The sequence below is a fragment of the Nyctibius grandis genome, chromosome 24 (genome assembly GCF_013368605.1).
Source record: "Nyctibius grandis isolate bNycGra1 chromosome 24, bNycGra1.pri, whole genome shotgun sequence".
Classification (NCBI taxonomy): domain Eukaryota; kingdom Metazoa; phylum Chordata; class Aves; order Nyctibiiformes; family Nyctibiidae; genus Nyctibius; species Nyctibius grandis.
The window spans coordinates 3,183,848-3,301,450 of NC_090681.1; the positions used below are offsets into that span (position 1 = coordinate 3,183,848).

General features: G+C 48.0%; 5 protein-coding genes across 7 annotated transcripts; 3 read left to right on the plus strand and 2 right to left on the minus strand.

Annotated features, from left to right (window-relative positions):
- Positions 1–54,066: 54,066 nt before the first annotated feature.
- SYF2 (SYF2 pre-mRNA splicing factor) lies at positions 54,067–56,599 on the plus strand. Its single transcript, XM_068417912.1, has 7 exons — positions 54,067–54,140; positions 54,225–54,332; positions 54,678–54,803; positions 55,044–55,161; positions 55,296–55,386; positions 55,999–56,097; positions 56,187–56,599. Exons 1-7 carry the CDS (start codon positions 54,084–54,086, stop codon positions 56,350–56,352), a joined length of 765 nt encoding a protein of 254 aa, XP_068274013.1. The 5' UTR covers positions 54,067–54,083; the 3' UTR covers positions 56,353–56,599.
- Positions 56,600–57,039: 440 nt separating this feature from the next.
- On the minus strand, positions 57,040–62,054 carry RSRP1 (arginine and serine rich protein 1). The gene is made up of 6 exons (XM_068417913.1): positions 61,940–62,054; positions 61,660–61,715; positions 59,864–60,493; positions 59,361–59,515; positions 58,063–58,146; positions 57,040–57,563 (listed from the first exon to the last, which is right to left on the minus strand). Exons 1-6 carry the CDS (start codon positions 62,026–62,028, stop codon positions 57,378–57,380), a joined length of 1,200 nt encoding a protein of 399 aa, XP_068274014.1. The 5' UTR covers positions 62,029–62,054; the 3' UTR covers positions 57,040–57,377.
- A 267-nt stretch (positions 62,055–62,321) lies between these two features.
- On the plus strand, positions 62,322–65,490 carry TMEM50A (transmembrane protein 50A). Its single transcript, XM_068418021.1, has 7 exons — positions 62,322–62,427; positions 62,826–62,937; positions 63,360–63,472; positions 63,864–63,931; positions 64,133–64,225; positions 64,678–64,738; positions 65,021–65,490. The coding sequence occupies exons 2-7, from the start codon at positions 62,845–62,847 to the stop codon at positions 65,064–65,066; spliced, it is 474 nt and encodes a 157-aa protein (XP_068274122.1). The 5' UTR covers positions 62,322–62,427; positions 62,826–62,844; the 3' UTR covers positions 65,067–65,490.
- An 870-nt stretch (positions 65,491–66,360) lies between these two features.
- Positions 66,361–78,162, minus strand: RHCE (Rh blood group CcEe antigens). Of its 2 annotated transcripts, XM_068418023.1 has the most exons (12): positions 78,025–78,162; positions 76,264–76,387; positions 75,966–76,001; positions 74,532–74,718; positions 74,157–74,307; positions 73,334–73,475; positions 70,498–70,655; positions 70,064–70,201; positions 69,688–69,818; positions 68,710–68,789; positions 67,502–67,575; positions 66,361–67,239 (listed from the first exon to the last, which is right to left on the minus strand). In XM_068418023.1, exons 4-12 carry the CDS (start codon positions 74,696–74,698, stop codon positions 67,213–67,215), a joined length of 1,068 nt encoding a protein of 355 aa, XP_068274124.1. In that variant the 5' UTR covers positions 74,699–74,718; positions 75,966–76,001; positions 76,264–76,387; positions 78,025–78,162; the 3' UTR covers positions 66,361–67,212. The 2 variants fall into 2 exon arrangements, with proteins under 2 accessions (XP_068274124.1, XP_068274123.1); XM_068418022.1 differs by lacking the exons at positions 76,264–76,387; positions 78,025–78,162 and having other exon boundaries at positions 75,966–76,137.
- A 1,398-nt stretch (positions 78,163–79,560) lies between these two features.
- On the plus strand, positions 79,561–108,162 carry MACO1 (macoilin 1). 2 transcript variants are annotated; one of them, XM_068417789.1, is made up of 11 exons: positions 79,561–79,829; positions 88,891–89,032; positions 89,727–89,853; positions 91,078–91,201; positions 93,395–93,573; positions 94,032–94,530; positions 102,763–102,921; positions 103,118–103,300; positions 104,066–104,186; positions 105,685–105,859; positions 106,984–108,162. In XM_068417789.1, exons 1-11 carry the CDS (start codon positions 79,750–79,752, stop codon positions 107,184–107,186), a joined length of 1,992 nt encoding a protein of 663 aa, XP_068273890.1. In that variant the 5' UTR covers positions 79,561–79,749; the 3' UTR covers positions 107,187–108,162. The 2 variants fall into 2 exon arrangements, with proteins under 2 accessions (XP_068273890.1, XP_068273891.1); XM_068417790.1 differs by lacking the exon at positions 79,561–79,829 and adding an exon at positions 80,184–80,296.
- Positions 108,163–117,603: the final 9,441 nt, after the last annotated feature.

Genomic DNA, 117,603 nt, shown 5'->3' on the forward strand with positions numbered 1-117,603 from the left:
CGGTGGCTTCTCGCCGCCGCCGCCGCCGCCGGAGGGTTTTGGGGCGCGATGGGGCCGGTTTGGGGTCGGGGCCGCCGCCGTACGCGGCTGGGAATACAGCACGTCCCCCGCCGCCTCCCCGCCGCGAAGAGCTCCCGCTGCCGCCGCCCGCGCCCCCCGCGGTGGCTTGGCCGTGGCGGGACCGCGGTGTAGCCGCTGGGGACCGCCGGCACACGTGTCCCCCACGGGGGCGGCTCCCCCCACGGCCTGCGCTGAAAACCGCTGCTCCCCAACCTCCGCCTTCTGCCTCCTCCTCAAAAAAATGAAAACCTCCTCCATCTCCGGCGGTCCTGGGGCGCCCGCAGAGCCCGGCTCCCCCGGCAGCTCCCCCGGGGCTGCGGCTGCGGGCAGGGCCGGCGGCTGCGGCCGGAATCGTTGGGGAGAAAATTCGTGGCGAAGCCACCGGTTCTGCGGGAACACAACGAAGGCGGCGGTTCGCTCCGCTCCCCGGCTGCCCGCGGCGCCCCGGCCGCGGAAAGGCCGGACCGCGGGGCAGGCGGGGGCAGAACCGGGGGCCGAGGCGGAGGGGTCTTTGCCCGCGCTGCCCGGCTGTTCCCCGACGGGGCTGAGCTCCGCCCGAGCGCTGCCGGTGGTGTTTCGGGACGGGGACGGCCCGTCGGAGCGCAGCCGGCCGGGCCGCAGCGTTCCCGGCTCCGCGGTGCCCGGTGTGAGACGCAATTTTCCTTAAACCAAACAAAAATAAACCCCAACATCAAAAAAATTTCTCCTTTTCCTGAGTCTCTTCGACAAACTAATGAAACATTTTCCTCCGCAAGCCGCAGTGCGCGGCGGGGCGAGCCGGGGCCGGGCTCCGCACCCCGCTGCTGGCAAGACCCCAAAAAACCTGTGTTTGGCCAAAAGAAAAAAAATTAGAGATTTTTTTTTTTAACTAGAAGAAGCGGAGGTTCCCTCGCTGCAGCGTCCCGTTAACAACCGGGGCAGCGCGGGTGGCTGCGCCGGCCCCCCGGGGAGCCGCGCCGGGAGACCCGGGTCCGTCAAGCCGGTGCCGGGGGAAGCTCCGAGCCCAACCGGCTCCGGGGGGTGGCGGGGCCCGGGGGGGGGCGGCCGCCAGCCCCGCGTGTCGGGCCATCTCCCGCAGTTACCGGCGCTGAGATCCTGCCCTTTTTAGGTGAAAGCGGCCGCCGGGGTTGGTTCTATTTTTCGCCCCCCGTTCCGCAGCGGGGGGAACCCGCACAACACCCGGAGCACGGGGCAGAGCTGCGGGCGGGCACGATCTACCGGGCCGGGCTGCCGCGGCCGCACGCCGGGGTTTGCCTGGGGCTCGACACGTCCCCTTCCCGGTACCCCCCATCGCGGTACCCCTCGTCGCGGTATCTCCCATCCCGGTACCCCCCCATCCCGGTACCCCTCGCGGGGGGGGGCACACCGCGCACGCGCTGCAGTGAGGCGACGCGGCCGCTAGTTGGCGCCGAGGCTCCGCCGTGGCGGCTCCGCGACGGGGCGGCCCGGCCCGCTGCCCCCCCCCGGGGCTGCCCCGCCTTTGCCCCCGCCGCCTCCCTGCGCAGCCCCGGAGAGGCTCCCCGGTCACCCCCCGCCCGGAGCTGCAGCCCCGGAGCCGTGCGGGGCGGGTGTTCCCGCACGCAGAGCCCCGCCGTGGCTGCCCGCCCCGTCCTGCGAGCCCCCATGGGGGGATGTCGGGCTCGGTCCCAGCAGGGCAGCTGCCTCCCTGCAGCACGACACTGGTTTCCACGTTTACCGGCTTTAAATTCCCTATGTTTCCTGGTTTGATGGCTTTATCCCGGTCAGTGTCCACTCACAGCCCTGCATTTCTCGAGTCCCTTTTTATACTAGGAGCAATGTGTCAGAAAGGGCACTTATTTACATCACCTTGGTGTCCTCAAGGTAACATACAACTGCTTCCCAAAAATACCCTGAGTCAGTCACCGAGGTTGGGTATTCCCAGGGGCACAGGGCACCACGTCCTGCTCCCTCCCCAAAGGCCACTCTCTCCGGCACCCTCTGCCCTCCCACCCTGCCTTGTCCTTCAGGGCACTGGGACGCAGACTCATCCCCATCAGCCATCGCATGGCCCTCCACTCCGCTGCGTAGGTTCAAAGCCAGTTGCTGACCTGCAGCGATATAAAACGAGACCCAAAACACAGGGCAGCGGCAAACCAGGCTCCCAAAACCCCAAACTGGTTGGTGACCGCTGGAGGTGCAGAGCCCAGCAAAGCAACTCAGCAACAGTTTCTGCAAAGAGGTGTTCCAGCGAGCGAAGCCATCCCAGAGCTACGGGGACCCACAGCACCGTGCCCTCGCGGGAATTATCTTTCATTTAAATTATCCTTTCCAGCACAGCAGGATTCAGAGTCTCAAACGGGAGGCAAACCCCACACTGCTCTCGTCCTCCGCAAATCAGGAGACATCGACACGTGGGGATTATTCCTCTGCCACCCTCCCTGCGCTCCAGAGGAGGGTAATAGAGTGTAAGACCCAGGATTTGCATGGGCCTCTTTTCAAATACTTAAAAGCTACTGTTCACATCGCGGGGAGGTCAGCGGCTCTTTAAATCATTACTCGCTGGGATTACTTCCCTTACAGGCTCCTCTGCAGTTTTTAATTCATTTGAGCTGCTATTTAGCAGCAGAGCCACTCGTTTCGACGGCAAGGAAACGAGCGCAGGGGCTTATAGGAAGCTTTCTATTAAAAATTCATCGCAAACTCTGCCTCAGCCCTCTCAGGAGCACGGCGCTCAGTAGGGCCATGCGGGTGTCTGGATCTGTTTTGTAGTGAAGGGAAGGGGATCTGAGAGCAGCATGCAGGGAGGGAGCGTGCTATTCATTCATAAATCAAACAACAGATGCTGGGTCCAATGGGGTGCACGATGGTGACAATTTTTAACCCCTGAGTGTCACCGCTAAAACGGGCTCCCACGGGGCGATTACGGGCACTGCAGGCAGGGGTTCCTGCGGGAGGAAGCTGTGGGGCTGGGAGGAAGAAATACGGGGAAACTGGAGGGGAGAAAAGGCAGTGGCTGCCCCAGACATAAATCAGGGGGAAGCCGGCGCTTGGGCGAGGGACCAGCTGCGAGACCGGCCTGTTGACGACTCCAGCAGGGCTGCACCGGGCTCTGCTCGGCGGCCGCTGCGCCCCGGGCTTGGGCGATACCCGCAGCAGGGGAAACCCTTCTCAGCACCCGCTGCCAGGGCCAGGGCTGCAGCTTGACATCAAATCCTGAGCCAGGACATCCATTAACCCCACGGGAGCCACGGTCGCCCACAGTCACCTTGCTGTCTGCGTACGCAGTTCTGGTGCTTGGCGTCCTGGACCCTTGCTCGGGGCAGCAAGAGGAGGATGAAGACTTTAGCAAGAGTTTCAGATTCTGGCATGAAGTGCTGTCCCCTGGGAAAATCAACATGAGATTCCCACCCAGTTGCCTGGGACCAGGTTTCCTTCACCATTATTTGAAGGACTAGAAACAGCCATGATCAGAGAAGCGGTTGCTGACTCTCCCTCCAGCTTTGGGGCTTGTCTCTCCTCCCAGTTCTCCCCAGTTTATACCAGTGCATGTAATTACCAGTCCTCATTTCAGTCAGCATCCCCAGGGAGACGCTCCACACGTGTGTGCACCCACACGCTCATCCTCACCCACTCAGGGACCAGCGCAGTGAGCCCCAAGCGCACGCACTGGGGTGAGCCAGGAGCGATGCCGTTGCCGTCGGGGGATTTATCATCTCTCTAAAGAGCACACGAGGGGAGCCAGGACCCACCGCTCCCCCGGCACCAGCCCTTGGCGGGCACCCTGTGCTCCAGGCGCAGCACAAACACTCGAGCGTGTGCAGTGCTGACGGGATGAGACGGGGTTTTCAAAAGCTGCGCAGTGACTTAGGAGCACGAAGGCGATTGACGTGAATCCCGCGGTGCTGAAGTCACCAAAGTGCCGTTCTTCATTGTTCGGGACCGCGATCCTCCTCTCCCCACAACGGCCCGACAATGAGGAGCATGTTCAGGGCTCACATCCTCTGTGCTATTGATAGCACGGCCGAGCTTTTTGGAGCGTGGGTCCCATCTGCCACTTCCACTCCTTTTTAAAAGATCCTAATGACTGTCAGATCCTTTTAGTTCTTAATTAATTTCAGAGTTCAACTGCAAATAGGAAACAAGGCAGCTTTTGCCCTTACGCATATGAATATTACTGTTCCATTTAATGTGGTTACTGGTGGAATGCTGTTATTCATTCCTGCCTGCAATAAAAGCCACATGTTTTTAAAACTTTGCACTTGAAAAAACTTTTAGGAAAGAAATCAAGTATGTTTTGTATGCATGGCATGAGATAAAAACTAGTCATAAATATTCAAAGAACAGTTAGAGCTTTATGCTTGATTTAAACAAGTGAACAGAGAAGTGCGACTGTTGAAGTACGTGGAGAACGAAAGCCCAATGCTCCTTTAAGAATGTGCTTGTGCAGAGAAAAGGAACTATTCATGCAAAGGTTATGGAGCACCTAAGGACATCCCATCTCCTCCAAAAATGCCCAAAGGTGGAGAGTGCAACTGGAAACATTGGGCTTTGTTCAGAGTTCTTCAAGTTCAGGGGAGTTTCTCTCTCTTCGGGACTTTCGGAGGAGTTTTAGGGGGGTGCGATGACTCGTGCCAGACCCTGTGGGGAATGAGGACTCTTCTTGCATGGAGACATCTCCAATGTGTCTGTTCCCCATGTTGGAAGGCAGATGGTTGAAGTCGTGGTGAGCATTTCACGGAGCACCTGGGACCTCTGGACAGACCTTCCCCTGAGCGCCCAGAGCCCGGCACAGCCAAAACCACGAGGGAAGGACCTGAGCACCGTGGCCCCGGGCAGTGCCTGTCCCACGGCCGTGCTGCTGGAGCCCGGGGCGGTGCCGAGCCCTTCAAAACCCAAAACGCGACATGGGGAGAAACAAAAAAAATTCCAAAGGAAAGAAAAAGGGGAAACGTCTGGATGGTGAAAAGAGGAACCGAAAGGCACATGACGACAAGTGAAGTACAACGGGGTGGACGCAGAAAAACATGATGTGATTTCTAATGTCGAGGAGAGGCGCTCGGAGCAGTTGCTGTCAGGGAAGGGTTCCCGGGCAGAGCGCCGAGGGCTGGGGTGCAGGGAAGTCCTCCTGCACGTGCCGAGCAAAGCGCTCTTGCAACACGCAAAGGCTGCAGAAAGTGGTTTCTTGCCTGGGAAAATAGCCGTGCATTGGCAAAACTGCCCCATCGCTCGTTCCCATCCATGGCAGGGTGGGAAAATCCATTTAACTTCCCTGTGGGACATCGGCATCACAAAGGGAACCCAGCCCGGTCACGCCGAGGGCACCCTACTGATTCAGGAGCCCCAGACCCCCCTTTAACCAGGCAGCCCACAGATGTGCTTTCTGCCGTGGCCTCGTCCATCGCTTGTGTCTCACTCCGTGGAGGATGACGGGGTTGTGCCTCCTCACGCTGGCTGACCACAGGGCAGCAGAGATGCCTTGCGGCAGCTTTGCTAAATTTCCAAAGCCCTTCCTGGAATATCCTCTTGCTGAAGGTGAAGAGTTTCCCCCCCAAACCTCAGCCTGTGATGCCTCGCCGGCAGAGCCACCGGCATGCCGCAGTGGTCAGTGGTGACACCGGCACGGGCATCTCCACCCCTCCTGCCTCAGCCCCAATGCTTTCCCCATCTTCCCCCCGAGGTGGTTACCCTGTTTCTCTTGCCTGGGCTGAGCCCTGATGGAGGCAGAGCCAGCGGGTTGTGAGGGAGGCAGATCACAGGAGGTGCTTTATAAATGCGTGGTTGATAAATGTGCCTGATCCAGCAGCTTTCATCCACATGAGGGTTTTCCCCACCTGTCTGCAGGCAGAGGAGCCTCGCAGATGCACCAAGCAGCATCGCAAATGGCTGGAGAAATGCAGTCTACAACTACCTGAAGGGAGGTTGTAGTGCAGTGGGAGTCGGCCTCTTCTCCCAGGCAACTACCGATAGGACAAGAGGACACAGCCTCAAGCTTGACCAGGGGAGGGTCAGGTTGGACATTAGTAAGCATTTCTTCTCAGCAAGGGTCATTAGACGTTGGAAGGGGCTGTCCAGGGAGGTGGTGAAGTCACCATCTCTGGAGGGGTTTAAGAAAAGACTGGACATGGCACTTAGTGCCACGGAGATGAGGTTCGGGCTGGCTGACAGCCCTTCTGCAATGCCAGTGCCGGGATCGCACCCCAAACATTTCTGTCAGTGCAACACATTGGCCCTTTTCCACAAAAAATAAGGTCCCGGGTAAGGACCGGCTCTTCGTGCGAGGTGTTTATCATCCCTATGTGACCAATCCCTGATTTCTGCCATCCCCACCAGACTTTGTGGCAACCCGCAGGAGAAACAGTGAAGATCCTCCTGAGCAACCTCAGACTCTGCCATCAACCGCTCGCTTACAGCAAAGTAACTCTGAGAAAACCATCCCTCTGGTTCCAGTTGCAAATTGTCCTGCAGGCCTGCACCATTTTTTTCCATGTTCATTTGCTTTTTGAAATTATTCACTACTTTCACTTCTATGAATAACTCCGGGCGATGCTATTTCGCAGCCGGGCTGTGGTTGGGCTGCTTTGGCGAGATGGGCTCCAGGCTGTGTTGCTCCTGCTCCTTCCTAGGATTATTTTTTCTGTTGCAAACATTTTCTTTCATATTTACCTTTCTGTATTCTCACTGATGTGAGTTTGCCCGACATCCCCAACCAATAAGTCTAGTGGTTGTAGAGTAGCTCCAGAAAACAAGCCCCCGAGGGGGTTCAGCCTGCGAATTCACCCGGCACTAACGCATCCCTTTAGGCACAGAACAAACCCCCGACTTGGAGGAATTAGTCACAGGCTAAAAACGACGCAGAAGGTACTTTTCTGGTTTCTGGCTGTGAACTCAGACAAATCGAACGCGATGTTATTTAGGAACCGCTGTTAAGTCACTGGTTGCTCCTCATCCATCTCCAGCAGCCTGGAAAGGGAACCACGTCTGCTTGCCCCCATCAAACCCCCAGCCCTGCGCTCATCAGCATGAGCTCATGGGGTTTTTTTGCAGAAGTTTCTTATAAAAGTTCGTATGGAAGCAGGAGGTGCCTGTCTGCCTGGGTCAGCTGCTGACACCACAAGCAGGCTCCTCGCCCCAGCCCAGACAGCAGCCTGGGAAGTCGGAGCAGTTCAGCAGCAGGTTGGGGCTGGAGACGAGAGAAATAGAGAACTTGCCCAGACAAAACGGTAGCGGCTTTCGGTCTCACATGAGCAGCCAGATCTGTGGGGAGAGAGAGGATCTTATCTGCGAAACGCAACCTCAGCTGTGTCCTGGGGTCTGAGCCGCGCCGCGCCTGTCTGACCCTCCAAAATGGGGGGGTTTTGAGAATGTTTTTACATTTTTCTCCTCCAACCGAGCAGTGGGCCCTCGCTGGCAGGGAGCGTGGGCTCCCGGAGAAGGCATCGGTCTGGGAGGAAGGTGATGGGGAGAGTTGCAGGATGGAGGGCTCAGGACTGAACTGCCCAGCTCTGGCTCCACCACGAAACACTTCCATAACCCTGACCCAAACTCAGCCCTTCCTACAACTGACCAAAAGTCCCCAAATCGACAAGAGAAAGCAAGTGGTGACGGATTTCAGCAGCCCCAGGGCTTGCAAGAGTGGGTCAAGCCCCTGCTTGTGGTAGCTTGGTGAAAGCAGAGCTAAGAGGGAGCAGAAACGTGGTATTTTGGGAAAAAACAAGTGAAGTGAAGCTCTGTGCCCAGCTCGAGGTGCAAAAACAAACGCACGACACTAACGTGGAGTAAATTCGGGTCTGAAGGACTTCGCTACTTAGAGCTCCCAATTAGCTGCAGAGGTTGGGAAGGTTTAAAGCATGAGCATGGGATCCAACCCCATGGGAACGGGGCCGAGATGCTGGTGGGTGTCCCACCAGCTCAGGGACGAGGACTCGGGGCTGGGGCTGCTCCTCCCAGCCTGGCAATTTTGCTGAGTTTTATGGAAAAAAAAAAAAAGTTAGGCTTGCTTCGGCGAGATTTTCCAAACCGACCCAGGGCTCATAAAAAAAGATGTTTAATCGCAGGGTTCAAGGTAATTAGGCACAAAAGCAGACAGTAAAATGCAGCGCGGCGCAAAGGAGCTGCAGAACAAGGGCTTGATTTTGGAACAGCGCGTCTGATTTAGTCTTTACGTTCTCTGTCCAGCTCTTTCTCTCTCCTAATGAGTGAAAACGACACTGCCGTTCGCAAATCCCCGCTAAGGAGTTTATTCCTGACTTCAAGTCACTGCAATCACGGCGCTGCGCTCTGTCCTTAAATTATCTCCGTGCATATGCTTCCAGTTTAAAGGGAAACGGCGCAGCCCCTGTCTGGCATTTAACGTCTGCCAGGCTGTGAAGAAACACCCTCCCCAGCTTTTCCGTGCGCCCCATCGATGCGCGGCCCCGCTCCCGGCTCCAGCATCTTCTTGCCGCTCGCTCGCACGTGGGATGCGGGAGCAATATTCCTTTAAATATTTGTTAAGTAATAAGAACAGGGATGGAAACAGGCGACTTTCAAGGGAGTTTTTAGTATTTGTAATTGAGTGTAGCTTCCTCTTTTTGGCTTCTTGTTGGGAGAGAAATGGAGCTCCAGCTGGGGATACTCCCGTAGCGGCTGGACAGGAGGCGTGCGCGGGCTGCGTCGCTGGTTAGGAAACGTGCCGCCCCCAGGAATAACCCACACGCTCGCTCCAGAGATCAGAAAGCAACCGCTCCCGTTGCTCGCTGAGGTTTTCCTCCAAGGAAACTCCCCTCCAGCTGCAAGAGAAACACTATTTAACCAACACCCACCTAACGGACACACACGGACCCCGTGCAGTCGGCTCCGTCCGGGGATGCTGGTGCTGCACCCGGAAAACCTCTCGCAAAGCCCCGACCAAGGTTCGTTAACGCAATGAGTAGCTTTTAACGACCAGCTCACCCTGGCATGCTCTCCATCGGCACGCAGAGAGTTTGCGACACCCTTTGTCTCTCTGTCCCCATGCCAGCCTGAGCCCTGGCCAGGAACCACGGGGCTCAGAGGGTGCAAGAAGCCAGGGCAGACTTTGGTCCAGGGTTGTGCCGCTAACATCATTCCTACCATTTTGTTTTGATTTTTTTTTTTTAGAAGCTATTTTAACAAAAACCACGCCGCCTTGTGCAATCACGCCCCAATATAGCTGCCATAGACACACATACACAGAGAGACTGAAAAAAAAAATTTAAAAAGCAGCCCCAGAGCCCTAAATCCCATCATTACCAGGAGAAAAGACCCTTGGAAGGTGCCTCCTCCCACCTCCCTGCGGGCACGTGTCTTCCCTGCGCCGACAGCTCGTGGTTACGAGGTCAAACCCAACCACGATGCCAAAAGCACCAGTGAAACCTCAGCGAGGGCGGTCGGTGCTGGCGGTGATCCAGGGCACCACCACCACGTCCCTCCCTGCACCAAATCATGGCCGTGAAACCGGTGGCACCTCGGGGACATGAATGTGGGACGCTCCTCGCTGGGGTGATGGGACCAGCCAGGGTGGTGGGGGGTCCCTTCCCAGCCGTCACGGGGAGGGCTGCTCCATCTCCCCAAGTGGAAACACAAACCCAGGAGCCTCTTATCCCTCCGTCCAGGATCCGGCCATCCCAGAGACAAAGGTCAGGTCTCTACGGGATGCTCTTGCACGACAGGGATTGTTAAAAAAAAGCCCATTTTTCAGCGTCTCCCTTCCCAACTGAGACCTTTTTCTTTAAAAAAAATTCTCTCCCTTCTCCTCCTATTTTGGTTGTTTTTATATTTTATTTTACAATAGCTTGGGTAATACGTTCCTCATGTTCCAAACGCACTCGCTGCTTCCAGTGGGAATGGAAAATCATTGTTTCTTTTTATTTTCCCTTTTCTTTTTCTTTTTAATATATTTATGTTATGGAAAATACCCCCAGATCACACATGCATCGTCTGTCCCACTTTCTTGAAAAAAAAAAATAATAATAAAAAAAATTAAAGCGTTTTTGGGAAGACAAGAGCTGAGGAGAAGGAGGATAATGCTGTGGTTGAAGGCGGTGCCTGGCACCCCGCAGACTGCTGTCGTGGCCAGCCTGGGTGTTGCTGTAGGCTGTCAGTGGTCCATACAGCACCCAGGGCACTGGGGCCGCATCCTGCCCTCTCGGAAGCGGCCGAGGCGGGATGCCGGTGCCCTGTGTGGGAGGTGGGTGCTCTCCATTCCCCAATTTCCCACACCCTTCTCCGGAGAGGGGTACCCAGGAGGGAGCTGCTCCCCAGGGATGCTTCTACAAAGGGTCTTGCCAACCCCACTGGCTGGGAAACCACATCCACCCCCGTCACAGCAGCTGCCCTGGAGAGGCCAGGGCGGCAAAGGGTAGCAAAGGGAAGAGGCTGAAATGGGTGGAAATGGAGAGAAATTTTTCCAGCCAAGGCAGGGAGCTGCAGCAGGTCTGGAGGGTGGAGGAGGATTTGTGTTTGCAACCAAAAAGGCTGAAGCATCCTTGGTTTCAGCTGGCGCTAACACCAGGGATGCTCCCTCGTGCCCCAGTAAATGTTGACAGCCTGCACGTATCTGGGGGGACTGAACCTGGTGCACCCCAACACCCCTTACAGCACAGGGCGCATCCCCACCTGAAAAGCAGCTCTTCCTCCGCCGCCTCCACCCTCCCCTGCCACAGTGTATCACAGCTCCCGGTCCAGCAGAGAGAATCACAGTATTGTTTTGGTTGGAAAGGACCTTTAAGACCATCGAGTCCAACCGTTAACCCAGCACTGCCAAGGCCACCGCTAACCCATGTCCCTCCGCACCACATCTACACGGCTTTTAAATCCCCCCAGGGATGGTGGCTCCACCACTGCCCTGGGCAGCCTGTTCCAGCATTTGACAATCCTTTCCATGAAGAAATTTTTTCTAATATCCAATCTAGACCTTCTCTGGCACAACATGAGGCCGTTTCCTCTCATCCTATCGCTTGTTACCTGGGAGAAGAGACTAACACCCTCCTCGCTACAACCTCCTTTCAGGTACTTGTAGACAGCCAAGTCTACCTCTCAGGTACTGCAGACGGTCAGCCCCGGCTGTGGAGCGGTGTCAGCTGGGGCCGGTCACGCTGACCACGGGGTCTCGCCTCACCCACGCTGACCACAGTGTCTGCAGAGACCCCTTGGCTGCTCACTGTGGGTCGCTTTGGTTCTACCAGTGCCAGGGCAAGGCTAAAGCTTTTCAGCCAAGAGCTGGAGGCTGCTGGGAGCCCTGGGATGAAAGAGCCGGGAGTGTGGATTCAGCCCTGGCTCCATCCCCGGCACGTCAGGGATAACGCACCGCAGCCGAGGAAAACGCAACTGGAAGCCCTGGGGCAGAGCTCAGCCCTCTGGATCCCTCACCGCGTGCACAGCTAATGGCCATCGGCCCCGCAGCAACATTTCCTTCACACCCTGGACATACCCAGGAGAAAAAGAGGGTGCAAAGGCACCCTGCAGCAGGAGGGAGGGGGGATGCGCACCCTCAGGGCTGAGCCCCCTCACCAGCACCCTGATGACACCAGAGACCTGGCCGTGTTCTCAATGTTCTCCCCTCCGTCGCTCACCCTCGTTTGGGGAGTATTTACGGCGTGGCCCGTGGCTCGGGCTTGTCGCTTCGGATGGGAAGTCGCATTCTTGCTCCTAATGCCGACCATGTGTTGCAAACATACGGCTCGTTCTTTGTTTCCCAAACCGTACGCGGCCAAAACAGTGGACCACAAACCCCGCCGACGTATCGGAGGAGATCAAGTCTAAGAAATCATCATGAATTAAAGCGCTCAGCAAAGGGGAACGCCACTGTCTCGCTGCCCCTATTAGATCATAACAAGGTGATGAGAGACAATGGATTTATACTCGTTCCCACACACACACACAAATATATTTTAAAAAAATAAAAAAGGAAAAAAAAAAAAAGACATGCCACCAGTCAGCGGGGTGCCCTTGGAAAAGGCAAAGCCACTGACAGTCATTAGGAGCCGGCGAGCTCGGAGCGCACGAGCCTTCTCTGCGAGGGGAGGATGAATGGAGGCAACCCAGACTGCGTGGCCACGTGGAGCTGCACGCCAGCCCCCGGCACGTGGGCGAGCGCGTGTGTGTAGGGCTGGGGCTCTCTGTGCCCTCCGCCCTCGGGGAGCTGGGGGGGTTTGCGCAGGGACTCGGGGTGCTGGGTGAGAGCAGGCGCTGGGTGAGCCATGGGAGAGCCCTTGGGTGTGCGATGCTTACAGGGGTGCAAATATCCCCGGGGAATGCAACGCTCATGGGCGTGCAAATGCCTGCAGAGATCGTGATGCTCGTGGGCGTGCAAACACCCACGGGGATTGTAACGCTCATGGGTGTGCAAATGTCCATGAGGGTTGCAACGCTCACGGGAGCGCAAACATCCCTGGGGATTGCAGTGCTCGTGGGCGTGCAGACATCTGCAGGGCGTCCCTCGTCTCCCCAGCACGCAGCTCTGCCTGCAGACGCAGATAACGGAGCCGGCTGCGGGCAGGGACGGTCTGTGCGCTCGTGACTCCCACTCCAGACCCCCAGTGCGATGCGCTGTCATGGTGCTGGTGGGCAGCTGAGTTACCCATATATTAAAAAAAACCCCACCCAACACCTTGGGTGCTGCAGGATGAGACACAAGACCTGCCTTTAGGGAACCACCACAGCAAAGCTCTGTGAACCATCACACATGTATGGTGTTACCCGGTGCCCGCTCACCCAGCCTCTGCCGGAGGCATCGCCCACAGCACAGCGGGGCAGGAGGAGAGAAAAATGACTTGAAATCCTCTCAGGGTCAGTTTTTTGTGGTTAGTAAGAAACACAGAAATCCACGGATGCAGCAACCTTCCCGAGAAGGACCGACGGCATCACCCGCTCGCAGAGGCCGAAGGCGACTGGCACCAGCACCATGGAGTTTCCTCCTGCTCCTCCTCCAGCCGCGCTGGGGCAGGGCCAGGGCGAGTCAAGCAAAATACCTCCCAACCCTCAGCCAAAAGACCTGAGATGCCCCATGGAGCATCACACCCCGTGGCCATCCCTGCAGATTTCCACTGAAGAGGCAGCGGTGGCTGAGGCCTCCCCACCCCGATAACCATCAGTACCAAAGAACTGACTCACAGATGTGACATTTGAGGTTTGATGACTTAGAGGCAACCGGCTGCCACCATGATGGTGGCTCCGGCGGTCCCAGGAGGGCATGGTTGGACCCAGGAGCAGAGCTGTGGGGTGCTCAGATAGAGCAGAAAAAGATGCAGTTATCTTTTCCTTGGAAAAAAAAAGGGATGGAAAAGTGCTCGGCAGCCCCACGGAGGAGCACGGCCGTGGCTCAGTCTGGTCCCACGTGCCGTGCCGGGATCTCAGGCTGGCACCCACTGCTGGGTTTGGCCATTGGGAGCAACGAGAGAGTCTCCCCCAGTTCAGCCCAGTTTATCTTACAACTTCTGGGCTGGTCTCCAAGAGAAGTGAGGAGATGCAAAGGCAGAACCCAGGATAAGCCAGTGCTGGCCGTCAAAAATGGGGTTTATATCCCCACAACCCTCAACTGGAGGTAAATTTATTTCAGTCCCTGCCAGATATTTCACTCAGGTGTGAATCCGGCGCGTGTAAGCAGGGATTGGTGCCTCTCTCCCACGTGGGGCTCCTTCACCCGCCCCGTTGGAAAGCCAAAAAAATCTCTTTTCTATATAAGAAAAAAAAAAAAGCATTTCCAGACTAACTAGTGAAAACCTTCGGGATTTTTCGTTTCATTCCTTAAATATTTGCGCAAACAAACACCCATTTTCATGGAGGTGCCCAGAAAAGCAAACAAAAACGATGAATGCGGTTGAATCCCCCAAAGCCATGAGGAATTTAAATGAAGGTTGGTGAATGTTTTGCAGTACTCACCCAAATCTAGCCGGGCAGGAGAAGACACACTGAGCTCCTTAAAGAAAACAAGGATTTCTTGTCCTAATACTAAACAAATGTTTTACCAGTTGGCCATAGTCCATCGTTGGTGCAATCATTTAATTCTCTCACATTTAATAAAAAATTATGTCTGAAACAAAGATGTTTATTGCCTTTATGAGTTCCTATTTGTATGGAAATTGCATACAGGACGTGATATTTCTGTTTCTCGCTCTCTTTTTATTTTTAAATGAGCAAGCCTAGTTAAACCTCGGCGTTTCTTCATCTGGCTTGCGGAGGGAGAAGGAGAGATTAAAAAGAACCATGCAAATGTTTTTTATAAACTTCTTTCCTTGCCATGGGACTGCCTTTAATTAGCTGCGTGGAGTACAAAGGACACATTTATAATGCCACCGTCTCCGAGCAGAGGGTATTAAGATGAACGTGACTATTTTGCCTGTTCGCCCTGTATCTGTGATGGGGCTGGGGAAGCTGGTCTGGATTTACCCCCCATCCCTGGCTCCTTCTGCTCCTCTCCAACACCCTCTGCTCAGAAGACGCCTCCAAGCCATGGAGATGTAGTGATGCAGGTTGACATCACTGATCTGCCTCAAAAGGTCACAGAACCTTTTGTGTTCTCAAAACCAGGCCAAAATCTGGTCTGTGGTGATGCGTTTGTGGATGACCTGCTGCATTTTGAGTAGGGATGAGTAACCCCCATCACATGCTTGGGTTCAGCGCGACGTGCCGAGCCATCACTCAGGACCTGGGTCCTCATGGCCATGACCAGCCCAAGCTTTTGCTCCTGAACCGCATCAGGAAGGGAAAAGGCAGGGGTTCACAGAGCTCTACCTGAGGCCTTACTGAGCACCCAGCTCCTGCCCAAAAATGTCCCAGTACACGCCTTGGAGCCGCAGTCCCAGCAGCTCCAGCCCACCCGGTTCACCCCGACCGCAGAGGAGTTACGACAAGAGGACAGCGCTTGTGAAATGAAGGTGGGTTTGGTTTTGGGGGCATGAGATCCTGCTGGGACCGAGCGGAGGAGAAATGTGGGGGGAAGAGACCCCATCACACGGGCAGTTTGCCCGTGCTGAGGTGGCCGGGAGGGATGAGAGTGTCATGTCCCGGGGTGGGAAGAGCAAGCTGAACACACTCATCACCCAACGGAGTTACACATTTAGCAAAGCACTACACACAGTTGTGTTTCATATTTAGAGTATTATATATATAAGTAAACATATAAAATTAAGCTTGAATGCAGCCCTAACCTCCCCCAGCTCTTCTCCCCCCACAAACCTCTTTCTCTTTAGATGCAACTATCATTTCTGCAGATTTTTGCTCTCCCCATGCAGCACCTCAGCTGCACCCGCCCAGCACCCAGCTAACGACCCAAACACATAAGATCAATCCCAGCACCACTCAGCCCTGACCCTTCCCAGCACCACAATTGCACGGGAAAAGGGGAAAAAAAAAAAAATAATTGGGAGCAAAGCACCCACCAAACGCTGACAAACACCACGAGCATCGCAGAGCCGGCAGAAAACCCACATGAGGAGCGAGGTGCCAGCAAAGCCGCATCAGAGTAAAAAAAAAAAAAAAGAAAAAAATTAAATAAATGCAAAACCCGACGACGTTTCCTGCCGCCGAGGAACGAAAGAGCCCGGTCTGTACTCACCGCGCAGGAAAGCGGAGGAGTAGGTGGCAAAGGAGTCGAAGATGCTGTTGGAAGCCATCGCCCTCGTCCTGTATCCCGGCTCCCTTGGAGGAGCCGCTGGCTGGTGTGAGGAGGAGGAAGAGCAGGAACGGGAGAGACGGCAGCAAGGGGGAGGAAGAGGAAAACCCCGCCGGCGGCGCAGGTAGCCTCGGGCTGGCTGGTGGTTCTGTGGTCGGCACAGCAGAGCCGCCGGCTCGGCATCCGCTGGGTGGGCGAGCGGCATCACCTGATCCATGGCGTCAACGGGCCAGTGAGACCGCTGCGGCTTCGGGGTGGGTTTATTTTTCTCCCCCTCTATTTTTTTTTACTAATAATTTTATGGTTTGTAGTTGGCGGTTCACGGGAGGCTCGCTCGGACTCGCGGCTGAGTGACAGACAGGAGCGGAGGAGACATTTCTTTAATTATATCGTTGCCTTAGAAGAAATGAAGAAGAGAGCCCGTAGATTCCTAATTGGGTGACTGAAGTAATAACCCATTTACATGCCGTGGTTTTCTCCTTTTAACTGCCTTTTCTCCCGCATTCACCACTTGTCTGGATCCTAATTCTGAGCTGTACACGGCTTTCCGAATCCCAGCTGAGCACAGGGACTGCGTGCCGAGACTGCTTCCATATGTGTAGATGGGTGGTTCTTCTTCACGGGGGTTTTATGAGAATTAGTATTAAGCAAAAATATGAAGCACATGCGGCAGAAGAAACAGCACTGACTGCGGAGGGGGGACGGGGGAAGGTGGAGAGGGCTGGCGAGGAGGAGGAAGGCAGTGGGTACAGCTGACCTCCTGCTTCGGCCAAGTAACAGATAATTTTTCTATTTTTTAATTAATAACACCAATCCAGTAATACAGGCACAGCAAATTTCCAGGAGCACCTAAAGAAGCTGTTTCTGCCTGACCACAGAACCTCCAGCGCCCAACGGGTGCTGACACCCGGAGCTGCTCTCAGACGCTGCCTCGCCTGGAGCTGAGGGGTTTTCTCACAGAAAATCACCATTATCACCCTCGGAGACATATTTTCCCTAAATGGGAAGAAATGTCAAATTGAAACATAAGGTGATATCTGTCCTTTTCTTTTTTTCTCCTTGTAAGAAAAAACAAAGGGAGCTCTCGGATGGTGTAAACCAAATGCAGACTAAGCCTGAGTGACCAAAATCCGCAGGCAAATAGGGCCTGAGGCAGAAGACACGGGCCATCAGGGCCCACACGCACGATTTCGTGGTACTTGGGGAGTTTGGTGCCCATCACGCCTCGCTGCTCATGCTGTCATTCTCCGTTGAGGTTTTCATCCAAAGGATGTTGGTGGTCAGGTGTATTGAGATGTTAGCAGAGATGTTACAGAGTCCTGCAGCATTACGAGAGGCTGGAAGGAAGGAAAAAAAAAAAAAAGAGCTGCTCATATTTACTGTGGCTGAAAGCTGCTCGTTTGCTGCTTTTAAGCAAAGAGTGGGAAAAAGTGGTTTCAGAGTGGTGAAGGGGGCAGAGGTTGGGCAAATGCTGGCACAAAAGGAACGGGAAAAGCAGCCCAGCCTGGAAAACACCTGCCGCTGCGCAGAGCGGGGTCCGTGGCACTGAACGGCATCCCCTTGTCTCGCTTGCCAGGGACACACCACAACCACAGCTCCAGCCCTGGGCTGTGAGGCTACGGGCAAGTCCTTTCTACCACGGTGGCATCACTCCCCTCCAGCTCTCCAGCAGCAGGGGGATGAGGTCCCCTGGCCCCCACCGCAGTCCAGAGGGGAGCAGGGTGGCTCAGCCCAGCACCATCCCGCTTGCCACCCCTGCCTGCTTCAGCCCTACAAGCTGCTTGAGCAATAGTCAGGTTTTTCAGGTGATTTTTGAATTTCATGGCTCCCTCCCTGCAGAAAAAGGGGTAGGAGTCTCAGACCTTACCTGGCTTCAGTCCCACTGGGGATGATGGGGACAAGAGTTGAGAGGAAGGGGAGGAGGAAGGGAAGGGGAAGGTGCTTTTAAGGTATCTTCCCACGCCCCACATCGTTAGGTGCCAGATGGGAGCTCTAACTCAGCTGCGCTGATTTACACACTGACCACACACCCTTCAGCAGCACTAATTGAGGGAGGCTCTAGATGGGGCTTTTCTTCTCCATCACCCTCCCACCACCCCCTATTCCCTAAATCATGGCTGAAGCACACCAAGGACATGGTCCCGAGCCCCTTCAGCACAGCTGGGGCTTCTGGTCCTGGTCACCGTCCACAGAATCATAAAATTTCTCCTCCTCCTCCTTTGAATAAAGTTTTTTTCCTCATGTGGAGCTTTAAATTGAAACGCTCCCAATTGCTCCTGCAGTGAGGTGTGAGGGGGCACTGGGGGACACGACTGTGGGTATCCCACTTGTCACCCAGGCAGGGTACCTGCACGGTGCTGGCAGTGTGTGCCAGGGAGATTAACGACCAGTCCAGGCATCGCACGTCGTTACACACATTTATTTGCATCCAGGTGACAGTCACTGACATACCCAAGGATTTAGTGTTTGCTGGTACTCGTGGAGCTCCAGAATTACCCCCCAAAACCCCAAGAGGCTCCAGAGTGATTGGAGGACCGAACCTACATTAAATTCTTGCCCTTTTACATCCTTTTACAAAAAATGGGTCCCATTTCATTCGCAGTGTTACCACGGGAGCTGCGAAATGGAGCCAGGATGAGGTGAAACACCTGCCCCATAGGAAGCACAAGGAACTATGAACTGATCGAGGGAGCGTCTGGGGTTCAAGAGGCTGGTATGTTTGTATGTGCAAAACATCTGGCAAAACTGCTGTGATGCACCAGATCGCTTTGGCACGCAGCGTTTTAGCCAGCCCAGCCACCAGCATCTCACCCAGCCGTCCCAAAACAGAGGGGCCGCTCGTGACCTTCTCCAACACCCCAGGCTGATGGTGCCCAGCTGAGCCTGGCCAGGGCAGGATTCGTTTGCCTGAGCCATGAGGCCACAACGGCGCATCCCTGCTCCGCCGCCAACCCCGGCCCCTGCGCTGGCTCTGCCCGAAGCTGTGGGAAAGGAGGCATGTGATCAGCTCCATAAATATTGCCACGACCCGGGAACAACTCGTAGTTGTGTCTGAGTTTCGCCCTGGCCCTTCCTGGCTGGCGCCAGGGTGCTGCGGGAACGCCCGTGGCCGGTGCTGAGCTCCCGGCCGCACGGAGCCGCGGGCACACGTGTGCGGCGAGCGGCACAATGCCGGCGTTGTGACCCTGCCAGGGGCAGAGCGATGGCTCCTGACCCTGGAGCAGGGACCGGCCATGGGATCTCTCCCATCACGGCCGCCTTGGTGTCCCTGTGCGTCCCAGGGGGTGCAAGGTGGGAGCTGTGGGTGCCGCTGCGGTGGTGCAGGGCCCCAGGGCAAGGTGCAGCCGGGGAGGTGCAGGCGGAAGGACTCTGCAGTGGGTCCAGGGGATTGTCCACAGGGGTGACCATGGCCCTGGGATGAGGAGGAAAGAAATAGAGAAATGATAAAAGCAAATTTAGGAAGGGACCAAGCGTCTGGGGCAGCTCGGTGGTGCCTTGGGGCACAGAGCCGGTGCCTGCCCAGGCATCTCCGGAGCCCGGAGGGGCTCTGGGGACAGAGGTGTCAGAGGGACAGGACAGGCTGGTCGTGCTGTTTCCTGCTCCCATGGGCCCCCAAGACTGCCAGGGAGGGGGTGCAATGCCAGCGGACCCGCGGGACGATGAGCAGCTCCTTGGAGCAGTTTGCAACCGCGGGGCCGAAGCCACTTCGCATCCAGCACCGCAGAGGGAAGGTCTAAAAATCCCCCAAACCTCGCTTCATCCACGGAGCACGAGGAAATTCTCTTTCCTTTTTGGGTTTAAATACCTCTGCCCGTTCTGAAATACCCAGGGGATCACACAGCCATCGCCCACCCCGTTTAACAGCCGCTCTCGCAAATGGCAAGGCGAAAACAAACAACAATTTATGGCAAAGAACGTGAATTTTTGTGTCTGGTCTGCGGTCTCGGAGCGTATGTTCTCCAAGAAGAGTTTCCTGCAGAAGCCAAGGAAGCTGAGGCGGTCGCTGGTGGGTTCTCACTTGGCACGTCTCCCATTGGGGATGACCACACCAGAAGTCCACCCAAGTTCACCAGCACGGAGGAGCCCAGGAGCAGCCCAAGGTCCGTTCCCCACCGTGCTCAGCGCTATGGTCCCACCACGACTTGCACAAAGTGCAGGGGGTTCTGCAGCAGAGGCCATGGACGGAGGCTCCAGGCTTTTCTTTTTAAGGGTGTATTTTGCAAGACTGGGCATTAATAAGGAAAAACCATCATCTGGAGAGCTTGGGGGAAACTGCCGTCACCCTCCAGCTCTCTCGTTTCCCTCTCCAGGAGACAGGGTTGGGTTTGCTTTGTTAAACAGAAGCAATAATTCACATTTCAAGGGGCACCTGCGAAGCAGGAGCGACTGGGCTGCGAGGAGGTAGGGAGGCTGAGGCTGTGTTTTGGGGCAGCAATGAAGACAGAGGGTCAGGATCCCAGCTTTGCCCTCCGTGAAGGACCCGCTGCCCTCGGTACAACGTGCTGGGTTGGCATTTCGCGGCTTCTCTCCACGAGAGCACGCGTGGGCTGCGGCTCGTTATTGGGGAGCTTTTGAAGTGGTTAGAAAAATGAGTATTATCCCCGCAGCCTGTGGGCGGAGGTGGATTCGGAGACGTTTCCCACCTTGAAGAAACAAAAAAGGAAAGAAAAAGCCAACCAAGATGCAGAGATGTCACCACCGAGCATCCATCCATGGGTGATGGAAACTCTCCTGCGTGCCCTGCGCTGGGAGAGGAGGGTTCATGTAAAACACCAAAATAATTAGTCTGGACTTCAGAGGAAAGGTGGAAGCTGCAACCCCAGAACACTCAGTAAATCAAGGAGACAGTGGAGGGGGGACCCTTAAACATATATATATATATATATGTATGTTTGTCCCAGTGCCCCCACACTCCTGCTTTAAGGGTCTCATCTATCGAGCTTGTTGTTCTTTCAAATTTTAAAATCCACGGCCCAATCAAAAGGCAAAGATGTGCTGGGAAATTTTTTGATGTATGATCTCAAAATAGTAGAAAATACCAGTATATTAATATAGTCATGGAATTGTGGAAGAGAGACCTTGAGGAGTCACTGTAATGCCAATAATACACATAATTTATTACCAGCTGGTCACTGATTCTCTCCTGCCATCCATATTGCAAGTACGACGTTTTATTTCAGAGACAAAAATCTTTATTGGGGTTACTACCGAGTTACTTGCTTTCCTCCAGAGAGAAGAGATTCAAACCAGAAGAGCTAATGGCTTAAAGACGAGGGGTGGATTTAAAAGGATTCACCCCGTGGTGTTCTGTTCCCATTCATGTAACACCCCTTTTACTAAACAAAATAACATTGCCTGTTTTTTAGGTTTTTTCCCTTTTCTTGTCCTTTTTTTTCCCCTCTCACAGGCAGCTTTTTCTCTTGATCACATCTGTAGTAAATCTGCACTTAATCCCCCACCGACAGCGCAGGAGAGGGTGGAAAAATGGCAGGGCTGATGCCAGTGCCCGGGATGTGGCAGGGAGGGAGGGAAGGGCTTTAGGGGGAGTGGGAGGCTCTGGTCAGGGTGAGTTCCCAGGAGCGATCCCCGCTCTGGACCCCATCTCCCCCCACCCCATCCCGCCGTGACTCCGGATCTGCAGAGCCACGGGATCCAGGTCCCCCCGCCCCGAGGAGCCCCGGGGCTGCAGCACCGAGAGATGCAGCTTGAGGTTTTGACTGATTTTATTTTCCTTTGTCCCACCTGGGGTGGTCCGAGACCTGTTTGCAGCAGGACGGGGGCACCTGGCCACTGTCTGCCAAATTCTGCCAAATTTCACCCTCTGTAAATATACATAAAGTAATTTGTGGCCTAAATCATGATTATTATTATTGTTGGCATCTCGACGTAGCCAGTGCGGGGAAGCACTTAAGCTGCAGCATCCCAAAATGTGAGCACAGGTGAGAACACCCCGAGAACCCCCCAGTCCTTCCCTGCGCCAGCCTGGCCCCACGGTGCGTGGGGCACAGGGGTCTGTGAGGAGCTGGGGATACCCAGGGAGGGCTGGGGTACTCAGGGAGGGCTGGGGTCCCTGGGAAGGGCTGGGGGTCCCTGCAAAGGGCTGGGGTCCCTAGGAAGGGCTGGGGGGTCCCTGGGAAGGGCTGGGGGCCCCTGTGAAGGTCTGGGGGTCCCTGGGAAGGGCTGGGGAACCCTACTAAGGTCTGGGGATACCTGTGAACGTCTGGGGGTCCCTGCGAAGGGCCAGGGGTCTCTGCAAGGGGCTGGGGTCCCTGGGAAGGGCTGGGGATGCCCACAAAGGTCTAGGGGTCCCTGGGAAGGGCTGGGGCCCCTGTAAAGGGCCGGGGGTCCCAACACCCACTGGGGGACAGCGCTGGGGCCACGTCCAAATTTTACCTTCCGTGCCGCAAGCACTTGACAAGAAGCAGCAGCGATGTGCGGAGGGAGGCCGGCGCGCAGGAGGGGGCACGTCCCCCCCCACCTCCCAGTGCTTCGCTTCCCCACCGCCAGCTGCTTTCACAGAAACCCTCCAGCCCCCGGGTGCCCCCTCTGCTTCTCAGAAGGGCCCGTTGCTCCCCCCCTGCGCTCCCCGCTCTCGCTTACTGGAAAGAGGTGCCGAGAGGGCCCCTGGCACGCTCTTTCCTTTCTCACCACCTTTTTTTTTTTTCTCTTGCTTGCTTCTTTTTTTTTCTTTTTTTTTTTTATTTGAAACTTTTCGAGCAAGAGCTCAGCGGCGTCATGAGTGAGCCCCGGGCGGAAGCAGCGCGGCGGGGCGCTTGTCACGAAGGCGGTGGCAGGTGACGGGGACGGAGGCAGAGCTGCAGGCAGGGTTTGGTAGGGGATGGCAGGAAACCTCTGGGCAGCACCGCAGGGTCCCCATGGGGGCTTCAGGGCACCCCGGAGGGTTTTGGGGTGAAGCAGTGGTGGGGTGTTTTAGGGAGAACGGGGGGGAAAGTGGGAAAAATTCCCCCGTGGGGTGTTTTTGGGGTGATGGGGGAAAGGGGAAGGCGTGCGGGAGAGGAAGAGGATGGGGGAAGCGATGCTCGAGCAGCGGCGGGGTCCAGCCACGGCTCGCGGCAGCTATTTAAAGAGCAGACCGTGGGAAACTTCTTCAGACGTGCGGTTTCTCCGAGCGGAGGGACTTGTGTCTTCGCTGCCGCCGGGTGAGTCACAGTCAGAGCAAGAGAGAAGGGGGGGGGAAAAATAAAGAAAGCAAAAAAAAAAGGCGACCAACCCCAGCCCCCAGCAGAGGCAATTAGTGCCGCTGCCTCGGTGGACCCGCAGCACAATTATCTCCGTCGCAGCAGATCAGGGTCAGATCTTTTAAGAGGAGGAAGCTCCAAAGAGAGGTTTTTTTTTCCCTCTTCAAACAGGAAAACTGTCCCCTGCCTCAAAGAACCAAAGAAAGAAAGCCCGAACCTCTTATCTGAAATTGTATCGCATGGAGAGATGCTGAGGGCTCCTCTGACCTGGAGGTGACCCTCGAGGGGACCCTGGGTGGCTCCGGGACCTCGGGCAGCTGCGGAGGTCGAGCATCCCCAGCACTGTCCCCAGAGAGGTACCCTGGCCACCAGCACGGGGCCAGGTCACCTCCTGGAGCCAGGAGGGCCCCAGGTGTCCCCGGAGAAGCCCAGCTCTGCCCTGACCTCACGGGGAGTTGAGCGGGGCAGGGCTGGGAGGAGGGATGTGCATTCAGGATTTCTAGAGGCCTTTTGCCCTTTCCTTTAGCAGTCGTACACTTCCCTGCAGAGGGTTTCAGCTGCTGCCTTGGTGCTAAGGGAAACTGAGGCACAACCCAACGTGTGTTCCCAGTTTGCTGTCGGTTAGCAGCATCTTTACAAACCTGGGGTGGCTCCAAGCTGGAGTGACTCGGGCTGTTGAAGTGGCATTTTTCTGCACATTTTGGCTCTCTCAATGCCTCGTGAGTGCGATGTGAGATCCTTCGAGCTCCAGAGCCCGGCAGCAGGGTCTAGCACGTGGATTTGACCAGCGAGGAGCCGCAGCGGGAGCCGAGAGGTGGCTTTCCCTGGGGACAACGTCAGTGCGGAGACACCCATGGGGTCACGGGGACTTGAGCGAGCGCTGCTGACGCACGCAGGGGCCACAGCGGCGCCGGGGGCTCACACCTCCCCGCAGGCATCGCCGCGGCTCCTCCTGAAACGAAACCGCTCCGAGATCGAAGTTTTGAATTCTTGTAATTTGCTCTGAATCATTGTGGAACGGCCTCTGCAGGTGACTCAACCTGGGGGAAAAACACTAAAAATAAATCACAAAGCCACATTTCATTCACGTTTGGGAGATACCCGGGGGAAGGTCGGGGCACGCACGGCTTCGGGCTGCCGACGCGGCGATGGGTGACGGGTGACTCCAGCACCGAGCCAGGGCCGGGGTAGCAAACAGGCATTGGCTTTTCCCCAGCTGCTCTGGGTGCAAGAATCCACCCAAAATACAGTTTTTTCCTGGTTCCTGAGCAGTTTTGAGAACTGCAGGAGAAAATATTGAGGGAATATTTTCGGCTTGGGAGGAAATGCTTCATTTCAGGCACCAATTTTTCTAAGGTTTTAATTTAGAAAGTGACAACTTTTTAGTGTCGAAGCTACTTCCCCCAGGCCGTCCCGCCAGGCTGAAGGGAAATCCAAACCCTTTGCTGCAAGCCCTCGGGGCTTGACCTGCCCAGCCGAGCCACCCCGGGGTGCCATGGGGTGCCATGGGGGGATGCTGGGGACAGGCAGAGCAAGGTGCGAGGGGACGAGGATGGCGACCCTGACTCTGCGCCGCTCAGAAGGATTCGAAACCCGGCAGCCGCAGACGCTGCTGAACTTCGCAGGAACCCTGTGGTGACACAACGACACGGGCCAAGAGTCACCTTATGTGTGACCCAGATAACTGATGTGACACCAGCCCGGTGCAGTGGCTGGCCGGGACCCCGCTCGCCGTACACAGTGATCCAACCCCGCAATAGAGAAGGGCTGTGGGAAGCCCCAGCCCTTGCTCTGGTTGTCCCTCTGTGGTGACACCAGTGCTGGAGAACCAGACCAGTGGGGAGACGGCTTTGCACCGTTCTACCCCAAAACCACTAGGGGTTTTGCTCAGGGACCATGGAGGCAGGGGGAAGGGGATGGGGGAGCACCCGCAGAACATGGCCAGGCTGCATGCAGGACCCCAGGGCTGAGCACCCCCCACCCCAAGTGCCCCCCACTCTGTCACTTGATGTCCCCGTGGTCGTGAGGAAGCGGAGGACGGTGTTTTCCCCCCCTTCCAGCAGACAGAACCGCTGCACGAAACCACGAAATCTCCTTTTTTCTCAGCGATGCAGCAGACACAACACGCAGCAGCTTCCTGCGCCGGGGGGGCCGCGGCGCAGCGGCTCACGCACCCCCGCCCGCCTGCCCGCCACGCTCCCCCAGCAGAAGTCTGCACCGGGCTGGGGAAGTGGCCGGTGGCCGATGGCCCTGGCGTGGTTTGCAGCCCCCAATGTGCCGGGGCAGCAGCGTGGGAGAGGACGCTGCCGGGGGGGCTGGCGGGAGGGAAGGAGATGTGGCTGCCAGTGACCCCCCCCGCCAACCTGCAGCTCTCTGGGGCTTGAGGACAAAACCAGCGTTGCAAAGCCCAGTGGGGATTTTTCTTTCTAGTGAGGATTTATGCTGATTTACCGTCCCTCAGCACTTTGCTTCTCTTTTCCCCAGTGTGTGGTGGGGGCCGGCGGGGACGGGTACGCCAGCCCACTGCTTTGCTCTTGCCGGGCAGGTGGTCGCAGTGCCGGACCCCAAAGGCACTTGGGGTGGCCCTTCCCGATCGTCACAGAGCCCCAAGAGGGCAGGTCGGGGCTGTTGGACTGGCCTAGATGCAGAGAGGGAGGAACAAACCCCAAAATCACACTGGCTTTGCAGGAAAAGGAAAAAACATCCCAAAATAAGAAAAACCCCAACACCCAAAACAACAACAACAAAAAAAAAAACAAATGAAGTAAAATAACAGTTTTTGATGGTTTCCAGAACCAAGAGGCTCACCAAGCCTGGGGTGTCCACTCCTCCCCTGCTCCCCACCAGCATCCCAGTGCTGCATCCCCATCCCTGGAGCTCATGGGGGACAGGGAAGGGGTGGGCGCTGGGGCTGCCTCTGCTGCCAGCCCCCCCAGCCTCGCCAGGGCCAGCCACGCCGTGACAACAAGGACGAAACGGCAGCTCTCTTAGCCCAAAGCACGGCAGATCCCTGGCACAGACAGCTCTGGCCATCCCCCTCTCTATCCCCTCTGTCGGGATGGATCCCAGGTCAGGGCGATGCGGATCACAGGGTGAGGAGGTTTTTCCCCTCGGCACAAGCAGCCAGCCCGACCCAACCCCGAGCGACGGCTGCAGACGCACCAGCGCACAAACACGGTAGGAATAATTCCCCAAGAATCTCATAAACACTTGCAGCCGCGGCCGGTGCATTTCCTTGATTACCAGCTCGAAACTTTTCATTAGAAATTACTTATTAAAGAGGGATCTAACCTTGCTCCCGGCTGGCAGTGGATAACGAGTGTTTTATTAAGTCGTCAGGAGCGAGCGGCAGCTAATGCAAGCTGCATCCGCTGCATCTGCAGGGCCCTGGACTTCATTAGCCATGGATTATTGCGCCATTTATAATTAAACGTTCAATGCTTTAAAATATGGCGCGGCAGCGGTGATCGGGTGGCAGAGATCGGGGAAGGCTCCTGTGAACGGTGTGTGCCCAAAACCCACCTTCCCATGGCGGATTTGACCAGTTCTCCAGTTTTTCCAGCTCTTCCTCAGCGGCCAGGGGGGTTCGGGGCAGGGAAGATTCAGCAAGGGTCATTAGCCATTGGAAGGGGCTGCCCAGGGAGGTGGTGGAGTCACCATCTCTGGAGGGGTTTAAGAAAAGACTGGACATGGCACTTAGTGCCCTGGTCTAGTTGACAGGGTGGTGTCAGGGCAATGGTGAGAAGAAAAACTTGTCCCAGTGCATCCTAGACCGGGGCAAAACCTCCCAAAGCAGCCGCTCACCCCGAAGGAAGAAACCTCTAACGAAAAGACTAATTAACAGATAACTTTACCCCTACGCCAGTAATTTAAAGCTGACAAGCGAGGAAAGAAAAACCACACTCCCATTATTTCAGCCTCGCTAAGTTTGGTCAGTTGGGTTGTGCTTTTTCATTAGGCGCTCGCTCGCAATAAGTAATTTTCCTTAATGCCTCGAATCACTCTTGATACCGCTGTGGTGTGCCTGTGGCCAACGTGAAGTATGAGGAGGTCACAGCTGATGTGTCTTCGTTGGGATGGGGTTTCATTAAATGTGAGTGACCACAGAATTTAACGGTGGAGCCCGGCAACGCTGCCCGCTAATTGCTTTAGTGTGCTTCTGGTGCCACCACAATTTCCCCTCCTCGGTATTGGGATTTGGCTACTTAATCCAATGCCCTTCGTCAGGATTGTAGGGAGATGTGGCCTCATTATGTAAATACGGCTTTTCCTGAGTCTTCGGTATTTTTTCAGAGAAGAGGAAGACAGCCCTGTGCAGGAAACATCTCGGTGCCAGGGGAGCATCAGGGCCTGGAGGACCTTCAGCTCTGTTCACTGCTGCTGTGAAGGGACCCTTCTCTCAACAACATATCCCAGCGCAAAGTGCCGCTGAGCCCATTTCACAGATGGGGAAACTGAGGCGCTGGCAGGGAATTGCCCAGCGTCACCCCACAGCCCGACACGCACCTGGGAAAAGGCAAAAGCCATGAAAGCATAGAAAAAATTGGGGCATCTCCTGGGTGCTCACAGAAAAGCAAACACCTTTAAGGTGAGCGGAGATGAACGCCCTGCGACGTCCCTCCGAAGCAGCAGGTAAACCGAGCAAAGCCCCATCGCAGCTGGGAAAGGGACGAGCGGATCGGGGGCCGAACCCAAACCCCTGCCCCACGTCCCCAGCGGCCTCAGCCCCGCAGGAAGCTGCTCGGAGTCGTCCCTATTGAGCGGCGTTACGGCTTGTTTTGCTTTAACTAAGTAAAATCCATCTGCTCTATTGTGCTATTTCTATTCCTAAATCTTGCATTACATTGAAAGTCTTTTAAACCGTCTGCACACGAGGACTCTGTGCGGTTTCTGGGGCATTTTCTGTTTAACTTGCATTAAAGCGTACCAAAGAGTTACAAGTGCATTAGCGGTCCTGCTCCCAAATTGCTGTTATAACCTCTGCCCCCGGCCAATCAATCTTGCTGACACCCATTAAAATGAGCTCATGGTGCCGTTTTTATGGCCGGATTAAGTGGTATATCTGTAGCTCAGGCAGTTCGGTAAGGGCGTCGCACTGCTAATGATTTCTTTATTGATCTTTAATGATTTCCTACATTAGTACAAGCAACATTAGCCTCAACAACATGCTCCGGGACAGATTGACTAAATAATTCACTGCAGCAAACTGTGATCACATAACTGCACATTCCTCCTTTGTGTTAAGAAACAGGGGTGGAAAGTGCATAATTATCTTCTCTGATATAAGACAGAAAGCTGTCCCCTCCCCTCAGATTTCTCCCGGCCGTCCCCCCCAGCGCTGACCCACCAGGAGAAGAAACTTTTCCATCAGGGGATGGTGATCTGCCCCAAATCACTCACCGGGAGAAGAAATGCATCGGCATGGTCGAGGCTTCGCTCCACTTCTGCAGCATTTCGGGGGCCGAGGGGGTCGGGAGGAGCTGGGGTCTGGAGGGTCTCAGCATCGGCTCAGAGGGGACGTCACTCATGGAGGACGTAAGGAGCTGCCACCCCCCCCAGCCGTACCCCTCCCCACAGGGCACCCCACGGCTGGTGTTTAATGGGCGACTGGGGTGTAATCTTAAACACTAAGATCCCAAACCCCAGGGCTTGGTTTGCATCTCATGTGGGCACCTGCCTGCAAGGGCAGGACCTGCCGGACCCCGTGGAGGCAGACCTGTCTCAGCTCACTCCGCTCCACCTCCAAGCACACTGCAGATGAGAGGAGAGGTGCAGAGGGCCTCAGCGGACTGAAAGGAAATTTCAAAATCTCTGGGACGAGTCTGATGTCCGTCGCTACCTGGAGAATGGATGGGTGGGTGGATGGATGGGTGGATGGATGGATGGATGGATGGATGGAGGTCTCCCCGTGCCACCAGCATGCACAGGGTGGATGGGATGGTTTAAAGGACACCTCTGGGCGAGCCCAGATGCAGAGGAATGCCCAGGGCCATGGCCAGCCCAGGCGTCCCTGCAGGTAGAGCACTCTGCCACACGGGCAGCAGTGAGAGCAGTGCCAGGGCTGCGGCAGAGCCCTGGCCCTGGGGCATGAGTGGAGCTGCCGCAGGGCTGGGAGCTGTGCAGCACCAGCCCCGCTCCTCTCCATCCACCTCCCAGCCGCCAAACCCCAGGGAAGCCCTTCAAGAGCTGATTTTGCAGCATCACTTCACTATTTCCTTGGTTCACCCTACCCAGGAGCTCCTTCCTTTGACAGCACGCCGAGGACCGAGGCCAGGATGGGGACGGCTGCTCCCTGCCGGCCACCAGCCATGAAACCAGCCCGCATGGCTCGGGATGCATTGGGGGTCTCAGGTGCCATGAGAAACTCACCTGCGACCTCCAGCCTTCCTGCTGGGAGGTAACGGGGAAGCGCCGGTCCCGCTGCCGGGCCGTTTAATTGGGGAAAGTGCTCAGTGGCGTGGGTCAAATTCTCCATGGGTGCTGGCGCAGGGCCAGATGAGGCTGGGCACGCCACAGCCTTCATTAGCGTAACTGGTTGCAAACCACAGCTCTTGACCTGCAAATAGAAATGATTTCTTCATTAATGGAGATGTCAACAGTGGGGAACCTGTGGTTTCTAATGACACAGCCATTTTCATCAAGTGTACAAACAAAGTACGAAGAAAACAGAAAAGTGGAGCCTCCTCCCCTCTCCCCTGATTCAACACTGGGGTTTTTCCCTCGAAAGGTGACGTTTCCGAGGCCCCGCAGCGAAGGAGCTCTGTCCGAGTTGAGTATCACCACGACTTACTCGCCTTGGCTAGAAAACCCCTCCCTGACGTTACCCCCAGCACGTCAGTGATGGGAAAGGCTTCAGGATGGCTCCTGTGCCCTCCCCGGCCAGCACGTGCCTGGCGCCGAGCCCGCAGGAGCTGATGGCTTCGCTGGGTGATCTCAGTACCTAGGAAAAACCTCCCCACAAAAGATTATTTTTCAAGCCCTGGTACAGATGGGCCGTCTAACCAAATGAGGCTGCTCAGATGAGTCCAAATTAGAAGCCAGAAAAAGACAGACCGTGGCTCTAAACAAATAAACAAACTGAAGCAAGAGCTCGTTTGCATCCCCCAGCCCTCAAACAAACCGCAGGGGATATTCTCGGCCGAAACGCAGAGGCAGCACCCAACACCTGGACCAAACCCCGCTGTCAGGGTGCCCCGTGCCCCAAGCACCAGCCCGGACGCAGCTTCCAAACCCTCCCCAAAAAACTTGCCAAGGGCCGTTTCCACCTCTCCCGCCTGGATGTCACAGCACGGAGGACGTGCTCGTTGCTCTAATTATTATTTGCAGGAGCGAAGCGCTGCCGGCAGCGTTCGGTTTGTGTCGGGCCAAGCAGAGCCGCTGCAAGCCGGTGCTGCAGGCAGCGGAGCGGGGTTTGCTGCAGCCCCGGAGCAGAGCATCACCTGAGCATCTTAACGGCGGTTCAGAAATGAGAGCATGTTTCTAGCTTGTGGTCGCGGGCAAAGAGTGGAAAAAGGAAGGGAAAAGCCTCAGCTGCGCTAAGAACAGCCTCTGCTTATTGTGTTTTATTTTTCTGGGTGATTTTTGTTCTTGAAGGCCACGCTGGGCGGCTGAGCGTGCAGCGTGGCAATGCTGCGGCCTCAGGAAGAGAAAGTGGGTTTTCTACGGAGCAGAAATAGAGCAGAAGGCAAGAAAGCAAACAAACCAACCCCACTGAACCAGAGCACTGGGCATGGGACAGGCTCAGACCGAATCCGGTACCACCAGCAGGAAAACAGTCCTCCACGGCGAAGGGATTCCCATGGAGAGTTTGGAGCAGAGACGTGGGGTGCAGAGATGGGGCGCAGCTCCAGCCCTCCCCGTGCAGACACCCCTTGTCCCTCCAGGAGCCTTTTCCCGATGGCAAGAAATAAAATTTCATTTAATCACACAACCTGCAAGCAAGTAAACCACGCACGGGGTAGGCGGGCAGTCTCGCTGTGCCGGAGGGAGGTGGCAGGTGGAGATGGATTACAGCAAAAAATCAAATCTATTTGTTCTCACCCGTCTCTGTTATATTTATTTGGAATAAAACACGCTCTGGAAAAAGAGCATCCCCTTGGCAGTCATTAACTATCACTTGGGGACGACCTCCTGCCAAGGGACTGCCTCTCTCCTGGGCCAAGCAGAAACCAAACCCTGCAGGTTTGCAGCCCTTTAGACCCCAGAAAACCCCACTGGTGTGCGGGCAGGACGGGCAGGCAGGGATCCGTGTCCTCAGGGGGGGAGGACGGTGCTGGCGGCTGCGGGAGCCCTGACCGCGCTTCCCATGTGGGTTCAGAGCCTCGAGCCGCTGCCGGCCGTGGCCAGCGGTTCCGACGGAGAAGCCACAAACGGCCCCGTCTCCTGGCCCCTAATGCCTATCGACCGGGGGCCCCGTGGGGTGCCGCCGCGGCTGGGGACATCGATCGCCATCACAGTGAAGCAGCAGCCAAGACCACGAGGGGTGGCCTAGGGAGCACAGCCCGGGCACCAGCACCGCATGGGGAAGCCACATGCCATCGCGCGTCCTGCCAAGGGACCATGGCAGCGGGTGCCACAGCACCCGCCGTCCCCGAGGTGTGAAGGGGCCGGGCTCAGCTCACCCACAAACCCAGACCTGAGCCCTCGAGGCGCTCCCAGCCCTGTGCGGGAGCATCCTTGGTGCGTCCAGCTGGACTCTGTGCTGGGAAAAGCCCCACCAGCACTCACCATGTGTCTATGGCAGCAGCACTGGCGTCCCCACCCCATGGGGCACCCAGTCCCACCGCGCACCCAGTCCCACCGCGCACCCACCAGCGGAGCGTGGGGCTTTGTCTCCCTCTAGTGCACATGGCTCCAGAGCAGCTGGGCGATGGGATGTGCTGGCAGGGGCACCCCAGATGCGGCTGGAGCCCCGAGGCCAGGAGCTAGCCCACCAGCTGGCCACCGCACCCACGCTGGCCGCAGCCCACAGCACCGGCCAGTGGCACCGCTTCCCCGGAGCAAAGCTTGCAGCAGCCTCACAGCAGCACTCACAGCGTGTCCGGCTCGTCCTGGTGCAGGGGAACTTGTCCGAGCGGCGGCTGCTGTCCTTTTGGGACACAGCTTGGACACGGAACCCCAAGAAACCGCCCACCTGAAGCAGCACCCAGAGTTTGTCTCCTCCAGTGACGCAACCATGAGAGTTTTACCGTGTCCCCACGCACCTTCTGTATTGACTTTCCCAGTTCGTCCTGTTAAACAAATATCCTGGCAGGGGAACAGGGTGACTTCTTACCCTTGCATTGCAGTATCTAATTCACTGATATATCTATTATTCATTTATTTTTCTATTATTCATTTATTCACTGGGAATTTAGAAGCAATCAAAAAGGCACTCTTGGTCATTTTGCTACAAAAGCATTTTTGATCCTCCTCTCTGCCAACGCGAACTTGTCTCTCTCGCTTAAAATACATTAATGACCCATTACAGGGATGGGATCTGATGCCCTGCTTATATATAGGAGCGTCTTTGGAGATTTTGAAATTGATATAAATAAACGGGGGCTCGTTGTTAATGTGCTCATTAAGCAAGGGGTGGGCTGGGATGAGGAACACAATGTTTTCCACTCCGAGCTCCCCAAGGGCTCTGCAATCATAGATGTTAATGCGTAAAAATAAGCGACAAGCCGGGCTCTCCTGCCCTGCTCCAGCAGCCGGGAGGACCTGAACGGTGCCGGGGATTGCCGCGATCCCTTCAACAACCCCAAATCACCAGGAATCGCTCACCAGGCGCTGGGGGCCATATCCAGTGTGTTTGGAGGATGAGGTGATCACCCAAGGGAGCGGAAAGGTCCAATCCTGCCTCTGTCCCCATCCCCACTGTGGGGGACTGGGAGGCTGTGACTCCATCTGTCAACTTTCAGGTGCATAATTGCAATTTGAATACAGACACACGGATAACCTTGCAGGAGATCCTCACCAGAGGTGCAGCTGGCAGGGGACCCTCTGAAAAGGGCTTCTCTTCTCCCTTGCCCACAGGAACCGGCCCCAAGCATCACCCAAGGCTGATCAGCAGGGCAAGGGCACAACGGGGCCACTGTGAACCCAAAACCCATCCTCGACCACCAACGCGACTTCCCTCGGCTCCGCCAGATGAGCACACAGCGTACAGGGTCACCGCTGCCCACCGCACAGCCACCTCTCGGGGTTGCACTTCAAGATGAAGCCAGACAAGGCGGTTTGCCGACATCCTACTTCTTCTTTGGCGTCTCGGCTCTTCTCCCACTTCCATAAGCTGCATCCTCTCTGTTCGTGGGGCGAACGGGCTTGGCAAGTGCCTCAACCCACTGTCTGGTCCATCTTCCAGGAGAGCAGGTCACCTCTGAGCATCCCCCGTGTCTGGGAGGAGACCCCACCCAAGGGAAAACATGAAAGCAGGGAACGGGCTGGCAATGAGGGCTTGACTCAAGCCCTGATGTCAGCTGGAGATTTTCTGTCTCTTCCAAAGGGTGCTGGATCAGGTGTCCCCACGCGATTACCATCGCCTGGTCACAAGCTCCAGACGTACCGCGCCGGTGACGGAGCTGAGAGCGGCTGAGAGCGCCGTGCCGGTGAACAGCCCAGGTTGCACGCCCTCCTCCAGGCCCGCAGGCTTTCAAGATGAAAAGAAGCAATAAAATCCCAATGAGAGAAGCAGCGGATGGGTGAGAGCCGGGATGCGAGCGTCTCCCTCTCATCCCGGCCATTAAATGGTTGTGGAGCCCCTGCAAAGGGCAAGTCCTTCACGGCACAAAGGGCCCAGTATGGACTGAGGACACATCTCAGGGCAGGTGCTTGACCCTAAAGGCTTCCCAGGGGCATCGAGTTTTCCCCAGGCACCGCATGCCGACCCCAGCCCAGCCCAAACCTGCTCTGCCCCAGTCGCACACGGAGCCGTGCAGAGCATCCCCACGGCGCAGGCAATGGCACAAACCCCCTCGGTGCTTCGAAGGCAGCTCCCAGCAGCTGCAAACCCCAAAACACCAAATGTCTTTTCTTTACCCTCCAAATACCCATTTATCATCCTCCTCCCAGGCCGCTGCAGGGCACAAAGGCTACTGTAGCAAACCCCCATGGTGGGCACAAAGCCTCTGGGCCACAGTCAGGGCCAGGCAGAAGATGTTAATTATTACATTAGTGAAAGACATTAAAAACAAAACCAAGGGGGAAAAAAAACCCTCAACCAAAAATGAAAACAAGCCCAAACCCCCAAACAAATGGCACCAGCATTATGGAAAAAATAAAGTTATTACTGGCTGCAAACATTCAGGCTCCTGAGCAAGGTCTTTCATAGGTAATTTCTGTTGTAATTAACATCTCTGGGGCTAATGGATCCTAGTTTCAGGGGATAAAGAGCTGCATTGTTAACAGCCTGCGCTCCTGGCTGCGTCCGTCCAGGCTGGGGCTGGACCGACCGGGAAATCTCCACTTTCATCTGCCATTAGCGTCAACCCAGCTGTTATACCCAGGAAATTAAAACTATTCACTGCAGTAAAGTTTTAACGTCCGCAGTTTTATTTGACGTCCCGTGACTTACGGGCTGGACTGGATCCCCCTGCTCTGATCTCCTGGATTTATGAGTTTGAAAAAGGCACCGAACGATGGCCCCCAGCACCCAGCCGCTGGGCAGGGAGTGACACATGGCCCCAGGGTGCCCGTTTCCCTCCGCTGGCTCCCGGCTCGGCAAACACAGGGACAGAGGCAGCTTGGTTTGCAGCTCAGCAGCTCCGTGCTGCCTCTGTCCTCGGGAAACCTCCCCGCTGCCGGCTGCGTGCTGGCCTGAACGATGCTCGGGCTGTGGTCCTTTTCTTTACATCCATCAGTGCTGCTGTGTGGGGCAGCCGGCGCGGAGCAGAGCATCACGGGGACACCTGGGAGAAAGGATAGGGATGCCCAGGGAGAAGGGATGGGTCCTCCAGCACCAGCCGGCACTGGACGTGGGGACAGCCCACTGCAGGAGAGAGGAAAACCCATTGTTTATAGCAGACAGAATCAATCAGGTTGGAAGAGCCCTCTGGGATCGCTGAGTCCAACCATTGCCCTGACACCACCATGGCAACTAGACCAGGGCACTAAGTGCCATGTCCAGTCTTTTCTTAAACCCCTCCAGAGATGGTGACTCCACCACCTCCCTGGGCAGCCCCTTCCAATGGCTAATGACCCTTGCTGAGAAGAAATGCTTCCTAATGTCCAACCTGAACCTCCCCTGGCGAAGCCTGAGGCTGTGTCCTCTTGTCCTATCACTAGTTGCCTGGGAGAAGAGGCCGACTCCCACTGCGCTACAACCTCCCTTCAGGTAGTTGTAGACTGCACTAAGGTCACCTCTGAGCCTCCTCTTCTCCAAAAGGTGTAGCTCATTGATTGTGTAGCTCATCCCAGTCTCAGACGGTCCCAGGTGTTTTATAGCCTCTGGTACCCTCCTGGCCACGGTCAAATTTCCGCACTGGCCCGTCCATCAGCAATTTGTGCGTTTGGGAACAGAGGGAGGAGACAGGACCCAGCACCAGCCTCCACCAACAAGTTCTCACTGTGGGCAAAGCCAGCAAATCAATACTGCATCCGAGACCTTAGGGAGAACTACAGTCAGTACCTGACCTACCCCAATGGGGACAAGGCGTTTCGGGCTGTCAGAGAGGAACACGCGGTTCAGGAGAGCTGAGGCGGCTGCTCGGTGCCCCCGGCCGTGCCGGGAGAGCAGCTGCAGTGGGAGGCTGGAGCTACTGCAGTAGCATCCTGGATTTCAGCAGGCAAAGAAATGCTTAACAGATGGATTTTGCATCCATCCTTGTGGCTCCTAGAATATCTTCATAAGCCACAATGTGCCCTTAATCCCACAACAAAATCAAGTCAAAGAGCAATTAATATTCTGATACCTGTGGCTAGCTGAAGTGATATAGAGCTGAAGATTTCTTTTTCCATTTCACTCCAACTGTGGTTTCGTTTTTTTTCCAGCCATTCTCTGGTCAGTGGTTTTAGGGGCACCAAGGTTCACTTTTGTGGGTAACCTCCACTGTTAGCTGTTGATTTAATTAACTCAGGCTCCTCTGCCTCCTTGACCATACCAGCCCCAGCAGGGCTGGATTTCAAACACAAGCCCTGAGTATTTCTCAGGGCTTAAAAAAAAAGCCCTGAGAAATTAAAAAAGACGACTCTGAATGGCTGGGCTCTGCAGTTCCAGGGTAGCAATATTGGTTGCTTAGTCCTACACCCAATTAGCAACAAGCATTTGTGACTTGTTCAGCCTAAACTTGAACTGAGTGTTAATGAACGTGTTCAACGGCTCAGAGTCAAGGCACGAGCACGGGGATGCTCATGGCATCTCCCAGAGGCAGCACTGAACAGAGAGAGACTACTGAACGGCAGAGACCTCTGATTGCACCCCGAAAAAAAAGGAAAGATAAGAGTTTCTGGGAGGTCAGGCAGAGAGACAACCCCGGAGGCCAGGGAAGGGACCTGCACTGCCCCAGCACAGCCCCAAAACTGCTGCCCCAAAACTGCTGCCCCCATGGGCAGCACCTGCAGGTTCCAAGTCCTGGTGGAGGAGAAGCCTCCGAGTCCTCTGGGTTAGGAGCAATGGGAAAACAACTGTGACCTACCACAGCATTTATCAACAAACTCACCAACCTGGACCCCAGCGGGAAACATGGTCCCCAGCCTCCAGGGAGGGGTTGGCACCAAGAAACCCCCAGCAAGACCCAGGGACGGTCCCCATCCCCTCCTGAAACTCCCTGACCTTCGCTGGCACGGCCAAAACCCCGGCCGAGCGATTAGCCCAGGCAGGTGCTGCCTTGTTTTTAGCAACCTCGTTGAAATTTAAATTGATTTGTTATTTATCCAACTGACAACAAAGAGAGAAAAAAAAGTCCTAACTCTGTGCGCTGGGGAGATTGGATTCCTGTATCACTGTCAGCTGCATTAACTTACTTCCTGGACCTAAATTCAATTAGGGCAGCATTCCCTAGCATTAATAAATCAATACCAATGCCATTTTGATATATTTTGAATGTCTTTCATTATATATTTCAGGGCAGGGATTAGTGCTGAATTCAAAGTTAATGGGACGTGACAAGGCAGATCAGGTTGGGGAGGGAAAGCCTTCGAGCCGTGAGCTGTGATTGCTTTCTGTTGCAAAAGATCGCAACGGCAAAACAAAGAGCTGCTGAACTTTGGAGTGATCCCAGCCAGGGGATTGACTCTCTTTGCAAGGGGGAAGAGGAGTTAAACACCAGCAGAAAGTCTCCGGTGGGGTTTGTGCCCGCTTTGAGATAAGGGTATGGCACCGAGTCCCTCCTGCAGCAGCTTTTGGGATGGATTCGCACCTCGTGTCTCTCCCCCCGGGGCTGCCGAGGGCTCTGGCTGTGCCACCCGCACCCTACGGTGGGTTTTTAAATTAAAGGGTTGTGGGCAAATTGAACTGGTTTTGAGACTCGGTTAAAAAGGGTGAGACAAAGCATTGGTGCTGCGTTAGGGAACGTGTCCCCCGGCCCCTCTGAAGTGGTCTTTCGAAATTCAACGTGAGACTCCAGGCACGAGCCCAGCCGTTGGGTCTGCACGTGCACCCCGGCCCGCTCGGCTCAGCCCAGGCACCTTTCACAGCAACAGGGCAGCCAAAATGCAAATAATTCCTACTGTAAAGGCTCATTGCAAAGCAAAGGGGAGTTTAGTGGTGGAAAAGCCTTTACCTGTGGTGAGGAGGATTTATGGAAGGGCACGAGCAATAGGCAACCAGAGCAGTGCCGCTGGCACAGCTAAAGACATAGTAGAGCATCCTTGATATTGGTATCTTTAAGCCTAGATATAAAAGACAAAAATCCAGATCCTCAGCTGGGATTAACCTCACTGAGTCCCCCAGACACCCCAGCCCTGGTTCTGGCTGCTCTGGGCAATAGTCCCTCGAGAGCCGCTGCAGCAAAGGTAAATCTCCGCCTCTCCTCCTCGCTGCCTCTCAAATTGATCAGGACAGTCCTGATTGCAGATTAAGTGACCGGCTATCAGCGACTCCAATCCTGCCCATCAATCACTCAGTTTGGTCCCTTGCAAAACATTAGCGAAGCAATTTCTCAGAGCGACTCTTCCAGACAATAAACCAGGCACCTTGCAAAACGGAGCGTGCGACTGTTAAAGGTCTTAAAAGCATTTGCCTCTTATGAATGGCCTGAAGGGAGCCATTGTTGCTGCATCTGGGGATGAATAAAGATGGAAAATAATAGTATATCAATGGTATTGCAACTTTGCTGTATTAATCTTTTAAGAATTAAAGTTGCTCAGCCCTTCAAAACAGGAATGGCACGGGATGCCTCTGGATTTTGGTGCATTAGAAGTGGAAAAACGGGTAGTCTGAGACGACTTCTGACCTTTCCCCACCAAGCTGGTTGTGGTTGTGTCCCTGAAGAGCTGCTGCAACCCATACAGGGGACAGAGACATGCAGGGAAGGGCCCTGACTCCTCCACCAAATACCTTCCTCCTCCACGAAAAACCTTCCTGAACTCAAACTTCAAAGCATCAGAAAAGCCCAGTGTTGCCTTTGCCAAGCAAGCAAGCCCCCAAGTCGCATTATCCTGTCCATAAAATCAAAATATGCTATTAAGAGCAATTAAGAGTCAGGATTGCCCTTTGAAACCAGGTGTTTTCACTTTCAGGGGCACCATAAGCTGCAAGAATAAGGGGGTTTATATAGATTTTCCATAGCTGACTTGGGAAAAATAATAATAAAGGGAAGGAGCCCACTAAAGCATAGCCCCAAGAAGGCAGGTACGGTCGCATCCTCTTCCAATTCATTAGACCCTTCCTCCTCTGGAGGCAGGTGCTGATCTCACCCGTGGGTCGGGCAAGGGAAGGAGGTATAAAAAAATGCCGCGTTGTTCATCAAAACCATTCAGCCCCAACAAAATCCAAGTAGCTCTTTTTCCAAGTGGACTCCAAAGCCTCATAAAAAGGCACTGAAAGTGGAACGACCTTATAAACCTCAGCCTCGAGTGCCTTTGGGGGTGGTTCAGCTGGGGTACCTCGTTGGACGGCATGGTCTGAAATGGTTTTGCCCCTAAAAGACAGCGATTGCCGTCATTCAGGTGATGCAAAAAGCCAAATCAGGCTTAATCCCAGCAGGGGACCCAGGTCCAGAGGCAGGATCTGGCCCTCCTGGTCAGCGTGGATTCCCAGGTGCCTCCGTCGGGGCTGGGCTCCCCTGAGGTCCTTTTGGCTGGTGGGGGTCTGGCTTGGTGAAAAGCCAAACGGAGACATTTTGGCCACATCCATGGTTTGCTGAATTAAACAGGGCATTTTCTGCCCACTTCTGAGCGACTATAACGCGGGTTTATAACTCCTGGAGGGTGTGGAAAGTCGCTATCACGGGCTTTTCTTTACCTTGGCCGTGGAGACTAAGAAAACCAGAACAGACACTCAGTTAGCACAAGCACCAGTGAGGATTTTTCCACCTCGGTCAAGGCAGCGCACCGTCCTCCTCTCGTTGATTCCACGGTAGTAACTAAATCTGGACAAAACACCCCCTGAATAAGCTCCAGGCATTTCCAGCCTTGCACCCCAGGCCCCCCAATGAGGAGAGCTGAGTGGGCAGTGGGTGATGTGCCAGCCTCGGCCACCCTCGCCCCTCCTGCAAGGGCCACCACACGCTCTCAGCCCTGTCCTCCTTTTCACCGGCAGCCCAACTCCATCCCGCACAAGCCGACAGCCAAACCCCTGCCAGCAGCTCCGGGCAGCCACCCTCCAATGCACTAAAGGGATTTATTTCCCCCTCCAGTCTTCAGCTTTTATTTTTCAGGCTCAAAACCTTTCACATCCACATAACAAGCAGCACTCGGCAGCCAGCGCTGCCTCTCTGTGCAGCCCCATCCCAGCTCCACCTGCCTCCCCCATGTTCGTGCCAGGTGAGACACCAAAAGCAACCACTATCTGGGCTGGTTTCCCCCGACTTCCTCGTCTCACCCGAGAGCTTAACCCGCTCCAGGGAGAAGAAGAAGAAGAATCAAGAATGGCTTTGCCCAGCTGCGTTGCACAACCTTTAAAAAAGCAGAAGCCTCACTTGCGAAGAAACCTGCTTCGGGCAGCCCAGACGAGCCCCAAACCTCTCTGCCCACAATCTTGAGCAATAATTTATCCCAGTCACGACGGGGATCGTCTCTCCCCACGCTGCAGCGAGCCGAGGCTCGAGGTTTGCTCGTGCATCCAGCTGCTCTGGTCTCATTATGGGGGTCTTCACCCTGCAAACAGGGCATGGTGCTGCCGGCTCGCTCCTAACCCAGAGGAACGAAGGAGGAGATGGAGAACAGGGGGTGGAAAGCTGGAAGACCCCACATCTGCCTAAGAGATGTTTGATTTTTTTCCTATTTTTAATTAATTACAGATGTAAAGCGAACAGCAAAGAGAGCCGGGGCCGCAGAGACCCAGAGCTGGTACAAAATCCCACATACAAATGTGAAAATTAGCCAGAGTGTTCAGTGACCCAAGGGGGGTGGGAATAAAAAAAAAAAAAAAGAAAATATTTCAAACATTTCAGATATAACACAGGCAGTTCCTGAATTACCACCGCGTTAATGGAGCCTGCTCTGCTCCAAGCCACCGAAATCTGCCGTAGACCCCCAGCAATCGATGCAGGATCGATGCAGGTTCTTCGAGGATGCTCCGCTGCAGCAGTGATGGGAGCGCGCACACGCTCCCCCCGCAGCCCAGCCCTCCGGCCATCACGCACTTAAAATCAAGATACGAGCATCACTGCATCAAGAACCATCAGATCCAGGACCGAAGACAGCAGGAAAAATCATGCAACCTGCAACCCAAACACTAACTCTCCTTTTTTACCCCAAATAAAGCCGCTTTTTCCCTCCCTGGAGAAATTTCGGAGGCTGCCTTTCAGCGGGGTCAGAGCCCGTTGGAACAACGGCAGGACTCAGCTCACGGACAAGCCCATCTCCCCCTACTTCTTGCCTTTACTTCAGACGTGACCTTTTGATTTCTCGGGTAGAGTGTAAATTACATGTCGCCAGCATAAAATATTAAATCCAATTTATATTTAATTATTGATGTTATTATGTATTCCATAGTAATGGCAGCATGAAAAAAAAAAAAGATCCACCCCACCATTAAATAGCTCGGTTGCATTAGCAGCTTCTTGAGGTTAGATATCTTCCTCCGTTCCTTCTTAACGGTAAGATTGATGGGTATGGGGAAGTTTGTAAATAGTCTTCCAGAAATATTTTATCTGATTATTGTACCTATAAAAGGGAGTGGGGAGAAAAAGGCCTTTTTTAAACCGCTACTAATTATTTGCTCAGCTAAAGGGCAAACAGCTCGGCGAGCTGCGTGCGTCTGATGCCCCCCAGCAACCCCACCGGCGGTCGGCAGCTCCAAGAGCCCCCGTAGGCAGAGATGGGGCTGTGGAAACCAGCCTGGGGTGAAGAAAAAAAAGATGGTGGAGAACCACAGAGGTTTTTTTTCCAGCTGAGATTTAACCAGTATGTTAAACTTGAGTTTGACATTTTTACTAAAATATTAATCAATTCTATTTCGACTTGATTAAGCTCATTTGCTCCCCATCTATATTTAATGCCAAAGCCACCCGAGGTGCGCAGGGCTTCTTTGCATTGGGTTTGCTCCTATAGTCCTCACGTGGGATGAAAGGGATTTATGGACATCCAGCATGGACCAGGCTCCTGGCAAGGAAAAGCTCATCCCACCACCCCAAAGCACCGCAAGGGTGGTGCAGCCACCCAAATCACCTTCACCCCCCGCAATAACGCAATAATAATTCAATTTATTTCTGCAGCGCCCATGCCCCCCGCCAGCGTCCTCAGCTCCCCGCTCAGCACATTAAAAACAACATTATCCCCCTCACTTAAAATTCAAATCAATAGACCAAATGGAGAGAATCCGACTCAAGAAAAGTAAAGAGAAATAATTCATCTGGGGGCTGACAAGAGGCCACTAAGTGCTCGGGTGTCACCGCGCTGGGTGACAACCTTTGGGACCGGCCAAGCTTCGGAGGCCAGGGGGAAAGTTTCTCCAGCCCGAGCATGTCATGGAGCTGCTCCCGTAGAAGAGTCTTGTTCAAACAAATAGCCGGTGCCTTGATATTCCCCCCACGCTCTTCTGGGGGTTTGGGAGCCACGGGAGCAGCTCGGCACAGCCCGGCACGCCGGCTGCAGGTGATGCTCCAGTGGGAGCTGCTGGGCTGAACTGGCACGTTTAGCGACAACCAAATACTCCACAAGTTTCTCTCCATTTCCTGAGCTATCAGCAAAGCCATCAAGCACGTTTTGTACTTCAAAATAAAGCGCTCCCATTTTTTGATGAGAAAGGCTTTTTTTTTTCCATATAAACGCTTCCTTAGCCACCTTGTGAAGCAGCCCAGAAGCCTTTTCCAGCCAGCCCAAAAGAAAACACTTTGAATTTTTTTCTTTCAGTCAGCTGCAAAGCTTTGCAGGTATTTCCAGGGAGCCAAACACAAGATTAGCTGCTGGCCACCCCATCCCAGCACTGTGCAGAGACCCCCTAAAGCTGCTGGGCCAGAGAGCACAGGGGCCGCCCCGATTCCTCCTCTGCTCCCCAGCACCAGCCCCGCATCAGGGCAGCCCAAACGTTACCCTTTTGCTGCCTGCCAGCCCGTGCTTTTCCCAGCGCCCTCACGCACGGGAACCCCGAGTGTATCGTGAGATACTTCAGCATCACGACAGCCCCGAGGAGCAGCAACCACTTTCCGAGACTCACGTTTGCCAAAGAAGCCCCAGCGCTTTGCAGGACGGGAACAGCCAAAAGCTCCTTCACCAGCTCTGTGGAGAGATACTGGCATGCAGCACAGCCATAACCCCGAGCACCCACCTCCTTCCCTCCCTCCCACCGACTGCAGCTGATTAATCCCTAATTGCCTCCACCCCGTCCCGCTGGAGCTGCCTTGCGGGGCAGCTCAGGTGCCAGGCGTCCGACCCTGCCTCTTGCAACCAGCTCCAAACTGCAGGTCTGGGCTTCATTTCTGAATCCACGGAACCCCAAAGGGGCTCAAGAAGGAACCTCCAATCTGGCAGCATCGACTCCCTAATTGCGTTTGTCCGTATCCTAATCTCTACGTTTACTTTAATGGACATTTATATATATGAATAATAGCGCAGCCCATGGTGTTTCTCAGAAATACTCAGAGAGTCCCCAGCAAGCGCCGCACACGGGCGTCAGAGACCAGCAACAGCCCCGCGTCGGGGACCCGGAGGGATTCCTACACCTAAAAATACACAGCGTGGATTATGTTTTAATTTAATTTTTTTCCTGAAGACACAAATCCAAGCAGCATCAGTACGTTTTACAGGCAGGCACAGACAAACCCCTGCTCGGTTGTTGCCTGAGGATGGCGAGCTGCCTGCGGGGACACAGAGGGACGGCCACTGCCAATGGCACCGCACAGCAGCGGGTGCCAGCACGGCGATGAACGCTGGCAGAGCCGCCGGGCTGATGCCTCCTGCCAAGACGCCGCTTGTAAACAACAAGTGAAATAACTGCCCGGGGTGGCTGGAGGGGACGCGTCATTCCTGCTCCCCCCGGCCGTGGGAGGATGGGGGTCCGGGAGAGGCGGCTGCAGGGACACGGCTCCTTCCAGGAGCTCCGCTGTGTACGACCATCAAGGACGGGATGGAGGCGCCCAGTTTGGGGAGCAGCCGGGGAAACGCTGCAGCTCGGGGGGAAGCAAAAGACAATCAGCTCCGGTCTGGGTTTTGGAGGGAGGAGAGCTGGCAAAGGCAGAGGGATGGGGAGGCTCAGAGGGGACTCGGCTCTGCTGCAAGGGACGAGCGCTCTCCGCATCCCGCTCACTCCGTGCAAACCCATCTGGGCTCCGGAGGCTTCCCGGGATGAAGACGTTTCCCCCTCTCCTGCCTCCTCGGCTAATTTTACTCCGTCTGGCCGGAGCTCGCAGCCCCTGGTTCTCGTTACGCCTCCCGCCGCGCACCAGCGCAGGCACGCAGCATTTTTGCAAAGTTACAGGGTAGCAGAAATATCCTTGTTTTGTTTTTTTCCTTTGGCCACTCTGTCGCACTTCCAAAGTTGGGAAAAAATTACGAAGTAGCAAGAAGGGGGGAAAAAAAAAAGAACAAACCCAACTAACACTGATTAGACAAATGCATAAATAACCTCTGTTCTTTGGGGGTTGATCGTGCTCCAGAGCGGAAGAAGGGGGAGGACAGAAGGAGGGAAGAAATTCAAAATCCAAAAAATTGGAGTTTGTTTATTAAAAAAAAAAAAACAACCCAAAAAAAACCTCTGTACACGCAGTGACGCCAGCCCCAGCCAACCCATCGTGCTCCATCCCTGCGGAGACGACCCGTCAGCTGCAGCTCCCCATCACCAGCCCCAGACGAGGGTCCCTGCCCTGCAGCGAGGGCCTGCTTGGAGGAAAAAAATCCACATTTCCTTCTCCTCGCTGTTCCTGGCAGATCTGCCCCGGCACTCGCTTGGACGGGGCATGAGAGCACATCCCCACCTCGTGCCACCGTGCTGAGCCCCAACGGGGCGGCACCAGGGAGGGAGACGAGGATGAGCTGAAGGTGATTAAGGGCATCTGGGAGAGACGTGAAATGTCAGCGAGGGGGAGAGCAGCGAGGTCAGAGAAAAGGGAAGGTGCTGGCATGGGAAGGGGGGTCTGGCCCCAAAAGGAGGGCAAATAGCGCTGGTCAGAACGGCTAAGTACGTGCTTGGACCTCTACATGGTGCAGGGGGTGAGCTGGCAGCAGCAGCGAGCAGGACCCGGAGCCGTTACCGGCCCCGCTGAGAGGGTGGGCTCTGCGGAGCCCCCGGGGCCACGGAAGCCCAAATTTCTGTGCGTAGCACATCTGAAAAGCCACGACCCCAAGGGCTGAACAGGAACCTGAAACCGAGCTGCAGCGGAGGGAACTGGGGGCAACGCTCGAGCCCTCGAGGTTTTTTTTCCCCTGAAGGGAAAAGCATGTGGGATGGAGGGTACGGAGCACAAACCACCATGTTTTCCCCCAAAACGCAAGGGTTGAAGCCATCACACCCCCGACTGCCGGGCGGAGGGGTGCAAGGTGGGTGCTGGGAGGAAATCATCCCCACGGCGGGTGAGGAAGCTGCGGGGCCGGGGCTGGATCCGGCGCACAGTCCTGGTTAACACATGTCGCAAAACTGAAAGCCAAATGGAGAAGGAAACAGAAGGTGACAGTAAAGATACCGTGACTAACGGGATCTTCCAGGGCCGGTTAGAGGAACTGGCTTTGCCTTGAGGTGGTCAGGGATGTGCTCGAGAGCTCCGCGTGGCCCCGCAGATACCGTCGAAATGCCACCCAGGTGGTTACGAGAATGACAGATCAAGGCGACCGAGCAGGAACAGATTTGCAGAAGTGACACCCGCCGAGGCTCAGCACCAGTTCTCAGCCAGGCCTCGTGGTTTCTCTGTTTGCTCTCCCGGCGAACAGCTACACCCCAGCTCCCGCACAGCCGGAGAACCCTTCCCAACGCCAGCACTGGACCTGCACCCTCTGAGGGTGTCCTGACCCCGACCGAGGTGTCGAGGCAGGCAGTGCGTTGGTGCGTGGCATCAGCACGCCCCGCAGCTCTCCTGCTGCCAAAAAATCCCGTTTCGGTCCTGCAGTTACATCCTTTTTACCACATTCAAACACCCAAACACTTTTGCATCAGCACATTTGTTTATTTTGGTGCATTTATCACCTTGCACAAAGGAGGTGGCGACTGCTCAAGGTGCTTCCCAAAACAGGGGGAAGGTATTCACCCCCCCTCCCAGCAAAGACCAGCATCACCCAGCCCTCCCAGCACCCGCATGCATCCCCGGGCGAAGGATGCTTCAGGCAGCTCTCACGGGAGCATCTCCCATGGGATGACTGCAGAGGACTGAGACGGGCCATGGCGCAGGGGGACTCACAGAGCCGGAGGAGAACAGACCTGAGCTCGCATTTTCCCACAGGACTGAACCTCCCCGTGCACAAGCATCAGCTCCTGGGTTTGATCCTCCACGAGAGCTGAGCAAACCCAGCTTGCTCGCAGCCCCTTTCTGCTCCTTTCACCAAAGTTTCACCATATTAAGCAGCTGAACTGCATCATCCGAGGAGTGTCAAATTGGTTTTAAATGGTTCTAATTATAACCAGGAAGTTTTAAAGTGTGTGGGTGGAAAGGAATGCAGCAGATTAATTTAATAGCAGTTACCACGGCACAATAGTCCTTCAATTAAAAGTTCTTTCTGGCTGGGTGTTTTTTTTTTCTCTTTTCCCTGTTAATAATAAATGTCACAAATGAGAATAGACATATTACTTCATCAGATGCTTTGGCATATCTTGTCGCTGAAAGCCTTTTGTGCAGAAATAGTAGCTGAAAGGGTAATTTTATAGGGCTTAGCACTCACTTAACACTTTAGGGGCCAAAATCAGGCCTCCGAAGGAGCCCAACAAGCTGCACCTGTTTACATCCCAGCAGAATCCGACTCTGCAACCACAAAAAAACCCCTTGTGTAGTAGCAGGGTTTTGCTCTGGTGTGTCAGACGCAAGCCTGGCTGGGGAGCATCCTGCTGCCAGCGTCTGGAGAGAGCACGGGGTGCAGCGTGGGGCCGGGGAGCTCAGCTTTGCACCCCCAAAATGCTCCCCCTCGGCTCCTTTTGGTGCCCCAGCCCTGTGAACCCGAGTCCTGCGCTGGCCATGGGGCGGCTTTGAGGGACACGGAGGGAGCAGGACCCCACTCCGGCTCCCCGTGGTCGGGAAACGGGATGGTCTGCGAAGGGGTGGCTTCCTCCCCCTCCGCCTTTGAACAGCGTGGGGGTTCCTGAAATCCAGGTGCCGAGACGGGAAACGACGCGTTTCCCAGAGCTGCTCTGCAAAGAGAGAGGCTGCGTGCGGGGCTCAGGGGCGGTGGGGCACGGGGTGGCCCGCGGGAAGCAGCTCGCACCCCGGCTCCTTCCCAGGGCTCGTAGGCAGACACGACGCGCAGCGATGCCCAGGCAGTGACGTGCCCCAACGCACCACGTCACCGACTGCTCCATGATCTGCGGGCGAGCAGCAAAGTGCATCCCACATCTCCCTGGAAAAGAGACATCGTGGCCCCGTCCTTCTTGTCTGAACTCCCCTCACTAAAGCCATCACACCCCAACCCTGATTGCTTCACACCCGAAACCCAGGCTGGGTTTCCAGCATCCCTCCCCGGTGCTGTGCAGCACCCTGGGGTGAGCTCCTGCATCCCCCACCATCCTCCCCTGCCTTTGCAACCCACTTTTTCCTCCCAGGTTTCACCTGCAGCCAGGCGCAGCGTTTCTCTTTGCAGCTGGAAGTTTTCCCCAGATCCGGCTCCCAGCACCACAGAGGGGAACCTGCCGGCCCTGCCCCTGTCTGAAATAGCCTTTACCAGTCTTTTTTTCTTCTTTGAAAGGTTTATTCTGGTGGGTAACGAGGGGAGAGACCGCTGGGATAGGGGAAAACCACGGAGCAACCCAAGCCAGGCGGTTAATGATGAGGGAGGATGCAGCGGCCACAGCCAGGAGACAAAAATACTGGGAAGAGCGACCAGAAGCATCTTTAAAAAGAAAACCTGTGGCTGGCAGGAGGAGTGGGCAGGATCGGGGGGGCAGGAGTCACCCTGACACCTCTGGGCTCCCCAGGGCACTGGGCAGAGGATGGGGGTGAGGGGGGCACAGCCCCTCCGCTGGCGTGGGTGCCCTGTGGACCCCCAGCACCTCTGGGTTTGCACCCAGGGGCGGTGTACTGGGAGCACTGGGAGCCCTGGGGGGAGCTGGCCCCTGTCCCCCCAGAACTGAACTGCAGTTTGGGGGTGAGGTACCTGCTGCTTACCAGCACCGGCTGCCCTTTGATATTTAGCAACGGCTGAAGTGGGGCTCGCTGCGGCGTTACAAGAGAGCGATGATCAGACTGGGAAAGCTCCATCTCTGCAGAGGTAAAAATGCACCGGTGAGGGGGCAGCAAGGCAGGGGTGAGGTGCCCAAAACGTTCAGTGGGGCCCACATGGGACAGGGACACATCCCCAGGACCCACAGTGGCTTTGCCCTCGCCCAGCGCTTCCCCAGCCCTGCTCAGCCCCAGCCCTCCTGCGCTCGCCACGAGGTCGGCGCTCGCTCGTGGTGCCCGGCGAGCCCACGGGAGCTTCCCCGCACAGCACCAAGTGCTGGAAAACAGCACAGACTGACTGATATTCCCCAAAATCCGGCTTTATCTTTGTGATTTGTGTTCGCGTTTGGCCGATGCAATATCGAACAGATGCCTGGAGGGACTCGGGTACTTAAAAACTACACACAGGAGGTAAACAGGGAGATTTATTATTTTACTTTTGTGGTTTTGAGATAGTTTATGACACCAGGCTAATAACTCACAAACCAAAATCTTCATTGATCAGGGGAAATGTTACGTTATCCTCCCTCCGCGCCCAGAGAGGCTGTTCCCCCACAGCCACCCTCTGCCCGGCTGCCTGCTGGGGACGGGGCCATCCCGGCACATCCCTGGGGTGCGCCCGGCAGGACAGCCGTGTCCCAGGCCCCGTGTCCCACAGCGGGGAGGGAAGCAAATCCCCAGTGTCCAGGGCAGCCTCTCGGGACCCCCATGCTGCTGTGGACTCCATATTACTGATGCTGGTACCAACAGCAGGAGAGTCCCCCCCACGCTGCCCAGCTCGCAGCATCCTTCCCTCTGGCCTCCTTCTCCCTCCTAATCACAACAGCAGGACCACAGCTCCCATCCTTCCCTGTTATTGACAGCTAATTAATTGCCACTTGTCACATTCCCCCAGGGAAATGTCCGCCCCCAGCAATCAATCCTTGCTGCTGCTGAGTTTTGGGAGCCCCGAAGGCATCCCCATCCCGCAGGGGCCGGCAGGACCCATCGCTGCAGAGAACCAGCCCGGCATTTCCCTAAGAGTGCGGTCCTGTGGCACAGCGTGCTGCCGGGGAGGGCTGCCGGGGTGGCCGGGGCAGTGGGCGATGCTCGAGGGCAGCACATCGGCCGGGCCGTTTCCCAGCCAGAGCCCAGCGAGGGGAGAAACGCAGAGGTGAGCGCCCAGAGCCGCTCTCCTGCTGTCTCACCCCGGCATATTTCTGTGATATATACTGTAAATCTGCTTCATTTGGAATTCACGGTTAATGACTGAGGTGCTCTCATCCAGGAAACTCCGCGAGGTTCCGGCTTTTAAGGGAAAAGATGTAACCAGGCAGGAGTTGACAAGCGCTGCGCAGAGCTGCCCCGCTCCCCGGGCACTTAAGAAGGCTCCAAAAGAAACATCAACATCCCCCAGGAAGGCTGTGATTTATCAGCCCTTAGGGCTGCGAATCCCAAACCATCCCACCCCACGTCCCCCAGCCCATCATCCCAATCTGAGCTACGATCCCGGCCTGACTGGGTGTAACACGGACGGGGAAGGCTCGGGCAAAGCTCGCCCACAGCCTGTCACCAGGGACACCCAGCGGGACCCTCCGGGGGGAAAGGGGGTGACTTTTCCATTCTGCCCACCCGCTCGCTGCTAGCATTAAAGGCAACCCGTTGCCATCATTTGAACTATATGATCAGGAGCCTAATTCAATACCGCCAGGCTCATTGTTGGAGGGCTGAGCATTTAGCTGAAACCCTAAGCCGGCCCTGCAGTAATTTGGCTGGGGAGGAATTGATTTTGACCATCAGCACTTTCTCATTTTCAATAGAGTACGAACGTAACCAGGTTAATTTCTGTTAAGCACATTACCCAGGTACTTTTTGCTCTCCAGCCCAATGATTATGTGTCTGATCTGAAAGATTATAATTGCAACCCAACAGGACACAAACAACGGGCTGTGATGGAAAGGAACCGGACTGGAAGAAAACCAGCTTCTCTTCTCCCTAAAAACCAAACAATCTTCACGTTTCCTCTCTCTCCAAATTTCTTCACGGTTAATGACTACACGCAATAAAGCAGTATATTAGATCTGTTCCAATAAGTAAATATGCTCTAATTAGTCTTAACCTCTAGTAGACTCGTATATTGCCCATCTTGCTGGATTAATGTGGTTATCGCAAGTTTGATTTGCTCCTATGCAAGTTTTAGGTCTGGTTTTCCTCTTCTTTACCCAAAGCAGTGCTTCTGCCCGCAAAGGGTTTCCCAGCACGCTCTCTCCCTGCCAGTCCCAGCCCCCGCAGCCATCCCTGGCGTTGCCTCTTTTCCTGCCCCAAATTTTCATCTCTGACAAAGGAGATCTGGCCATGGGTCTGAGATTCCCAGCTGCTGGCATGCTGCCGGGATGGCACTGCAGCGAGCCGGCCCAGCGGGAGCACGGTGAACAGCCCCTGGATGTGCCACCCACGCTCACTCCTGTGGGTCCCCCCAAAATCAGAGGTGGGGAAGGGTCCCCGCGCCGCTGCCTGGCTGAGGACCTCCATCCCCCCGCCACCACCGCCCATCCCAAGGGCTGGGACCGGGATGAGCGCCGGCTCGCCTTGCCTCCAGCCCTGCCTGTACATTATTTCTCCTGATCGTCAGAACGTTCTTCCGCTTCTAAAGCACCTTTCATCACGAAGCAGGATGGAGCGCGGCAGCTGTTGAACAGCACGGAGCTGCGCCGCACAGGCAGGGCCGGGCAGGAAGTGGAAGCGGCTCCCGCAGCTGCTGGGACGGCGCAGGGGAGCTGTACTCACGCCACCGCATGCCGGGGCCTTATCGCATCCCCCGGCACGCTCACGGCTCCCTTCTGACACGCGAGAAGCGCATGTGGCAGGTTGGATGTGACAGCACCGATGTGACACGCGGCGGCTGGGGAAGGGCGAGCTCCCCTGCGGGACCGAGGGGAGATGAGCCGACCTTGGCCGCGGCAGAGCATCGCGCCTTGCTGGGTCCCCAGCAGCACCCACACCCAGCACAAGGACTGCGGGGCTGTGGGTCTGACCCACGGCAGCGCACGGTGGAGTTGTGGCATCGCAGGTGTGGGTTGTGGCATTGCACACCCAAACCATGGCATTGCACACCCAAACCACGGCACTGCACACCCAAATGACAGCACCGCACACCCAAATGACAGCACTGCACACCCAAACCACGGCATTGCACACCCAAACCATGGCATTGCACACCCACACTTTGGTGTCGCGCGGGGGCTTGGCTCGCGTCCTGGGCAGCGCGCCGTGGCCTCTGTCACGCTGGAGCCACAATTATTTTTCTGAGAAACGACACAAGCCCCTCCCTTCCCTGCTCCCCCGATCCGAGCAGCCCGAGGAGCTTTGCACTGCGAGGACGCCCGGTTCCCTTCGTGGGGACACTCGGCCGTGCACCCTGCGGACCCCTGATAAAAGTGTGACGTTTGCCACGGTGGACGGGAGATAACCGATGCTGTTCCCCCACCACCCCTCGACCAGGATCTTCCCCTTTGAAAAGGACAAATATAACCGAGATGAGTCAGTTCCTCCAAGCTCCCAGCCCCTGTACAATATGTAACTGGAATTTTTCATTTCGGCACTGCAGGGGAGGCATAACTGGAGAAGACAATGGAGTCAGCTACGACCCAAAAAAACAGTGCCAATTCTGTGTGCATGAGAAATAAAAACATTTTTTAATCTAAAAATAAATTAACTGTAAGAGACAGCAAGAGCAGATCTGCCTGTACTCACTGTCAGCCCGCGCAGGACCAGTCCCTGTGCCTTGGAGCAAGGCAGGTTTGGGTGGATTCCCTGCTCGTTCAGGCCGGGTTGGGATCCACAGCTGCACCGCCGAGCCGGGGAGGCACTCGGCACCTGCACCAGGAACCCAGCTCCCTGAGCTGGCATCGGACCCAGCAGCAAATCCACAGAAGCCAGGGAAACCTCTTGGGTTTATTTTCTAACTGCATTAGGGCAGCGAGCAGGGAACAGAGGCTCCGCTGCGCCCAGGGCTGATGGCCCCGCTCTGCGGCCGAGCTGTGGCCACCCCCATGTCACCAAGCAGAGCAGATCCCTGGGGCAGCCTCTGCCCAGAGCCCACCCTCCTCCCCTGCCCCTCGCCCCTCTGCTTGCTCCTAACTCATGTTTGAAGGAGACACAGAGTGACCCAGTGCTCAGGTGTCACAGGACATTGTCTGGATGCGCCAGAAAATAAAAGGCCAGTCAAGGGACCGCGGGTGGGAGATGCGGTGTGGCGCAGCTGATGCAGTGCTTCATGCATCCGAGAGCCAGGCCAGCATCCCTCCCTGCTCCCAAAACTGCTGCGATCCCAAGTGCAGCACCCAGTTCCCACACATGAGGGACCTGGAGACAGCCCCTGAAGCAGAGCACGTCTTAGGGCATGCGAGCAGGGCTTGATCCTGCTGCTCCTCTTTACCAGCACCAAGCCTTGCCGGGACATGGCCAGGGTTGCTGCTGCAGTGGCAGCAAGATGTTTCTCAGCTTTTCTTTGCTCCTGGCATGCACTGGTCACCTTCACTAAAAATTATTTCCACGGGGCCACCTACAAATGCAGTGGGACACCCCTCGCTGCAAAGGGCTCAGAGCCAGTGAGGACAGGACCTGAGGGACAACCTCAGGGCAGAGGGGCTGGGAGCCCCAGATGGAGCAGAGAGACGTCAGTAAAGCTGTGGCCCAAGCACATAACTCAGATTTTGACAGCACACTGCCCAATTTACTGTGTGACATCAACCACTGCTGGCTTCTTTCAGAAATCTCCCCTCTTCCAGCACCAGTGGTCTCTGTCCCCAGTGTGGTGGCAGCTCGCTCTGGCTGCATGGAAATCTGACAACTCCCAGCCAAGCCACGAGGATATGGAGAAGGCAGGTGAAGGAGGACACCCAAAAACCAAACCACACCAGGACAATCCTCCCCTTTTTCTTAAGATATTGTCAACAGGGCTAAATAAAAACCTTCTGCCTCCCATTTTTTGCCCCAGTCTGCTCAGTTTTACAGCACTGGCTTTGCTAGGTTGGGTTTCTTTTTTTTTTTTCCCTCTGACTTGACTCCTTGCTGGGTAACACTGTATTTGATATTTTTAATCACTCAGCATGCATCAGAGTTTGGCAGCGGAAGAAAGTGAAGTTAAAAGAGAACAGAGGGAGTTCGCATTTGCCAGGGCTGCCTGCCACCACCACAACCCTCATCGCTTGTGCTGCGTTTCCCTCTGCTGGGAAGTCACGAGCTGCAGATGACAAGGTCAATTTAAAAAACATATTGTCAGCTGGCAGTTATTAACCTTACGGGGTTTGGATCGTTCCTTCAAAGAAAAACGAAACTCCTGAACCCTTCTACCTTTACTGTACGAATATAAAGACATTACACACATACACAGAGATGCATTTGTGTGTGCATATCAGTATTACTGATGAACCCTTATAATAAATCTACCTTTGGCTTTGTGAGGCTGGAGGATCCTGGCCACTGCAGCAATGTTATGCAAAATTTTTAATTTCTTTGCTCAGAAATTGCAGCAAAACTTTTCATTTTCTGTGAGAGCTGCAACTTTCTCCCTGTTGTGGGTAACCTGAGTGATTCCCAGAGGGACCGAGTGGACAGACAGCCCAGATGGATGATGCTGTTTGGTTTCTCATCCTACGCCAGGCTCTGCCCTGGCTCTCGCCGGTGCTTCCAGGTGAGTGCAGGCACTGCAGAGATCACCTGGTCCACGTGCTGCTTCCTTACTCTGACTATAAAGTTTGCATCACCCCATTGATTTCTCGGAAGGACTAAAAAAAGGTTGATAACAGTGTTTACTAAAGCATGGAGTCCCTCCAAGCCCGCAGTACGTTGCCTGCCGGGACATCAGTGGCGTGGACACAGGGGTAATTTAGAGGCCGCCTTCCCGACGGCTCCGAGGTGCAGCGACAAGGCTTTAAATCCAAAGATAAAACGGAGAGTCGCCGCTTCTCATCTGCTTCTCCTCAGCACACAGAAATTACACCCGTAAAGCCCAAACCACACGTGCAAAATGCACAGTCCAGGGGAACTGGAGAGCGACAGCGACCGGGGAGGCCGTGGCCACCTCACAAAGGCCCCGCGTCACCATCAGGCAGTGAAAGGGGAGATGGCAACCGGAGGCCGCCATCACGGCAAGCCCAGCCACCAGATGCTGGCGGGGAGCAGAGCCCCAACCCTCTCCAGCTCCAGGGAGGGGAAAAAATCCCCGCAGGCGTCGAGGCGAGGAGCGCGGAGGGGTTTGGTGGCGGCGGCGGAGGCCGCGGCCGCCTCAGGGGCTGAGGGGACGGCAGCACCTCCCTGCCGCTGGGGGGCGCCCGAGCGCCGCGGGGCTCTCCGACGGGACGGGCGCGCGGCCGGAAGCGGAAGTGTTTGTCGCGCGCGATGGCGGCGGCGGTGTCGGCGCTGAGCGGTCTGGGGGATCCCGAGCTCGATGGCGGGGTGAGGCGGCGGCGGCGGCGGGGGGAAAAGGGGGGGTTTCCCGACCCCTTCCCCGTGCCGGTGGCTGAGTGTGGGTCGTTTCAGGACTCCTCGGGCTCGGAGGACGAGGCGCGGCCTGGCACGGCGCCGGCGGCGGCAGCGCAGAAGCGGGAGGAGCGGCTGCGCAAGTTCCGCGAGCTCCACATGAAGCTGGTACGCGGCGGCGGCCCGAGCGCGACCGGGACCGGGGCCGGTCCCTGCCAGCGCTGCCGCTGACGCGCGGGGAAGCGAAGCGGAAGGGGCGGCGGGGTGGCCCGGCCCGGCTCGGGCGCAGGCCGCCCGCGGCCCGGTGGCCCCGGGGAGGTTGTGCCACCGATTCCCCGTCCCTAACCCCCGCCCGGCACACGCGGGTGATGGTTTCTTTAGCCCTTCGCCAAACGCGGCATTTTACGCGGCGCGGCCCCCTCCCGGGACGGGCTCCTGTCACCCTCGGGGGCCCCGGTTTTGTTGTTACGGTGACCGAGCGTTGCCAGGCGTGACAAAGCGCTTTGTTCCTAGAACGAGGCTCGCAAGCTGAATCACCAAGAAGTGGTGGAAGAAGATAAAAGACTTAAATTGCCCGCAAATTGGGAAGCCAAGAAAGCTCGGCTGGAGTGGAAGCTGAAGGAGGAGGAAAAAAAGAAGGTAAACACACAGTTACAGCTTCCCGTGACCCTGCTGGGATGCTGATCCCCCTTCGTGGTGGCTAGATGGTCCTGGGAGCTTATACAGCCGTTACCCCCCCAAAATCCATCTCCTAATTAGACTTCTAAATTATTGTCCTGCACTAGAGGTTGACCAGACTGATCTAGGTAGTTATAACTAGGTTTGGTGCTTGGCCACTATCTTCTTGTGAAAGCAGAAGTGTTCTTTGTGCTGTGTTAGGAGTGTGCAGCAAGAGGTGAAGACTACGAGCAAGTTAAACTGCTGGAGATCAGTGCTGAGGATGCTGACAGATGGGAGAGGAAAAAGAAGAGGAAAAATCCCGATCTAGGATTTTCAGGTAATGGCTTAACTATGTAATTGTCTGTAATGAACACCTCTGTTAGTGTGTCAGCTGCTAACCGAGTCATGAAATAAGAGCCTTCACCTGAAATAAGAGCCTTCACCCTAACTCTGGTTCATTTTCTTGCCCAGATTACGCAGCTGCTCAGCTGCGCCAGTACCAGAGGTTAACCCGGCAGATCAAACCCGACCTGGAGCAGTACCAGCAGCTCAAAGAGCAATAGTAAGTTTGATTTCAGTCATCTGATACTGTCTGTGGTATTTCTACGTTATTAGCAAACACTAAAGGCTTTAGCTAATCCTTTCAGCTCATGCATGCTCTCACATCACTGTGAGATTAGTTTTTTAACAGTCTTACAACCTGTGGCCTCCCTGATAATCTGCTCTGCAATCTCTGCTGGGGCAGTAGTCTAATTGATGAGGTTTATTTCTTCAAACTGGCATTACTGAGTTTGCAGAAGTATTTTGCCAATTAGATTTTATTTAAATGCCTGAGTAGATTACTTGTGTTTCTCAGACTAGGCTTTGGGTTTTCTGAAGGAGCCTGGCGTGGTTTCAGAGGAGAGTGACCAACAAATGAGAACTTGCCAAGTTGCATTCAGAGAGATTTAGAATGTCAGTGGGTTTTGGTACCTTTCACAGGCATGTGCTAGTGTGTCTCAAAATAATTCCAAGTGCTTGTTTTCAGTATGAGCCTGTTCTCACCTGAATGTTGACTCCCACAGTTCAATACAAGGGCCTTGAAGTGCTAAATTAGGACCCAAACAGCAGCAGTGAAATCTCACAGTGATCAGTATGGTTGTGTAACTGCTGCCCCTCTGTTACTCATATCCAGCGGTGAAGCGCTTTATCCCACGGCTGACAGTCTCCTCCATGGGACTCACGTGCCATCTAAGGAAGGGGTTGATAGAATGGTCGCAGATCTCGAAAAGCAGTAAGTAAATACCAAGATAAAGCAGTGTGGTGTAATCACACCCACAGGATTCACCCCCAGGTCTTCCAACGCTGCCCTTTGTCTTACAGAATTGAAAAGCGTGAGAAATACAGTCGCCGGCGTCCTTACAACGACGACGCAGACATCGACTACATCAACGAGCGGAACGCCAAGTTCAACAAGAAGGCAGAGAGGTTCTACGGGAAGTACACGGCCGAGATCAAACAGAACTTGGAGAGAGGAACTGCCGTCTGAACAGTCCTCTCCAGCAAAGCACAGACCACAGCCCTACTGTCTATTAAAGTTTTTGGTATAGATTTAGCAGGCCATTTGAAGTTCTATCAAAAAATACTTTGTAGACATCATTAAATATAAAATCAATAGTATATTTAGTGTAATAGTAATTTGCAGAACAACTTAAGCTGTATATAGCTTTTACTTGCAGAAGCAAGCAGCTTGTGCTATTTCATGTTATAAATAAACACAAACTCCTGTGACTTCATTTAGAATAAAACTTGTCTTCACTCTTCAGTAGCTGCAGACTGGTCAAGTCCCTGAAAATACCCATTTAGCAAGATGAGAGAATGCTTAAGGAATGTGTGACCTTTCTGTGAAAAAGCAGCTACCCCCCGCTGTCTGTCATGTGCTGGGGCTGGGAGTTCTTCCACAGGCAGCACCTGCACAGCACAGGTGTCCCCCTGCCCAGCCTCCTCACCCAGGAACAGGCACTAGCTCAAGCATTAAATTTTGTTGCCACAAAATACATAACTCCTTCGTACATTTGCCAGCCTCAGCGTGGTAATTAGTTTTTTAAAGCAGCTTCCAGATTGGAGGAGTCAAAATCAGTTTATTTGACTAACAATTTATTTTTACAAGAAGTGTAAAGTGAAAGCTAAACCTGGGAATAACCACTCATAGGTCTAATAACCAACAAACTGAAAAGCCAGTGCAAAACTAAAGTTTATTTACTTGAAGGAAACAGTTACACAATGTAAAGTGTTCAAAATAACAGCCACTGAACTATTGTTTAGAAAAGAGTTACCCACCTGTAAGTTCTAGTCCATTAAAGCAATACAAAATATTTACAAATATACACAAGATTCCCACCTGTGGCTTCTGGATCACTGTGCTCTACATCTGAAAGAGAACCCTAAGATTCCAAAATTAAGATCTCAAAATAAATACTCAGTATTAACAAGTCTTCAACCTGATGAGAAAATTGCAGATCTCCCTACTGAAGTATGCATAATGCTGCAGTCAGAGACTGCGAGAAGAACACATTAGCGTGCCCGGAACAGGGCACTTCTGGGTGAGAAGTTTAAAAATGTTTTCTTCTCCTCCTTCTTGACAGGAACCCATTGCCCATAGGGACTTCCCTTTCTGTCCTCTTCTCTTCCTGGAGAAGTTGCTGGTTCTTTAACAACAGGGCTCACTGGCTTCTGTAGTACTGGTTTTGCCATTGTGTTCTGGAAAAAGAGATTCCCTTTAAAAAGGCTACAAGAAGGAAGATACTAAGACCTGCCAACTTCAAGGGGTTTATCTGTGCTGGTAAGACACATTTTCTTTCCAGCTCACAGGAGACTTGATGCCTACCAAATATCAACTATGTACACTTAACTGACACAGGACTTAGGGAAGTTGCTTTTTCCTTCGTTCTGCATTACTAATGTATATCCAAACATGTAACTTGAAGTAAGTTCTGGTGTAAACCAGTTCTGGCATACACTTTTGGGTCTGCAGTACAGTACGGGTGTTCAGCATTATTGCTGAAAGGTAAATATCTCTTTTAAACACACTGCAGTACTCTGCTGCTAAAGTACTGATCTAGCTCCTCCAGGAAAGTCCTTATCAAACCATTAAATTCGTTACCATTATTAAGATCTTTAATTTGGCAATCAATGCCGGGAAAAGCCTAACCCAGGAGGGATGAATTACTGGAATTCCATCTTGGGAAATCACACTTACATTAGGACTGAAAGAAATGCTTCTCTGTATGGTTGCTCTCTCCATTCCACTCTTGGTCATGTCTTCTGCTAGTCTTCTGGGTTGCTAGAGAAGAGCACACACAGCTTCAGTGGGAGGATACATTACTCCGTGCACATCAAGGCAGTTACTAGAGAATATGAACTTTCTGGTAGAGTTTCTTCAGGTATTTACATCAAAAGTAGCTGTAAGCTACTAAATATGCAAACAGATCAATGCTGAACTCGATCAGAAAAGCATTCTATACTGTTATCAATGTCATTGTGCCAATTCACATGTGACCTGATATCCATGCCCCAGTTACAGTTTTAAAAAGGATTCAAACAATTCAAAGCATGGACTGCCATACAACAAAGTGTAGTGGTAGAGTAAATTGCGTTAAGTTCTGCATGTCCATCCTGCAGAGCTTTGGATAATGACAATAAACTTATCTGCAAGTGATGCAGGCCTCTTCTTCTGTACTCTCTCAACATCTGGAATATATTGCATATATTATGAAAGGGATGCCTGGACCATTTGTCTAAAACCCTTAGTAAATTTACTTCATTTGAAACAGCAGCATCTGATTGATCTAACAGTTATTGCAGTTTCGTATTTACCACAGATCAGGCTCACATACCACAACAACAGAGCCAAACTACAATTCAAGTTCAGTTTAAGCTGCTCAAGTTTCTCCCTCCCTTAAATTCACAGCAGCTATAGCCCACAAGTCCCTTAATTACCAACAGATTTTCTTCATCATGTCTGGAACCATAGTCATGATTTCTATAAGACAGAAATAAAGTATGTAAAATGCATTGGGTGCTTGGGTATGTAATTTCTGGGAAACAGGTTTGTTGCATATGAAAAGCTTTTAACAGTTAAAAAGGGTAGAAAGATTTAACCTTTAAAAAAAAAAAACCCACACTATTCACTAGGTTTGGTAAGGAGACTCCTTGGTTTAGGTCAGAAACACATGAACTAGTCTAAGTAATGGGCAAGAACAACTCAAAAGGACAAGCTACATTCACCTCTTCTTCCCAGCCTAGTGCTGCTGGAAAGCCTGCATGTGCTCAGTGGGTCCATCACCTCCTAAGAGTCCACAGTACTTCCAGGTTAATGCAAAGTCTACAGTGGTTTCTAGAGTAGTTTTTAGAATTCTGGTAAATCTTAAGTTTTTGTTCAAGGGTTTGAATTCATCATCACAAACCCCACGATTAAAAACTGTAACACATCCATGTAGACAACAAGTTTTAAGAAGTGTTTACCTTTTCATCGAGAATATTCCAGTTCATACCTACCTCAGCTGACTCTCCAGGATCTTCATGCTCTTGTTTTTCATTTTTTATCTCTTTGGATGGAGTAAGGATTTTCAAGCTTGCTGGCAGGACTATGTTATCTGTTCCCAGAGCTTTTGCAGCATTAGCTTTCGCAATTTCCAGGAGCTCCCTCTTTTCTACAAGAGTTAAAAAAAAATATTGTCATTCTCTGATGTTTACATCAACATGTAGCTAGTCATGCAAGCCTAAAACCTGCACATTTACTACCACACCACCTATGTAAGCATCAGCTGTGATAAATTTTCCTCAGAACTTGGGAGATTTAGCTTCAGTTGAAGTGCAAAGAATATGCTCTGAACTAGTTAATTTTTTAATACATTTTATAACCATGCAAAGATTTTCTTCCACATTGCCATTATCAGTTATGCTCTATAATACAAGTAAACAGATGAGAATTTGAGTGGTTAAAATAAAAATAAATTGTATGTTTTGAGGTTCTCACACAATGAAAGTCTCAAAAGTACCTTTTTCACTCAAATGGAGAGGTGACCTACTACGAGATCTTGTTCGTGACCTGCTTCTCCAGCTCCTGTAAGCCTCGGGGTATACTGTTCGCCCAAATCCATAATATCTTCGGCCTCTTGAACGTGATCTGCTCCTCGAATAGGATCTTCTATAGTACGATCTTCCACGAGACCACGACCTACTGCGTGATCTGTACCTCGGAGGAGAGCGGTGGTATCTCCTGTAGTGTCTGGCACGGTATCTTCCTCGGTACCTTGCGTACCCACGTGATCTGGAATGGCTTCTGGAATATGAACGAGAGTATCTTCTGTCCTTTTGGGAACCGTTTCTTCTAGCCCATGACCTTGATCTCGATCTGGACCGGCTCCAGCTCCTGGAGGAAGCTGTGGAGGAACTACTTGAACTGGACCGTGAACTGCAAGAGGATCTGCTAGATGACCTTGTTGATGACCTATCACAACTTCTCTTGGATCTCAAAGACGACTCTCTTTTCTTTGGTGAGCTGAGGGTTAAGTCATCCATGAAGCCTGTCATATCATCAGTTTTCCTAACCACCGTTTTCTTCATGCAGGTACTTTCAGAAGCTGGTTCTGTTTTTACTGTTGTTCTGCAATACCCGGTCTCTGTTCCTGTTGTGGGTGGGGAGGGGGAAGCTAATCATTTATACACATCAAGTCATTTATACAACAACAAACATTATGACACACAGGCAAAAAGTTCAAGGATAATTAAACACACCAACAATGCTCATCCAGTTTATCAGCATGTTTTGCACATGACAATTTGAAGTTTCATCATTTCCTCTCCTGTAGTCAGTCTTCCTCATGAAATAAAGGCTTCAGTTTAAACCACGAGTAGTTCTGTGTGGCATTTTGAAGAGAGGTTTGTGTAAGTTTTAAGTTCAATACCCTTTGTTTGGTAGGTAAGCACACATCTTTTGTGAAAAGGAAATGAATTAATACTTTTTTTTCCTCCAAACCGATTTTTCAAGGTATTTTATATGCTTTCCAGATCAGTACAAATTCAATACATAACTTCTGTAGTTCTATGGAGATTAAATTTTCCTCCAACAAGGGAAAAAAAACGTTCCTTCACAGCAGAACGCAGCCACTTCAAGATCTTGACCGTGTCACATTAAAAAGCTCTCTGCACAAAACTCCACACATCCCAGCAGTGTATGTAACAAGCTGCTATTAGACATCCCACATAACTAATGAAAAATACAGCTAATGATTCACTGGATATGACTTGTAAAGGGCGTAACACTTGTTAAGGTGATATATTAATAATTAAAATGGCTGTCCCTCTTTAGTGGCAGCCATTTTACATCTACAAAGGTTACTGTATTGTAGGGTGTAACTATCTTATCACGAGCACTTAAACCCTGCTACATCACCACTTTACAGTTTAAGGAAGCTTGCTCTATCACAGAATTTCTATTCAGTGCTCACTGTAAACCAAAGTTACTAAATAAATATTAAAACCTTACTCAAATCAGTCAAGGGTACCAAGTTCTACACGAGTTTGTAAGAAACATTCCCCTTGCTACTAGTAAAGCTAAAGTTCCCTACTTCACCTCTACACAAGGGTCAAGGTCACGAGCACCATACATGTCCCGGCTAAGACGAGAGAACGGATTAAGCCTGATCTCAACCCCCCCCCCCACCTCCCACCGCTAAGCTGCCCCGACCCAGCCGCTCCCAGCAGCGCACACACCGCACGGGCTCCCCCACCACCGCCCTTCACCCGGCGAACCGCGCACCCGGTCCCCCCCGCCCTCAATTCGGGCACTCACCGCTGGGAGCCGCCGGACACCCCCGGTGCTGGTTCCCGTGAGACTCCAGGGCGCTTCTGTAATAAAAAGAAACGTGAATCACACCTGTCTCCCCCGCCCCCCCCACCGCCACCAGCCCGCAACTGCGACCCTCCAACGCGCTCAGCGGAAGCCGAATAACAGCCTCTGACCGCCCCAAGAACCGCCTTTCGCGAGCGGACCCCGGCCACCCCCCCGCCCTCCGCCAGCGGTTCCGAGGAGCTGCCGCCGCGGTGCCCCGCCAAGGCCCCCCCCAACTCACCGGCTCCAGCCAGCCGGGCTTCCCCCGCACGGATCCTGCTCCAGGGGCGACGCCTGAGGAGACAGCCCCGCTTCGTGAGTCACCCCCATAGCGACCGGCCAGGCTCCTTCCACCCAGGGAACAAACCAGGACGCAGCCCTCACAGCAGCCGCCGCCCGCTCCCGCCACCGAGCAGCGACTGAGGCAGCCGAGAACCTTCCAGAACTTCCCCCCACCCCTTACGTAACGGGGAACCAGGGCGCATGCGCAGAGGCCGGGCGCCGTCCCCGCGCATGCGCACTGGCAGCCATCGCCCCCCGCCCCAAGCACTGCCGCCCATGCGCAGAAGGATCTGTGTGGGGCCCGCACGCACGCAGTGCGCCTGCGCGCCACCGCCCCCCCCGGCCGCTGCCGGAGTGCATCAGCTGAGCGCTGCGCATGCGCAGTGCGCGGGCTCGGCGGCCGGCTGGCGGGGTCGGGGCTGCTGCGCGATCGTTCCCCGCCCTCGGGTAAGCGGGGACGCGGCGTGAGGTGGCGGGTCGGGGGGTGAGCGCTCCCCGGGCACGGCGGGACGCTTGGCCGGTGGCTTGTCCCCCTCCCGGAGGGCCGCAGCCCCGCCGGATGTCGCCGGCCTCGGGCGCGGGAGGGCGGCGGGGCCCCCCCGAGGGCCGGGCGAGCTGACCGGCGCTGTGTCCCCTCAGCCCTGAGGCCGGTGTCCCGGGTGGGTGGTGGTGGCCAGGCTCTGTCAGCCGCCCTGCTCGGCCGCCCCTCGGGAAGGGGCCCTGGCTGTGGGATTTTCAGGTAGCGCGTAGGAGTTCTTGCCTCGCACGATGCGCATTGCTGCACGGCAGCCCTTGCTGTGCGAGGGGTTTCCTCTTGCAAAGAAATGTTCCTTTTTCTTCTCTAGTTCTTCAGAGCGCTGAAAAATGTCAGGTTTTCTTGAGAGCTTGAGGTGCTCGGAGTGTGTTGACTGGGGAGAGAAACGAAACACGATCGCCTCTGTTGCTGCGGGAGTGCTGGTATGTACAGCTTCTCTTATGCTGCTTTCGGGCTGTTTAGATGTCATCAGCTGTGGATCAGCTGAAAATTATCGACCTTTTGGAAGTTAAAGGAAGAAAAGAAAGAACAGGGATGCATTGTCCTTGCATGTAGCAGAAGAGTTAACGACAAAATCTGTTCTGGGTGCTTGCATCCACATGTTTTACATTCTGCAGCTTCTACCCCATAAAACCTATTGGAGGAGGTAAATCTCTGTCTTTGCATTTAACCTTGTTGCTAAATTGATAGCAAAACTAGCTGTGCTATCAGCTGACTCAGGGTTGGGAGACCGTAAGAATGACTTAATATATTAACTTTACTTTTTCTAGACTAATCTTATGTTATTCATGTTAAAAGGCTTGTGTCTGTATTTTAAACTCTTGTGCTCTTTCTTTTTTAATAGTTTTTTACAGGTTGGTGGATAATCATAGATGCAGCTGTAAAATACCCTAAAGTGGAAGACTTCAACCATTCATACCATGCTTGTGGGGTTATAGCCACTATTGCATTCCTAATGTAAGTGTAACTTCTTGATCAGAGCTACACACTCCTAGAACCTATTTTATGCATTTAACAAAAGAACTCATAGTCTTTAAATGGAGAGGTAATACGAATAACAAATCAAGTTACTGTCTGAGCATCTCTAGTATCTTTCTTATATTTGTTGATACTTATAGTAAGGAACCCTTTAAAAAAAATATGTAGTACAAGTCCAAGTCTTACTAGTCTTTGAAAAAATGTCTTTTAGGTTTTAGCTTTGTCCCTCTTTAAAAAACTACCAAAAAATGCAAGAAATAAAACATCACCCTTTTTACACAGGTTTCTGAGAAGTTTCTCCTATTGTTTTGTAAACTTACTTCTTGCTTTACCGATGTTTACACAGTTTTATCCTGTTTTGCTGGTACAGGATCAATGCGGTGTCTAATGGACAAGTGCGGGGTGACAGTTACAGTGAAGGCTGTCTAGGACAAACAGGTACAGTGGCGTAGGCTGTGGTGTTGTGATAGATCTGTGAAGCTCTTAAGTCTTGGAAGAGTTGTAAGAACTGTACGAGCGTGTGCGTTGTGTATCGGTGAGTAGCTCTGGTGTCTCACTGAAGGAGCTCTGAAACAAAAGCCTGCTGCAAGCCTCAAGTGTCTGTACTGGGACACAAACCATCCCTATGTCTTCTTCAAGGTGCTCGGATTTGGCTGTTCATTGGGTTTATGATGGCTTTTGGGTCTCTGATTGCTTCCATGTGGATCCTTTTTGGAGGCTACGTTGTTAAAGGTAAGATACAGCATGGAATGTGACCTGATCCATTTTTGTGAGTTTAAAGTATTTTAAATTGCTATTGAATTTTAAAACTTATTTTTAGATTGTTTCTAGGCAGGTCCAGTTTTAATCTTTTGGAATGAAAGGGGTTTATGAGCTGCATGGTGCTGTCTTAATTCCACATGAGAACAATCTGGCTTAGGCAGATTTGTTACGTAGTAGCAACAGCACTAAATGTTTGTTGTCACTTCACCCCTGTATCTAGTTGGGAATCCTACATCCTAACAGACCCCTCTAACTCTGCTCCTTACCACTGCTTCACAGTGCACAGACTCCAAATGTTCCTATTTAAAAGAAACTGGTTATCTGTGCTGAAATAGTGCAATTTAGTGTTTCTGAAATGTCAGAGATGGGATATTCTTGAAAATTACTTCTCAAAAATTTATGGAGATTCTTTCTTTTGTTAGAAAAAACAGTAGTATACCCAGGAATCGCTGTGTTTTTCCAGAATGCGTTCATCTTTTTTGGGTAAGACTATCTTATTTTGTTCATTTCTTATCTAATTTGTTTAAAATGTTTAAAACTGAAATTTGCTGTAATCTGTTTTTAATTAAACCCTGTTTTGTAACTAGACAGGGGTGAATAAACTGCTGGTAAAGGCAGTAGATCTCTGGGCTCTGTCTGCATAGGTTTTGTGGCAGGACCAGGAACAGGATTTACAAATCCTACAGCTTGCTCTGTGTAATCATCATGTATTTAAAATACTGTACTCCATTATGTACTTCTGTTCCTTTATTGTGTTTTAAACAGAGGACTGGTCTTCAAATTTGGTCGCACGGAAGATTTGTGGCAATGAACTCGCCTGTGGAAGTACATTGGCCATGCTGGTTTTTTAACTGCACACTCCCAAAATTTTGTAAAACCGTTTTGTAAACAGCGACTTTCAATTATGTCTACAGATAAACCAAGGAAAACTTAAATCCTAGCACTAAAAATTCTGGTTCTGTTCTGTTTAATTTTTTTTACTCTTGTATGTTGTTTTAAATGTTGTCATGTTTTTGGACAAATGTAAAATAGCTACAAGTAACAACGGCAGTCACTTTTATGATGTTTGCTACAAGTAAATAGTGTAGTGGAAGGTGGATGTATTTAACCAGCTGTTTCTATGATGTTCTTTACAATCCAAGACTTACTAAAAATGCTTTAAACCAACTTTTTAATGTATATTTATTAAATATTTCCTATATCTGGACAATATAACCATTTCTTCAATTTCAAAACTTACCGGTGTGTGGCTTTTATTGCATAACACAGAACTATGCTGCGTTGGGATATTTTTTCCCCCCTCCCTGAATATTTAATTTATCCTATGGTGATAATGAGTAACAACTTACTGTTGCTGTGGGTGACATTGTAGAGGCACAAGTACAAATTGTGTAGTGGCTCTAGATGGAAGTAGCTCATCCACAAAGCTTCCTGACAGCTATTTTCTAACCACTGTAAAACAAAGGAAGAGTACTCTTCAGATCAGAGTTCTGTCTGCAGGAAGAGGAGTACTCAGACCAGGGACAGTCACTACCAGGGAGAGTTTTGGCACCTAGACGAGTTGCTCAAGAAATCAATGACAAAAGACACGTGGGGAAAAGGGAGGGAATAAAATACTATTCCATCATCAGAGCAATCCTGCTAGAAAACAGCTGAAGCTGTTTGTGTTGCAGCAGTTTGGTTGGTTGCTGGAAAGTGAAGCAAGTGAAGCGCACGAGTTGAGCCTGGATTACTCTGTCACACAGGTAGTAGCGTGTTAATTGTGAGATGATGCAGATGTGGAAGGGTGTCACCGTCGGCTGGCAGAAGCTGGGGGCAGCTGATACGTTCAGCAGATTACAGGCTATTTGTGACCTGGAAATGAGAAACACTGGCCCTTCCTCTGCAAGTAATTTCTCATTACTTGAAACCTGTCTCACGCTTCCTTAACTGTAGTGATGTACTTTGCTTAATCCCTAATGCATGAATGGAGGTCAGCAAGCATTACTGCAGTGAGCATCAAAGAACTCATGCTTTGTCTTCAATGTTACATTTTTCCTCATTACTTAATTATTCTTAATAAATAAAAACAATCAAATTTTGACTTTTTTATTATGTAAGCATTTTTGAAAGAGTTTTTCTACGTCAACTATTTTGAAACAAAGAAGAAACACTGAGGATCACAATCCATTTAAAAACAAGGGTTCGTTTGCACAGAATCCTCTGCCTGATCAGGCCCTGGCTCGTGCACCAAAGCCCCCTGCTTGTATCAGAGTAAAACAGCTCAACATAAGACCTTCAGAAATGGTAATGAGTAATACCATTGATTTCAGGGGCACCCTCCACAAGCAGAACAATTTTAACTTCTTGCCATTTGAACATCCAAATAGCCTGAGCCAAGTGATTAGAGATTTTTCTTCAAGCAGTCAGATAACTCAAAGAGTTCAGTCTGGCAAGATGCAGAGTTCTGGCCCTGATCCAGCTCACTCATCAAATCCTTGCTTAACAAGGCCTTCAACACAATTAATTTAGCTTAAAAACAAGTACTTTAATGCTTAGCTACATAAGAATGAGTATGTACCCCTTGAAAAATTATACTTTAAAATACATATTTTGGCTTTTAAACTTGGGAGCTAAAAATACTTTAAAGCTTCCCAGCATTTTGATTGATAAGCCATTACAGCAATGAATGCAGCCAACTTTTTTGTACATATCCTAGAAAAAATATTTAGGGTAAGACCAACAAAGCAGAAAAGCATAATGTTTTGTAAGTTTGCACCTGTAAATTTACACTCTGTATCTTTCAAGAATAACTAGAACAGTGTATTACTAATTTTTTGTGTGTACATTGGGATGGCTTTTTTGGGCCTAAGAATTGATACTTTAGTGCTCTTTCAACCCATCATAGCTATTCATTTTCTCTACTGACAAATAGGGAAATCTTATCTTGCTCAAATCTGTCATCTGGGTTCCTCCATTCAAAATCCAACAGCCAAATGGGGAAACTGTGAAAACAATCATACTTGTATCAGAACATTTTACATGTCAAATCATCATACGAAAAAGGCAATGGAAAACCTTATTAGAAGCTTAGTTTCATCCATTTCTTTTTTCTGTAATTCAGATAGAGCACCACATTCAGCACCTAAAGGTGCCCAAGGCCCTTTTCCCCCCTTTTTTCTTTAATTCAAACACCTAGAGTTCTTCATCAAGGTCAACAAGGTGCTATATATACTCCCACACAGTTAATTTTACATTGAAACTTACCTCCCAATAAAACTGGTCTTCAAAGTACTTTGATACAGGGGTGGTCTTAAACAGTTTGAAGCTTAAGACTAAACCTATTTGGAAAAACACATATATCCAACATAAATATACACATCAGGGAAAGGGAAAGATTGTGTGTAACTGAAGATTTCTTAGTAACACACATCCTAATGTAACATAGATCAAAACACAAATTCAGAACAAAATGCTTCAGCAGAGCCCCTTGGCTCAAGTTGACCTTAAATATAAAGAGAGAAGCTTGCCAGGATCAAGGCTTGTGTTATTAAAAACTAATTACTCTAGGTAAAACCCCATTAAACAGCCTGCCATATTCTAAAAATACATAAAAAATTATTAACTTCTTGCATGAAAAATGCCTGTGTATTTAAAGCAATCAGGCTTATCAGCACTGGTAGCTTGGGATTTCAGATGGAAACATCTAGATTTTTAAACCATTGGTTAAACACTGAATGTTTGATTATTTTAGCTGAATGTTTTTAAAAAATCTGCTTGATTAGCTCAATTTCTTAATTATACTTAAGGTAATGCAAAGGTTTCAGATCAATTAAAGAACAAAAAATCATTTTAAGAGTATATTTCACAGCAATTTTCATCTGTCATTCCTCTTTTATTCAAGATAGAATTAAGAGCTATAGAAAAACAGCAGCTGCCATAAACCAGAATGTCACATGGGAACCACATGAGCCTTGATGATCTTGAACCACTAGTGATCAAAGGCCCAGTGCTTGGCCGATGCAAGCGAGTTACTGACCTTAGTGAAACTCTGCAGATTTATATCAACTGGCCTAAAAAGTGAGAAGCTCTGGATAGCATTTTTCTGTCACTAAGACAATACCCAAATGTAAAAATATTTGCATCCTCACACATCTCCTGTCTGAAATTTGAAGGCAGCTGTTAAGCATCTGTTAAAATAAACTTCACCAATGGAAGAATGGTGCTACAAGGTTATTTATGGTGCATACATCTCTTCTTCAAAAGACTGGCTTTGAAGAGTCCCTGGTATTCATGTTTCCCATGGCTTCTTCTAAAAATAATTTACCTATAGAAACACGCTTCAGAGCCCCAGTTAAACTGGCCTCTTTCTGCAAAGGGTTGCACTGACGTGATAGCAGGTGCAATGAGATGACACACCCCTTGCCCTGAAGAAATGAGGAAGATATTACCGCAACCTGTTTTTCAATACTGACCTGTAATAAAACCTGCTATCAAGGCAAGACTGATGGTCAGGCAGAAGGCACCAAGGTGAATCATGACCGAATAACCCAGTCTGAAAAGCAAAACAAGTGTTTTCACCTTTTACAGTTGCTGAATTTAGCATTAAGACTGCGAATGAACCTGTATCTACACAGCGTTTTACATCAAAACCTCTCAGAAAAATTCTGTTATTCTTGAATCTCTCTGGAGCTGCAGTTAGATGTTTTAAGAGATCCTATCAGAAGCCTAATACAGACTTCAGAGGACATATTTTGCCCTTAGAAACCATCACTGTGGTACTAAAACTTCATTAAATTTGTTTGTTTCAATAAGAATATGATGAGAAGTGTAAGGCCGTTACGCTGCACTGTGATTCATTCCTGCATAAACTGAGAGAATCAGAGGACTTCTTGTATGGCATGACATGAGCTTGATTTGCAAAAACGAGATGCCAGTGCCAGATCAAAACAACCTATGGAGAATATCCTTAACTGAGCCCTTCACCTTTTGCAGGGTATGTCCCCAAGTATATTTTCCAGTTCAGTGTCCAGACTGGCTTTAGTCCAAACTGGCATTCTTGCCCCTAACTCAGAGTTAAAGCCTCACTCGAAGATAAATGCTGTATTAGCATACAAAGCTCCCCAAAACACACCACAAAAGCCAAAATGAGCCTTGGAAGGATGCACACACCCAGCCTTAATCTCCTATGTCTGCTGTATTTAATACCCTATTAAAAGGGAGACAGAAAACAGGACCAAAAGCTAATATTAAAGTTTTGATCCAAAGTCTGCTCAACACTGAAAGTTGTTTTTACTGACTTTTTGGACTTCAGAGATTATCTCAGGTTATCTGGTATAAAACGATTTATCTGTGATGACGTTCAGGCTTTCTGTATGTATGAGAACTCTTCTCAAGGCATACTACAATAGTGATTAGCTAAGCTTATCACTTAATAGCAAGAATTTATGTACCTTGGTAAATTGGTCCAGTTTTTTATTATGAAGAGAACGACCTCGGCAAGAGCTCCAAGCACACCAGGCAAACCAAAAGTGAAATGAACTCCAGAAGTATCATGAATCTTGAGAGCAGGATTCAGGCATCTCTGGGAAGAAGAAAAGGTTTAAGTAAGTGATACACCAAAACACAAGTTGATAATAGCATATTGTCTAGTGCAGACCTAGAAAATGAACTTTGGTCTTGCAAGTCGCAATCCCACGCTCTGCTCATAGGACTTGAGGTTTCCTAGCTTTAACCTCTTTGAAAGAGACGTTTCCCTTGAGGTATCCTACATTGGAAAAGAAGTTTATAAAGCTTATATAAAAACTAATTTCAGGTTTTGAGTATTACCTGTAAACAGTAAGATCCTAATATGGTTATCACACTGGCAAGCAGACCCAAAATCATTGCAATCCAAGGATAATCGATGCTGTGTGCTGCATAACCAACAGTGACCCCACCAGCAAGTACTGCACTGTGGATATGAGTCTGTAAAATAAAACAACAAAAACACGGAGTGAGAATTCAGTCATCACTTATCTTATAGCAGCCCAATATCACAGATTGCTATTCTCAGGCAAGTGCAATCTCTTTAGGGTGAATCTGGGCCTTTGTATACTGTAAATTACAATCCGTGAACATAATTGCTATGTTGACTGTCTAATGATGACTGTCAGGCTGAAAACCCAGACTTGTTTTATTTAATAGCTATTATACTTTCAGTGTATTACTGAGAGTAACAGAAAAGTATCTTCTCCGTGCAGTGATTTTCTCTCATGTCTTACCATTCTGAATTTTCCATCTTTTGTGGTCAGAGCAGACAACATGAAGGCAGTTACAGCACTCACTGCAAGGGCGAAGTAGGTGTTGTAGATTGCTTTGCTCTTGTTCACAGCTAGTACCGAATTGAAGCTTGTCCAGAATACCCAGAGAAAGAGAGTACCTTGGAGACAAAGACAAGCAGCTATTATTACCTGCTCTAAAACACAGTGAATCCATCACCGGCTGTCTCTGGAGGGCTCCAGCCCACATTTTGCATTCACTACAATTCCCACATTGTAAACAAAGGATAACACTTCACAATGCAGACAGCTCTGCCAGTTACCTTCTATACCAACACCTCATCAGAAACACCACTGTAATGTCAGACACACAGCCAAGGCACAGCTCTACTGGCATCTGGCTGGTCCTTCACAGAGGTGAAGGTAGGATGCTCTTTTCAAGAACACCTTTAATATCAGCTTTGTCCTATCTATCATCCCCTTAAATGCAGGTTCAGATTCAAGTGGGAACAATTCCACTGTTGATTTCCAAACAATCAGCATCCTGCCTGTTCTGCACAGGCACCAGGGGCTTGCTCCTTGGCCAAAACTTCTGCTCTGGAACTGTGGAATAACTGTTCAAAACCAGCTGCAAGAGAGAATGAAAGTAAGCCAAGGAGGAAGAGAAAACAGCTCACATGGTACAAATCACCTTAAAGAAATCCAAAATGCACTTTGGAATGTCTTTTACCTTGGCTGCCAGTACGACTGGTACTGATTGTCTTGCTGCCTGGCAGGGTTTGAAGAGAAAAAGAGGATGAACTGGATGGTAAGAACAGAAATCCCCCCTACTAGGATTGCTCTAGAGGAGGGCTAAAGACTGAAAGCAACCCAGCTTGAGCTGAGATGATCGTGCTTCACCAGCTCAGCTACACACAACTTAACTTTCTTGTTATTTGTGAGTTATCTACTGCATAGCTACACTCCCTAGTACATGGGTCCAAAAGAACAGTTCACTTTCCTGCTGTAAGATCACTGCACAGTGTCACACTTTCATGACCACAGAGGCTTCACTAACAATAGGAATGAGAACAGGTTCTTCTGCCTCTATGGCCTGGGCCCTAATTGTCAGCATTTAGGAATCTCAGCCTCTATAAAACAAGTTCACTGCTTGGCAGGACACATCTTTTCCCGTGTGGATGTGGATACACACGCACAGATGAAATTCCAACCAGCAGAGGGAAGTAGGTGGCCTCACACTAAGTCAAGTTGGACCTCGGATTTCAATCTGTGCCTCTGCTCCCTGAGTTGTGCATAGCTCTGAGTGCACAGATGACAACACAAACAAACAACAGTTTATTTTGCCTTGTCTGGTCATTATTTTTTGCTGTCAACTTCCACAGCTAATGTTCTGTTCTCCATGCCACAGAGGTACTAGACCCTTGTGCAATTCACCTGACAGTAAAATTTGAAGTGTTTTTGTTCAAGTCAATTAAGAAGTGACACAGGCATTGTCACTATAAAGCACAATGGTTAAATCCAGCTTCTAGCAAACCTGGCAGCTACTGCTTTTGTACAAGCTTATTGTGGCTCCTTGAAATCCAATTTCCATTGCTAATTTTCACCCTTTCAGTGCACCAAGGCAGTGATAGCCATGCCTCTCATATAGAAGAGGCCGTTTTGGCAATTCAAAACCTATAGTAGCAGTGAGGACTGGTGGAATGATCCGTACTATGACAATCTTATTCCCATTGATTAGGTAGTTAGTCAGTCATTAAAAAAAAATCTACTAATGCCACCAAAGCATTCTTATGAGTACCTGATCAGCTATGGAAACAAGTGTCACAATATGAGTCCAAATATGGGTGAAGATCTCAGCGCCCTTCACACAGCCCTCAGAAGCAGGATGCAAAAAGGAACTATGAGGAATTTGCCTGCTCAGTTGCTCCTTCCTACCCAGGTTACCTCAGGAATTTTTCAAGACGTGGCAATACAATTATTCCAAATAGCAAGCAGTTGGTTGTAGCAAGCTGCATTACAATTATAATGAAGCCTTAACAGTGTCTTGATGAGTTAGATTAAAATACTGATCTCCTCAAATTCTCCAGCAAGAACTCCAGGGACGCAAAAGAGCAGCATTTAAATTTCTCTTTCCCTAAACTGGGCAAAGACTGACTGAGAACTAGACTCTGTGGGCCTTCGCAGAAAGATCTTAGTTCAGCTGGTGGCAGTTACACAACAGAAGTCATGCTAATAAAGAAACCAAATTGCTTCTTTAAGGAAAAGAATGGATCTTCTATACATTCAGCCTATCATCACTCAGATCCTTTCTCGTGTGCCTGTCTGTATCATATTCCCCACCCTTCATAGGCTTTTATCTTTTCATTTACATCACTAGGCAGGGACCGCCTTTTTATATCTCTGTACAGCACCTTGCCAAACCAAACTGAGCCTTGGCCCCAGCTGGGAGCTGTAAGCACTACTGAAATACCAGTAATGCCCTCAACTTTGGTGCAAGAATCCCTTACCAATATGCCTATACAACCCCAAAGGGGACAACTTAGCTGGGAGAGGGAAGGGTTAACCTGGCATAGCCTTTATGCTGAGACTGACAAAAGCAAACTAAGCCACAGCCGTTGCAGGAGTGGCTTATATGCCTGGTAGGAAACATGCTGAGACTCACCAACTCATTGTCAGAAACCACGAACCACAGCAGCAGCAGTTCTCTATGCTTGGCTGCATTCAGACCTGCACTTTGGATACAAAAGCTTCAGAGTGCTGTGGCCAGCCCCTAGAAACATTCCTTATGTTCTCAGTGCAATTTTTTCCTCCAAATGAGATGTTAAAGCAAATGCCTTACCCAACGCTGACAATAAATCCGACTTTGGGGTACTGGAATTCTTCTCAGACCTTGGTGATGGCTCAGAGAAGCGTGAGGAAACTGCCAGACCAAAGTAGGCTCCAAACAGGTGAACATGCATCATGCTGATATTGTCTGGAACCTGTATCAATACAATAATCAAATTTGTGGTTTATTTCATCCCACGGGAAGCCTTTGGTGCAGTTCCTGATATAGTTGCTCACGTAACCTCCCTATAAGCTATTCATTTTCACAGTCCCGCAGTTTATGCATAAGTTATTTATGTGAGATTAACTTATCTGAATTCAGTGCAGCTCATAAACACACAATTCACATACAGAGAGTTTGCAGTATGTTTACATTGTACATTAAATGCAGGTCTGATTCTGCTGCCCAGACTGGGCTGGTATACCATTCACACTGGAAATCTTCCAGACTGAACTGACACAGGGAGGGGGTAAAGTTTAAAGGTAATTAGTGCCTTAGCATAGGTCAAGGCTTCCATTCACGTGTTGGGGATGGTCAGGGCATCGGCAAGGCGAAACGCACTCCATCCCAATCCATCAGATCAGCTTACCCTTTAAGGCCAAGAAACAGCCAATTATGCAGATACAGAGTATGCAGGGTTTGGAGTTCGATGGGTTTAAGTATAGTCCCAAAGTCAGACTTAATCTCTTCACGAAAACATAGCCACAATATAACTGAGATGAGATAAAACACACTGATGTTCCTGTCAGCAGAGCACTAACAAACCACCAAAAGGCAACATTCCAAAGTCCCAGTGAAACTTTCCCCCACGTGCCAGGAAATCATACTACTGTACCTGCAGGAATGTGTTGTTGATCCATCTGCTCAGATGGAAAACTATTATCTCCACAACTGTCATCAGAATTAACTGCACAGGATTAGTCTTTCCAAGAACAGCTCCAGTGGAGATGACCACAGCAGTCATACTCACAGCAGCCTTTGTTATTCTGCAATAAAAGAAAGAAAAAAACAATTCTGTATTAGGACCCCACCAGGGCCAAGAAAGAAAGAATGGCAGAGAGTAAAATGTACTTAAAAACCCAAAGCCTTCTAAAATGTCTGCAAATATGACTGGGCTAATTCACAAATAGGTCTACATAACAAGGCATTATCCTCCACAAAGAGCACTCAGCAGTTCTAGATTATTCCAATTCCAACACAAACTAATTACCTTTTCAGACCATCTTCATTTTCCCTTTGAAGAAGTAAAACTAATAAACCTTCTACCAGCACAGAGCACTGGACACCAAGTACAACGATCAGGAGGATGAATCCAGTGCTGCTAAAGCCGTATCTTTTCAGAAACGTCAGGAAAAAGCCAAATCCAAAAATCACCATGTGGTTGACATCTTGAAAAGCTGCACGACAGAAAAGACCAAGACAGCAGTGAAGTTATTAATGCAGACTGGATTTCTGGCTAAAAAAAATTAAATAAATAATGACAATTAAATAAGCAGCCTTCCAATAAAAATTCAGGTGCCATTATTATTTAGTACTTGTAAAGAATTCCAGAGCCTGCTTTCTAATCCATAAGTAATCAGAAAAACAATACCCTTGACCCCAAATTTATTTTTACAAAGTGATCAGAATGGATGCCATAGGATGGGGGCTGAGGGGTCAAAAAGTACGACAGAAATGAAGTAAGTTTAGCAATTAAATCTGGATGTTCATTTTTCCTGAGGTGAATTTAAAGAGCTTAAGTTGGACTTTTCAGGCAGAGTTACTGTGAATTAGTGCTGATTCATTCCTTGACGGCATGAGGGAAGAAATGAGTTACAAAGAGAAGCCTGTATGATGTCCTCATCTGGGTAGAAGGAACAGAAATAGCAGTAGGGAGAGTTTAATATGGAAACCAGCAAGTTGCATAAAGGGTAGAGGCTGTCCAAGGTATAAGCTCTTGGGTCTGTAGGCCTGGAAGCGTCCCCTGGGACGTGCTAACAGTCATATTCTCAATATGGTTGTGCCGGCCTCTACATACAGTAAAATATCAAACTGCTAGTAAGCAGATCTCATTTTCTGAGCTATAAAACAGGGAGGGTAACACAAGAATGTCCTGAGGATTAATCAGCTCATATTTGCACAACACTGTAAATATGTTACACGCTATGGCCGTAGCATAATCTGCTAATACATTCCTTCGATCAATGCACAAAGTACACCTCCAGAACACATTTAAGCCCTTAATTCCACTGTATTCACTTCATTTATTTACATCAAGCATTCAAATGGAAAATACTGCCACCCTGAATCCTTACTCCGTAGCACAACGATACCTTTGCATGCCAAGACCTCACAGAGTTAGGCACTTAACACAGCCCAGTGCATGCCCTCAGATGTTTGTTATAGGAGTCAAGATTACCACAAGCAGGCAGCAGAAAACAGACCAGCAATGCAATTTAGTATCATTCATGTCTTCCTTCACTGTCTTTGCTTTGATATAAATAAACACACACCATACATGGCAAGATAGGGTACTCAAAGGGCAGTTAAACACAGTCTATGTCTCACTAGCAAATACACAAACCTTCTGAATCCCACCTCTGCTGTACTGCAAAATAAAAGCAGGCATTAACACTTCCTTCCACAGCAAGGCTGACGATCTTACCTGGGTAGGAGATGCTTGATCTGGATGGACCATCACCTGAGAACAAAAAGTAAAAGAGGACGATGAAAACAGCTTCCAGAAAAAGGATTAGCCATGGCACGCTGTTTCGGAAGTTGGGGTAATTAGAAGACATTGTGCACTAGACTAATATTTTTTCTATAAAAATGTTCCAGTAACCTCAAACCAATAGAAAGGAGGTGTGGGGGGGCAGGAATAAAAACTCAGAGAGATAAAAAGCCCAAGAGGCGTCAGCAAGGAACACTTCCTTATCTGTGGCATGTCAGGAGCCCAAACTTACCACAACTGCCATGGGCTGAACTCAAAAGTACTCATGAACACAGACGTATCAAATGGTCAGTACTGTAATGCTCCAGGATACCATCCACACAGCACTTCAGCTGCTGTAGAGCCTTACACATCAGCTAAATGGCAAGTAGAGAAGAACAGGGACTCATAAGAGTAGGATGTTGAAGTTTCTATTAAACTATTATTTATTTACACTGCTCGTACCCATCCTAGACCCAAGTCCCTTCATACAAAGGTCGGGGAAGGTCCCGTAGAGATTCTCAGTGTCATTCTTGGCTGGGTTAGGTTACAGCTCTACACCCACGTCCCACAACAATCCTTCTCACACGTGATGAATCCAACCCACTGCCAGAGAATCAAGAATCTCTGGACATGTAAAGGAGATGTAGCATTTCCTATGCTACTTGTCAGCTCGGTCTATTGTTTATAGCACAGCTATGGAAACAGCTACACTGAACACTCTGGAAGACCTTGGTAATCCCCAGGCCGGGAAGTCACAGGCAGACAGCACCATTCAGAGCGCTGCAGGCTTTTAATTGAGAACCAAACCACAGACCTGCACCCTCCTGAGTCTTTAATTCAGACCCAGTCGTCATCTGGAAGTGCATCAACTTCTATTACCATGTTGTGGCTACGAGGTACCTGTTGCCTTATGGCTTCTGAGCCTTTTGGTAAGGCACAGGATTTTGTTGTCGGTTTGTTTTTTTTTTTTTTAAACAAGGAGCCATTAGAATGAGCATTTTGGGTACACGAGCAGGGCTGTACGGTAGAAGCTAACTGTGTTCAGTATATCCCTTGCACAGACATCGTAATTTGTTAGATAAGATTATTTGGCTGTTGAGGACAGAGAATTTATGAATCCATAATATGAACATTACTATCTTTTCAGTATTCACTGTGCTTTTGGTAAACTGAACATTTCGTTGCTCAAGTAGTCCAGGAGATTAAAGTACTGTAATTATGCCTCAGACTGTCTACTTTCAGGCCATTCCAAATTGAGTGCTGTGTTTGCGTGCTGGGGTTTGAGGTAGTAACAATGCATTAAAATGGGTAGAAAGCCACCTACTGGTGACAGAAATATGTATCAGACAAAAACATATGCAGAAAAAATCCAGTTCATTTATATTTTAGGATATTCCTCCTGCAAACCCAGGCTATATAGCACAATAATAGTTTTCAAGCCATCTGTGAAAGGCTGGTATTTGTGGTGATAACTTGCACCTTCCTCACAGGCAATATCAAATTGCTTTACCAGCTTTTACTGAGGCCTAATAAAACCGTAAGTTAAGTATCCTTCCCCCATCTCAGGAACTCCTAAACAATATTCAGAGGACTTTCCTAGACGTGCAGAGAGCTGCCCTGACTTCAGAAAAATCCCGATGCAGAAAGACCTACATTCAGCTCCTTTTCATGGGAATTCTGTGACCACGTGGGTAATTCAGACAGAACCAGAATGCCTGGTGAACTTTCTCTAGACAAGAAAAAGATAACAGCTGAAACAGCAATTTAGGAATTGATTTAGCCAACTGATGCAGTGTCTTTGTGTGGTTTATAAATGCAATAGATCTAATTAGCTCTCATGTGTTTCCCACAAGACAAACCCTGAGGACTCATACCCAGGATAAGAATGACCCAGAACTCCTTCCACCATTTTGCCCTGGTCAAATGAACACAATTAGCTCTTTTGACACTCATTACCAAATCCCATCAGCGCTAACACTCATGGAAAATATGCCAAAGGCTAGGAATTTACCCGTGTTTTTCCCTCAGGATGACAAGCCACACTGTAAATGCTGATGCTCGGATTTCCAGCTTAAACTCCCTCCCAAACAGAAAGACCTAAGCTCATTGATCTCAGACAGAGCGAAATACAAAATAACTTTCAAATTAAAGCTCCACTACCAACAAAACGTCCCCATCGGCTCAGCCAAGGGGCCAGCAGCCTCCTGTGCACTCCTCTGTGCCAGTTTTAACGCCGTATCGGGACCCACAGCCCTCAGGCTCAGCCCAGCATGGCGTGACCCTCGCTCAGGGAGTCCCGTTATGCCCCAGGGAGGCGAGGCAGGACCGTGGCACCCAGCCCAGCTCCGGGCAAGGCCGGAGAAGACAAGGCAGCAAGGAGAGACGCGGGATGCCCGGGGCACCGCCACCCTCCGGTCAGCCAAAGGGCGGGCGGGGGGACAGGCCGCGCTGGCGGCCGCCCTCAACCTCGGTATCCGCCATTGGTTTCCTCACGGTTTCCACAGTCCAAGGGGGGCCACAGGCCTTGGGGCGAGGGCTCGGCCGAGCGGCCCCCGGGGAGGGGAGGCTCAAAGCCCGGGCCCCGGGCCCTAACCGGCGGCAGCGGCGCGGGAAGGGGGCGGTGCCCGGCCGTGACTAGGCAGCCCCGGGCGGCGGCAGCTGCGGCGGGATCGCCCCGCCCCTCTTCCCCCATTGGCTGAACACCCGCCCCTCCCTACTGGCCTCCCTTAGGGACTAGCCTCCCATTGGCCGAAGGCTGCCTTCCCTCATGGCCTCTGATTGGCCCATCTCCAGCCACCGTCCGTCTTTGGGCCGAGCGGGGAAAGAGAGCCCAAAGTCGCCCCGCCCCTTAGACTTCCTGCGCCGCGATTGGGCCGATCGCTTGTCACTCTGTTGTATACGCTCTTTATTGGCTGGAGGAGACCGTCAGTCACTCTGAGGGTTCCCCCTCTCCGGTGAGCCGTCACCGTAGGGCCGCGCTGTGGGGGAAGCGCAGGGCGCGGCGGGCTGCCTCCCCCTCCCTTTGCACCCTGAGACTGAGCTTTCCGTTTCCTAGCAGCCTATTTGTCACCGAGGCTGTCAATCAAGTGTGAGGGGCGATACTTGAGTGCTACGGTGACAGAGGAAATTGAGCCCTCCTTCTTCCGTTTCCGAGTGGATAGCTGAGCTGTCCTTTTATTTCTATTTGCCTGTTTCATTGGGCAGTCTTGCTGTCGATCACAACACGGGGCGGGAACCAGCCCAGAAGGACAGTAGGCGGGAGGGGAACAAAACCTACTCGGGGATTGGTCCACAAGCCATCAATCCACGAATTCTTCTCTTTGACGTGGCCGTCAATCAAGGGCGTGGGCGGGCCACCCGGCAGCGTGGGGCGGGACCAACTTTCTGATGCCGCGATGGGCCTCCTCGGCCGTCCGTCTGCCTTTCCCCGCTGCCGATTGGTCGAGCACGCTGTCATTCAGGCGGGGTCAGCCGTTTGATTGGGGAATGCCAGGGGGGTTGGGGTTCCGCGCGGCGGCTGCGCGGGGGGACGGGGCGGGGAGGGACGGGCCAGGAATTATTTTTATTTCTTTGTTTCCCGGGGAAAAAAAAAAGAAAAAATAATAAAAAAAAAGCCCCGCGCGAGGGAACCCTCCGCGGGGGCGGATGGTGCTGCCGTGACCGGGGCGGGCAGTGGCAGCGCGGGGCCGGGACGCGCGGCGAGGCCGGCCGGGCCGGGCCGGAGGCGGCCGGGAGGATGAAACGGCGGAGCGCGGACTGCAGCAAGCTGCGGCGGCCGCTCAAGCGGAACCGCATCACCGAGGGCATCTACGGCAGGTACCGAGCGGCCGCCGCAGCGGGTGGGAGTGGTGGGGAGGGGGGGAACGCGCTGGCCCGGTCCCCTCGCACCCCCGTCCCCTCAGCGGGTCCCCGCTGCTCCGCCCCCCGCCCCTGTCAGCGGGGCCCGCGCGCGACATGGCGCCCCGTCTCCCCTCAGGCGTTGCCCTGCCCCGCCCCGCGGCCTGGTTGCGCCGTTGCTAGGCCGCGCCGGCCCCTCCGCCGCCCCCTCGGCCGCTCCCGGCTATGGCGAGGCGTCGGGGCCGGGGGAGAGCGCGGGGTGAGGGGGGAGCTGCTGGCCAAGGTCCTGTCGGCGCTGCCTGGAGGAAGCAGCGAGGAGCCGGTGGGAGCCTGCTCCGGGGCTGCACACCGTGCGGTGGGGCGGAGGGCCCTCGCCGCCCTGTCTCCAGCGGGAAGTTGTCTCCACGGAAGTTGTCTCCCGTCTCCATGGCTGGGCTTTCCCAGAGGTACTAAACCTGCGTGCTGCGGTGGTTCGACAGTGGCAGCGTGGCAGAGCAGGCCAGCCTGTGGGCTGCTGGCCTTCGGCGGGCGGCAGGCTCTCGTGCTAAGGTTCAGAAACTTGGTTTTCACGTGGTGGTGAAGGTACCTGTGCCGTGGCCTCTGCAGTGGAAGCACATGAGAGCGATAGGTGTAGCAGCGAGGGATGTGAGCAAGAACTCGTGTGGGTGATGCCTGGAGCAGGGATGGATGGCCTTGGGGTGGTGAAAACACAGTGGGTATCTGCTCGCCTCTGACCTACGAAATGAGAAAGGAAACGAGTGAAATGAGATCCATGTTCTTAGGCACGGGATGTACCTTATCGGTGTCTTGGAATAAAAGCATGTGTTTACATGCAGAACGCACTAAAACACCGATTCCTCAGCATTTGCTTGTTGTGAGCATATTTTAAAGAGTATTTTAGAGCTTTACCTTCCTGAGTACCTAAGGATGCTAAATTTTATATAAAATACAATAATTATGCCTTTCTGGATAAAGAGGAGTTTGGTTTAGTAGAGGCTGGAAAGCTGGCTTTTGAAAGTTACAGTAGGCATAACGTCCCATTTCTGTCTCTAGTTCAGTTGAGGTTTATCTGTGCAGCGGCTGGAAACTTGAGCAAACTCATACAATGCAGATGTTAGCTTGGCATAAGGGGAACAGTTGATCGTGAGCTCCGACTGTAACAAAATTGTCACAATATAGTGCTTATCCTAGTCGTAGTGAATCACTGCTTGAGAGTAGAGGGCATCTTGTTGCTTTGGACTCTCAGGTTTTGAGAAAACAGAGCTTGGAATGTTAAAGAAAAAAACATCCATTGCTTACAGGTTAATATTAAAGATGACTAGTCTTAGGAAAATAACTCAAATGTAAGCAATTCCTTATATAATTACTTAGTTTTCAAAAGTCATTCAAAATCACATGCTCTCCGTTACCTTTGAGGTGACTGGCTGGAAAGATGGGGTGAGAGAAGGAGGGAAAACCAGAAAAAGATGAGAAGAACACCAGATGATGAGTGTGTTCAGCATGTAGACCTGTGGTAGCTGCGTGAACAGCTAATAGAGGCATCTGGCTTCTTGTACTAACTCCTCCTGGAATGCTTTAGTTCTGAAATAGGATTTTTAGCCTTTGTTTCACGTGGCATTTTGATAAACAGAAGTAGTCAGTGACTTCAAAGTAAGAAGTCAGAAGAGAAGAGAAACTCTTTGGAAATCTAGCCAGAGAGAGGTGCTGCTACGTGGATTGTGACTCTTTCTCTTGGGGTTTTTGCTCTCCTTCTCCTTTTTTTTTTCTTTTTTATGTGAGAAGCTAGCTTCTCATATAACTATAGATTTCTAAATTCTTGTAATTACTATAGTTATTTACTCAACTTATCTTAATTGTCACCATCAGCTTACACAAACCCAGTAAATAATTATCAGTAGGTAGCATCACAGTGTTATATGCAAAGCAGCTAGGCTGAACAAACAGCATGATTGAGATACTTAACTCTTGTAGGATTTTTGTTTGCTTTTGAAATTAAGACCAATCTTCCCATCCTTGTTCCCTCTCCAATCTTCCAACACAGAGCTAGGCCCAGCTGTCCCTAACAGACACATGTGAGTGTAGTTGAGAGCTGCAAAGCTGAAGAGTTTTGGAGCAGGTGAAGCAATGGAAGAATTGTCCTGCAGTAAAACTCTGGTGGCAGGTTCTCTGCATGTGTGTAAATCTGAAGCAAATTATAAGAAGCGATAGAAAACTAATTTCTAGTCACAGAACAGTTAGAAATGCAAAATCCTGGGTTGCATTGAAAAATATGAGTATCCTGTCTCCCTGAACAGTAATTTTTTTGCTAACTTCTGCAGTATCCTTTTTAACAGTTTTATCTAAGGGTTCACAGTCTTTCTTACTTAAAACTTTACAGCTGTGGTTCTTTAAAGTCCTTTCCCCAACATTCGCTACCCAAATTAAACGGACTGTTTGGCCTCAGCCCTTCATAAACACTTTCAAAATTATTCCTGACCAATCTTCCCCCCACCCCTTCCCCACCAAATTTTTAACAGCTGCCCTCCCTATTCTTCTTTAGACTGCTTTTTCCATTCTGCTCTTTTTCTTTCCTTCTGCTTTTGGCCTTTTTTACCCGTGTTTTCCCTTTCAGTTTAGTTTTACTCCCCATCTACAGCTCTAAGGTACCTCAGGCTGCGTACAAGCGCTGCGTGACACGGCATGCCAGCACTGCCATTAGCAGCTTTGCTCCCGTGCACTGCGACTGAAGCCTTGGATGCCAGTGGTGCAGTATCACACCTTCAAGTGAATATTGCTGCCTGTGCTCTGAAAAACCTGATGAATCCTGATCTAATATTGTGTGCAAGCGCAAGAAAGACTTGTGCTATTTAGAAGTATTGCAGTAACTGTGGAAAGAATGTTATTATAATTAAAACATAACTGTGCTTTCAATAGATCTTCAAAACCAACAAACTAATGGTTGGAATTGTGAGATCTCTTGTTTTTTCCACAGTGTATGTTCAAAACTTTGCCTTTTCACTTCTTAAGCTACCCGTTGCCATTGTTTTACAATGCTCGAGTGATTAACATCTTATACCTTTGACAGTGTGCATGCATTAAAGCCTTAATTGTTAATTAAAGTATTCATTGCAGCTTGTCATCAGTTCGGCAATTAAAGTTCACTTGTTACTGCTTGTTTCTAAGTCTTCCCAGTCCTCATCCTTGATCTATTTAAAATCCTTCAGCTTTATTGCTGATACTGCTTGTTTTGGCTCTACTGAGTCATATTGGCACTGGCTACCAATTTTGTAGCTGGTTAAGTTTCAAGATGAATTCCACATGTTATTGGCTTAACTTCCACATCAGCTGACTTATGCTCTGTATCATAGATTTCCTGACAATAGTCCTTAAAACACTCTATGTGCCTTTAGTATTAGGATTTTTTTTTTTTAGCCTTATATATTTATTGCCCTTTATCACAGGCAATACCTGGGCTGGCAGCCAAGTGAGTGCCTGGGAGGATGTGTATGTGTCTGTAATCTCCAAGTGGTTACTGAGATACCCACGGATGGCATAAAGGCAGCCTGTGCCCCTGGGCGTCTCGTGCTGGGCAGCATTTCTTGATACCGTGATCCCTTTGCTAGGATACTCCTGTGGTTCTGTATCCCACCTAACTTCTAATGTGGCTTATTTCCAAGGACTTAATTTTTGACTCTGCTGACAGCCAAATAAACTGTAAGGAAAAACAGTTCATTACTATCTCCAGGAACGTGGCCTTTTTTTAGGCTTTTTTTTTTTTTTTTTTAATCCATAATGATTCTTCCTACTGATTTATTCTGGCACTTTTTTTATAAGCTTTCTATATGGGGAAAAACATTTTCTTCTCAACCTGCCCTGGAGGTCTGTAACAAACCAGCAGTGCTACCTTTTATGAGTTTAACTTAAATTCAGGTCTCAAATCTAATTTGGCTTATGTTTAAATGTGTTCTACTGCATCAACCCCAATGGTACATGTAATATTGCTTCCCCCTGCCAGTGACTTTCATTCTCTGCACACTGCAATTCCTTTAGCTTTATTTTATGTGTTCTGGACTCGGGTGTTTTCAGCTGAGTTACCACAGTGGGCTAACAGTTTCTCTTGTTTCCGTACTACAATGCTGATTGCTGATTATATGCCTGGGGTTCAGCAGCCTATTACACTTGCTTCCAGAATTACTGTAAGAGTTTTCTATTTTATCTTCCTTTACTTACATTTCCGTAGTTCAATGATTGATACATTCTGTGAAAGATCAAGACACTGAATAAGTAGTCAGGGAGGTTTCCTGGGATTCTTTACATTTCTCTTCCTTTGCAAAAATTTAGTTGGCAAGTATTTAACATAATAGTTTCCAATATGCATACCACGTCCCAGCAGTCATGTCTTCTCTCTTGCATACTTGCTGTGCTCATTGTGCACTACTTTTTTTGTCCACTATTAATAATCTTATATATACATTTGTGTGTTTACATATATAAATATTTTTTATTTTAAAATCTCCAGTGATAACTCGGTGAGCATCCCCAATGTTCTGTCTGGCGTTGGATGGGTAACCTTGAGATGGTGGTTGTTGACTCTTTGGTGATTTCACACACACGCTAAACTTCACCTTTCTGAAGCCTACCTCTATGTTTGGTGCCCTGCCAGCCTCAGGATGCCTTCACTCCATTGTCCTGCCTGAGTCAGGCTGCAAAATGAAACGTGCCATCAGTTCTGCTAAGATTCACTTTCCAGCCTTTGGGACTTGCTGATAATAGTAGGATAGAATAGAGGCTTAATTTGCTACCACTTTGGATTTGGGGTGCGTAACTGTTTTTTTCCTAGTGATTTTTTAAAAATATTTTTACCTTGCAGCAAGCACAATATCTGTTTCTGTGGAGCAGTAGAAAGAGAACAAAGAACAAGAGGAAAAGAAAAGGAAAAAAAAAAAAAAGGAAATGGCATCTGGCACTTGCAGGGGGAGGGAGGAAGAATAAGGAGGAAAATTATTTGTTTGAAAATTCAAAGGAGGAGCATGGCCACTGTTGGGTTATGAATAAATCTTTATGTTCAGTATACATTAGCCATCAATTGACCTTTCACAGAATTTGCAGCACTGTAATCACTGCTCCTTCCCGTTCGGTACCCTGCTCTTATGAATGTGTCCCTCCTTCTCCCTCGTCTTGTATTACCCTACGAGATTAGATGCCATATGCTAGTTGTATAGGGAAAGCCCTGTCCTTCTTCAACCTCTGGCAAATCACTGAAGTCAGATTTTTTTTGACATGTGTCAGAAAATTGGATAATCCAGATTTATCTGCAGGTATTTATCTGCAACGATCTTCCCCTGTATTGAGAATAAACTCGGAATTATAATTGGCATCACGGAATACACTTGAGCCTTTCGAATATGAGGGCTCTAGAGGTTAGAAAGCACTTCTGCCTAGTGAATATTGCCTCTAAGTGAGGATACTGACGCAGCAGCTATCAAAATTGGAGAAATGTGTGGATGTGCCCAGAAAGATCAATGACTGTCAGAGGTTCACAGGCACCAAATGGCTGGTGCTGGATTCCGAAGGAGCGCCAGCTGTCTGGGTCGGAGGATGAGCGTGTTGGAGGGGAGGCGCGGGGGGACACAGACTAGATGATAACAATAGAAACGCGCTGAGGGGGAGAGCGGTGTCTGGAAGGAATCAAGGGACTGGAGAGCAACGCTGAAGTGGGTAGCACAGAGCAGAGAAAGGGAGGAGGGCTATTGCTAAATTTTGTTAGTCATTTCATTCATGTGATCTTATTTGAAAGGTCTGTTTTATGAAACAGAACAGCAAAAGAGGGATTAGCCTGTCCAAACGAGAGGTCCCTTAGCCTGTTTTTCTTTGGGGTTTAATTCTTGCTGGACGTTTTTCAGCTATCGCTAATTTAAGCATTCACTGAAGAGGTGTCTGGTCACTAAGCCCTTGTAAATTAACTGACGAACTGTGTGCTTGCCAGGAGCAGCAGATCTCGGTGTGCAGCGTACCTTCATGGAAGAGAGAAAGCCAAGATTTGTGCTCCTTTCTTCCGCCTACAAGGACTCATTGCCATCTGCAGACTGCAGTGTGCTGCAAAGCCACCCGAGCTGGTTGTAGCCCAGCTGTGTGTGTAACTGGGGAAGCTCAGCACATAAAACCGGCCCATTTCGAGGAGGGAGCTGATGTCTTTAGGCTGCTGCCAATATGGATTTTTAAAGCTGGGGTGGAGCGTTTAGTTGTGGACTGCAGTCTCTGACTCCACAGTCCTGCATGCTTTAAATGCAGGGGGTTCTGATGTAAAAAAAAAAACCCTAATTGATGGAGTATAGTACCTTTAAAAGGTTTTCTATAAGTGCATGGATGCATGTGGACTCATGCAGTTGAATACATATGTAGAATATGTTACGCTACAGTGAACTTTTTTGCAGAGGCCAACGTAAGTGGATGAAGTCTTTTATAAAAGGAAATAACTTTCCTGTGTCTTAGTCTTGTACTCATTAAATTCTTAATTGCTTTTGAGTCCTTCAGACGCCTGAGAAGCAGGCTGTTTAATATTGTGGGGAAAACCTTATTACAAATGTTGTATTGTTACAATTCCACTTTAAAAGGTGGTAAATGTCACCATGGCCTTCGGATTGATATGAATTTAATATTAGAAATCACTTTAATGGCTGTATTACAGAACTCTTATTCAGCAAGGGCTTTAATTTAGAGTGGCACTTACCAATTGAGAAACATTAGTTCTGATAACCCTAATTTGCTAGGAAAGATGTAGTCTTTGGGTTTCAGTGTCAGAAAAAGAAACAATAGTCGTAACTTTAACCCAGGAAAAAGTGCCTACACAACACAACCGCTTTTCCAGCTAAACAGGCAGAATAGTGATGGCCTAGGTGTGATGCCTTCATATATTTTTTCAAATCTTAAGAGCTGCACAGGTACAATTCAATAGTACGGTCAAAGCGAACCCAGTGATAACTGGGTACCCAAATGCCTGTCACCTTTTATGTCTAAGTGTTCTCTGAATGCAGCTACTTTTACAGATTTCTGTTGAAGATTTAAACTTTAAATAAATAGAGAACAGCAGCACACGCAAGCATAGTCTGCCGGGACAAATGTGTTCGTTTAAGGTTTTCTGGTGGGTTTTGTTTGGTTTTTGTTGTGGATTTTTGTTTGATAGTTATGCTGTAGTTTCGTTCTTCTCCAAGAGTAGTTTTTGACTAAGTGGCTGCGGATGGCTCTGTAAAAACTGAAAAAAGCAGTGTCTTAACTTTTCCAAGTGCATGCCTCCTTAATTTTGTTTCCATTAAATTAAAGTGCTTCCCGTAGCTTCTTTATTTGCATTTCTTTTTCCGTCCTGTTATGTTAAACTCCAGATACAGAATATTCAAAAAGGTGTGTGTGGGGGAGGCTGAGGTGGGTTAAATGTAGGAATAGTTGTCTATTTGTCTCAGACCTCAAAAATGTATTTTCTATCAAGACTTTCTTTAGTTTGTGGAGATTTAAAGCACGTACATTCAAGAGCATTTGTGTAAGTAGTTCCACTGAAGCAATTCCTTTCAGGGGATCTAGTCGCAGTAAAAACCTTGGAATTGGGGTTTTAGGGGAGAGCCTGATAACGTAATGAGATCAGCTCAGCAAAAACTCTTCCGTTGGGTGAAGCTGTAGGGCCGGGGCAGTTGATAAGGGTCACTTTCAGGCCCGTGCAATTAATCTTTGATTCACAAGAAATCAAAGTGTTTTCCCAGTTGTGTGGTTTCGAAGCTGACCTCATGCAGTGTTGAGTGGTAATTGGACGAGTAGTTCAGTTGCTTCTAAACCTCTGCTGGTAGGTAACACTTCCTATAGAAGTTTTCTATTTTCTGTCTTCTCTGAAGCTCTGAACAACTTCCTAAAAAAGCCACAAGTCCATGAACAGTGCAGAAACCTGACCCTACCTGGCACCGGGCACACAAACTCTTGGCAACTTACCAGTAACCATTCCAGGGCAAAGTCCTACTGGTTTTGTTGGCAGCATGATAGAGGAGGAAAAATAAGTTACTAAAAGGAAAAACTGCCCTTGGTTTAAAAAATAAAAATATATTTTTAAAAAACCCACCTTTGTTATAACCCCATATAGTGCAACAAGGTAGTTGCCTTTTGGGGAACTGGAGTAACATACTAGATCTCTGGGTGCTGGATTTTGGAGGAAAAGGGGTTTTGCTTCCTCATTTTCAGCAGAATGGATTGGGCTGATCCCTCAAGTGCTCCTGTGTTAGTTAGGTGTGACCTCAAAACATTTTGAGCTCTGTAGCCAAGAGGGATCATCAATAGTTCAAAATGCAGGACTAAGAATACGAGAATGTGGCTTGAAATAATGAAAAAAATAGAAGTTAGGCAGTCTGGTCTCGGGTCTCGTGTGCCTCCATTTTTCTGTTGGGTTTGGTTTTGGTTTTGGTGTTTTTTTGTTTTTTTTTAAATGGGTGCATTTACTTTAATGTGGATGTTTTCAAATATAACTCTGACAACTCAGTATCAAAACAGCCTTCCTAATTGCTATAGTTATAGGCTTAAAATATATCTTGATTTATTGGTGTTACAGTTTGTGTTAAATGTGGAAAACGAGTGAACATCTGCAGTCTGAGGAGAGGGAACACAGACATTTCTAAGCTCTGGGTACAAGAGTGCAAACTAGAAGAGAAGCATTTTGGCTGTGACAGCATACCTGTTGGCAAGACTGGGCTGTGTAAAAATACGCTGCAAAGCTAAAGGGAGGTTGTCACTGAATGTCTTGTAAGAGCAGCAAGCCTTCTGTTTCTTGGCTACTTCAAAAACAAATGCAGTTGAATATAATTAGCTTCATTAGCCCAGGCCTGATTTTAGTGTAATAATAAAAATACCTATTTTGTACAATTATTTTGGATGAAGTTTTCTTACCTGTATTATAGTTGTCTGTAGTTTTTATTTCTGAACTTTTAATTAAAAAAAACAACCAACCAAACAAACAAAAAAAAGAAACTAAGTCTCTCTATTGGAAATACTGACCTGAAATTACCTTTTTTTTTTTTTTTTTCCCCAGTACTTTTCTGTATCTGAAGTTCCTGGTAGTGTGGGCCCTAGTACTGCTGGCAGATTTTGTCCTGGAGTTCAGATTTGAGTATCTGTGGCCCTTCTGGCTCTTCATCAGGAGTGTTTATGATTCCTTCAGATACCAGGGTTTGGTAAGTATAACACAAAATTACTGTCCCTTTGTAGGGAAATCCTACAACGTTTCAGGGCATATTCCATGTTATACAACTAACTTAATGGTGCTGATGATCGTTTTCACAAGAGGAATTTCCAAGTGACTAGGGCTCAAGTCTCTTCTCTCTGACTGCCTGTTTTATCTGTGGCAAGTGGAAGTGAAATATATAGCTATCAAATTTTCACCATAGGAAAATACTGTTTGAATTCCTGACATTAGTGAATTGGTTTAGATCCCTATATAACAGCGTGTTCTTTAAAATAACATGGAAGCCCTTTCCTGTTTAGCTCTTTATTACTCTTTCAGAGAGTAAATGACACTGCTGGTTGGTTGGGGTTGTTTTTCCAGAAGGAGAATATAGTAATGATAATTCTATATCAATAGTGTAAATGAAAGTCTTCAAACAAAATAATAAGGAATAAATATAGCTGTGTGGAAACTTGTTGGAAGAGTGGATGGGCACAGATCCTCACATTGCACCCATTCTCTCTTAATTGGCTAAGTTTCTGCTTTCATTGGCTAGGCTGCTCCTTTTCTTTGCCCTGATTATGAACAACCCTAGTGTTTCCGTGTTGAAATCATTGTGGTGTCACCATTAATAAGTAAACTGGTAAAATTTGCTGGAATAAACCAAAACACTCTTCTTTCCCCCCACCCCTCCTTTCTTTCAGGCCTTTTCAGTATTTTTTGTTTGTGTAGCATTCACATCAAATATAATATGTCTGCTCTTCATACCAATACAATGGCTGTTTTTTGCTGCCAGCACGTATGTGTGGGTACAGTATGTCTGGCACACAGGTAGGTCACTACTCTTTATTTACAACTTATGATTTCAATATATATCTTAGTGCTTTTAGTAACATGCAGAAGCCCTCTTCTATTTGTTACCCCATTTATTTTAATGCACTTTTGTTATAGTTAAAAACTATATAAAACTATAAAAACTTTTGCTTTCGTTAGTATGCTGATTTGCACTTGATACACGTCTGGGTGCATCTTGTAGTAATCATTAAAACTTGATCAATGGAACTGAAGGTGTATAAACAGAAATTCCAGAGCAGTAAGAAAAAGAAAACATATTTTCCTGACCTTGCAACACTTTTGCAGCAATTCAGCAAATACAGAGCACATAGGAGAGGTTTGTGAAACAGTGTTACATTTAAATTCTCATTTATGCAGAATGCAGCTATTGAAGAGAGACGAAGTAGAGATCACAGTAAATAACATCAGGGCCTCAGAGTAATGCTCTTTTTAGTTTCAAATTTGAGACCTGTTTCCAAGTCAGCACACAATATGTTGATGTCAGTATGTAATCAAGAACTTTGTTTCTTTTTATGAAGCTTGTGGCACGTAACTGGAATTGATTTGTGGAAATTTACAGTGGCTATATTGCAAGCAACGGTGGTGCTCTACATTGGCCAAGAGGCTGAAGACCTTAGTTTTGCTTGGCTACTGTCTTACATTCTCACCAGCAGTGCTGGAGAGAGGAATCAATACAGCGTCCTAAATGTTCCCCTGATGGAGAGTTTTGAGTCACAGACTGTTGTCTGCATTACTGTATATGGAGTAACCAGTACGGTGCTTACTCACTCCTGTTTTCTTAGCTGGTTTGCTCACTGCTGCTACTAAGATATACCTAACTTGGAGTGAAAAAGTAGTCCAAGCTTACCACTTCTGACTCAAAGATCATAAGCTGTAACATTACCTCATCTTCTGCAGTTTCTTCCATTTGTGTTTCTTTTCTGAGTGGGGTTTTGTGCCAGCTATTTCGTTAGCTGGGCATCTGTTATTTTTCACTGATGCCTTATAAAAGTAATAAAGCAAGATAAGGAGACAAAAGTTTAGAGTTGGTTTAAAATAAAGACATGCTAGGTACTTTGTTCTGAAAAAAAAAACCTCTTACAATTCCCTATATGTCTGAAAATTTCCCTTGACTTTTGGAACGTTTTAAAAATAACTTTAAAATATTTGCTGCTTGTAATATATTACTAAGATGTTTCTCTCTTTTTCTCTTCTCAATAGAGAGAGGTGTGTGCTTACCAACAGTATCACTGTGGATACTTTTTGTTTATATTGAAGCAGCCGTTAGATTTAAAGATCTAAAAAACTTCCATGTAGACCTTTGTCGTCCATTTGCAGCACACTGGTAAGTGTGGGTTTTTTCTCCTTATTAACCTTTATTTCACCGGGGAAATTAATATTCAAAGCTTTTTATATTGGCTCAGGGTTTGTCTGTTTGGTTCTCCCCTCACACATCTGTCACTAATATTCCATGAGAAATGATGCTAAACATTAGCCAAGTACAACCTTTCTGAAGATGCAGTGCTTGTGAGTACGAAATTTGCAGCGTGGATGTTCCTAGCATTTCTTGAAAGTTCTTGTCGTTAGTTTACAAATTTTGTATTTACATAATGAATAGATGGTAAAAGTAGGATAAAAAAATAGTTTCACTGATGATTTATGTATGTCATTACAAAAAATTTCTTTTTCCTGTAACAAAGCACTCCTCTTTCCCCTCTAATGAGAAGGGTTCTCATGAGCATCTGATTTCATAACTCACCAGAGGAAGTGAATAAGCTTCAGGTTGAAAAATCATGCCAGAAAATAAAAACCAAGCACCTACCTATTACACTACTTTTGGAAGTAATAAGTGACTTCAGGCAAAAGACTTAACTGCAGAGTATCCATATCTGGAAGAAATGCACTTTTATTCCACAGGTTTTGAGGGTAGTATGCATTGATCAGGCTGCCTTTAAAATGTGTCCTGTTTTTGCTGGAGTCAGTTGCCTGTGATACAGTCTCCAGTGAATTAGACATCTGTCATTTTAATTTATATTGTCTACATTGTGCAATAAATCCCTTAAACACTAATTAAATTCTATAATAGGTTACAAAAGCACTTTAGAAGCTGTGGGGAAAGGTCTTTCTGCTGCTGAATTGGATGCAAACATTTCAGCTTGTCATCAGAGTTTTAGAACTGTAGCTACAGCTGGCTTTACACACTACTACAAAAGAAGCATTGGCAGAAATAATGTCAGATGCATATGCAAATGATTCTTGCATTCTGGCAGCTTACTTAGAAATGCAATTTGCACAGTGCTATTACTGAGCAAAGAATGAGAAGATTTTCATGGTTAATAGTCATCTACATCTGAGTTTTCCCCTGACCTAGGACACCTCCAGTGTTTAAAATGCAACTTCACTATGCTTTGTTAAAATACTTGTCCAATATGTATTTATTTTTATACAGGAATGTTTGTTCACTGATCGAGTATCCTTGTTAATTACACTAGCATGATTTGTTAGCATTCTCTACTGGTGCAGGTGTCACAGGCTAATAAGAATACCTAAATTCTGTGTGATGAGGCTGATACACAAAAAATATTTCCAAAGTTCTGTTACGCTTCTGTCGTCCTCGTCAACAAGTGGAACAGCAGAGTCTGGCTGGAAGTGAAATTCTTCATATCTTATTGTCAGTAAGATAAGTGCAAGAACTAAGTTTAGAGAATAGATGTTTTTTGCTTACAGCTTCAAGGTCAGTCTCTTAAATGAGGAATTTCTAAAGGCCATTTGTTGCCCACAAAAGATGTCTGAATTGTGACCATCCTCAACAGAGGTGGGTAGTTATTGAGGCTGTACCTCCAGGGTCCCTTCTAGCTGTACCAGGTGTGGGTGATGGCACTTGGGCTCACAGCCTTCGTCCCCCCAGGAATGCAGTAGCCCCAAAGCTGTGGGTTCCAGTGGCTTCTCCGGCTCTTGTCTCTCAGCCTGTGCTGCGGTGAGAAGGTATTGCAGGGCCTGTTGCAGAGACGGTATTTTGGATAACCATTGTTTTGTCTCAGCTTTAGAGTGGTGGAAAAGGGGTCTGCTCTTAATTTCTGAGTGTGAAAGGATGAGGCTAAGGATCAGTTTCACTGTTCTGGATGAATTTTGTTAACACATCTCCCAGTTTAATATCTTATATATTACATGGCCCTTCAGGGACAAAACTTGGGAACTTGTGCTCTACTTGGCTGTTATCTCCTTAAAAGATGCATAATTCCTAGTCTGGTGCTTGTCTAAAAGCTCTTTGCTATGCATAGTTCAATTGCATTGTCGTAATCCTTTAATCTATGCTGCAGTTAATTGCTGTCTGTAATGAACTGTAATTTTATCTTGATAAAGAGGTGCCTATGTTTTCGAACTGTAGCTTTGTTGTAGTACAGGAAAAAATGTTTTATATGTAATTTTCTATGAAAAGTTGTAATCCAGATGTATTCACAGCTATATACTTTATTACAATTTATTCATTTGCTGTTATGGTTACATTTTGAATAACAATGTTGCTTTTTTTTCTTAGTATTGGCTACCCCGTTGTGACTTTGGGCTTTGGCTTTAAAAGTTACGTCAGCTACAAAATGCGTTTAAGAAAACAAAAAGAAGTGCAGAAAGAGAATGAGTTCTACATGCAGCTTCTCCAGCAAGCTCTGCCCCCAGAACAGCAGATGCTACAAAGGCAAGAGAGGGAGGCAGAGGAAGGCAAGTTATACTTATTACTTAATGTGTTTGCTATTATCTGCTATTAAAAAAAAAGCCTGCTAAGGAGGAGCTTCATTAGTCCATGTTGTTTTGATGAAAGTACACTGAACTTAGAACCAGAGGAGCCAGAAATAAAATTATTTTGGCAGTGGTTATTATGACAGTAGAAATGAATTATGCCTGCTCTGTTTAGTTCTTTATTAGCAACTACATCAATCTAGTCAGTCTATGAAGCACTAGTATTTATTATTAAATCCCTTGGTTACTGTTTCCTGCCTGTAATGAGAAAAAAGTCTAAAAATACCATGTGACTTCTGATTTTCTTTTCTAAATAGACTCTAATAACGATTGTTTTCTGCAGAAATGGTTGATGTGTACTTAATGATTTTTCTTTATGTGTCACAGTATTGATTGATTTAATGAACTAAGTATTTTTTTTTTTTATTTTGGTATTGCAGCAGCCAAAGGATTATCTGATATGGATTCCTCAGTACTTTTGCAGCACAATGGAGGCATTCCAGCCAATAAAAAATTATCTGCAACGTTGCCAGAGCTAGAATATAGAGAAAAAGGGAAAGAAAAGGACAAGGATGCTAAGAAACACAACCTTGGAATAAATAACAATATTTTACAACCTGTAGACTCTAAAATACAAGAAATTGAATATATGGAAAACCATATCAATAGTAAAAGATTAAATAACGATCTTGTAGGAAGTACAGAAAACCTCTTAAAAGAGGACTCATGCACTGCCTCGTCCAAAAATTACAAAAATGTCAGCGGAGTTGTGAACTCCTCGCCTCGCAGTCACAGTGCAACCAACGGGAGCATCCCTTCCTCGTCTACGAAAAATGAGAAAAAACAGAAGTGTGCTAGCAAGAGCCCCAGCACACATAAGGACTTAATGGAAAATTGTATTCCTAATAACCAGCTAAGCAAACCAGATGCACTGGTAAGGTAAGTTTGATCTGAGCGTTGTGTAACAGCCTGTCTTATCCTCCCTTCGTTCCAGTACATCAGATCTTCTTTTTTTCTTAGGAAAATGTAACTTGTGATCCCGTAAATAAGACAGAATTGTCTAGTAATGGAATGAGGTAACAAGGAACTGGGCCTTTTGGGTTCTGTTCCTGAGTGTTGCCCTCTGGTTTGCTATGCAGCCTTGAGCAAATTGCTTCCTTTCTACCTCAGTATACGATACTTACCTACCTCACAGGGGTGTTGTGAGGCTTAATAAATAGCTTTGATAATCATTTGATAGAAGGTGTGAGGGAAATGTGGAGAATCATTATTACAGAGCTCAGTGGTTGTGTTCTTGACAGATCTTCCATGGGGTGACCTTTACATCTCTAGGGAATTCAGTGGCGTTTGATGGTGCCTGAACAGGTGTTTTGTCTTAATTTTTTGTTTTGTTTTGTTTTTTCCCTGGAAATGTTTGGCTTTTGTTTTAATCCTCAGTTGACAAGTATAGATGCAAAGTATCAGCTACTGTGTAACTCCTTAAAGCACTAAGTTCAGATTCCTGCTGGCATACCTGCTGCCTCACTGGTTTAAGTACAGGTCACAAGGGTTTAATTTAGCTGCCTTCTAAACTATAAAGATTGAAAAAGTCACATCTTTACATATGCTTATCTGAAGTTTAAATAAAGATGTGTTTATGAAACACAGCTAAGTACTTACAGCATGTAAGTCCTGAGACATGCAGTGATGTCATGTGTTACCAAAACAAGTGCTTGTAAAAAAGAGGTAGTGTGTGACTGTTCCAAATGAGGAGAGAGAGGCATCTGGAACAAAACTGTTGCACAATTATGCACTTTCCTACCATTCCTGGCTTGTGTCTCTCTTTTTCCTTTTCTCATGTGCTGAACACTCTTTGGCCAAAAAATCCTTGTTGGCAACTTAATGGGCACACTGGGTTCCCTTTCCCTGCAGGTACCTTTTGGTAATTGGACTTTTGACTCTGGTCTGTCTCTGAGGATTTGTGCTGTGTGAATACAATTACTCCAATGAAAATATTATTTTCTCCTCTGATAGTCACTCTGCCACTGATTGGCATCCCTCTGCCTATTAAATACCCAGACTAATTGATACCTAATGTCTGTAGAGAACTTGCATGAAGCAAATAAGAAACTAGCTAATCAATCTAATCTGTGAATCAAATTCTGCTAAGATTAATGGGATGCAGATGGCTCTGTCTTCAGCAAAGATGCATCTAAATAAACATATACAGGACTGCTGTATTTGTATGTTGCCAGTTTCAGGTGGGCATCTCTCTATATGGCTTATTTGCTCACTGAGGAAGAGAACAGGTCAGTTCAGCTCTGCTGCAGCTCAAGATATCATTCATAAGTCTTGAGGAAAGGGAAGGGGAGCGCTTTATAGAGTGACCTGTCAAACTAAGAATTTTGTCCAGTGTAGCTATGACAAGGAATGAGATTTAAACCTTGTATGTTTTAAGTTTTGAATTACACATTGAAATTTTTATATGCTGTGATGTGAGCTTAGACCAGGTGGTCATTGTAATTGTCCAGAGTGGGTTTCCTAATGCAGAAGTGAGTATACAATAAACTAGACTGTGCCCTTACAGAATTCTAGCTCCTCTAATGCACTGAGTAGGGATGGAGTAGACGATTAGTGTACTTTGAATGTGCCTTTGTGCAACGTAGCCTTACTCTGCCCTAGAAGTGAATTAAGCTACTTCAGTCTTTTGTTTGTCAAGTGATGTGTGGGTGAGATGTGGCTGTTGTGCTACAAATTTGTGTAGCTGCTTATTGTGCGCTGATTTCCCCGTGCAGGCAAGCCAGGAGCACTTAAAACACCAACGTCCTGTGTGTTGCTGCTCACAGTTTTACAAATGCAGATGACTGAAATCATTCATGAAACCTTATTCAGATTGAGTATGTAACTCCTACACCAATAGAAGCATAAACTTACCTGACAAATTGGATGGGATGGAATGCACTTAAATGTAAAAATTCATGTTTATTTCTTTTAACTTGTCAGTTATCCTGTCCCTGGAGTGTAAGGCATTTGTTCATCATCTTTTCCACTTCCAGGAGTATTACTCATTCCTGTTGTTATTAAACTTTCAGTCTGCATCAGTGCTGTACCCTGAAAAGGGCTGTGTGAAGTCCTGCGTTTGTGTCCAACTTTCAGATCAGATCTGTTCAGCTTCCACATAAAGATGCTTTTTATAACTTCTTGTCCAGCAAACTCACAGCAGGATGTCAAAACCAAGCTGCTTTCCTTTTGTGTTCACAAATGATTTCCCTGAGCTGACTAACCAGTATTAAATGTAAAGTATGCCTTAAGACTGCTAGGGACTCAGGATTAACAGGGGTTATTTGAGACAGTAAAGATGGGGATTTTTGAGAACAAGACAGTCTTGCATGCTTAAATACTTGATGTGACATTTATATCTGAAAGGGTACTGCTAATTAATTTAAGTTTATATTTTATATGTACAATATTACTCTTATTTGAAACAGTAAGTTTTTATTTTTGTTCTCTCTGGTAAACGGTTTAGTGCATGTGGAGAGGAAGTTACTGATCCCCATCTCTAGGTATTTCAGTGAATATTATGTTATTGTCATTTTGATAGCTGGAACAGAGGGACTCAAGAGGCTCTGTCCCTGCTGATCAGCCTTGAAAGTAATCTCTGTCTTTTTTCGCTCCTACAATTGAAATAAGCATCCATCAGAAGTAGATATTTAAGTCTGCTTGTTTGTCAAGCACTTAGTAATTGAATCTCTGTGATCTGAGCTGCTTATTTCCCAACACTGTGGTAATTGGGCCAATGGAGGGATACGCTTGGTATCCAGTGGAGGGATAAACTTAGTATCCCTTTACACTTAACGTTGTTTGTCAGCAGGTACAGAGCAAGTTGACTTCTTGTTACTGTTTCACTGTCATTTCTGAGGTACAGCAGATTTTGTTAATGTTTTAGGGGCTCGATGTATGGAACGAGTCCAAGCTGTAATTGCTGCAGAATTTTTTTTTTGTATTCTATATTACATAGTGATAATCATGTCCTGCCTCTAGCTATTTGCACCTTTAAAAAAAACCCCCAAAACAACAAAAAAAACACACAAAAACTGGCAATGCAGCTTGGCAAAACTGTTTGTATCCATAGAGGTCTTGCCTTTGGCACCTGAGGTGTTGAAACAAGCTGTCTTATGTACTAATTATTCTCAGAGATAACTATGACATCTTCTGGCAGTTGGACTAAGAAAAATATTTGTGAAGCAAGGGCTGGTCTATAACATCTTATTTTACTTTCCTAAAACTTGATGTTACTGGCAGAGACAGACGTGAAGGTTTTAATGTAAATTTCTGTCCATTTGATGCTAATTATCGTACATCTTTGTGGCACTGTTGATGTCCTAAGAGTGGTTGCTACTTCTTCCTCAGCCCCCTGCCTGAAGTGGCATTAATATACCAGACGGCTTTCTGCTGTCAGCTGCAGTGGGGGAGATGGTCAGTGTTTCATGCAATGTGATGGGAGTGAGGGAAGGTATAGAATAGAAAAGCAAAAGAATTGGGGATGTAAATTAGAAATCTGGGAGATGATCCTTCTAGCAGACCATTTTCAAGCCACTGTCAACCTGTGCTTGGACTGTTCAGAAGGAGAATAACCTCTGGAAGTGCCAGCTACTTAGATCAGTTCTGTGTAGGAGAAAAATAAGTAATTTGGCTTTCTTTCTATGGATTACTGTCTTTTTCGTAATGAAAAATGCTCTGAGGAACTGCTAGTAACAGCATATTAGTTACAGCAGGAGAACCTCAATGCTATGGGATGGCATTGGCTACTTCAAACAAGTAGGTTCACTGCAGGGGGATGCTTATGCCAACAGATTGGGCCAGAACAGAACAAAGGAAAAAATGGGTCTCTTAGAAAAGCATCTGAGTGCCTTCTGGGTCTTCTAAAACTTTAATTTTTATATAAATTGTTTTTAATGTGTGTGCAATTGCCAGGTGATTATGGAGTTGCATTAACCAAGTAAACTGAGCAACAAGGATCAACCTGTTATCAATACTAAGGAGCATTAAGCTGAATTGAGTTGTCTTCAGGTTGATCCATCAATCTTCCCTGAAGTGTTTGGGAAAATACTCAGTCTTGGAGGTGATTACTGATTAATTCTCTTCATCAGTGAGATCAGGAATGATAGGAGGTAGTGCTGAGGAAAGAAAATGTCATAATCTGCAACTAAACCCTCATTTTGAATAGCTGTGTGTCAAAATGACTTGTAGTTTGTGCAGCAATAGGGAGAAGTAGCTTCTAGAACTCAAGTTTTCTTCACTGCTCCCCCCGCCTTGGTAAATAACTTTTCCAATAAGCCTGGAAATAAGAGACTTAAGCAGAAAATGAAATGGTAGAAAGAATAATAATTTTAAAAAAAAAGGTGCTGTCTTATTGGGTCATTTATCATTGTAACAGTAGTGCAAGACTATTACGGAGGGGAGGAGGGAAAACTCCATGCACTGGTCTGTGCTCGTAGCAGCGAAGCTTTCTTTTATGACATTGTATTGGTTTATCTTGATGATGTGCTTTCATTTTAGAAAGGGGCAACAGAAAGGGTGTTTTTAATCTCCTCGTGCTCCTGTGAAAATGATGGATGACCTCTCTGTGTATAGAGAAGAGCTTTGACTTGCTGTTCCACAGGAGGAAATTCTTAGGCTGAAAATGTTTGACTGGACTTTATAAATGGATGAGAACATGGTTACACACCAGAGAATGCAAGGAGTACGTGTGGTTTTGAGGGGAAACTACCTGCATGTCTCTCTTCCCCCCGCTCCACCAATGAAGTTGTATCTCTAGCTAATTGTGGTGGATCTAGGAGAGAAACCATATAGGAAAGATTTGGTCCTTGCATTGTGATGGATTATTAGCTTCCTAACTCATTTTAGGTAGTAAGAAGCATTTATTTGCTCTATAAACTGCAGAAAACGTCTGCTCTGGTATTTAAAGCTATAGCAAAAAGTACAGCATAATGAAAAGGAGTAATTAAAAACTGGTAAAATCTTTAAAATTTATTCTAAACAAGTCCATCAACAGATAAATTTCCAATGGTTTTGTCTACCATTGACTTGGAAAAGATTAGTTTTCTCTGTATTAATTTTCTTCTGCGCCTTTGGAATTGCAGTACAATAGTTCATCACTCCCTGCATGTAGATTGATCATGTTTTACATATGTTATTCTGTCTTCCAGCTGTTTAAGTTAGGTCATCTGTACTGACAGGAGCGATTGTTTCACAACAGAATAGCATCTCTTAACTGCAGGGTGGCCTGAAAAATTCAGATGTACAGAAGTACTGGAATCCTTTGATTAGAGTAAGTCGGAGCAGTTAAGTTGCCACTGTCTCACTGAGGAGCCTACTGTGAGCTCGTTTGTGGTGGCTGGTAAATTGGAGAGTCTTTGTGTTTTAGTGGATTTCACAGGCAGTAACAGTCCATCGGTACATGGTCTGCCTGGCTGTGTTTTAGTGGTGTGGCTACTGGTTTTTCATAAACAATGGAAGCACCCAGAGTTTGAGCAATTCTTCTTGAGTTTCATGCTGACTTCTTTGTGATTTACAGTGAAAGTTATAATGAATGGCAGGTCAGGCTTATTTTCCTGTAAAAATGACCCAAAGTCCTCTGTTGTCCTTCAGAGTAGAAGAACAAATATTTGATGCTTGGAGAACATTTGAAAAGTTAAGGCAGAAAGGACATCCATGAGGCTTTGGCTCTGTGTTCAGGCAGGGTTTGAGCAATGTACCGTGAGTGTGCAACACTTCCTGATCCCAATTCTCACAAATTTAATGTATGCAGTTTTGGTTGGACACTTTTACCTATGCTGAGTGAAAAGGAAGGCTGTGGCTTGCAGCCTCATGAAAGCAGGCATCCTTTCTGCTCACACTTGTGTGCACTCTACAGCTCACGCAGGTTTCAGCTTTCCTTACAGCACAGTCTGGACCAGCCCCACGAGCACTGCGGGTACAGAGCCCTCACAGAAACCAGCAGGAATGCCATGAACCAGATGGCTTAAGAAGTTTGAACTAATGTCAGTACTCTGTTGCCAAAAATACAAATTCAGCTTGTCCTGTGCCAGCACCTCTGATTTATTCGGGCTTTACCTGATCAGTGCTTCTTTTCCTGGAATACTAAATACCCAAAATAAACCCTGGTATATCTTATTTGAGCAAGTTGGACATAGTCTTAGTTATAGGGAAAAAGCTATTTACAGTGTCTTATTTTCCACAGTTATCACATTATTGTAGGGATGTATGTTGAAATTATTTATGGATACTTGTCAAGGTAAAGTATGTATGATTTATGTGCATTCCTTTACATTGTCCTACCAACCATTTTCTCACCTGTTTATTAAAACCTATATTAAAACCAATCAGCTATTGGCAGACAACAGTCTGTTAATGCTTCCTCCAGCATCTTACTCTCTTCCATTAAGATTTGCTCTTTCTAAAACACTTAGTTACTGCTTACTGGAAGATTAAATTGAACTGTTACATCATCACCCAACGACTGTCCAGCTCTCTCACTTAACGTACTGAACGTGGTGAAGACACATACCTAATAACGTCTGCTGATGGGTTTTCCATTTTTGGTTTGTGTGCTATGGTTACATGGTTGAAGGAATATTTGGTCAGGTTTGCAAATTCTTTTCCTCCCACAACAGAGTACAAGGTGTTGAAATGATTTGTGGTCTTCAATATGAAATGTGTATTTGCTTTGTACTATTTGCCTACTAAGTATAAGTTGGTTTGGTTTGTTTTTTTAAGGTACATTTGACCACGATTTATGCTATATTAAAAGGAGCTCATCTTACCACTGGCAGAGTTCAAATATAACTAGAAAGACGGCTTAGTACAGCTGTAGAAAGTGGGATCTGAGCATTTGAGTTATAGGAGTGTATTATAGACCACGCTCCTTTATGAGCTGTTTCTCGCTCTAAATTTACCCAGCAGACCTCTTCGCTGCAGCTTTAGCCTATTACAGACGTACTTTTATGAATTTCCATAAGTTTGATGATTCCACATTTAACCTCTTGATTTATTCACACAGGATGTTCTTACGCCTCGTATCGTTACATCTCTCACTAGCATTTTAGGTTGAGATTTTCCTGCCCTGAAGCCCAAAAGAGCTAAGGGCTTTCATTAGGACAAAAAGCTATAACCATTCATCTGCGCTAGTGAATGTCGATAAGGGCAGTTCATTTTGGCTTTTGTGACTATTTTCCCTAAGTCTTAATGTTCAACTAGCACTAATTCTGTAATGAACCTTAGGAAATAAAAACATCTTTATCTTCTTTATGAACACTTAAAAACTTTTAAATCAATAACTGACAGAGCAAATGAGGGTTATGCGTGAATGACTGAGGCATATTTGCTTTAAATAAGTATGTAACAGTGCTCATAAAAATGATTATTCACCTGTGATGTGGTTTTATTCTAACAATCAATAATCTTATTTTGAAATGTGGGGAAAAAGATAAGGTGAGCTGGGGGCCTCTCTTTAGAAATTTGTGGTTTATTTAACCAATTTTGGTTGAAAATATTTTAATTAATAAGCTTACATGAGCCTTCAAGAACTTTCTAAAGCTACAATGAAGTGTATAGCAGATGGTCTGTGTTCAGGAGCAATTAAAACTGAATTTACTGACTCCTGAACTGTGGATGACTTAACACATACTCTTTATTTGACATGCACATCGTGTACTTCAAGAAAAAAATGTTTAGGTCAGAATTCAGCAGTATGCTCCATAGCTCAGCTATAACTAACAAATGAAGCTCATAATTTGTTGAGAAAAGTAAAATATGTTCATATGTGCACCTGTCCTCGTTTACAACTTCTCAGACTTACCCATTGCACTTCTGCTTGAAGAGGAAAAATATAAATCCATAGGATTTGTTTTACAGCTCTGCAGTGCATGGTGGAAAACAAAATTCCTGTGGGAGGTTGTGAAGTGTGTGTATAGCTATACCTAGAGCTATATATATATAGTTATATAAAACATTATTATTATTTAGCAAGGATAGACATAATTTCTGAGAGTTTATTATTTTAAGAGTCAAGGGTTTGGGGGGTTGGCAGATGGTATGATGTTTACTCTGGTTATTTTTATATAACGTGCTTGAACCTTTGGGTAACTGGGAAATAAAGTTGAAATTGTCTTTTAAAATTGTCTTTCTTAGGTTGGAACAAGATATTAAAAAGTTAAAGGCTGACCTGCAAGCGAGCAGGCAGATTGAGCAGGAGCTACGCAGTCAGATCAGTTCTCTAACTAACACAGAGCGGGGAATTCGATCTGAGATCGGACAGCTCCGGCAGGAAAACGAACTGCTTCAGAACAAGTATGTGTTCCTACACAGCTGTGTAAATTAGTTGCTGATGCCTGTAGTCTGGTAAAGGGGAAGTATTATGTTAAGACTCTGCAAAATTTGAGGCACTTGTCTGCAAATCCAGCACGACTCATTTGGGACCATTGACAGCAATTTATTTTTAGTAAATAAAAATCCTCCATTAAATCCCATACCTGTTACCTTCCAGATTACACAATGCTGTACAAATGAAACAAAAAGACAAACAAATGATCAGCCAGTTGGAGAAGAAACTAAAGGCAGAGCAGGAGGCACGAGCCTTTGTAGAAAAACAGTTAATGGAAGAAAAGAAAAGAAAGAAGTTGGAAGAAGCAACTGCTGCACGTGCTGTTGCATTTGCTGCTGCTACAAGGTACTTTCTTCTACCCCAGAAGCAAGCTTAGCTCCAGAAAATCACTGAAATGTAGCTGTTGCTACTGCAGTGTGTTTTGGGGGGATTTGGGGAGGCATTTTTCACTCTTCTGTACATAACCAAGTAGTCTGTATTTGATTTTTAAAGATAAGGTTTATTTGTGTTAAGGCAGTGGGAGGACGGGCGATCTCCTTCCATGAAGCTGGGTCTCAGTGCTCATACACTGCATTTACAGGGTGTAAAGGATGAGTATGCTCTAAATTATCTGCTGTGCCTTGATTGTGCTAACAGAGAGATGTTGTACCCTGCATGGATCAGTCTGCTTTAAAAAGAGGAATATCCCCTTTCCTGTGGGGACTGTGAACCAAGATTCGTACAACGACGTTGGCCAAAATACTGTCTTGATCTCACTTGAAAGCTTTCTGCTCTAGCCAATGGCTACCAGTGCTCAGCACAGAGGTGTTTCATTAGTGACATGGGTGTATAGATGGGAAGTTTTTTGAGATGAAAGCATGGCACCAGTGTGGATGACTTTAATCTGCAGTGCTCCAAATGTCTAAAAAGAATTATTTCTGCTTTTCTTTTCTCCGTATTTCATAAATATTCTGAATTTCCTAATACTTGAGGCATAACGTTGGGTAACTTTTTGCAGCTTTTTGTATTGTTGCCATAAGGGAAATTCTCTTGCTTTCATGTTATAAACAGTTCAGGATTGACAGCCTCATTCTTACTTCACCACCTTCTCTTTTAATGTTTTTTCTGCAGAGGAGAATGTACTGAAACTTTACGAAATCGTATCCGAGAGCTGGAGACAGAGTGCAAGAAGCTAACAATTGACATAAAGCTGAAAGAAGATCAGATAAGAGAACTAGAAATGAAAGTTCAGGTAATGAGAAAGCACCAGGGGCTGAGATCAGCATCACAATGAGTGCTTTCAGCCCTCTGAAACTGGTGGATCTACATAAGAGGCAATCAACACCTTCAAGAATTACGCTCTTCAGATGTCTGTCTTGCTTGTCTTGCATAGGGCTTTGTAAGAATGTGGGTGTGAGAAAGGTTAATTGTCTCAGCTCCACACCATTCAATTGTTTAGATTATTAGAATTTTTTTCCCCAAACCAACGGTCTGGGTAGACTGAGAATATAATCCCCTCAACAACATTTTTTGTCTAATGTGAGGAGCTTGTTGCCAGTCTGCATCATTATAAATTTCACTGCTAGCAAATAAGATTGCTTACTCAATGCAGTCTTTAATCACTGCCCATACATTTTTTTTTGTGGTGAAAGTGTTTGAATATTGAAAGTACATTGTGATAGACTTGTAGCAGACACCTTGTCTGGCCTGTTAGAGTTTAAGAGCTCAAATGTGTGAGTTGAAGTTGACGGTATTCCTTGAAAATGTCTGTTCCTAAAGATGTACTCAGACTGTCAACTGACAATTTGCATGAATATGTATTTTTAATGTCTTGTGGTTTTTAGACACTCTTCAAAATCCACCTGGTGTTATTGTGAACTTGTTTCCAAATAACATATGCAGCCTTGTTGTCCTGGGTTTACCAAACTGTTGGAAACAGGTGTGGTTTATCCATGGAGAATATGAGCATGGCTTTCAAATAATTAAAACCAGCTATAATCAAGCTTTTTAATTTTATTATAATCTTCAAACTGTTAGAGAAGCATTTTATTACAGGCGTTAATATTTCCCCTGTTGTATTAATGTTTCTTTATTTTAAATTATAGAACTTTTTTGTGTGTATAGTATTTCTTTTTTTCTTAGTCAAAATGCTAATGCATACTTCCCAGCCACAAGGTGCCTGTCTCTTACGTGCAGAATACTCGCTCCCTCCTTTTCTCTTTTCTAAATTTCTGGGTTTGCAGCACAGTTAGGTTCAATATGGGACGTATTCCGAGATAAATCCCTTTCATCAGTCAGCTGAAATAGCTTAAAATCCTTATTTAGTATCACTTTAAACTGTCTAGCAGGAGATGAGTCCCCATTCTAGTCATTTTGCTTGTGGGAAGTGTTTTCATATTGCACAGCTTGGCTAAGAGCACTCCGTGGCTGCTTAGCTGGCACTTGGAAGTGCTGAGGAGGATTTCTGGGTGGAGGGGCTCGATATGGATGATAGAGGGCTGAGGAGCAGAGTAAATGGTACTTGCTCACCGCACTGTAATTATGCATTGTACAATATGGCTTTAATCACTTGTATGATGGCCATGTATAATTACTGGAGGTAATATTACAGTGTCCTTAATTAACCATCATTTTAATTTTACAGTATTAATACCAGGCCCAGTGGTGTGCTGTGAGGAAGAGAAAGACTTCTCAGTGTATCTCATGTGTAAAGTCGATGAGAATAACATTTGTCCTAATTACTCCTACAGGAACTGCGGAAGTACAAGGAAAACGAGAAGGATACGGAGGTGTTAATGTCAGCACTTTCAGCCATGCAGGATAAAACACAGCACTTAGAGAACAGCCTGAGTGCAGAGACAAGGATCAAGCTGGATCTGTTCTCTGCATTAGGAGATGCAAAACGGCAGCTTGAGATTGCCCAAGGTAATATGGGATAGTTTAATTCAACATGTAGTACTGACTGAAATAGTGAAAATAGGATGGAAAGAATATCCTGCCTTTTTATTTTGGGGTGGGCTGCAGTCCCCACGCAGCATTTCAGCTGTCAGTGGGTTTTTGTCTTTTATGGCTTTGTGAATGTGAGCCAGCTGATCAGCTGACCTGATTTCCCCAAGCTATTAAAGTGAAGACAATAAACGTCAAGATGGGCATTTAAGTTAATTTATGATTTTCTACGTTTTTATAAACCGTTACCTTAAAGCTGGAGAACTGCTTTTAAAGAGCTAGAAGATAAAATAATAATTGCCATCTATTAAGCCCCTGTCCTTGAATCCTAATAATATTTTGATACTCCTGAAGTAAATACAACCTAAATGTGGGAGGAAAAAAATAACCCAACCTGTTTTAAACTTCCCACTGGTAAGTGTGGACACTGGTGTCCATGTTGGGCTGGTGTTGCAGCCACCAGAGGGAGCATGAAGCCATATAAACCCTTGCCCAGCCTGTCCTTTGTTCAGCTGTGCAAACCATGAAGCAAAATTAATTAACCTTTTGATTTAGTACCTGTTTGATTTCCTTGCAGAAGTTTGGTTGCAGGAAGATTTGATGAGAGTGGGAATTATTTTTTTTGTTTCATTTCATTGGTGTTTCTCTTTACGTTGTTTCATAAATTGCTGTAGTGATGTGAAGGGGCACAAAGGGGGTTTAGAAAAATGGGGAGAGTAGGACAGCTTTAAAAATAAAGTAAATAGCACATTTAATAAGCAAACGCTTGTGCTCCTGAGAGGTGCTTGTAAAATGTGAGCAGAAAAGCACAGAAAAAAGTTGACTCATAGAAATAATCTTTTGGTGTGGTGCAGTGGTGAATCCAAACAATGCAAAATCTAATGAAGGTGCTGTGTGTAGTTGTGTGACACGGTAACGAGAGGTAACTAAACATAGTTCCTCAACGCAAAGCAGGAGTTAACACAAGTTGTGCTTTTACTCATGTCTTGTTGGAGCGCTGAATGTCTTCTGGGTGTTTTGCTTCATCAGCTCTTATCGTTGAGCAGTGGGTAGAGGGTGAAAACATGCTGCTGGTTCTAAGTGACATTATTTGCTGTTTTCAGGGCAAATCATTCAAAAAGATCAGGAAATCAAGGACCTAAAACAGAAGATTGCAGAAGTTATGGCAGTAATGCCCAGCATAACATACACTGCAGCCACCAGCACTCTGAGTCCTGTTTCCCCACATTACTCTTCCAAATTTGTGGAGACCAGCCCTTCTGGACTTGACCCCAATGCCTCTGTTTATCAGCCCTTGAAGAAATGAATGACACTTTTCTTTTTGCCCAGTAATTTTGTCATGCCGAAGGCATCACAGAGGAGTGTCTCTTGCAGTCAAGATGAAATTGTATTGTGTGCGACTGTATTTGTTGTCATTTAAAACAGGATAAAAGAACATCTGGATTGACTAGAACTGCCCATCAGTTTTTCTTGTAAATTTTTAGAAAACCTCACAGAACTTTGCAATTTATTTTCCTTGGCCAATGCATTAAAAACAATTCTTGGTTTTCAAGTAGCCAATTTTGCCTTTTTATGTACTCTTGCATGGTTTCCTCTTGAAAAAATACAGGGCTTTGCTTGATTTTGAACCCTTTCTTTTTCTTTTTTTTTAATAAAGTTGAATTTGCAGATTCATTCAGAAACAGTGAGGAAAAACTTTTAGTTTTCACAGTGAAAGGGTTAAATAATCTAACAAAGCTTTGTTTTATAGATGTATTAAATACAAATATGTGATGTTGAAGAAGATAATTTGATTACCCCTCTAAGGACCAAACAAATTTCAGGGGCGTTGTTTAAGGGAAAGAATAAGAGAATAGATGACGATGTGACGGTGGTTGTTGTGTGAAATATTTATATTCCCATTGGTGTTTTTAGTCATTGAGAATTGCTAACAGTCTTGTTCACAGTGCCTTGGGAAAAGACATTTCAAGAGGAAACTTGATAGTTTAAACTATTTTTTCCCCCTTCACTGCCATCTAGCTTATATATCAAGCTCATTACAGAGTCTACTGCAAATTGTACATGGTAATTTGGATGTTCATTATAAACCAAGGTTACATCTTCTGTTTATTTTGATATAAACTCAGCAGTGTTCTGTAACTTGCCTTGATTATACTGCATCGTGGAAGGCACAATATCAATACAGGAAGCGTTATTGTGAAGGCGGAACTGTGCAATGTACTGTATACAAGAGACTGTAAAGCTGGCTAATAAAAGCTGCAGTTCTGGGTTTTTTTATTTTATTCAACCGTGATTTACACTTTATATCACCTTGTGTTTGACAATTGAAATGGAGCTGAATATTTTTCAGCTGGTGTGCCAAGGAGTTTTTAAGGAGTTTTAAACGAAACTCATAAATTGCACAAAGGTTTAAGTTAAAATGTATATTATACATTGATAGAAAGTGTTTTCACTGGCAACTTCTGAAGTGTTTCAGATATTTTCAGGATGGGGATTGGAGGGGTGGGAGGGAAAATTGTATTGGAAACTACCAGAATTACAAACCCAACATTATGATTTTGCAAACATGCAGTGGACTCTGGAAGGACAAAGTTCTTCTTAAAAGAAAATAATTTTTTTTTAAAGTTTCATGTTAATTGGCATGTATGCCTCATTAAAAAAAATGAAGTAGGACACGCAAGTCAATAGAAGTATTAAAGTTTCATCATTTTAATCACAGATATTCTTTTGGGATAAAACTTCTAGCTTTAGCCAGGTGTGCATGTTGCTGTCATTTGCATTTTTGAATCATCTTGTGTAATTGTCACCATAAAAGTGTTACTCAGAAATGTCATAGGTTTTTCATCTTTGTGCAAAACATGAAATATTGTCACTGACTTTTTGTGTTGAGGTTCCCCCATTTTGCTGCCTACTTTGGCACAATTTTCGTTCAATACTTGGTCTTGGCTGCATTCTTTTTTTCTGTGGGGTTTACAAAGAATAAACATTTTCTTGCAGATAAAAAAAAATAATTTTTTTTGCCTTTTTAACTGACCTGATTTAGTCTGGTATAAAGAATACCTTTTGTTTAAAGAGCACTCTGTTATTCCAGGTAAGTCTTCTCTTTTGCAACAGAGCTTTGCTTCTGTGAAGCAGAAGGAAGAACTGATGGGTTTTGTATTCAATGTATAAACTCAGCAAGTTACTCTGTGGGATCTAAAAAAGAGGAAAAAAAAAAAAAAAGGTAAATTTCTTGAGAATTGCAAAATCTGTCTGTAAGTTTAGGCTTCGTTCCTTTCCAGCCATTCTCCTTACTGCAAAAGAAAAGCTGAGATGGACAATTTGGAGGTTTAAGCTTTGCCCTTGCCTAGACAAAAAGACAGAACAACTTGTCCCTGGTTTTCAGTGTATCTGCTTAATTCTCTCAGCAGCCACAGTTCCTGTTGTAAATTTGTTTTATTGGGAATCCTGCAGTTGAATTCAGTGTGAATGAGCTTTTACCTCTTTGCTTTGGCTGCTGCTGTAGCTGGTCCTGACATGGGTGTTCTTCTCCGACTGCATTAGGCCTCCAGGTAAAATTTTTCAGGTACCAAGAAATTCCAACCTCAACTAGTCTGTGATTCTGCTGCAAGCTCTGCCAGAACCTCCCAGCTCCTTGAGGACACATGAATTTTATTTTTCTTCTCCTCAGACCACCGCCAGTCTGACGTACACGTAGGTCATTTCCTAATCAAAATATGTTATAGATAAGTTTGCAATTTTAACAGATCACGTTGCAGTGCAGCAGAAGTTGCATTCTCTGTTACCTGCCTCGGTTCAAATGGAAATGTCCCTTTAGGAAAGGTGAAAGTGTTTGCAGGCACCAGTCTGCTGTGCAGGATAGAAGTGGAGTGAGTGGAAGGAGATGATTTAAGCACTCAAATCTTATACCAGCCAACCTCTGGATCTTTAAATATTTAAATGTCTGAAATGGAAAATAACTTAATGACTCAACATAAATTGTACTTGCGAGATTAATATTTGAGGAATTTAAGAATGTATGACTGCAGAAGGGTCACCTAGGATGTTTTGGTTTTTCTACAGTCAATTTTAAAATATTACTGTGGAATAAATACCCTAGAGACATCCACCAAAGAAAAACTGAAGCGTCCAGAACTTTTTCCAGCCAGCATAAGTTGAGGAAGAAAAGGTAATGGGAAGAGAGGACTTCTATGTAATGGTTTTGAGCACCTCAGGGTTTATCCTCACTGAAATTTTAAGTAGAGCGGAAAGCCGTATGTAATTTTATTTTTAATATTTAATGAAGAGCTCTTTTATTCATAGAATCTATTCTATTAACTGTGCTAAGATGAACTAGCTCCCCTTTCTTAGCGTATTTCATGGTGGTGAGGAAGGGAGGGCTTAAATGCATGTATTGAACTCAGTCTTGCTTCATCACATAACTTCCAGAAAGTAAAAAAATTGCTTCTTTGACTGAAATATCCTCTATGGCCAGCTGGAAATGAAGCTGGAGATCCCAGCTCCAGTGCAGGAAAGCAGGTGAACTTCCATCTACCTTAAAGTAGACCAAAGAAACGTGCCTTTTGGCATTTCCTGATCCTGCTGTTATCGTGTCCAGGAGCTGCTGCTCCAAACATGCTGTTACTGATAACATTTGTGTGCAACAGATGGATTTTTTTGCACTTCAAAATGAAAATCACACTCCTTCCAATAGCATTTGATAGAAATGCTCTGTTAAAAAGTTTAACCCTTTTCCTTTACCAGTAGTGCCTGCTATTGAGAACCAGACTGTTCCCAAGAGTAGCATCTGAGAGTGGAATGAGAGCCTAACCCAAAGTCTGCATTGGACCTCGTCCAAGCAGGTTTGGCTGCTGCTGGCACTGAGCACCACTGTAGTGCAGCAACGTGATCATCTGCAGCAGTAAGTTCATGGGGTTTTTGTTTTTTTTTTTTTAAACTTACAAGTTTTAATCATAAGCTCAATGGTTGTTAAATACTCATGTAGGAGTTAGCATGCAGTGGGGGATGTGTTTCTTTACTACTGGACACTTCCTTTTCTTGTAGTGCAATTTGGAAGCCAAGGTCAGAAATGGACCTTCAGCGAGTTAATACATATTAGATTATAAAAATGAAATCTGAGATGCCACAGTATCTTAATTTAACCAGCTTCTGTGATGCACTAAAATAATACACAACCATTTGACTAAAGCATTTCTAATAAAGAACAGGCAGGAAAAAAAAGGGCACAGAATCCATTTCTATCAAGTTCAAATGTAAGTGGCTCATTTACCTATAATCTCTGAGTAGTCATTATGCTGTTCTAGAGTGCGTTGTCATGTTCAGAAAATACTGTTTTTTCAGTGCTTAGAATGAAAATCTTTAAACTATATGTCTTACATAATTAACAAGAAATTATTTCCCATCAAAATTTAGCTGGTATGAACACTAATGGTTTGATTATAATAAAATAATAGTAGCAGTTAGTGAAAGTGTAGCCTGCTCTCTTTATGTTTCTGGAAATGCTCCAGGAGTAGCACAGTTTTTGTGGGGAAATGCAGCTTTTTTCTTGCTCCACCCCAAAGCATTAGCTTAACAATTTCCTTTTGCTAACAAACCCAGCTGTAATGCAGTACGCTGATCATAAACCAAGTGTCAGCTTCAGGTGAATTTTCTTATCCTTTGCTTTCAAGCCATTCCATTCAAAGTCTGATTGAAACATTCCTTATGCAAAATGCATGACAAGCATTTTAAAGACAATTTAAGACGGTGCTAAAACCTTGGGATTCTTACAAGACTGAAATAACCAGCATTTTACAATCTTTATCTCCGTAATTGCTCACTTAATCTGATCTGTTTCCTCATGCGTTTGCCACTATATCCTAACTTTCATTAACCTTGACTAAACAATTGGGTCTCTTGATGATTTCTTTAGGCAGTCTCCCTATTTTTTGTAAACTCCTCAGGTGTATTGTCACTTTAAACCATCTGTTTATCTGTAATTTCTTTTTTTAAAATAGGCTTACGGGTTGTTTTTTTTTTCTTGGACCTCTCTATGAATTAGCTGCCATATAGAATAATTGCAAGCAATTTTTATTATGAGAAGGCTAATGCTTCATCTGCTTTTAGTCACATGTATCAAAAAGCAAACTGAAGCAATTATATAGGGTGCATTTCTGTCTGCAAAGCCCCTGGGGCTCTTTGGAGGGCAGCAGGGCCCTGCATCTGTAAAGAAACCGAATCATATACCATCCTTAGAGACTTAAGTTTTAAAATATCAAACTGTTTTGACGGAAAAAAGATCAGAAGTGAAGTAGTCTTTTATTGGGGATCAGCTTGAAGAAAAAAAATATCCAAATACCCCTAAATCCCAAGTAAATTTGGATCTGAAACTAAATGTGGTTCATAGCAGTTTTCAATGAAAATATTTGAGGTCTGGAGGGCCCAAGAGAACATGTCTTGGAGTTTTCTGAAGTGAGAACTTAATGAAAAGTATTTTGTGTTCTCCCCAAAGCAGCCAGGAGAGGGCCCAGGATGCCTGGGGTGAGCCTGGCCCTGCTCAGAGAGCAAAGCAGGAACGTTACTCAGTTACCAACAGACTGGAGAAAATTCCATTTCTTTTTAAACAGACATTTGAATGTTATTGCATAGAGTGTCCGTTATGTGAAAGAATAGGAAATTCACCTTGGGAAGCCCAGAGAGCTCAGAGATACATGGATTTGTGCAATAATAACAGTATAATCAATATGCAAACATTCTCTGCACAAGACTATATAGAGGTTCAAAGAAAGGCTTTGCTTTATTCTCCATATCCAGAAGCCTTTCTGTTGCAGAAACTGAAGCAATATAGATCCTTGGTTGAAGTTTGATACAAATACAGGAAACTTGCCACAGTGTATACACCTATAGGATTTCACCCATCTTCTGTCCAACTCTTTTCCCTCGGGAACGCTAATATTACAGCTGAAATACCTTTCAAACATCCGTGGCTATTCATGATATCCTACAAGCCTTGTCTTTGCTATCCGAAAGTGTAGAATTGTCACTTCCCATGGAAGAAAGGTATTATTTAGAAATGCAGGTGAAAAACATTTAATCCTGGACCAAACTCTAGTTTATGATCCAGTTATCTGACTTCTTAGGTTAAAAACAAGTTGCCAAAACTCTGCTCTATTTGCAAAGGGGCACAGCATGTATCTTGACTTGTGTGGAGGAGCTGGTTTAGATTCTCTTGAGAATAATTCTTGTCAATAAAGTTCAATTTATAGTGAAGATGCCCAGCATCAGAAGTCACTACATTAAAAATACTCTATGTTTACAAATACTCTTTAACCTTAGACAAATTAACACTTTATACCAAATTTTAATGTGGGGCAGGGAGAAACCACAGCAGTGCTGTAGGATGTCCTCTTAACACCCTCTTCTTGTGGAGTTAACCTTCGTTAGCTCCTTCCTTTGGCTTCCTAATTTAAATGCAATTCTCCACGCTGGCTCCTTTAAACCCCGCGCTGTGTCTCGCTGGGGCGTGCAGCGTTCATTGCCACACAGCTGTACAGCAGGACCGGGCGGGCCGGGGGGTGGGAGGTTATTCTTTTAAGAAGATGAGGAGGATTATGGAATGAATTTGCTTTCCCTTTTTTCCCTTCCTCCCCCTTCCATTTAGTTATTTTTAACTCCTTTTTTATGACTTACATTAGTCATCTGTAAGCAGCGCTCACAAGTCTGGACCGAACTCAGAGCATTTGTGCCTTGTGTTAGATGTATACAGACAGCGAGGGGGCTTTTTGCCCTGGAGTGCTTGAAGCCTGAGTGGACTTGCAGAAGAAGAGGGAGAAATCAATCAAATGAGCAGCACAGCAGCGTTCCCGTTTTACAACTCGGCTAGCAAGATGCGAGTGTGCTGGGTTTGCTTCCCCTCCTCCACCACCCCAAAGCCCTCTGTGCTGGGGCCAGGTTTGCAGACGAGCTCCGTGCACGTTCTGGTGCCCAGATGGAAGCTCAGCTCGTGTGAATTTCAGCAGGTTCAAGCCCTTGGCAGGGCTGGGAACTTGAATAAGACCCAGCAATTCAGGCTTAAGCTGCTGCTACATCTAAAGATTCATGTCCTCTGCTCCAAGGAGTCAGTATATCAATGTGAGTGCAGAGTATAAAAATGGACCTGCCCTTTTGTAATGGCATTTTTACGTATCATTAGTGCAACTTCCCAAACCCGCTTGCAGCAAAGTGAGGCCTTAAGGCTCTTTCCGTCAGTGGACAGCTAGCTGGCTTACCAGGTACAAATGATCCCTTTAATGTTTCACAAGGACATATTTTTTCCAGATGCCTGTTTGATTTTGCTGAATTTTATTGAGTATCATTCATTTATGTTTTGTCATTACATTAAAAAAAAAAAAATTACACATTATAGGTAATCTTTTTAACATATATATTTCAGAGTGCCAGTAACTCTGCCTTACAGGTACAGACTGATAAACCCGATACTCTTAATTTTGTGGCTCTAATACAGAAATTTGAAAGTATATTTCCTACTCACTTTTACTTGGACTTCATATGGAAATATAAGTAAATGGCTGGGTGTCTGTCTGTCTGCTTCAGCTTAATTTTTAAATCAGTATGCTAATTTCAGTGAAAATTGGCGGCAAGTCAGTGATGCTAAAGATACATAGGCTCCTGCAACCTTTGAGAAAACAGGCAGTTGAGTAGAGGAGAGGGAGACCATTAGCTGCTGTGGGAAGAGCTCTGCGTAGAGGTCGAGTCTTCTTAGGCTTTAGAGTTAATCAGGAGCCCCATATCCACAGGACTGCAGATACTGCAGGTTAGCCTGTTCATGCAACTACTTAAAGCCTATTTAAAACAAACCAACTTGTGCTTGTTAAAACAAAAAGCTTGGCTGACAACAAAATAACATTATTCCTTCTCAGAGTGTAGTCTTGCATTCATGCTTTGCTTCTAAAGCATCAAATCTGCTCTTTATTTTGCATATTGGGTTTTAGAGGGTCACGGCCAATTTTGAATGATGCCAAGAAAAAAGGATCATTGTAACTTTAATCCCATCTTCCTCATGGCGAGTATATATGGAGGAAATCGTTTAACTTTCTACTTGCTTACCCATCTGTAAAATGGGATTTTTGTTTCTTGGCTTCTCAGGGAAATATTTTAAAGCTTGCTCCATATTTATTGCTGCTTTAGATGTTTAGGGCATTATTAAAATGTTCAGTATTTCTGAGGGGGACTTCACTGGGCTCAGACATACAGGAATGCAGAGGCTGCATGTAATAGTTTACAGGTAGGAATTTCTCTGGCAGATATTTTGTAAAATATTTGGCTTCCTCCTATGTCTTATCTTGCCCACAGCTGCAAAACTTTAGTGACAATAAAAGGAAAACTTAAATATATGCATATCTCTAACAGGAGAGTCTGATATCTTCTGGTCCCTCTCTTTTTAATTTGTTTCTGGTTTACCATAGCTAAAGAAAAAAAGGAGGGAAATGCAGTAAAGCGATGGAGAACAGCAGGACCCCCACTTAGGTGTTGAGAGGGGAGAAGCTGGAGGGACTGAAACCGTGAATTTTACTACATATTATGGCACAAAGTAATGCATTAACAGTCTGATTCTCATGCTGTGTTTCTAAATGACAGCAATACTTAGAAAGTCAAAACGCTCCTCAAGTATTCAAACACAAAAGCCAGAGTTATTCACTGCAGAGGGAGCCTGTTCAATTATCCTGCATGTACCAAACGTCTCAAAAGGCAGCATTATCTGGTGGTTCAAGCAGAGCTCTGCAAAGCCCTGGGCGAGAGTAGGTTCTGCTCCCAACCCTGTCACTGTGATGTGCTGCAAAAAGGTGGTTTTTAACTGAAAAATTGTAAGGCAGCTTCTTGCCCCATAGAAACTGATCTGGAGAGAGAATGGGGAGACATAGGAGGGTGAAGGATTAAACAGGAGAATTTTCTCAGCACTTCCTCATTTTTTTTCAGCATTGTGTAATAGTAGTTCCATTAACCGACACTTATTGACTCCCTTCTGCCCTTAGCTGAGTTTGCTTTGGAATTTCTTTGTGTTTCAGTTGCACTGGCCATATACCTGCGCTGCTCTTAAATAGGGGGTGATCCAAGGAACTAGAAAAGTAAAGGTAAGAAATACCGTTGAGTTCTTCCCAGCTTGCGTATCTGATCTGGTTGACTCTCTAGTGAGCTTGTGAAACAGCAATTTTATTTGTTCTGTGATAGCACTTGAAAGAGCTATTGGACAGGGATTCAAAATCATCACTGGCAACTGAGCAACAGCATGCTTTGGGGTCCCTGATGCTTATTTTTGACCTTTAAAATTCCTGGGGCTTTCAGCACAACTGTGAAGTCCCACAAGCCAAAACAATCACTGAGCTGAGCTATCTTGCTTGACAGGTAGCAGTTATTCCTTCCCAGCTGGGCTTTCTGTGCAGTACAGCTCTGAAGACGTCCGTCTCCCTCCACTCACTGCTTGGCTCTTTAGAGAAGCAGGTCCCTTATTCTAAAAGAGGTAATTTGCTTAGCTGGACCTCTTCATCTCCTTTGCTTTTTGCAGCCAATAAGCAGCTGATGGAGTTTCAGCCTGTCGAAAGTTTGTGGTCTTTCTTGATTGGATTTTGGATTGCATGGCTGCCAGTAATACTATTTCTCAAAGCCCAGGCTTTGAAAATGACTTAGCCTTATGTTTGGCAGTTCAGTTAATAAGTTGCATAATTACAGTTCTAGGAGCAGATCCAGTACCTTTAGAAAGTGCAGCTGAATCTAACCCTTCTTCCTTCTCTGCCTTGAAAATGGTATTCATTTCTTTCTCCTCTAAATGGCAACAGAATTAATTTTGGAGAGACCTGTTGCTTGAAGTGGAGTCAGTGGATTAATAAAAGCGTTAACTATCAAAGCCTGCAAATGCTCCCTAATGATTGTTTGCTGCAAAGTTAATGTTTGATTGGAGAAGGTCATCTGCAAGCTTGAGAAGAAAACCTGTCTCTGCAATAGCAGGTGAAAGCACAATTGCCTTCTCCTCATGATGTGCACTGGTGCTCCCTACTACTCTCTGCGTGATCATCCTAAACACCGAGCTTGGAGGAAGAGCTGTTTGGCCATAGGACAGCTGCAACCCAGAAGGGCACACTTTTTAATTAAGTGGGGGTAATTACATCTGTTACTGTGCTTCCTCGAATGAGGCGTGGGCACCTCATTCTGTATCCCCACCTGAGAATGAACCTCAGCCTGAGGGTGGTTTGTAGGGTTTCGCAGCCCAACTGCACGCAGTTTCCTGAGAGCTCAATTAACACGCGGCAGATATGCAAAGGAAACGGGCAGATGCTGTCTTTTTACACCCATAATCTGTGCTGAAATGTGCAACCAGAAGTGTCTAGCAGTAATCTGTGCTGCAACAGCTCAGCCTGCTGTGCGGCTGGGGTGGAGGGCGTCATCCCGAAACCTCTATGTGCAATTGCTCGTATATGATCTTCAGGTGTAACTGAATTGAATGGCACCAGCAGGTATCTTCCCCAAAAGAGATGGGCATCCCATTGCTCCAGCTGAAGAACGAGCTGCTCTATTAATTCTAGGTCTGAGGCATGCTGCTGAGCCTTTTTGATCTGATCTTCCAGGGGCAAGTTAACTGCAGGCTAGCCAGAGCCTGTGACAGTGTTTCAATACTGAATCCTGTGCTTTGACTATTTTCCTCTACTGAAAGTTAATTGGAAAGGACATCAAGAATCTGGCGTAACATTTTG

Coding starts and splice junctions, on each gene's coding strand:
- SYF2 (XM_068417912.1), top strand. CDS start 54,084: ATGGCGGCGGCGGTGTCGGCGCTGAGCGGTCTGGGGGATCCCGAGCTC. Junction 54,141..54,224: donor ATCCCGAGCTCGATGGCGGG/GTGAGGCGGCGG, acceptor GGGTCGTTTCAG/GACTCCTCGGGCTCGGAGGA. Junction 54,333..54,677: donor GCGAGCTCCACATGAAGCTG/GTACGCGGCGGC, acceptor CTTTGTTCCTAG/AACGAGGCTCGCAAGCTGAA.
- RSRP1 (XM_068417913.1), bottom strand. CDS start 62,028: ATGGGGGTGACTCACGAAGCGGGGCTGTCTCCTCAGGCGTCGCCCCTG. Junction 59,516..59,863: donor TCTCCATTTGAGTGAAAAAG/GTACTTTTGAGA, acceptor TAACTCTTGTAG/AAAAGAGGGAGCTCCTGGAA. Junction 57,564..58,062: donor GCATTTCTTTCAGTCCTAAT/GTAAGTGTGATT, acceptor CTCTTTTTCCAG/AACACAATGGCAAAACCAGT.
- TMEM50A (XM_068418021.1), top strand. CDS start 62,845: ATGTCAGGTTTTCTTGAGAGCTTGAGGTGCTCGGAGTGTGTTGACTGG. Junction 62,938..63,359: donor CTGTTGCTGCGGGAGTGCTG/GTATGTACAGCT, acceptor CTTTTTTAATAG/TTTTTTACAGGTTGGTGGAT. Junction 63,473..63,863: donor GCCACTATTGCATTCCTAAT/GTAAGTGTAACT, acceptor TTGCTGGTACAG/GATCAATGCGGTGTCTAATG.
- RHCE (XM_068418022.1), bottom strand. CDS start 76,098: ATGTCTTCTAATTACCCCAACTTCCGAAACAGCGTGCCATGGCTAATC. Junction 69,819..70,063: donor TAGGATCTTACTGTTTACAG/GTAATACTCAAA, acceptor TCTTCTTCCCAG/AGATGCCTGAATCCTGCTCT. Junction 67,240..67,501: donor AAGACCAGTTTTATTGGGAG/GTAAGTTTCAAT, acceptor TTGTTTTCACAG/TTTCCCCATTTGGCTGTTGG.
- MACO1 (XM_068417789.1), top strand. CDS start 79,750: ATGAAACGGCGGAGCGCGGACTGCAGCAAGCTGCGGCGGCCGCTCAAG. Junction 79,830..88,890: donor ACCGAGGGCATCTACGGCAG/GTACCGAGCGGC, acceptor TTTTTTCCCCAG/TACTTTTCTGTATCTGAAGT. Junction 104,187..105,684: donor AACTAGAAATGAAAGTTCAG/GTAATGAGAAAG, acceptor TTACTCCTACAG/GAACTGCGGAAGTACAAGGA.